At 42.7% G+C, this 144,179-nt stretch overlaps 1 protein-coding gene across 1 annotated transcript; it reads right to left on the bottom strand.

Annotated features, from left to right (window-relative positions):
- Positions 1-67,633: 67,633 nt before the first annotated feature.
- LOC101787107 (liprin-alpha-1-like) lies at positions 67,634-133,810 on the bottom strand. Its single transcript, XM_063230329.1, has 21 exons — positions 126,712-133,810; positions 125,622-125,732; positions 122,593-122,748; positions 120,094-120,163; positions 115,720-115,809; positions 115,491-115,537; positions 114,184-114,352; positions 112,985-113,056; positions 104,317-111,352; positions 89,041-89,142; positions 88,482-88,646; positions 88,002-88,076; positions 87,578-87,679; positions 80,039-80,187; positions 78,827-78,999; positions 78,361-78,436; positions 77,292-77,464; positions 76,841-76,934; positions 75,771-75,943; positions 75,320-75,413; positions 67,634-72,435 (listed from the first exon to the last, which is right to left on the bottom strand). Exons 9-19 carry the CDS (start codon positions 104,560-104,562, stop codon positions 75,847-75,849), a joined length of 1,452 nt encoding a protein of 483 aa, XP_063086399.1. The 5' UTR covers positions 104,563-111,352; positions 112,985-113,056; positions 114,184-114,352; positions 115,491-115,537; positions 115,720-115,809; positions 120,094-120,163; positions 122,593-122,748; positions 125,622-125,732; positions 126,712-133,810; the 3' UTR covers positions 67,634-72,435; positions 75,320-75,413; positions 75,771-75,846.
- Between the last annotated feature and the right edge of the window lie 10,369 nt (positions 133,811-144,179).

Genomic DNA, 144,179 nt, shown 5'->3' with positions numbered 1-144,179 from the left:
CTAACCCTAACCCTTACCCTAACACTAACACTAACTCTAAACTCTAACCTAACCCTAGCCATAATCCTAAACCTAATCATAAGCCTAACCTCTAAACCTTAGCCTAATCTGAACCCAAAAACTAACCATAAACCTAACCCTACTCCTAACCGTAACCCTAACTTCTTACCCGAACTCTAACCCTAACCCTAACAATCTAACCCTATCCCCTAACCCTAACCCCCAATGCCAAACCCTAATCCTAACCCTAACACTAACCCTAAACCTAATCCCAATCCAAATCTTAACCCTAACCCTAACCCTGTCTAACCCAAAATCTAACCCTAAGCCTAACCCTTAAACTAACCTTAACCCTAAGCTTAATCCTAAAACTAAACCTAACCCGAACACAAAACATAACCATAATGCTAACACTAACCCTAAACCTAACCTATCCCTAACCCCTAACCCCAACCCTAATCCTAACCCTAACCTTAACCCTAAACCTAATGCTAAAACTAACCCTAATCCTAAAACTAAGCCTAAACCTAACCCTTACGCTCACCCTAACACTAACCCTAATTGTAATCCGAAACCTAACCCTAACCCTATTCCTAACACCTATCCCCTAACCCTAAGCCTAACCCGAACACTAACCCTAACCATAACACTAATCCTGACCATAACCCAAACCCTAACCCTAACCCTAACCCTAGTCCTACACCCTAACACCAAACCCTAATCCTAAACCTAACCCTAACCCTAACACTAACCCAAACCCTAACCGAAACCCAATCCTAACCCTAACCATACCCTAACCCTAACCCTGTCTAAGCCTAACCCTAACACTAACCCTTAAACTAACCTCTAACCCTAACCTTTAATCCTAAAACTAACCCTAACCCTAACACTAACCATAAACCCCAAACCTAACCCTAAACCTAACCCTAACACTAACCCTACCCCTAAGGCTATCACATACCTCTAAGCCTAACCCTAACCCTAACCCTAACACTAACCCTAACCCATACCTGAACACTAACAACAACACTAAATTCTAACACTAACCATAACCACAACCCTAAACCTAAACATAACCTAAAATCTAACCCTAACTTTAATCCAAAACGAACGCTAACCCTAATCTTAACCCTAACCCTAAACTTAATCTAACCATAACACTAACCCTAACCCTAAACCTAAACCTATAATCTAACCCTAATCCAACCCCTTACCCTAACCCTTACCCTAACCCTAACCCTAACCCTTAACCCTAACCCTAACCCTAAAACTAAACCTAGACCAAACCATAATGCTAACCCTAACTGCAAACCTAAAACCTAACCCTAAAAATATCCCTAACCCTAACACTAACTCTACCCCTAAGCCTAACCCTAACCCTATCCCTAACCCTAACCCTAAAACTAACCCTAACAGTAACCCAAAATCTAATGCTAACCTCTAACCATTATGCTAACCTTAACCCTAACCCTAACGCTAACCCTAAACCTAAACTCGAACAGTAAGCCGAACACTAACTCTAACCCTAACCCTAACCTCTAATCCTAACCCAAACTCTAACCTTAACCCTAACGTCTAACACTAAACCTAACCCTAACCTGACCCTAACCCTAAACCTAACCCTAACACTAAATCTAAACATAAATTCTAACCCTAACCCTAACCCTAACCCTAAAACTAACCCTAACCCTAACCCTAAACACTAACACAAGACTAACTCTAACACTAGGTCTAAACCTAACAATATCACTAAAGATAATCCTAACCCTAACCCTAACCGTAAACCTATGCCTAACCCTAACCCTGTCCCTAACAAATATCCACTAAACCTAACTCTAAACCTAACCCTAACCCTAACACTAACACTAACCCTAACCCTAACCCTAACCCTAACTCTAACCCTAAACCTAATCGTAACCCTAACCCTAACTGCAATCCGAAGCCTAACACCAACTCTATCCCTAACACCTATCCCCTAGCCCTAATCCTAACCCTAACCCTAACCCTAATTCTAAACCTAACCCTAAACTCTAGCCCTAACCCTAACGCTAGCCCTAACCCTAACCTCTAACCCAAACACTAGCCCTAAACCTAATCCTAACCCGAACCCTAACCTGTAGCCCTAACCCTAAACCTAATCCTAATCCTAAACCCTAAAAACAAACCCTAACCCTAACCCTAACCCTAACCCTAACCCTAACCCTAACACTTATCCCCTAACACTAAGCCTAACCCCAACCCTAACCCTAACCGTAACACTGACCCTAACCCTAACCCAAACCCTAACCCTAACCCTAACACTAACCCTAACCATAGTCCTAAACCTTAACACCAACCCTAATCCTAACCCTAACCCTAACCCTAACACGAACCCTAACCCAAACCCAATCCAAACCCTAACCCTACCCTAACCCTAACCCTGTCTAAACCTAACCCTAAAACTAACCCTACCCCTAAAACTAACCTCTAAACCTAACCTTAATCCTAAAACTAACCCTAAACCCAACCCTAACACTAACCCTACCCCTAACCCTAACACATACCTCTAACCCTAACCCTAACACTAAACGTAACCCTATCCCTAATACTAACCCTAACCCTAACACTAACCCTAACCCTAAACCTAACCCTAACCCCAAACCCAATCCTAACATTAAGCATAACTTTAACAGTAACACTAAACCTAACCCCAACCCTAAAACTAACCCTAACCCTAACCCTAACCTTAACCCTAACCATAATTGTAATGTTAAACCTAAGTTTAAGTCTAACCCTAACCCTAACCATAACCATAACCAAAAATCTAACACTAACCTCTAACCCTACCCATAACCCTAACCATAAACCTAACCCTAACGCGAACCCTAACCCTAAACGCGAACCGTAACCCTAACCCTAACTCTAATGCAAACCCTAACCTCTAACCCTAAACCTAAGCCTAACCCTAACCCTAACCCTAAAACTAACTTTTAACCCTAACCCTAAACCTAACCCTAAACCTACACCTAATCCTAAACCTAACCGTAACGCTAACACTATCCCTAAACCCTAAACCTAAAACAAACCCAAAAACTAACTCTAACAGTAACACTAACACTAAACCTAACCATAACACTAACCCTAAGCATTACTTTAATTCTAAACCTAACCCTCTCCATAACACCTAACTCCTAACACTAACCCTAACCCTAACCCTAAAACTAACTTCTAAGCCTAACCCTAACCCTGACCCTAACACTAAATCTAAGTTTTAACCCTGACCCTAAGCCTAACCCTAACCCTAACCTCTAACCCTAAACCTAAACCTAACCCTAACCCTAACACTAATCCTAAACAAAACCCTAATCCTAACCCTAAACCTAAGCTTTAACCCTAACCCTAACACTTACACTAACTTCTAAACCTAACCCTAACCCTATCTCAAATGCTAACCCTAAATCTAACGCTAACCTCTAACCATAACCCTAACCCTAATACTAACCCTAACGCTAAACTTAACACTAATCTCAAACCGTAACTCTAACCCTAACTCTAACCCTAACCCTAACACTAACCTCTAAACCTAAACCTAAAACTAACCCTAACCCTAAACTTAACATCTAACCCTAACCCTAAACCTTACCCTTAAACTAACCCTAACCGAATCACTAACCCTAACCTTAAACCTAACCCTAACCCTAACCCTAACCCTAAACCTAAACCTAAACCTAACCCTAAACCTTACCGTAACCCTAAACCCTAAACTTAAATCTAACATTATCACTAACCCTAACCATAACACTAACCCTAAACCTAACCCGATCCCTGAACCTAACCCTAACTCCTACCCTAAGCCTAACCCTAACCCTAACCCTAACACTAAACTCTAACCCTAAACCTAACCCTAACAATAACCGTAACCCTTACCCTAAACCTTACCCTATAACTACCGTAACCCTAAACGTAAATCTAAACCTAACCCTAACCCTAATCCGAACCCTAAAACTAAGCTTTAACCCTAACCCTAACCCTAACCCTATCCATAGCCCTAACCATAATACTAAACTCTAACCCTAACACTAAACCTACCCTCCAACCCTAATCCAAAACCTAAACCTATCCCTAACCCTAAGGTAAACCGTAAACCTAATCGTAACCTTAAACCTAAATCTAACCCTAACCCTAACAATAACTAAAACCCTAAACCCTAACACTAACCCTAACACTATCACTAACCCTAACCTTAACACTAACCCTAACCCTAACACTAACCCTTAACCCTAACCCTAACAATAAGCCTAACAAAAACCTAACTTCTACTCCTAACCCTAACACTAACTCTAAACCTCAAACTAACCCTAACCCTAAACCTAAATCTAAAATCTCAACCTAAACCTAACAGTAACACTAATGCCAAACCCCAATCCTAAACCTTACCCTAACCCTAACCTAATAGTAACCAAACCACTAACTGTAACCTGAAGGCTAACCCTAAACCTATCCCTAACACCTAACACCTAAACAAAACCCTAACCCTAACCCTAACCCTAACTAAAACCCTAAACCTAACTCTAACCATAAACGTATCCCTAAACCTAACTCTAACAGTAACCCTAACCCTAAACCTAATGCTAAGACTAAACTCTAACCCTAACCCAAACCCTAACAATAACCTAACACTAATGCTCAACCTATCTTCTAACCCTAATCCTAAGCCTTACTCTATCCCTAACCCTAACACTAAACCTAACCTCACCCTAACCCTAAACATAAACATAACCATAACCAAAACCCTAAACCCTAACACTAACCCTAACATGATCGCCAACCCTAACCCTAAAACTAAACCTAAACGTAAACCTAAATCTAACCCTAGCCCTAACCCTAACCCTAAGCCTTACTCTATCCCTAACCCTAAACCTAACCCTAACCCTAACCCTGAACCTAAGCCTTACTCTATCCCTAACCCTAAACCTAACCCTAAACCTAACCCGAACCCGAACCCTAACCCTAACACGAAGCCTAACACAAACCTAACTTCTAACCCTAAACCTAACCCTAACTCAAAACCTCAATGTAACACTAACCCTAACCCTAACACTAACCCTAACCCTAACCCTAACCCCAAACCCAATCCTAACATTAAGCATAACTTTAACAGTAACACTAAACGTAATCCCAACCCTAAAACTAACCCTAACCCTAACCCTAACCTTAACCCTAACCATAATTGTAATGTTAAACCTAAGCTTAAAGTCTAACCCTAACCCTAACCATAACCATAACCAAAAATCTAACACTAACCTCTAACCCTACCCATAACCCTAACCCTAAACCTAACCCTAATGCGAACCCTAACCCTAAATGCGAACCGTAACCCTAACCCTAACTCTAATGCAAACCCTAACCTCTAACCCTAAACCTAAGCCTAACCCTAACCCTAACCCTAAAACTAACTTTTAACCCTAACCCTAAACGTAACCCTAAACCTACACCTAATCCTAAACCTAACCGTAACGCTAACACTATCCCTAAACCCTAAACCTAAAACAAACCCAAAAACAAACTCTAACAGCAACACTAACACTAAACCTAACCGTAACACTAACCCTAAGCATTACTTTAAGGCTAAACCTAACCCTCTCCATAACACCTAACTCCTAACACTAACCCTAACCCTAACCGTAAAACTAACTTCTAAGCCTAACCCTAACCCTGACCCTAACACTAAATCTAAGTTTTAACCCTGACCCTAAGCCTAACCCTAACCCTAACCCCTAACCCTAAACCTAAACCTAACCCTAACCCTAACACTAATCCTAAACAAAACCCTAATCCTAACCCTAAACCTAAGCTTTAACCCTAACCCTAACACTTACACTAACTTCTAAACCTAACCCTAACCCTATCTCAAATGCTAACCCTAAATCTAACGCTAACCTCTAACCATAACCCTAACCCTCATACTAACCCTAACGCTAAACTTAACACTAATCTCAAACCGTAACTCTAACCCTAACTCTAACCCTAACCCTAACACTAACCTCTAAACCTAAACCTAAAACTAACCCTAACCCTAAACTTAACATCTAACCCTAAGCCTAAACCTTACCCTTAAACTAACCCTAACCGAATCACTAACCCTAACCTTAAACCTAACCCTAACCCTAACCCTAACCCTAAACCTAAACCTAACCCTAAACCTTACCGTAACCCTAAACCCTAAACTTAAATCTAACATTATCACTAACCCTAACCGTAACACTAACCCTAAACCTAACCCGATCCCTAAACCGAACCCTAACTCCTACCCTAAGCCTAACCCTTACCCTAACCCTAACACTAAACTCTAACCCTAAACCTAACCCTAACAATAACCGTAACCCTTACCCTAAACGTTACCCTATAACTACCCTAACCCTAAAACTAAACCTAAAACTAAACCCTAATCCTAACCCTAAAACTAAGCTTTAACCCTAACCCTAACACTAACCCTCAACTCTAAGCCTAACCCTAACCCTAACCCTAACCCTAATACTAAACTCTAACCCTAACACTAACCCTTAACCCTAACCCTAACACTAGACCTACCCTCCAACCCTAATCCAAAACCTAAACCTATCCCTAACCCTAAGGTAAACCGTAAACCTAATCGTAACCTTAAACCTAAATCTAACCCTAACCCTAACACTAACTAAAACCCTAAACCCTAACACTAAACCTAACACTATCACTGACCCTAACCTTAACACGAACCCTAACCCTAACACTAACACTTAATCCTAACCCTAACAATAAGCCTAACAAAAACCTAACTTCTACTCCTAACCCTAACACTAACTCTAAACCTCAAACTAACCCTAACCCTAAACCTAAACCTAAAATCTCAACCTAAGCCTTACAGTAACACTAATGCCAAACCCTAATCCTAAACCTTACCCTAACCCTAACCTAATAGTAACCAAAACACTAACCGTAACCTGAAGGCTAACCCTAAACCTATCCCTAACACCTAACACCTAAACAAAAACCTAACCCTAACCCTAACCCTAACTAAAACCCTAAACCTAACTCTAACCATAAACGTATCCCTAAACCTAACTCTAACAGTAACCCTAACCCTAAACCTAATGCTAAGACTAAACTCTAACCCTAACCCAAACCCTAACAATAACCTAACACTAATGCTCAACCTATCTTCTAACCCTAATCCTAAGCCTTACTCTATCCCTAACCCTAACACTAAACCTAACCTCACCCTAACCCTAAACATAAACATAACCCTAACCAAAACCCTAAACCCTAACACTAACCCTAACATGATCGCCAACCCTAACCCTAAAACTAAACCTAAACGTAAACCTAAATCTAACCCTAGCCCTAACCCTAACCCTAAGTCTTACTCTATCCCTAACCCTAAACCTAACCCTAACCCTAACCCTGAACCTAAGCCTTACTCTATCCCTAACCCTAAACCTAACCCTAAACCTAACCCGAACTCGAACCCTAACCCTAACACGAAGCCTAACACAAACCTAATTTCTAACCCTAAACCTAACCCTAACTCAAAACCTCAATGTAACCCTAACCCTAACCCTAACACTAACCCTAACCCTAACCCTAACCCCAAACCCAATCCTAACATTAAGCATAACTTTAACAGTAACACTAAACGTAACCCCAACCCTAAAACTAACCCTAACCCTAACCCTAACCTTAACCCTAACCATAATTGTAATGTTAAACCTAAGCTTAAAGTCTAACCCTAACCCTAACCATAACCATAACCAAAAATCTAACACTAACCTCTAACCCTACCCATAACCCTAACCCTAAACTTAACCCTAATGCGAACCCTAACCCTAAACGTGAACCGTAACCCTAACCCTAACTCTAATGCAAACCCTAACCTCTAACCCTAAACCTAAGCCTAACCCTAACCCTAACCCTAAAACTAACTTTTAACCCTAACCCTAAACGTAACCCTAAACCTACACCTAATCCTAACCCTAACCGTAACGCTAACACTATCCCTAAACCCTAAACCTAAAACAAACCCAAAAACTAACTCTAACAGTAACACTAACACTAAACCTAACCGTAACACTAACCCTAAGCATTACTTTAAGGCTAAACCTAACCCTCTCCATAACACCTAACTCCTAACACTAACCCTAACCCTAACCCTAAAACTAACTTCTAAGCCTAACCCTAACCCTGACCCTAACACTAAATCTAAGTTTTAACCCTGACCCTAAGCCTAACCCTAACCCTAACCTCTAACCATAAACCTAAACCTAACCCTAACCCTAACACTAATCCTAAACAAAACCCTAATCCTAACCCTAAACCTAAGCTTTAACCCTAACCCTAACACTTACACTAACTTCTAAACCTAACCCTAACCCTATCTCAAATGCTAACCCTAAATCCAACGCTAACCTCTAACCATAACCCTAACCCTAATAATAACCCTAACACTAAATTTAACACTAATCTCAAACCGTAACTCTAACCCTAACTCTAACCCTAACCCTAACACTAACCTCTAAACCTAAACCTAAAACTAACCCTAACCCTAAACTTAACATCTAACCCTAACCCTAAACCTTACCCTTAAACTAACCCTAACCGAATCACTAACCCTAACCTTAAACCTAACCCTAACCCTAACCCTAACCCTAAACCTAAACCTAACCCTAAACCTTACCATAACCCTAAACCCTAAACTTAAATCTAACATTATCACTAACCCTAACCGTAACACTAACCCTAAACCTAACCCGATCCCTAAACCTAACCCTAACTCCTACCCTAAGCCTAACCCTAACCCTAACCCTAACACTAAACTCTAACCCTAAACCTAACCCTAACAATAACCGTAACCCTTACCCTAAACCTTACCCTATAACTACCCTAACCCTAAACCTAAACCTAAAACTAACCCTAACCCTAATCCTAACCCTAAAACTAAGCTTTAACCCTAACCCTAACCCTAACCCTAACCATAGCCCTAACCATAATACTAAACTCTAACCCTAACACTAAACCTACCCTCCAACCCTAATCCAAAACCTAAACCTATCCCTAACCCTAAGGTAAACCGTAAACCTAATCGTAACCTTAAACCTAAATCTAACCCTAACCCTAACACTAACTAAAACCCTAAACCCTAACGCTAAACCTAACACTATCACTGACCCTATCCTTAACACTAACCCTAACCCTAACACTAACCCTTAAACCTAACCCTAACAATAAGCCTAACAAAAACCTAACTTCTACTCCTAACCCTAACACTAACTCTAAACCTCAAACTAACCCTAACCCTAAACCTAAACCTAAAATCTCAACCTAAGCCTAACAGTAACACTAATGCCAAACCCCAATCCTAAACCTTACCCTAACCCTAACCTAATAGTAACCAAAATACTAACTGTAACCTGAAGGCTAACCCTAAACCTATCCCTAACACCTAACACCTAAACAAAACCCTAACCCTAACCCTAACCCTAACCCTAACTAAAACCCTAAACCGAACTCTAACCATAAACGTATCCCTAAACCTAACTCTAACAGTAACCCTAACCGTAAACCTAATGCTAAGACTAAACTCTAACCCTAACCCAAACCCTAACAATAACCTAACACTAATGCTCAACCTATCTTCTAACCCTAATCCTAAGCCTTACTCTATCCCTAACCCTAACACTAAACCTAACCTCACCCTAACCCTAAACATAAACATAACCCTAACCAAAACCCTAAACCGTAACACTAACCCTAACATGATCGCCAACCCTAACCCTAAAACTAAACCTAAACGTAACCCTAAATCTAACCCTACCCCTAACCCTAACTCTAAGCCTTACTCTATCCCTAACCCTAAACCTAACCCTAACCCTAACGCTAACCCTAAGCCTTACTCTATCCCTAACGCTAAACCTAACCCTAAACCTAACCCGAACCCGAACCCTAACCCTAACACGAAGCCTAACACAAACCTAACTTCTAAACCTAAACCTAACCCTAACTCAAAACCTCAATGTAACCCTAACCATAACCCTAACACTAACCCTAAATCTTACCCTCACACTAACACTAACTCTAAACTCTAACCTAAATCTAACCATAACCCTAAACCTAACAATAAGCCTAACCTCTAAACCTTAGCCTAATCTGAACCCAAAAACTAACCATAAACCTAACCCTACTCCTAACCGTAACCCTAACTTCTTACCTGAACTCTAACCCTAACCCTAACAATCTAACCCTATCCCCTAACCCTAACCCCCAATGCCAAACCCTAATCCTAACCCTAACACTAACCCTAACCCTAATCCCAATCCAAATCTTAACCCTAACCCTAACCCTGTCTAACCCTAAATCTAACCCTAAGCCTAACCCTTAAACTAACCTTAACCCTAAGCTTAATCCTAAAACTAAACCTAACCCGAACCCAAAACATAACAATAATGCTAACACTAACCCTAAACCTAACCTATCCCTAACCACTAACCCCAACCCTAATCCTAACCCTAACCTTAACCCTAAACCTAATGCTAAAACTAACCCTAATCCTAAAACTAAGCCTAAACCTAACCCTTATGCTGACCCTAACACTAACCCTAATTGTAATCCGAAACCTAACCCTAACCCTATTCCTAACACCTACCCCCTAACCCTAAGCCTAACCCGAACACTAACCCTAACCATAACACTAATCCTGACCGTAACCCAAACCTTAACCCTAACCCTAACCCTAGTCCTAAACCCTAACACCAAACCCTAATCCTAAACCTAACACTAACCCAAACCCTAACCGAAACCCAATCCTAACCCTAACCATACCCTAACCCTAACCCTGTCTAAGCCTAACCCTAACCCTAACCCTAACACTAACCCTAACCCATGCCTGAACACTAACAACAACACTAAATTCTAACACTAACCCTAACCACAACCCTAAGCCTAAACATAACCTAAAATCTAACCCTAACTTTAATCCAAAACGAACACTAACCCTAACCTTAACCCTAACCCTAAACTTAATCTAACCATAACACTAACCCTAACCCTAAACCTAAACCTATCCTCTAACCCTAATCCTACCCCTTACCCTAACCCTAACCCTAACCCTAACCCTAACCCTAACCCTTAACCCTAACCCTAACCCTAAAACTAAACCTAGACCAAACCATAATGCTAGCCCTAACTGCAAACCTAAAACCTAACCCTAAAAATATCCCTAACTCTAACCCTAACACTAAATCTACCCCTAAGCCTAAACCTAACCCTATCCCTAACCCTAACCCTATCCCTAACCCTAAAACTAACCCTAACAGTAACCCAAAATCTAATGCTAACCTCTAACCATAACGCTAACCTTAACCCTAACCCTAACGCTAACCCTAAACCTAAACTCGAACAGTAAGCCGAACACTAACTCTAACCCTAACCCTAACCTCTAATCCTAACCCAAACTCTAACCTTAACCCTAACGTCTAACACTAAACCTAACCCTAACCTGACCCTAACCCTAACACTAAATCTAAACATAAATTCTAACCCTAACCCTAACCCTAAAACTAACCCTAACCCTAACCCTAAACACTAAAACAAAACTAACTCTAACACTAGGTCTAAACCTAACAATATCACTAAAGATAATCCTAAGCCTAACCCTAACCGTAAACCTAAGCCTAACCCTAACCCTGTCCCTAACAAATATCCGCTAAACCTAACTCTAAACCTAACCCTAACCCTAACATTAACCCTAACCCTAACCCGAACACTAACACTAACCCTAACCCTAACCCTAACTCTAACCCTAAACCTAATCGTAACCCTAACCCTAACTGTAATCCGAAGCCTAACACTAACCCTATCCCTAACACCTATCCCCTAGCCCTAATTCTAACCCTAAACCTAACCCTAATTCTAAACTTAACCCTAACCTCTAGCCCTAACACTAACGCTAACCCTAACCCTAACCTCTAACCCTAACCCTAGCCCTAACCCTAACCCTAAGCCTTACTCTATCCCTAACCCTAAACCTAACCCGAAACCTAACCCTAACCCAAACCCTACCCTACCACGAAGCCTAACACAAACCTAACTTCTAACCCTAAACCTAACCCTAACTCAAAACCTCAATGTAACCCTAACCTTAACCCTAACACTAACCCTAAATCTTACCCTAACACTAACACTAACTCTAAACTCTAACCTAAATCTAACCTTAAACCTAAACCTAACAATAAGCCTAACCTCTAAACCTTAGCCTAATCTGAACCCAAACATTAACCATAAACCTAAGCCTACTCCTAACCCTAACCCTAACATTTAACCCGAACCCTAAACCTAACCCTAACAATCTAACCCAAACCCTAACCATAACCATAACCCCCAACACCAAACCCTAATCCTAACCCTAACACTAACCTTAACCCTAAACCCAATCTGAATCCTAACCCTAACCCTAACCCTAATCCTGTCAACCCTAAACCTAACCCTAACCCTAACCCTTAAACTAATCTTAACCCTAAGCTTAATCCTAAAACTAAACCTAAACCGAACCCTAACCCTAACCCTAACCTTAACCCTAACCATAGTTCTAATGTTAAACCTAAGCTTAAAGTCTAACCCTAACCCTAACCATAACCATAAATCTAATGCTAACTTCTAACCCTACACATAACCCTAACCCTAAACTTAACCCTACGAGAACCGTAACCCTAACCCTAACTCTAACGCAAACCCTAACCTCTAACCCTAAACCTAAGCCTAACCCTAACCCTAACCCTAAAACTAACTTTTAACCCTAACCCTAAACCTAACCCTAAACCTACACCTAATCCTAACCCTAACCGTAATGCTAACACTATCCCTAAACCCTAAACCTAAAACAAACCCAAAAACTAACTCTAACAGTAACACTAACAATAAACCTAACCGTAACACTAACCCTAAGCATTACTTTAAGGCTAAAACTAACACTCTCCATAACACCTAACTCCTAACACTAACCCTAACCCTAACCCTAACTCTAAACCTCAATGTAACCCTAACCCTAACACTAACCTCTAACCCTAAACCGAACCCTAACCCTAACACTAACCCTAACCCTTAACCTAATACTAACACTAACTCTAAACTCTAACCTAACCCTAGCCATAATCCTAAACCTAATCATAAGCCTAACCTCTAAACATTAGCCTAATCTGAACCCAAAAACTAACCATAAACCTAACCCTACTCCTAACCGTAACCCTACCTTCTTACCCGAACTCTAACCCTAACCCTAACAGTCTAACCCTATCCCCACCCCTAACCCCCAATGCCAAACCCTAATCCTAACCCTAACACTAACCCTAACCCTAATCCCAATCCAAATCTTAACCCTAACCCTAACCCTGTCTAACCCTAAATCTAACCCTAAGCCTAACCCTTAAACTAACCTTAACCCTAAGCTTAATCCTAAAACTAAACCTAACCCGAACCCAAAACATAACCATAATGCTAACACTAACCCTAAACCTAACCTATCCCTAACCCCTAACCCCAACCCTAATCCTAACCCTAACCTTAACCCTAAACCTAATGCTAAAACTAACCCTAATCCTAAAACTAAGCCTAAACCTAACCCTTACGCTGACCCTAACCTAATCGTAACATTAACCCTAATTGTAATCCGAAACCTAACCCTAACCCTATTCCTAACACCTATCCCCTAACCCTAAGCCTAACCCGAACACTAACGCTAACCCTAACCCTAACCCTTAACCCTAACACTAACCCTAAAACTAAACCTAATCCTAGTCCTAAACCCTAACACCAAACCCTAATCCTAAACCTAACCCTAACCCTAACACTAACCCAAACCCTAACCGAAACCCAATCCTAACCCTAACCATACCCTAACCCTAACCCTGTCTAAGCCTAACCCTAACACTAACCCTTAAACTAACCTCTAACCCTAACCTTTAATCCTAAAACTAACCCTAAGAATAACACTAACTATAAACCCCAAACCTAACCCTAAACCTAACCCTAACACTAACCCTACCCCTAAGGCTATCACATACCTCTAAGCCTAACCCTGACCCTAACCCTAAAACTAACCCTAACCCATACCTGAACACTAACAACAACACTAAATTCTAACACTAACCCTAACCACAACCCTAAGCCTAAACATAAACTAAAATCTAACCCTAACTTTAATCCAAAACGAACACTAACCCTAACCTTAACCCTAACCCTAAACTTAATCTAACCATAACACTAACCCTAACCCTAAACCTAAACCTATAATCTAACCCTAATCCAACCCCTTACCCTAACCCTTACCCTAACCCTAACACTAACCCTTAACCCTAACCCTAACCCTAAAACTAAACCTAGACCGAACCATAATGCTAACGCTAACTGCAAACCTAAAACCTAACCCTAAAAATATCCCTAACCCTAACACTAACTCTACCCCTAAGACTAACCCTAACCCTATCCCTAACCCTAACCCTAAAACTAACCTTAACAGTAACCCAAAATCTAATGCTAACCTCTAACCATTATGCTAACCTTAACCCTAACCCTAACGCTAACCCTAAACCTAAACTCGAACAGTAAGCCGAACACTAACTCTAACCCTAACCCTAACCTCTAATCCTAACCCAAACTCTAACCTTAACCCTAACGTCTAACACTAAACCTAACCCTAACCTGACCCTAACCCTAAACCTAACCCTAACACTAAATCTAAACATAAATTCTAACCCTAACCCTAACCCTAACCCTAACCCTAAAACTAACCCTAACCCTAACCCTAAACACTAGCACAAAACTAACTCTAACACTAGGTCTAAACCTAACAATATCACTAAAGATAATCCTAACCCTAACCCTAACCGTAAACCTAAGCATAACCCTAACCCTGTCCCTAACAAATATCCGCTAAACCTAACTCTAAACCTAACCCTAACCCTAACATTAACCCTAACCCTAACACTAACACTAACCCTAACCCTAACCCTAACTCTAACCCTAAACCTAATCGTAACCCTAACCCTAACTGTAATCCGAAGCCTAACCCTAACCCTATCCCTAACACCTATCCCCTAGCCCTAATCCTAACCCTAACCCTAACCCTAATTCTAAACCTAACCCTAACCTCTAGCCCTAACCCTAACGCTAACCCTAACCCTATCCTCTAACCCTAACACTAGCCCTAAACCTAATCCTAACCCGAACCCTAACCTCTAACCCTAACCCTAAACCTAATCCTAATCCTAAACCCTAAAGACAAACCCTAACCCTAACCCTAACCCTAACACGAACCCTAACCCAAACCCAATCCAAACCCTAACCCTACCCGAACCCTAACCCTGTCTAAACCTAACCCTAAAACTAACCCTACCCCTAAAACTAACCTCTAAACATAACCTTAATCCTAAAACTAACCCTAAACCCAACACTAACACTAACCCTACCCCTAACCCTAACACATACCTCTAACCCTAACCCTAACACTAAACGTAACCCTATCCCTAACACTAACTCTAACCCTAACACTAACCCTAACCCTAACCCTAACCCTAACCCCAAACCCAAGCCTAACATTAAGCATAATTTTAATAGTAACACTAAACCTAACCACAACCCTAAAACTAACCCTAACCCTAACCCTAACCCTAACCTTAACCCTAACCATAATTCTAATGTTAAACCTAAGATTAAAGTCTAACCCTAACCCTAACCATAACCATAACCAAAAATCTAACGCTAACCTCTAACCCTACCCATAACCCTAACCATAAACCTAACCCTAACGTGAACCCTAACTCTAAACGCAAACCGTAACCCTAACCCTAACTCTAATGCAAACCCTAACCTCTAACCCTAAACCTAAGCCTAACCCTAACCCTAACCCTAAAACTAACTTTTAACCCTAACCCTAAACCTAACCCTAAACCTACACCTAATCCTAACCCTAACCGTAACGCTAACACTATCCCTAAACCCTAAACCTAAAACAAACCCAAAAGCTAACTCTAACAGTAACACTAACACTAAACCTAACCGTAACACTAACCCTAAGCATTACTTTAAGGCTAAACCTAACCCTCTCCATAACACCTAACTCCTAACACTAACCCTAACCCTAACCCTAAAACTAACTTCTAAGCCTAACCCTAACCCTGACCCTAACACTAAATCTAAGTTTTAACCCTGACCCTAAGCCTAACCCTAACCTTAACCCCTAACCCTAAACCTAAACCTAACCCTAACCCTAACACTAATCCTAAACAAAACCCTAATCCTAACCCTAAACCTAAGCTTTAACCCTAACCCTAACACTTACACTAACTTCTAAACCTAACCCTAACCCTATCTCAAATGCTAACCCTAAATCTAACGCTAACCTCTAACCATAACCCTAACCCTAATACTAACCCTAACGCTAAACTTAACACTAATCTCAAACCGTAACTCTAACCCTAACACTAACACTGACCTCTAAACCTAAACCTAAAACTAACCCTAACCCTAAACTTAACATCTAACCCTAACCCTAAACCTTACCCATAAACTAACCCTAACCGAATCACTAACCCTAAACTTAAACTTAACTCTAACCCTAACCCTAAACCTAAACCTAACCCTAAACCTTACCGTAACCCTAAACCCTAAACTTAAATTTAACATTATCACTAAGCCTAACCGTAACACTAACCCTAAACCTAACCCGATCCCTAAACCTAACCCTAACTCCTACCCTTAGCCTAACCCTAAATCTAACCCTAACACTAAACTCTAACCCTAAACCTAACCCTAACAACAACCGTAACCCTTACCCTAAACCTTACCCTATAACTACCCTAACCCTAAACCTAAACCTAAACCTAACCCTAACCCTAATCCTAACCCTAAAACTAAGCTTTAACCCTAACCCTAACCCTAACCCTCAACTCTAAGCCTAACCCTAACCCTAACCCTAAACCTAACCCTAACCCTAACCCTAAATCTTACCCTAACACTAACACTAACTCTAAACTCTAACCTAAATCTAACCATAACCCTAAACCTAACAATAAGCCTAACCTCTAAACCTTAGCCTAATCTGAACCCAAACACTAACCATAAACCTAAGCCTACTCCTAAACCTAACCCTAACATTTAACCCGAACCCTAAACCTAACCCTAACAATCTAACCCAAACCCTAACCGTAACCATAACCCCAAACACCAAACCCTAATCCTAACCCTAACACTAACCCTAACCCTAAACCCAATCTGAATCCTAACCCTAACCCTAACCCTAAACCTGTCAACCCTAAACCTAACCCTAACCCTAACCCTTAAACTAACCATAACCCTAAGCTTAATCCTAAAACTAAACCTAATCCGAACCCAAAACATAACCATAACACTAACACTAAACCTAAACCTAACCTATCTCTAACCCCTAACCCGAAACCTAACCCTAACCTTAACCCTAAACCTAATGCTAACACTAACCCTAATCCTAAAACTAAACCTAAACCTAACCCTTACGCTGAACCTAACCTAATCGTAACACTAACCCTAACTGTATTCCGAAGAATAACCCTAACACTATTCCTAACACTTATCCCCTAACCCTAAGCCTAACCCCAACCCTAAACCTAACCGTAACACTGACCCTAACCCTAACCCAAACCCTAACCCTAACCCTAACACTAACCCTAACCATAGTCCTAAACCTTAACACCAACCCTAATCCTAAACCTAACCCTAACCCTAACACTAACCCTAACCGAAATCCAATCCTAACCCTAATCATACCCTAACCCTAACCCTGTCTAAGCCTAACCATAAACCTTGCCCTAACACTAACCCTTAAACTAACCTCTAACCCTAACCTTTAATCCTAAAACTAACCCTAACCTTAACACTAACCATAACCATAACACTAACACTAACCATAAACTCTAAACCTAACCATAAACCTAACCCTAACACTAACCCTAGCCCTAACGCTAACACATACCTCTAAGCCTAACCCTAACCCTAACCCTAGTCCTAAACCTTAACACCAACCCTAATCCTAAACCTAACCCTAACCCTAACACTAACCCTAACCGAAACCCAATCCTAACTCTAACCATACCCTAACCCTAACCCTGTCTAAGCCTAACCATAACCCTAGCACCAACACTAACCCTTAAACTAACCTCTAACCCTAACCTTTAATCCTAAAACTAATCCTAACCTTAACACTAACCATAACCGTAACACTAACACTAACCATAAACCCTAAACCTAACACTAACACTAACACTACCCCTAACGCTAACACATGCCTCTAAGCCTAACCCTAACCCTAACCCTAGTCCCAAACCTTAACACCAAACCCTAATCCTAAACCTAACCCTAACCCTAACACTAACCCTAACCCATACCCGAACACTAACAATAACACTAAATTCTAACACTAATGCTAACCATAAACCTAGGCCTAAACGTAGCCTAAACTCTAACCCTAACCTTAATCCGAACCGAACACTAACCATAACCTTAACCCTATCCCTAAACCTAATCTCGAACCCTAACCAGAAGCCGAACCTTAATCCTAACCCTAACGACAAGTCCTAACCCTAATCCTAACCCTAACCCTAACCTCTAAACCTAACCCAAACCCTAACCCTAACCCTAACCTTAACCCTAACCATAATTCTAATGTTAAACCTAAGCTTAAAGTCTAACCCTAACCCTAACCATAACCATAAATCTAACGCTAAGCTCTCACCCTACCCATAACCCTAACACTAAACTTAACCCTAACGCGAACCGTAACCCTAACCCTAACTCTAAAGCAAACCCTAACCTCTAACCCTAAACCTAAGCCTAAACCTCACCCTAAAGCTAAAACTAACTTTTAAGCCCAACCCTAAACCTAACCCTGAACCTACACCTAATCCTAACCCTAACCGTAATGCTAACACTATCCCTAAACCCTAAACCTAAAACAAACCCAAAAACTAACTCTAACAGTAACACTAACAATAAACCTAACCGTAACACTAACCCTAAGCATTACTTTAAGGCTAAAACTAACACTCTCCATAACACCTAACTCCTAACACTAACCCTAACCCTAACCCTAACTCTAAACCTCAATGTAACCCTAACCCTAACCCTAACCTCTAACCCTAAACCGAACCCTAACCCTAACACTAACCCTAACCCTTACCCTAACACTAACACTAACTCTAAACTCTAACCTAACCCTAGCCATAATCCTAAACCTAATCATAAGCCTAACCTCTAAACCTTAGCCTAATCTGAACCCAAAAACTAACCATAAACCTAACCCTACTCCTAACCGTAACCCTAACTTCTTACCCGAACTCTAACCCTAACCCTAACAATCTAACCCTATCCCCTAACCCTAACCCCCAATGCCAAACCCTAATCCTAACCCTAACACTAACCCTAACCCTAATCCCAATCCAAATCTTAACCCTAACCCTAACCCTGTCTAACCCTAAATCTAACCCTAAGCCTAACCCTTAAACTAACCTTAACCCTAAGCTTAATCCTAAAACTAAACCTAACCCGAACCCAAAACATAACCATAATGCTAACACTAACCCTAAACCTAACCTATCCCTAACCCCTAACCCCAACCCTAATCCTAACCCTAACCTTAACCCTAAACCTAATGCTAAAACTAACCCTAATCCTAAAACTAAGCCTAAACTTAACCCTTATGCTCACCCTAATACTAACCCTAATTGTAATCCGAAACCTAACCCTAACGCTATTCCTAACACCTATCCCCTAACCCTAAGCCTAACCCGAACACTAACCCTAACCCTAACCCTAACCAATAACCCTAACCCTAACCCTAAAACTAAACCTAATCCTAGTCCTAAACGCTAACAGCAAACCCTAATCCTAAACCTAACCCTAACCCTAACACTAACCCAAACCCTAACCGAAACCCAATCCTAACCCTAACCATACCCTAACCCTAACCCTGTCTAAGCCTAACCCTAACACTAACCCTTAAACTAACCTCTAACCCTAACCTTTAATTCTAAAACTAACCCTAAGAATAACACTAACTATAAACCCCAAACCTAACCCTAAACCTAACCCTAACACTAACCCTACCCCTAAGGCTATCACATACCTCTAAGCCTAACCCTAACCCTAACACTAACACTAACCCTAACCCATACCTGAACACTAACAACAACACTAAATTCTAACACTAACCCTAACCACAACCCTAAGCCTAAACATAACCTAAAATCTAACCCTAACTTTAATCCAAAACGAACACTAACCCTAACATTAATCCTAACACTAAACTTAATCTAACAGTAACACTAACCCTAACCCTAAACCTAAACCTATAATCTAACCCTAATCCAACCCCTTACCCTAACCCTTAGCCTAACCCTAACCCTAACCCTTAACCCTAACGCTAACCCTAAAACTAAACCTAGACCAAACCATAATGCTAACCCTAACTGCAAACCTAAAACCTAAGCCTAAAAACATCCCTAACCCTAACACTAACTCTACCCCTAAGCCTAACCCTAACCCTATCCCTAACCCTAACCCTAAAACTAACCCTAACAGTAACCCAAAATCTAATGCTAAACTCTAACCATTATGCTAACATTAACCCTAACCCTAACGCTAACCCTAAACCTAAACTCGAACAGTAAGCCGAACACTAACTCTAACCCTAACCCTAACCTCTAATCCTAACCCAAACTCTAACCTTAACCCTAACGTCTAACACTAAACCTAACCCTAACCTGAACCTAACCCTAAACCTAACCCTAACACTAAATCTAAACATAAATTCTAACCCTAACCCTAACCCTAACCCTAACCCTAAAACTAACCCTAACCCTAACCCTAAACACTAACACAAAACTAACTCTAACACTAGGTCTAAACCTAACAATATCACTAAAGATAATCCTAACCCTAACCCTAACCGTAAACCTAAGCCTAACCCTAACCCTGTCCCTAACAAATATCCACTAAACCTAACTCTAAACCTAACCCTAACCCTAACACTAACACTAACCCTAACCCTAACCCTAACCCTAACTCTAACCCTAAACCTAATCGTAACCCTAACCCTAACTGTAATCCGAAGCCTAACCCTAACCCTATCCCTAACACCTATCCCCTAGCCCTAATCCTAACCCTAACCCTAACCCTAATTCTAAACCTAACCCTAACCTCTAGCCCTAACCCTAACGCTAACCCTAACCCTAACCTCTAACCCTAACACTAGCCCTAAACCTAATCCTAACCCGAACCCTAACCTCTAACCCTAACCCTAAACCTAATCCTAATCCTAAACCCTAAAGAACCCTAACCCAAACCCAATCCAAACCCTAACCCTACCCTAACCCTAACCCTGTCTAAACCTAACCCTAAAACAAACCCTACCCCTAAAACTAAGCTCTAAACCTAACCTTAATCCTAAAACTAACCCTAAACCCAACCCTAACACTAACCCTACCCCTAACCCTAACACATACCTCTAACCCTAACCCTAACACTAAACGTAACCCTATCCCTAACACTAACCCTAACCCTAACACTAACCCTAACCCTAACCCTAACCCTAACCCCAAACCCAATCCTAACATTAAGCATAACTTTAACAGTAACACTAAACCTAACCCCAACCCTAAAACTAACCCTAACCCTAACCCTAACCCTAACCTTAACCCTAACCATAATTCTAATGTTAAACCTAAGCTTAAAGTCTAACCCTAACCCTAACCATAACCATAACCAAAAATCTAACGCTAACCTCTAACCCTACCCATAACCCTAACCCTAAACCTAACCCTAACGTGAACCCTAACCCTAAACGCAAACCGTAACCCTAACCCTAACTCTAATGCAAACCCTAACCTCTAACCCTAAACCTAAGCCTAACCCTAACCCTAACCCTAAAACTAACTTTTAACCCTAACCCTAAACCTAACCCTAAACCTACACCTAATCCTAACCCTAACCGTAACGCTAACACTATCCCTAAACCCTAAACCTAAAACAAACCCAAAAACTAACTCTAACAGTAACACTAACACTAAACCTAACTGTAACACTAACCCTAAGCATTACTTTAAGGCTAAACCTAACCCTCTCCATAACACCTAACTCCTAACACTAACCCTAACCCTAACCCTAAAACTAACTTCTAAGCCTAACCCTAACCCTGACCCTAACACTAAATCTAAGTTTTAACCCTGACCCTAAGCTTAACCCTAACCCTAAGCCCTAACCCTAAACCTAAACCTAACCCTAACCCTAACACTAATCCTAAACAAAACCCTAATCCTAACCCTAAACCTAAGCTTTAACCCTAACCCTAACACTTACACTAACTTCTAAACCTAACCCTAACCCTATCTCAAATGCTAACCCTAAATCTAACGCTAACCTCTAACCATAACCCTAACCCTAATACTAACCCTAACACTAAACTTAACACTAATCTCAAACCGTAACTCTAACCCTAACTCTAACCCTAACAATAACACTAACCTCTAAACCTAAACCTAAAACTAACCCTAACCCTAAACTTAACATCTAACCCTAACCCTAAACCTTACCCTTAAACTAACCCTAACCGAATCACTAACCCTAACCTTAAACCTAACCCTAACCCTAACCCTAACCCTAAACCTAAACCTAACCCTAAACCTTACCGTAACCCTAAACCCTAAACTTAAATCTAACATTATCACTAACCCTAACCGTAACACTAACCCTAAACCTAACCCGATCCCTAAACCTAACCCTAACTCCTACCCTAAGCCTAACCCTAACCCTAACCCTAACACTAAACTCTAACCCTAAACCTAACCCTAACAATAACCGTAACCCTTACCCTAAACCTTACCCTATAACTACCCTAACCCTAAACCTAAACCTAAAACTAACCCTAACCCTAATCCTAACCCTAAAACTAAGCTTTAACCCTAACCCTAACCCTAACCCTAACCATAGCCCTAACCATAATACTAAACTCTAACCCTAACACTAAACCTACCCTCCAACCCTAATCCAAAACCTAAACCTATCCCTAACCCTAAGGTAAACCGTAAACCTAATCGTAACCTTAAACCTAAATCTAACCCTAACCCTAACACTAACTAAAACCCTAAACCCTAACACTAACCCTAACACTATCACTGACCCTAACCTTAACACTAACCCTAACCCTAACACTAACCCTTAACCCTAACCCTAACAATAAGCCTAACAAAAACCTAACTTCTACTCCTAACCCTAACACTAACTCTAAACCTCAAACTAACCCTAACCCTAAACCTAAACCTAAAATCTCAACCTAAGCCTTACAGTAACACTAATGCCAAACCCTAATCCTAAACCTTACCCTAACCCTAACCTAATAGTAACCAAAACACTAACCGTAACTTGAAGGCTAACCCTAAACCTATCCCTAACACCTAACACCTAAACAAAACCCTAAACCTAACCCTAACCCTAACTAAAACCCTAAACCTAACTCTAACCATAAACGTATCCCTAAACCTAACTCTAACAGTAAACCTAACCCTAAACCTAATGCTAAGACTAAACTCTAACCCTAACCCAAACCCTAACAATAACCTAACACTAATGCTAAACCTATCTTCTAACCCTAATCCTAAGCCTTACTCTATCCCTAACCCTAACACTAAACCTAACCTCACCCTAACCCTAAACATAAACATAACCCTAACCAAAACCCTAAACCCTAACACTAACCCTAACATGATCGCCAACCCTAAGCCTAAAACTAAACCTAAACGTAACCCTAAATATAACCCTAGCCCTAACCCTAACCCTAAGCCTTACTCTATCCCTAACCCTAAACCTAACCCCAACCCTAACCCTAAACCTAAGCCTTACTCTATCCCTAACGCTAAACCTAACCCTAAACCAAACCTAACCCAAACCCTACCCTACCACGAAGCCTAACACAAACCTAACTTCTAACCCTAAACCTAACCCTAACTCAAAACCTCAATGTAACCCTAACCATAACCCTAACACTAACCCTAAATCTTACCCTAACACTAACACTAACTCTAAACTCTAACCTAAATCTAACCATAACCCTAAACCTAACAATAAGCCTAACCTCTAAACCTTAGCCTAATCTGAACCCAAACACTAACCATAAACCTAAGCCTACTCCTAACCCTAACCCTAACATTTAACCGGAACCCTAAACCTAACCCTAACAATCTAACCCAAACCCTAACCGTAACCATAACCCCAAACACCAAACCCTAATCCTAACCCTAACACTAAACCTAACCCTAAACCCAATCTGAATCCTAACCCTAACCCTAACCCTAAACCTGTCAACCCTAAACCTAACCCTAACCCTAACCCTTAAACTAACCTTAACCCTAAGCTTAATCCTAAAACTAAACCTAACCCGAACCCAAAACATAACCATAACACTAACACTAAACCTAAACCTAACCTATCTCTAACCCCTAACCCGAAACCTAACCCTAACCTTAAACCTAAACCTAATGCTAACACTAACCCTAATCCTAAAACTAAACCTAAACCTAACCCTTACGCTGAACCTAACCTAATCGTAACACTAACCCTAACTGTAATCCGAAGAATAACCCTAACACTATTCCTAACACTTATCCCCTAACCCTAAGCCTAACCCCAACCCTAACCCTAACCGTAACACTGACCCTAACCCTAACCCAAACCCTAACCCTAACACTAACACTAACCCTAACCATAGTCCTAAACCTTAACACCAACCCTAATCCTAAACCTAACCCTAACCCTAACACTAACCCTAACCGAAACCCAATCCTAACCCTAATCATACCCTAACCCTAACCCTGTCTAAGCCTAACCATAAACCTTGCCCTAACACTAACCCTTAAACTAACCTCTAACCTTAACCTTTAATCCTAAAACTAACCCTAACCTTAACATTAACCATAACCATAACACTAACACTGACCATAAACTCTAAACCTAACCATAAACCTAACCCTAACACTAACCCTAGCCCTAACGCTAACACATACCTCTAAGCCTAACCCTAACCCTAACCCTAGTCCTAAACCTTAACACCAACCCTAATCCTAAACCTAACCCTAACCCTAACACTAACCCTAACCGAAACCCAATCCTAACTCTAACCATACCCTAACCCTAACCCTGTCTAAGCCTAACCATAACCCTAGCCCCAACACTAACACTTAAACTAACCTCTAACCCTAACCTTTAATCCTAAAACTAATCCTAACCTTAACGCTAACCATAACCGTAACACTAACACTACCCCTAACGCTAACACATGCCTCTAAGCCTAACCCTAACCCTAACCCTAGTCCCAAACCTTAACACCAAACCCTAATCCTAAACCTAACCCTAACCCTAACACTAACCCTAACCCATACCCGAACACTAACAATAACACTAAATTCTAACACTAATGCTAACCATAAACCTAGGCCTAAACGTAGCCTAAGCTCTAACCCTAACCTTAATCCGAACCGAACACTAACCATAACCTTAACCCTAACCCTAAACCTAATCTCGAACCCTAACCAGAAGCCGAACCTTAATCCTAACCCTAACGACAAGTCCTAACCCTAATCCTAACCCTAACCCTAACCTCTAAACCTAACCCAAACCCTAACCCTAACCCTAACCTTTACCCTAACCATAATTCTAATGTTAAACCTAAGCTTAAAGTCTAACCCTAACCCTAACCATAACCATAAATCTAACGCTAACCTCTAACCCTACCCATAACCCTAACCCTAAACTTAACCCTAACGCGAACCGTAACCCTAACCGTAACTCTAACGCAAACCCTAACCTCTAACCCTAACCCTAACCCTAACCTTAACCCTAACCATAATTCTAATGTTAAACCTAAGCTTAAAGTCTAACCCTAACCCTAACCATAACCATAAATCTAACGCTAAGCTCTAACCCTACCCATAACCCTAACATTAATCTTAACCCTAACGCGAACCGTAACCCTAACCCTAACTCTAACGCAAACCCTAACCTCTAACCCTAAACCTAAGCCTAAACCTCACCCTAAAGCTAAAACTAACTTTTAAGCCCAACCCTAAACCTAACCCTAATCCTACACCTAATCCTAACCCTAACCGTAATGCTAACACTATCCCTAAACCCTAAACCTAAAACAAACCCAAAAACTAACTCTAACAGTAACACTAACAATAAACCTAACCGTAACACTAACCCTAAGCATTACTTTAAGGCTAAAACTAACACTCTCCATAACACCTAACTCCTAACACTAACCCTAACCCTAACCCTAACTCTAAACCTCAATGTAAACCTAACCCTAACCCTAACCTCTAACCCTAAACCGAACCCTAACCATAACACTAACCCTAACCCTTACCCTAACACTAACACTAACTCTAAACTCTAACCTAACCCTAGCCATAATCCTAAACCTAATCATAAGCCTAACCTCTAAACCTTAGCCTAATCTGAACCCAAAAACTAACCATAAACCTAACCCTACTCCTAACCGTAACCCTAACTTCTTACCCGAACTCTAACCCTAACCCTAACAATCTAACCCTATCCCCTAACCCTAACCCCCAATACCAAACCCTAATCCTAACCCTAACACTAACCCTAACCCTAATCCCAATCCAAATCTTAACCCTAACCCTAACCCTGTCTAACCCTAAATCTAACCCTAAGCCTAACCCTTAAACTAACCTTAACCCTAAGCTTAATCCTAAAACTAAACCTAACCCGAACCCAAAACATAACCATAATGCTAACACTAACCCTAAACCTAACCTATCCCTAACCCCTAACCCCAACCCTAATCCTAACCCTAACCTTAACCCTAAACCTAATGCTAAAACTAACCCTAATCCTAAAACTAAGCCTAAACCTAACCCTTATGCTCACCCTAACACTAACCCTAATTGTAATCCGAAACCTAACCCTAACGCTATTCCTAACACCTATCCCCTAACCCTAAGCCTAACCCGAACACTAACCCTAACCCTAACCCTAACCAATAACCCTAACCTTAACCCTAAAACTAAACCTAATCCTAGTCCTAAACGCTAACACCAAACCCTAATCCTAAAACTAACCCTAACCCTAACACTAACCCAAACCCTAACCGAAACCCAATCCTAACCCTAACCATACCCTAACCCTAACCCTGTCTAAGCCTAACCCTAACACTAACCCTTAAACTAACCTCTAACCCTAACCTTTAATCCTAAAACTAACCCTAAGAATAACACTAACTATAAACCCCAAACCTAACCCTAAACCTAACCCTAACACTAACCCTACCCCTAAGGCTATCACATACCTCTAAGCCTAACCCTAACCCTAACACTAACACTAACCCTAACCCATACCTGAACACTAACAACAACACTAAATTCTAACACTAACCCTAACCACAACCCTAAGCCTAAACATAACCTAAAATCTAACCCTAACTTTAATCCAAAACGAACACTAACCCTAACCTTAACCCTAACACTAAACTTAATCTAACCGTAACACTAACCCTAACCCTAAACCTAAACCTATAATCTAACCCTAATCCAACCCCTAACCCTAACCCTTACCCTAACCCTAACCCTAACCCTTAACCCTAACGCTAACCCTAAAACTAAACCTAGACCAAACCATAATGCTAACCCTAACTGCAAACCTAAAACCTAAGCCTAAAAACATCCCTAACCCTAAAACTAACTCTACCCCTAAGCCTAACCCTAACCCTATCCCTAACCCTAACCCTAAAACTAACCCTAACAGTAACCCAAAATCTAATGCTAAACTCTAACCATTATGCTAACCTTAACCCTAACCCTAACGCTAACCCTAAACCTAAACTCGAACAGTAAGCCGAACACTAACTCTAACCCTAACCCTAACCTCTAATCCTAACCCAAACTCTAACCTTAACCCTAACGTCTAACACTAAACCTAACCCTAACCTGACCCTAACCTAAACCTAACCCTAACACTAAATCTAAACATAAATTCTAACCCTAACCCTAACCCTAACCCTAACCCTAAAACTAACCCTAACCCTAACCCTAAACACTAACACAAAACTAACTCTAACACTAGGTCTAAACCTAACAATATCACTAAAGATAATCCTAACCCTAACCCTAACCGTAAACCTAAGCCTAACCCTAACCCTGTCCCTAACAAATATCCGCTAAACCTAACTCTAAACCTAACCCTAACCCTAACACTAACACTAACCCTAACCCTAACCCTAACCCTAACTCTAACCCTAAACCTAATCGTAACCCTAACCCTAACTGTAATCCGAAGCCTAACCCTAACCCTATCCCTAACACCTATCCCCTAGCCCTAATCCTAACCCTAACCCTAACCCTAATTCTAAACCTAACCCTAACCTCTAGCCCTAACCCTAACGCTAACCCTAACCCTAACCTGTAACACTAACACTAGCCCTAAACCTAATACTAACCCGAACCCTAACCTCTAACCCTAACCCTAAACCTAATCCTAATCCTAAACCCTAAAGACAAACCCTAACCCTAACCCTAACCCTAACACGAACCCTAACCCAAACCCAATCCAAACCCTAACCATACCCTAACCCTAACCCTGTCTAAACCTAACCCTAAAACTAACCCTACCCCTAAAACTAACCTCTAAACCTAACCTTAATCCTAAAACTAACCCTAAAACCAACCCTAACACTAACCCTACCCCTAACCCTAACACATACCTCTAACCCTAACCCTAACACTAAACGTAACCCTATCCCTAACACTAACCCTAACCCTAACACTAACCCTACCCCTAACCCTAACACATACCTCTAACCCTAACCCTAACACTAAACGTAACCCTATCCCTAACACTAACCCTAACCCTAACCCTAACCCTAACCCTAACCTTAACCCTAACCATAATTCTAATGTTAAACCTAAGCTTAAAGTCTAACCCTAACCCTAACCATAACCATAACCAAAAATCTAACGCTAACCTCTAACCCTACCCATAACCCTAACCCTAAACCAAACCCTAACGTGAACCCTAACCCTAAACGCAAACCGTAACCCTAACCCTAACTCTAATGCAAACCCTAACCTCTAACCCTAAACCTAAGCCTAACCCTAACCCTAACCCTAAAACTAACTTTTAACCCTAACCCTAAACCTAACCCTAAACCTACACCTAATCCTAACCCTAACCGTAACGCTAACACTATCCCTAAACCATAAACCTAAAACAAACCCAAAAACTAACTCTAACAGTAACACTAACACTAAACCTAACCGTAACACTAACCCTAAGCATTACTTTAAGGCTAAACCTAACCCTCTCCATAACACCTAACTCCTAACACTAACCCTAACCCTAACCCTAAAACTAACTTCTAAGCCTAACACTAACCCTGACCCTAACACTAAATCTAAGCTTTAACCATGACCCTAAGCCTAACCCTAACCCTAACCTCTAACCCTAAACCTAAACCTAACCCTAACCCTAACACTAATCCTAAACAAAACCCTAATCCTAACCCTAAACCTAAGCTTTAACCCTAACCCTAACACTTACACTAACTTCTAAACCTAACCCTAACCCTATCTCAAATGCTAACCCTAAATCTAACGCTAACCTCTAACCATAACCCTAACCCTAATACTAACCCTAACGCTAAACTTAACACTAATCTCAAACCGTAACTCTAACCCTAACTCTAACCCTAACCCTAACACTAACCTCTAAACCTAAACCTAAAACTAACCCTAACCCTAAAGTTAACATCTAACCCTAACCCTAAACCTTACCCTTAAACTAACCCTAACCGAATCACTAATCCTAACCTTAAACCTAACCCTTACCCTAACCCTAACCCTAAACCTAAACCTAACCCTAAACCTTACCGTAACCCTAAACCCTAAACTTAAATCTAACATTATCACTAACCCTAACCGTAACACTAACCCTAAACCTAACCCGATCCCTAAAGCTAACCCTAACTCCTACCCTAAGCCTAACCCTAACCCTAACCCTAACACTAAACTCTAACCCTAAACCTACCCCTAACAATAACCGTAACCCTTACCCTAAACCTTACCCTATAACTACCCTAACCCTAAACCTAAACCTAAAACTAAACCCTAATCCTAACCCTAAAACTAAGCTTTAACCCTAACCCTAACCCTAACCCTCAACTCTAAGCCTAACCCTAACCCTAACCCTAACCCTAATACTAAACTCTAATCCTAACACTAACCCTTAACCCTAACCCTAACACTAAACCTGCCCTCCAACCCTAATCCAAAACCTAAACCTATCCCTAACCCTAAGGTAAACCGTAAACCTAATCATAACCTTAAACCGAAATCTAACCCTAACCCTAACACTAACTAAAACCCTAAACCCTAACACTAAACCTAACACTATCACTGACCCTAACCTTAACACTAACCCTAACCCTAACACTAACCCTTAACCCTAACCCTAACAATAAGCCTAACAAAAACCTAACTTCTACTCCTAACCCTAGCACTAACTCTAAACCTCAAACTAACCCTAACCCTAAACCTAAACCTAAAATCTCAACCTAAGCCTTACAGTAACACTAATGCCAAACCCTAATCCTAAACCTTACCCTAACCCTAACCTAATAGTAACCAAAACACTAACCGTAACTTGAAGGCTAACCCTAAACCTATCCCTAACACCTAACACCTAAACAAAACCCTAAACCTAACCCTAACCCTAACTAAAACCCTAAACCTAACTCTAACCATAAACGTATCCCTAAACCTAACTCTAACAGTAAACCTAACCCTAAACCTAATGCTAAGACTAAACTCTAACCCTAACCCAAACCCTAACAATAACCTAACACTAATGCTAAACGTATCTTCTAATCCTAATCCTAAGCCTTACTCTATCCCTAACCCTAACACTAAACCTAACCTCAACCTAACCCTAAACATAAACATAACCCTAACCAAAACCCTAAACCCTAACACTAACCCTAACATGATCGCCAACCCTAAGCCTAAAACTAAACCTAAACGTAACCCTAAATCTAACCCTAGCCCTAACCCTAACCCTAAGCCTTACTCTATCCCTAACCCTAAACCTAACCCTAACCCTAAACCTAAGCCTTACTCTATCCCTAACCCTAAACCTAACCCTAAACCAAACCTAACCCAAACCCTACCCTACCACGAAGCCTAACACAAACCTAACTTCTAACCCTAAACCTAACCCTAACTCAAAACCTCAATGTAACCCTAACCATAACCCTAACACTAACACTAACTCTAAACTCTAAGCTAAATCTAACCATAACCCTAAACCTAACAATAAGCCTAACCTCTAAACCTTAGCCTAATCTGAACCCAAACACTAACCATAAACCTAAGCCTACTCCTAAACCTAACCCTAACATTTAACCCGAACCCTAAACCTAACCCTAACAATCTAACCCAAACCCTAACCGTAACCATAACCCCAAACACCAAACCCTAATCCTAACCCTAACACTAACCCTAACCCTAAACCCAATCTGAATCCTAACCCTAACCCTAACCCTAAACCTGTCAACCCTAAACCTAACCCTAACCCTAACCCTTAAACTAACCTTAACCCTAAGCTTAATCCTAAAACTAAACCTAACCCGAACCCAAAACATAACCATAACACTAACACTAAACCTAAACCTAACCTATCTCTAACCCCTAACCCGAAACCTAACCCTAACCTTAACCCTAAACCTAATGCTAACACTAACCCTAATCCTAAAACTAAACCTAAACCTAACCCTTACGCTGAACCTAACCTAATCGTAACACTAACCCTAACTGTAATCCGAAGAATAACCCTAACACTATTCCTAACACTTATCCCCTAACCCTAAGCCTAACCCCAACCCTAAACCTAACCGTAACACTGACCCTAAACCTAACCCAAACCCTAACCCTAACCCTAACACTAACCCTAACCATAGTCCTAAACCTTAACACCAACCCTAATCCTAAACCTAACCCTAACCCTAACACTAACCCTAACCGAAATCCAATCCTAACCCTAATCATACCCTAACCCTAACCCTGTCTAAGCCTAACCAAAAACCTTGCCCTAACACTAACCCTTAAACTAACCTCTAACCCTAACCTTTAATCCTAAAACTAACCCTAACCTTAACACTAACCATAACCATAACACTAACACTAACCATAAACTCTAAACCTAACCATAAACCTAACCCTAACACTAACCCTAGCCCTAACGCTAACACATACCTCTAAGCCTAACCCTAACCCTAACCCTAGTCCTAAACCTTAACACCAACCCTAATCCTAAACCTAACCCTAACCCTAACACTAACCCTAACCGAAACCCAATCCTAACTCTAACCATACCCTAACCCTAACCCTGTCTAAGCCTAACCATAACCCTAGCACCAACACTAACCCTTAAACTAACCTCTAACCCTAACCTTTAATCCTAAAACTAATCCTAACCTTAACACTAACCATAACCGTAACACTAACACTAACCATAAACCCTAAACCTAACACTAACACTAACACTACCCCTAACGCTAACACATGCCTCTAAGCCTAACCCTAACCCTAACCCTAGTCCCAAACCTTAACACCAAACCCTAATCCTAAACCTAACCCTAACCCTAACACTAACCCTAACCCATACCCGAACACTAACAATAACACTAAATTCTAACACTAATGCTAACCATAAACCTAGGCCTAAACGTAGCCTAAACTCTAACCCTAACCTTAATCCGAACCGAACACTAACCATAACCTTAACCCTATCCCTAAACCTAATCTCGAACCCTAACCAGAAGCCGAACCTTAATCCTAACCCTAACGACAAGTCCTAACCCTAATCCTAACCCTAACCCTAACCTCTAAACCTAACCCAAACCCTAACCCTAACCCTAACCTTAACCCTAACCATAATTCTAATGTTAAACCTAAGCTTAAAGTCTAACCCTAACCCTAACCATAACCATAAATCTAACGCTAACCTCTAACCCTACCCATAACCCTAACCCTAAACTTAACCCTAACGCGAACCGTAACCCTAACCGTAACTCTAACGCAAACCCTAACCTCTAACCCTAACCCTAACCCTAACCTTAACCCTAACCATAAATCTAATGTTAAACCTAAGCTTAAAGTCTAACCCTAACCCTAACCATAACCATAAATCTAACGCTAAGCTCTAACCCTACCCATAACCCTAACACTAAACTTAACCCTAACGCGAACCGTAACCCTAACCCTAACTCTAACGCAAACCCTAACCTCTAACCCTAAACCTAAGCCTAAACCTCACCCTAAAGCTAAAACTAACTTTTAAGCCCAACCCTAAACCTAACCCTAAACCTACACCTAATCCTAACCCTAACCGTAATGCTAACACTATCCCTAAACCCTAAACCTAAAACAAACCCAAAAACTAACTCTAACAGTAACACTAACAATAAACCTAACCGTAACACTAACCCTAAGCATTACTTTAAGGCTAAAACTAACACTCTCCATAACACCTAACTCCTAACACTAACCCTAACCCTAACCCTAACTCTAAACCTCAATGTAACCCTAACCCTAACCCTAACCTCTAACCCTAAACCGAACCCTAACCCTTACCCTAACACTAACACTAACTCTAAACTCTAACCTAACCCTAGCCATAATCCTAAACCTAATCATAAGCCTAACTTCTAAACCTTAGCCTAATCTGAACCCAAAAACTAACCATAAACCTAACCCTACTCCTAACCGTAACCCTAACTTCTTACCCGAACTCTAACCATAACCCTAACAATCTAACCCTATCCCCTAACCCTAACCCCCAATACCAAACCCTAATCCTAACCCTAACACTAACCCTAACCCTAATCCCAATCCAAATCTTAACCCTAACCCTAACCCTGTCTAACCCTAAATCTAACCCTAAGCCTAACCCTTAAACTAACCTTAACCCTAAGCTTAATCCTAAAACTAAACCTAACCCGAACCCAAAACATAACCATAATGCTAACACTAACCCTAAACCTAACCTATCCCTAACCCCTAACCCCAACCCTAATCCTAACCCTAACCTTAACCCTAAACCTAATGCTAAAACTAACCCTAATCCTAAAACTAAGCCTAAACCTAACCCTTATGCTCACCCTAACACTAACCCTAATTGTAATCCGAAACCTAACCCTAACGCTATTCCTAACACCTATCCCCTAACCCTAAGCCTAACCCGAACACTAACCCTAACCCTAACCCTAACCAATAACCCTAACCCTAACCCTAAAACTAAACCTAATCCTAGTCCTAAACGCTAACACCAAACCCTAATCCTAAACCTAACCCTAACCCTAACACTAACCCAAACCCTAACCGAAACCCAATCCTAACCCTAACCATACCCTAACCCTAACCCTGTCTAAGCCTAACCCTAACACTAACCCTTAAACTAACCTCTAACCCTAACCTTTAATTCTAAAACTAACCCTAAGAATAACACTAACTATAAACCCCAAACCTAACCCTAAACCTAACCCTAACACTAACCCTACCCCTAAGGCTATCACATACCTCTAAGCCTAACCCTAACCCTAACACTAACACTAACCCTAACCCATACCTGAACACTAACAACAACACTAAATTCTAACACTAACCCTAACCACAACCCTAAGCCTAAACATAACCTAAAATCTAACCCTAACTTTAATCCAAAACGAACACTAACCCTAACCTTAATCCTAACACTAAACTTAATCTAACCGTAACACTAACCCTAACCCTAAACCTAAACCTATAATCTAACCCTAATCCAACCCCTTACCCTAACCCTTAGCCTAACCCTAACCCTAACCCTTAACCCTAACGCTAACCCTAAAACTAAACCTAGACCAAACCATAATGCTAACCCTAACTGCAAACCTAAAACCTAAGCCTAAAAACATCCCTAACCCTAACACTAACTCTACCCCTAAGCCTAACCCTAACCCTATCCCTAACCCTAACCCTAAAACTAACCCTAACAGTAACCCAAAATCTAATGCTAAACTCTAACCATTATGCTAACCTTAACCCTAACCCTAACGCTAACCCTAAACCTAAACTCGAACAGTAAGCCGAACACTAACTCTAACCCTAACCCTAACCTCTAATCCTAACCCAAACTCTAACCTTAACCCTAACGTCTAACACTAAACCTAACCCTAACCTGACCCTAACCCTAAACGTAACCCTAACACTAAATCTAAACATAAATTCTAACCCTAACCCTAACCCTAACCCTAACCCTAAAACTAACCCTAACCCTAACCCTAAACACTAACACAAAACTAACTCTAACACTAGGTCTAAACCTAACAATATCACTAAAGATAATCCTAACCCTAACCCTAACCGTAAACCTAAGCCTAACCCTAACCCTGTCCCTAACAAATATCCGCTAAACCTAACTCTAAACCTAACCCTAACCCTAACACTAACACTAACCCTAACCCTAACCCTAACCCTAACTCTAACCCTAAACCTAATCGTAACCCTAACCCTAACTGTAATCCGAAGCCTAACCCTAACCCTATCCCTAACACCTATCCCCTAGCCCTAATCCTAACCCTAACCCTAACCCTAATTCTAAACCTAACCCTAACCTCTAGCCCTAACCCTAACGCTAACCCTAACCCTAACCTCTAACACTAACACTAGCCCTAACCTAATACTAACCCGAACCCTAACCTCTAACCCTAACCCTAAACCTAATCCTAATCCTAAACCCTAAAGACAAACCCTAACCCTAACCCTAACCCTAACACGAACCCTAACCCAAACCCAATCCAAACCCTAACCCTACCCTAACCCTAACCCTGTCTAAACCTAACCCTAAAGCTAACCCTACCCCTAAAACTAACCTCTAAACCTAACCTTAATCCTAAAACTAACCCTAAACCCAACCCTAACACTAACCCTACCCCTAACCCTAACACATACCTCTAACCCTAACACTAACACTAAACGTAACCCTATCCCTAACACTAACCCTAACCCTAACACTAACCCTAACCCTAACCCTAACCCTAACCCCAAACCCAATCCTAACATTAAGCATAACTTTAACAGTAACACTAAACCTAACCCCAACCCTAAAACTAACCCTAACCCTAACCCTAACCCTAACCTTAACCCTAACCATAATTCTAATGTTAAACCTAAGCTTAAAGTCTAACCCTAACCCTAACCATAACCATAACCAAAAATCTAACGCTAACCTCTAACCCTACCCATAACCCTAACCCTACACCTAACCCTAACGTGAACCCTAACCCTAAACGCAAACCGTAACCCTAACCCTAACTCTAATGCAAACCCTAACCTCTAACCCTAAACCTAAGCCTAACCCTAACCCTAACCCTAAAACTAACTTTTAACCCTAACCCTAAACCTAACCCTAAACCTACACCTAATCCTAACCCTAACCGTAACGCTAACACTATCCCTAAACCCTAAACCTAAAACAAACCCAAAAACTAACTCTAACAGTAACACTAACACTAAACCTAACCGTAACACTAACCCTAAGCATTACTTTAAGGCTAAACCTAACGCTCTCCATAACACCTAACTCCTAACATTAACCCTAACCCTAACCCTAAAACTAACTTCTAAGCCTAACCCTAACCCTGACCCTAACACTAAATCTAAGTTTTAGCCCTGACCCTAAGCCTAACCCTAACCCTAACCTCTAACCCTAAACATAAACCTAACCCTAACCCTAACACTAATCCTAAACAAAACCCTAATCCTAACCCTAAACCTAAGCTTTAACCCTAACCCTAACACTTACACTAACTTCTAAACCTAACCCTAACCCTATCTCAAATGCTAACCCTAAATCTAACGCTAACCTCTAACCATAACCCTAACCCTAATACTAACCCTAACACTAAACTTAACACTAATCTCAAACCGTAACTCTAACCCTAACTCTAACCCTAACCCTAACACTAACCTCTAAACCTAAACCTAAAACTAACCCTAACCCTAAACTTAACATCTAACCCTAACCCTAAACCTTACCCTTAAATTAACCCTAACCGAATCACTAACCCTAACCTTAAACCTAACCCTAACCCTAACCCTAACCCTAAACCTAAACCTAACCCTAAACCTTACCGTAACCCTAAACCCTAAACTTAAATCTAACATTATCACTAACCCTAACCGTAACACTAACCCTAAACCTAACCCGATCCCTAAACCTAACCCTAACTCCTACCCTAAGCCTAACCCTAACCCTAACCCTAACACTAAACTCTAACCCTAAACCTAACCCTAACAATAACCGTAACCCTTACCCTAAACCTTACCCTATAACTACCCTAACCCTAAACCTAAACCTAAAACTAACCCTAACCCTAATCCTAACCCTAAAACTAAGCTTTAACCCTAACCCTAACCCTAACCCTAACCATAGCCCTAACCATAATACTAAACTCTAACCCTAACACTAAACCTACCCTCCAACCCTAATCCAAAACCTAAACCTATCCCTAACCCTAAGGTAAACCGTAAACCTAATCGTAACCTTAAACCTAAATCTAACCCTAACCCTAACACTAACTAAAACCCTAAACCCTAACACTAACCCTAACACTATCACTGACCCTAACCTTAACACTAACCCTAACCCTAACACTAACCCTTAACCCTAACCCTAACAATAAGCCTAACAAAAACCTAACTTCTACTCCTAACCCTAACACTAACTCTAAACCTCAAACTAACCCTAACCCTAAACCTAAACCTAAAATCTCAACCTAAGCCTTACAGTAACACTAATGCCAAACCCTAATCCTAAACCTTACCCTAACCCTAACCTAATAGTAACCAAAACACTAACCGTAACTTGAAGGCTAACCCTAAACCTATCCCTAACACCTAACACCTAAACAAAACCCTAAACCTAACCCTAACCCTAACTAAAACCCTAAACCTAACTCTAACCATAAACGTATCCCTAAACCTAACTCTAACAGTAAACCTAACCCTAAACCTAATGCTAAGACTAAACTCTAACCCTAACCCAAACCCTAACAATAACCTAACACTAATGCTAAACCTATCTTCTAACCCTAATCCTAAGCCTTACTCTATCCCTAACCCTAACACTAAACCTAACCTCACCCTAACCCTAAACATAAACATAACCCTAACCAAAACCCTAAACCCTAACACTAACCCTAACATGATCGCCAACCCTAAGCCTAAAACTAAACCTAAACGTAACCCTAAATATAACCCTAGCCCTAACCCTAACCCTAAGCCTTACTCTATCCCTAACCCTAAACCTAACCCCAACCCTAACCCTAAACCTAAGCCTTACTCTATCCCTAACGCTAAACCTAACCCTAAACCAAACCTAACCCAAACCCTACCCTACCACGAAGCCTAACACAAACCTAACTTCTAACCCTAAACCTAACCCTAACTCAAAACCTCAATGTAACCCTAACCATAACCCTAACACTAACCCTAAATCTTACCCTAACACTAACACTAACTCTAAACTCTAACCTAAATCTAACCATAACCCTAAACCTAACAATAAGCCTAACCTCTAAACCTTAGCCTAATCTGAACCCAAACACTAACCATAAACCTAAGCCTACTCCTAACCCTAACCCTAACATTTAACCGGAACCCTAAACCTAACCCTAACAATCTAACCCAAACCCTAACCGTAACCATAACCCCAAACACCAAACCCTAATCCTAACCCTAACACTAAACCTAACCCTAAACCCAATCTGAATCCTAACCCTAACCCTAACCCTAAACCTGTCAACCCTAAACCTAACCCTAACCCTAACCCTTAAACTAACCTTAACCCTAAGCTTAATCCTAAAACTAAACCTAACCCGAACCCAAAACATAACCATAACACTAACACTAAACCTAAACCTAACCTATCTCTAACCCCTAACCCGAAACCTAACCCTAACCTTAAACCTAAACCTAATGCTAACACTAACCCTAATCCTAAAACTAAACCTAAACCTAACCCTTACGCTGAACCTAACCTAATCGTAACACTAACCCTAACTGTAATCCGAAGAATAACCCTAACACTATTCCTAACACTTATCCCCTAACCCTAAGCCTAACCCCAACCCTAACCCTAACCGTAACACTGACCCTAACCCTAACCCAAACCCTAACCCTAACACTAACACTAACCCTAACCATAGTCCTAAACCTTAACACCAACCCTAATCCTAAACCTAACCCTAACCCTAACACTAACCCTAACCGAAACCCAATCCTAACCCTAATCATACCCTAACCCTAACCCTGTCTAAGCCTAACCATAAACCTTGCCCTAACACTAACCCTTAAACTAACCTCTAACCTTAACCTTTAATCCTAAAACTAACCCTAACCTTAACATTAACCATAACCATAACACTAACACTGACCATAAACTCTAAACCTAACCATAAACCTAACCCTAACACTAACCCTAGCCCTAACGCTAACACATACCTCTAAGCCTAACCCTAACCCTAACCCTAGTCCTAAACCTTAACACCAACCCTAATCCTAAACCTAACCCTAACCCTAACACTAACCCTAACCGAAACCCAATCCTAACTCTAACCATACCCTAACCCTAACCCTGTCTAAGCCTAACCATAACCCTAGCCCCAACACTAACACTTAAACTAACCTCTAACCCTAACCTTTAATCCTAAAACTAATCCTAACCTTAACGCTAACCATAACCGTAACACTAACACTACCCCTAACGCTAACACATGCCTCTAAGCCTAACCCTAACCCTAACCCTAGTCCCAAACCTTAACACCAAACCCTAATCCTAAACCTAACCCTAACCCTAACACTAACCCTAACCCATACCCGAACACTAACAATAACACTAAATTCTAACACTAATGCTAACCATAAACCTAGGCCTAAACGTAGCCTAAGCTCTAACCCTAACCTTAATCCGAACCGAACACTAACCATAACCTTAACCCTAACCCTAAACCTAATCTCGAACCCTAACCAGAAGCCGAACCTTAATCCTAACCCTAACGACAAGTCCTAACCCTAATCCTAACCCTAACCCTAACCTCTAAACCTAACCCAAACCCTAACCCTAACCCTAACCTTTACCCTAACCATAATTCTAATGTTAAACCTAAGCTTAAAGTCTAACCCTAACCCTAACCATAACCATAAATCTAACGCTAACCTCTAACCCTACCCATAACCCTAACCCTAAACTTAACCCTAACGCGAACCGTAACCCTAACCGTAACTCTAACGCAAACCCTAACCTCTAACCCTAACCCTAACCCTAACCTTAACCCTAACCATAATTCTAATGTTAAACCTAAGCTTAAAGTCTAACCCTAACCCTAACCATAACCATAAATCTAACGCTAAGCTCTAACCCTACCCATAACCCTAACATTAATCTTAACCCTAACGCGAACCGTAACCCTAACCCTAACTCTAACGCAAACCCTAACCTCTAACCCTAAACCTAAGCCTAAACCTCACCCTAAAGCTAAAACTAACTTTTAAGCCCAACCCTAAACCTAACCCTAATCCTACACCTAATCCTAACCCTAACCGTAATGCTAACACTATCCCTAAACCCTAAACCTAAAACAAACCCAAAAACTAACTCTAACAGTAACACTAACAATAAACCTAACCGTAACACTAACCCTAAGCATTACTTTAAGGCTAAAACTAACACTCTCCATAACACCTAACTCCTAACACTAACCCTAACCCTAACCCTAACTCTAAACCTCAATGTAAACCTAACCCTAACCCTAACCTCTAACCCTAAACCGAACCCTAACCATAACACTAACCCTAACCCTTACCCTAACACTAACACTAACTCTAAACTCTAACCTAACCCTAGCCATAATCCTAAACCTAATCATAAGCCTAACCTCTAAACCTTAGCCTAATCTGAACCCAAAAACTAACCATAAACCTAACCCTACTCCTAACCGTAACCCTAACTTCTTACCCGAACTCTAACCCTAACCCTAACAATCTAACCCTATCCCCTAACCCTAACCCCCAATACCAAACCCTAATCCTAACCCTAACACTAACCCTAACCCTAATCCCAATCCAAATCTTAACCCTAACCCTAACCCTGTCTAACCCTAAATCTAACCCTAAGCCTAACCCTTAAACTAACCTTAACCCTAAGCTTAATCCTAAAACTAAACCTAACCCGAACCCAAAACATAACCATAATGCTAACACTAACCCTAAACCTAACCTATCCCTAACCCCTAACCCCAACCCTAATCCTAACCCTAACCTTAACCCTAAACCTAATGCTAAAACTAACCCTAATCCTAAAACTAAGCCTAAACCTAACCCTTATGCTCACCCTAACACTAACCCTAATTGTAATCCGAAACCTAACCCTAACGCTATTCCTAACACCTATCCCCTAACCCTAAGCCTAACCCGAACACTAACCCTAACCCTAACCCTAACCAATAACCCTAACCTTAACCCTAAAACTAAACCTAATCCTAGTCCTAAACGCTAACACCAAACCCTAATCCTAAAACTAACCCTAACCCTAACACTAACCCAAACCCTAACCGAAACCCAATCCTAACCCTAACCATACCCTAACCCTAACCCTGTCTAAGCCTAACCCTAACACTAACCCTTAAACTAACCTCTAACCCTAACCTTTAATCCTAAAACTAACCCTAAGAATAACACTAACTATAAACCCCAAACCTAACCCTAAACCTAACCCTAACACTAACCCTACCCCTAAGGCTATCACATACCTCTAAGCCTAACCCTAACCCTAACACTAACACTAACCCTAACCCATACCTGAACACTAACAACAACACTAAATTCTAACACTAACCCTAACCACAACCCTAAGCCTAAACATAACCTAAAATCTAACCCTAACTTTAATCCAAAACGAACACTAACCCTAACCTTAACCCTAACACTAAACTTAATCTAACCGTAACACTAACCCTAACCCTAAACCTAAACCTATAATCTAACCCTAATCCAACCCCTAACCCTAACCCTTACCCTAACCCTAACCCTAACCCTTAACCCTAACGCTAACCCTAAAACTAAACCTAGACCAAACCATAATGCTAACCCTAACTGCAAACCTAAAACCTAAGCCTAAAAACATCCCTAACCCTAAAACTAACTCTACCCCTAAGCCTAACCCTAACCCTATCCCTAACCCTAACCCTAAAACTAACCCTAACAGTAACCCAAAATCTAATGCTAAACTCTAACCATTATGCTAACCTTAACCCTAACCCTAACGCTAACCCTAAACCTAAACTCGAACAGTAAGCCGAACACTAACTCTAACCCTAACCCTAACCTCTAATCCTAACCCAAACTCTAACCTTAACCCTAACGTCTAACACTAAACCTAACCCTAACCTGACCCTAACCTAAACCTAACCCTAACACTAAATCTAAACATAAATTCTAACCCTAACCCTAACCCTAACCCTAACCCTAAAACTAACCCTAACCCTAACCCTAAACACTAACACAAAACTAACTCTAACACTAGGTCTAAACCTAACAATATCACTAAAGATAATCCTAACCCTAACCCTAACCGTAAACCTAAGCCTAACCCTAACCCTGTCCCTAACAAATATCCGCTAAACCTAACTCTAAACCTAACCCTAACCCTAACACTAACACTAACCCTAACCCTAACCCTAACCCTAACTCTAACCCTAAACCTAATCGTAACCCTAACCCTAACTGTAATCCGAAGCCTAACCCTAACCCTATCCCTAACACCTATACCCTAGCCCTAATCCTAACCCTAACCCTAACCCTAATTCTAAACCTAACCCTAACCTCTAGCCCTAACCCTAACGCTAACCCTAACCCTAACCTGTAACACTAACACTAGCCCTAAACCTAATACTAACCCGAACCCTAACCTCTAACCCTAACCCTAAACCTAATCCTAATCCTAAACCCTAAAGACAAACCCTAACCCTAACCCTAACCCTAACACGAACCCTAACCCAAACCCAATCCAAACCCTAACCATACCCTAACCCTAACCCTGTCTAAACCTAACCCTAAAACTAACCCTACCCCTAAAACTAACCTCTAAACCTAACCTTAATCCTAAAACTAACCCTAAAACCAACCCTAACACTAACCCTACCCCTAACCCTAACACATACCTCTAACCCTAACCCTAACACTAAACGTAACCCTATCCCTAACACTAACCCTAACCCTAACACTAACCCTACCCCTAACCCTAACACATACCTCTAACCCTAACCCTAACACTAAACGTAACCCTATCCCTAACACTAACCCTAACCCTAACCCTAACCCTAACCCTAACCTTAACCCTAACCATAATTCTAATGTTAAACCTAAGCTTAAAGTCTAACCCTAACCCTAACCATAACCATAACCAAAAATCTAACGCTAACCTCTAACCCTACCCATAACCCTAACCCTAAACCAAACCCTAACGTGAACCCTAACCCTAAACGCAAACCGTAACCCTAACCCTAACTCTAATGCAAACCCTAACCTCTAACCCTAAACCTAAGCCTAACCCTAACCCTAACCCTAAAACTAACTTTTAACCCTAACCCTAAACCTAACCCTAAACCTACACCTAATCCTAACCCTAACCGTAACGCTAACACTATCCCTAAACCATAAACCTAAAACAAACCCAAAAACTAACTCTAACAGTAACACTAACACTAAACCTAACCGTAACACTAACCCTAAGCATTACTTTAAGGCTAAACCTAACCCTCTCCATAACACCTAACTCCTAACACTAACCCTAACCCTAACCCTAAAACTAACTTCTAAGCCTAACACTAACCCTGACCCTAACACTAAATCTAAGCTTTAACCATGACCCTAAGCCTAACCCTAACCCTAACCTCTAACCCTAAACCTAAACCTAACCCTAACCCTAACACTAATCCTAAACAAAACCCTAATCCTAACCCTAAACCTAAGCTTTAACCCTAACCCTAACACTTACACTAACTTCTAAACCTAACCCTAACCCTATCTCAAATGCTAACCCTAAATCTAACGCTAACCTCTAACCATAACCCTAACCCTAATACTAACCCTAACGCTAAACTTAACACTAATCTCAAACCGTAACTCTAACCCTAACTCTAACCCTAACCCTAACACTAACCTCTAAACCTAAACCTAAAACTAACCCTAACCCTAAAGTTAACATCTAACCCTAACCCTAAACCTTACCCTTAAACTAACCCTAACCGAATCACTAATCCTAACCTTAAACCTAACCCTTACCCTAACCCTAACCCTAAACCTAAACCTAACCCTAAACCTTACCGTAACCCTAAACCCTAAACTTAAATCTAACATTATCACTAACCCTAACCGTAACACTAACCCTAAACCTAACCCGATCCCTAAAGCTAACCCTAACTCCTACCCTAAGCCTAACCCTAACCCTAACCCTAACACTAAACTCTAACCCTAAACCTACCCCTAACAATAACCGTAACCCTTACCCTAAACCTTACCCTATAACTACCCTAACCCTAAACCTAAACCTAAAACTAAACCCTAATCCTAACCCTAAAACTAAGCTTTAACCCTAACCCTAACCCTAACCCTCAACTCTAAGCCTAACCCTAACCCTAACCCTAACCCTAATACTAAACTCTAATCCTAACACTAACCCTTAACCCTAACCCTAACACTAAACCTGCCCTCCAACCCTAATCCAAAACCTAAACCTATCCCTAACCCTAAGGTAAACCGTAAACCTAATCATAACCTTAAACCGAAATCTAACCCTAACCCTAACACTAACTAAAACCCTAAACCCTAACACTAAACCTAACACTATCACTGACCCTAACCTTAACACTAACCCTAACCCTAACACTAACCCTTAACCCTAACCCTAACAATAAGCCTAACAAAAACCTAACTTCTACTCCTAACCCTAGCACTAACTCTAAACCTCAAACTAACCCTAACCCTAAACCTAAACCTAAAATCTCAACCTAAGCCTTACAGTAACACTAATGCCAAACCCTAATCCTAAACCTTACCCTAACCCTAACCTAATAGTAACCAAAACACTAACCGTAACTTGAAGGCTAACCCTAAACCTATCCCTAACACCTAACACCTAAACAAAACCCTAAACCTAACCCTAACCCTAACTAAAACCCTAAACCTAACTCTAACCATAAACGTATCCCTAAACCTAACTCTAACAGTAAACCTAACCCTAAACCTAATGCTAAGACTAAACTCTAACCCTAACCCAAACCCTAACAATAACCTAACACTAATGCTAAACGTATCTTCTAATCCTAATCCTAAGCCTTACTCTATCCCTAACCCTAACACTAAACCTAACCTCAACCTAACCCTAAACATAAACATAACCCTAACCAAAACCCTAAACCCTAACACTAACCCTAACATGATCACCAACCCTAAGCCTAAAACTAAACCTAAACGTAACCCTAAATCTAACCCTAGCCCTAACCCTAACCCTAAGCCTTACTCTATCCCTAACCCTAAACCTAACCCTAACCCTAAACCTAAGCCTTACTCTATCCCTAACCCTAAACCTAACCCTAAACCAAACCTAACCCAAACCCTACCCTACCACGAAGCCTAACACAAACCTAACTTCTAACCCTAAACCTAACCCTAACTCAAAACCTCAATGTAACCCTAACCATAACCCTAACACTAACACTAACTCTAAACTCTAAGCTAAATCTAACCATAACCCTAAACCTAACAATAAGCCTAACCTCTAAACCTTAGCCTAATCTGAACCCAAACACTAACCATAAACCTAAGCCTACTCCTAAACCTAACCCTAACATTTAACCCGAACCCTAAACCTAACCCTAACAATCTAACCCAAACCCTAACCGTAACCATAACCCCAAACACCAAACCCTAATCCTAACCCTAACACTAACCCTAACCCTAAACCCAATCTGAATCCTAACCCTAACCCTAACCCTAAACCTGTCAACCCTAAACCTAACCCTAACCCTAACCCTTAAACTAACCTTAACCCTAAGCTTAATCCTAAAACTAAACCTAACCCGAACCCAAAACATAACCATAACACTAACACTAAACCTAAACCTAACCTATCTCTAACCCCTAACCCGAAACCTAACCCTAACCTTAACCCTAAACCTAATGCTAACACTAACCCTAATCCTAAAACTAAACCTAAACCTAACCCTTACGCTGAACCTAACCTAATCGTAACACTAACCCTAACTGTAATCCGAAGAATAACCCTAACACTATTCCTAACACTTATCCCCTAACCCTAAGCCTAACCCCAACCCTAAACCTAACCGTAACACTGACCCTAAACCTAACCCAAACCCTAACCCTAACCCTAACACTAACCCTAACCATAGTCCTAAACCTTAACACCAACCCTAATCCTAAACCTAACCCTAACCCTAACACTAACCCTAACCGAAATCCAATCCTAACCCTAATCATACCCTAACCCTAACCCTGTCTAAGCCTAACCAAAAACCTTGCCCTAACACTAACCCTTAAACTAACCTCTAACCCTAACCTTTAATCCTAAAACTAACCCTAACCTTAACACTAACCATAACCATAACACTAACACTAACCATAAACTCTAAACCTAACCATAAACCTAACCCTAACACTAACCCTAGCCCTAACGCTAACACATACCTCTAAGCCTAACCCTAACCCTAACCCTAGTCCTAAACCTTAACACCAACCCTAATCCTAAACCTAACCCTAACCCTAACACTAACCCTAACCGAAACCCAATCCTAACTCTAACCATACCCTAACCCTAACCCTGTCTAAGCCTAACCATAACCCTAGCACCAACACTAACCCTTAAACTAACCTCTAACCCTAACCTTTAATCCTAAAACTAATCCTAACCTTAACACTAACCATAACCGTAACACTAACACTAACCATAAACCCTAAACCTAACACTAACACTAACACTACCCCTAACGCTAACACATGCCTCTAAGCCTAACCCTAACCCTAACCCTAGTCCCAAACCTTAACACCAAACCCTAATCCTAAACCTAACCCTAACCCTAACACTAACCCTAACCCATACCCGAACACTAACAATAACACTAAATTCTAACACTAATGCTAACCATAAACCTAGGCCTAAACGTAGCCTAAACTCTAACCCTAACCTTAATCCGAACCGAACACTAACCATAACCTTAACCCTATCCCTAAACCTAATCTCGAACCCTAACCAGAAGCCGAACCTTAATCCTAACCCTAACGACAAGTCCTAACCCTAATCCTAACCCTAACCCTAACCTCTAAACCTAACCCAAACCCTAACCCTAACCCTAACCTTAACCCTAACCATAATTCTAATGTTAAACCTAAGCTTAAAGTCTAACCCTAACCCTAACCATAACCATAAATCTAACGCTAACCTCTAACCCTACCCATAACCCTAACCCTAAACTTAACCCTAACGCGAACCGTAACCCTAACCGTAACTCTAACGCAAACCCTAACCTCTAACCCTAACCCTAACCCTAACCTTAACCCTAACCATAAATCTAATGTTAAACCTAAGCTTAAAGTCTAACCCTAACCCTAACCATAACCATAAATCTAACGCTAAGCTCTAACCCTACCCATAACCCTAACACTAAACTTAACCCTAACGCGAACCGTAACCCTAACCCTAACTCTAACGCAAACCCTAACCTCTAACCCTAAACCTAAGCCTAAACCTCACCCTAAAGCTAAAACTAACTTTTAAGCCCAACCCTAAACCTAACCCTAAACCTACACCTAATCCTAACCCTAACCGTAATGCTAACACTATCCCTAAACCCTAAACCTAAAACAAACCCAAAAACTAACTCTAACAGTAACACTAACAATAAACCTAACCGTAACACTAACCCTAAGCATTACTTTAAGGCTAAAACTAACACTCTCCATAACACCTAACTCCTAACACTAACCCTAACCCTAACCCTAACTCTAAACCTCAATGTAACCCTAACCCTAACCCTAACCTCTAACCCTAAACCGAACCCTAACCCTTACCCTAACACTAACACTAACTCTAAACTCTAACCTAACCCTAGCCATAATCCTAAACCTAATCATAAGCCTAACTTCTAAACCTTAGCCTAATCTGAACCCAAAAACTAACCATAAACCTAACCCTACTCCTAACCGTAACCCTAACTTCTTACCCGAACTCTAACCATAACCCTAACAATCTAACCCTATCCCCTAACCCTAACCCCCAATACCAAACCCTAATCCTAACCCTAACACTAACCCTAACCCTAATCCCAATCCAAATCTTAACCCTAACCCTAACCCTGTCTAACCCTAAATCTAACCCTAAGCCTAACCCTTAAACTAACCTTAACCCTAAGCTTAATCCTAAAACTAAACCTAACCCGAACCCAAAACATAACCATAATGCTAACACTAACCCTAAACCTAACCTATCCCTAACCCCTAACCCCAACCCTAATCCTAACCCTAACCTTAACCCTAAACCTAATGCTAAAACTAACCCTAATCCTAAAACTAAGCCTAAACCTAACCCTTATGCTCACCCTAACACTAACCCTAATTGTAATCCGAAACCTAACCCTAACGCTATTCCTAACACCTATCCCCTAACCCTAAGCCTAACCCGAACACTAACCCTAACCCTAACCCTAACCAATAACCCTAACCCTAACCCTAAAACTAAACCTAATCCTAGTCCTAAACGCTAACACCAAACCCTAATCCTAAACCTAACCCTAACCCTAACACTAACCCAAACCCTAACCGAAACCCAATCCTAACCCTAACCATACCCTAACCCTAACCCTGTCTAAGCCTAACCCTAACACTAACCCTTAAACTAACCTCTAACCCTAACCTTTAATTCTAAAACTAACCCTAAGAATAACACTAACTATAAACCCCAAACCTAACCCTAAACCTAACCCTAACACTAACCCTACCCCTAAGGCTATCACATACCTCTAAGCCTAACCCTAACCCTAACACTAACACTAACCCTAACCCATACCTGAACACTAACAACAACACTAAATTCTAACACTAACCCTAACCACAACCCTAAGCCTAAACATAACCTAAAATCTAACCCTAACTTTAATCCAAAACGAACACTAACCCTAACCTTAATCCTAACACTAAACTTAATCTAACCGTAACACTAACCCTAACCCTAAACCTAAACCTATAATCTAACCCTAATCCAACCCCTTACCCTAACCCTTAGCCTAACCCTAACCCTAACCCTTAACCCTAACGCTAACCCTAAAACTAAACCTAGACCAAACCATAATGCTAACCCTAACTGCAAACCTAAAACCTAAGCCTAAAAACATCCCTAACCCTAACACTAACTCTACCCCTAAGCCTAACCCTAACCCTATCCCTAACCCTAACCCTAAAACTAACCCTAACAGTAACCCAAAATCTAATGCTAAACTCTAACCATTATGCTAACCTTAACCCTAACCCTAACGCTAACCCTAAACCTAAACTCGAACAGTAAGCCGAACACTAACTCTAACCCTAACCCTAACCTCTAATCCTAACCCAAACTCTAACCTTAACCCTAACGTCTAACACTAAACCTAACCCTAACCTGACCCTAACCCTAAACCTAACCCTAACACTAAATCTAAACATAAATTCTAACCCTAACCCTAACCCTAACCCTAACCCTAAAACTAACCCTAACCCTAACCCTAAACACTAACACAAAACTAACTCTAACACTAGGTCTAAACCTAACAATATCACTAAAGATAATCCTAACCCTAACCCTAACCGTAAACCTAAGCCTAACCCTAACCCTGTCCCTAACAAATATCCGCTAAACCTAACTCTAAACCTAACCCTAACCCTAACACTAACACTAACCCTAACCCTAACCCTAACCCTAACTCTAACCCTAAACCTAATCGTAACCCTAACCCTAACTGTAATCCGAAGCCTAACCCTAACCCTATCCCTAACACCTATCCCCTAGCCCTAATCCTAACCCTAACCCTAACCCTAATTCTAAACCTAACCCTAACCTCTAGCCCTAACCCTAACGCTAACCCTAACCCTAACCTCTAACACTAACACTAGCCCTAACCTAATACTAACCCGAACCCTAACCTCTAACCCTAACCCTAAACCTAATCCTAATCCTAAACCCTAAAGACAAACCCTAACCCTAACCCTAACCCTAACACGAACCCTAACCCAAACCCAATCCAAACCCTAACCCTACCCTAACCCTAACCCTGTCTAAACCTAACCCTAAAGCTAACCCTACCCCTAAAACTAACCTCTAAACCTAACCTTAATCCTAAAACTAACCCTAAACCCAACCCTAACACTAACCCTACCCCTAACCCTAACACATACCTCTAACCCTAACACTAACACTAAACGTAACCCTATCCCTAACACTAACCCTAACCCTAACACTAACCCTAACCCTAACCCTAACCCTAACCCCAAACCCAATCCTAACATTAAGCATAACTTTAACAGTAACACTAAACCTAACCCCAACCCTAAAACTAACCCTAACCCTAACCCTAACCCTAACCTTAACCCTAACCATAATTCTAATGTTAAACCTAAGCTTAAAGTCTAACCCTAACCCTAACCATAACCATAACCAAAAATCTAACGCTAACCTCTAACCCTACCCATAACCCTAACCCTACACCTAACCCTAACGTGAACCCTAACCCTAAACGCAAACCGTAACCCTAACCCTAACTCTAATGCAAACCCTAACCTCTAACCCTAAACCTAAGCCTAACCCTAACCCTAACCCTAAAACTAACTTTTAACCCTAACCCTAAACCTAACCCTAAACCTACACCTAATCCTAACCCTAACCGTAACGCTAACACTATCCCTAAACCCTAAACCTAAAACAAACCCAAAAACTAACTCTAACAGTAACACTAACACTAAACCTAACCGTAACACTAACCCTAAGCATTACTTTAAGGCTAAACCTAACGCTCTCCATAACACCTAACTCCTAACATTAACCCTAACCCTAACCCTAAAACTAACTTCTAAGCCTAACCCTAACCCTGACCCTAACACTAAATCTAAGTTTTAGCCCTGACCCTAAGCCTAACCCTAACCCTAACCTCTAACCCTAAACATAAACCTAACCCTAACCCTAACACTAATCCTAAACAAAACCCTAATCCTAACCCTAAACCTAAGCTTTAACCCTAACCCTAACACTTACACTAACTTCTAAACCTAACCCTAACCCTATCTCAAATGCTAACCCTAAATCTAACGCTAACCTCTAACCATAACCCTAACCCTAATACTAACCCTAACACTAAACTTAACACTAATCTCAAACCGTAACTCTAACCCTAACTCTAACCCTAACCCTAACACTAACCTCTAAACCTAAACCTAAAACTAACCCTAACCCTAAACTTAACATCTAACCCTAACCCTAAACCTTACCCTTAAATTAACCCTAACCGAATCACTAACCCTAACCTTAAACCTAACCCTAACCCTAACCCTAACCCTAAACCTAAACCTAACCCTAAACCTTACCGTAACCCTAAACCCTAAACTTAAATCTAACATTATCACTAACCCTAACCGTAACACTAACCCTAAACCTAACCCGATCCCTAAACCTAACCCTAACTCCTACCCTAAGCCTAACCCTAACCCTAACCCTAACACTAAACTCTAACCCTAAACCTAACCCTAACAATAACCGTAACCCTTACCCTAAACCTTACCCTATAACTACCCTAACCCTAAACCTAAACCTAAAACTAACCCTAACCCTAATCCTAACCCTAAAACTAAGCTTTAACCCTAACCCTAACCCTAACCCTAACCATAGCCCTAACCATAATACTAAACTCTAACCCTAACACTAAACCTACCCTCCAACCCTAATCCAAAACCTAAACCTATCCCTAACCCTAAGGTAAACCGTAAACCTAATCGTAACCTTAAACCTAAATCTAACCCTAACCCTAACACTAACTAAAACCCTAAACCCTAACACTAACCCTAACACTATCACTGACCCTAACCTTAACACTAACCCTAACCCTAACACTAACCCTTAACCCTAACCCTAACAATAAGCCTAACAAAAACCTAACTTATACTCCTAACCCTAACACTAACTCTAAACCTCAAACTAACCCTAACCCTAAACCTAAACCTAAAATCTCAACCTAAGCCTTACAGTAACACTAATGCCAAACCCTAATCCTAAACCTTACCCTAACCCTAACCTAATAGTAACCAAAACACTAACCGTAACTTGAAGGCTAACCCTAAACCTATCCCTAACACCTAACACCTAAACAAAACCCTAAACCTAACCCTAACCCTAACTAAAACCCTAAACCTAACTCTAACCATAAACGTATCCCTAAACCTAACTCTAACAGTAAACCTAACCCTAAACCTAATGCTAAGACTAAACTCTAACCCTAACCCAAACCCTAACAATAACCTAACACTAATGCTAAACCTATCTTCTAACCCTAAACCTAAGCCTTACTCTATCCCTAACCCTAACACTAAACCTAACCTCAACCTAACCCTAAACATAAACATAACCCTAACCAAAACCCTAAACCCTAACACTAACCCTAACATGATCGCCAACCCTAAGCCTAAAACTAAACCTAAACGTAACCCTAAATATAACCCTAGCCCTAACCCTAACCCTAAGCCTTACTCTATCCCTAACCCTAAACCTAACCCCAACCCTAACCCTAAACCTAAGCCTTACTCTATCCCTAACGCTAAACCTAACCCTAAACCAAACCTAACCCAAACCCTACCCTACCACGAAGCCTAACACAAACCTAACTTCTAACCCTAAACCTAACCCTAACTCAAAACCTCAATGTAACCCTAACCATAACCCTAACACTAACCCTAAATCTTACCCTAACACTAACACTAACTCTAAACTCTAACCTAAATCTAACCATAACCCTAAACCTAACAATAAGCCTAACCTCTAAACCTTAGCCTAATCTGAACCCAAACACTAACCATAAACCTAAGCCTACTCCTAACCCTAACCCTAACATTTAACCGGAACCCTAAACCTAACCCTAACAATCTAACCCAAACCCTAACCGTAACCATAACCCCAAACACCAAACCCTAATCCTAACCCTAACACTAACCCTAACCCTAAACCCAATCTGAATCCTAACCCTAACCCTAACCCTAATCCTGTCAACCCTAAACCTAACCCTAACCCTAACCCTTAAACTAACCTTAACCCTAAGCTTAATCCTAAAACTAAACCTAACCCGAACCCAAAACATAACCATAACACTAACACTAAACCTAAACCTAACCTATCTCTAACCCCTAACCCGAAACCTAACCCTAACCTTAAACCTAAACCTAATGCTAACACTAACCCTAATCCTAAAACTAAACCTAAACCTAACCCTTACGCTGAACCTAACCTAATCGTAACACTAACCCTAACTATAATCCGAAGAATAACCCTAACACTATTCCTAACACTTATACCCTAACCCTAAGCCTAACCCCAACCCTAACCCTAACCGTAACACTGACCCTAACCCTAACCCAAACCCTAACCCTAACCCTAACACTAACCCTAACCATAGTCCTAAACCTTAACACCAACCCTAATCCTAAACCTAACCCTAACCCTAACACTAACCCTAACCGAAACCCAATCCTAACCCTAATCATACCCTAACCCTAACCCTGTCTAAGCCTAACCATAAACCTTGCCCTAACACTAACCCTTAAACTAACCTCTAACCTTAACCTTTACTCCTAAAACTAACCCTAACCTTAACATTAACCATAACCATAACACTAACACTGACCATAAACTCTAAACCTAACCATAAACCTAACCCTAACACTAACCCTAGCCCTAACGCTAACACATACCTCTAAGCCTAACCCTAACCCTAACCCTAGTCCTAAACCTTAACATCAACCCTAATCCTAAACCTAACCCTAACCCTAACACTAACCCTAACCGAAACCCAATCCTAACTCTAACCATACCCTAACCCTAACCCTGTCTAAGCCTAACCATAACCCTAGCCCCAACACTAACCCTTAAACTAACCTCTAACCCTAACCTTTAATCCTAAAACTAATCCTAACCTTAACACTAACCATAACCGTAACACTAACACTACCCCTAACGCTAACACATGCCTCTAAGCCTAACCCTAACCCTAACCCTAGTCCCAAACCTTAACACCAAACCCTAATCCTAAACCTAACCCTAACCCTAACACTAACCCTAACCCATACCCGAACACTAACAATAACACTAAATTCTAACACTAATGCTAACCATAAACCTAGGCCTAAACGTAGCCTAAACTCTAACCCTAACCTTAATCCGAACCGAACACTAACCATAACCTTAACCCTAACCCTAAACCTAATCTCGAACCCTAACCAGAAGCCGAACCTTAATCCTAACCCTAACGACAAGTCCTAACCCTAATCCTAACCCTAACCCTAACCTCTAAACCTAACCCAAACCCTAACCCTAACCCTAACCTTAACCTTAACCATAATTCTAATGTTAAACCTAAGCTTAAAGTCTAACCCTAACCCTAACCATAACCATAAATCTAACGCTAACCTCTAACCCTACCCATAACCCTAACCCTAAACTTAACCCTAATGCGAACCGTAACCCTAACCGTAACTCTAACGCAAACCCTAACCTCTAACCCTAACCCTAACCCTAACCTTAACCCTAACCATAATTCTAATGTTAAACCTAAGCTTAAAGTCTAACCCTAACCCTAACCATAACCATAAATCTAACGCTAAGCTCTAACCCTACCCATAACCCTAACACTAATCTTAACCCTAACGCGAACCGTAACCCTAACCCTAACTCTAACGCAAACCCTAACCTCTAACCCTAAACCTAAGCCTAAACCTCACCCTAAAGCTAAAACTAACTTTTAAGCCCAACCCTAAACCTAACCCTAATCCTACACCTAATCCTAACCCTAACCGTAATGCTAACACTATCCCTAAACCCTAAACCTAAAACAAACCCAAAAACTAACTCTAACAGTAACACTAACAATAAACCTAACCGTAACACTAACCCTAAGCATTACTTTAAGGCTAAAACTAACACTCTCCATAACACCTAACTCCTAACACTAACCCTAACCCTAACCCTAACTCTAAACCTCAATGTAACCCTAACCCTAACCCTAACCTCTAACCCTAAACCGAACCCTAACCCTAACACTAACCCTAACCCTTACCCTAACACTAACACTAACTCTAAACTCTAACCTAACCCTAGCCATAATCCTAAACCTAATCATAAGCCTAACCTCTAAACCTTAGCCTAATCTGAACCCAAAAACTAACCATAAACCTAACCCTACTCCTAACCGTAACCCTAACTTCTTACCCGAACTCTAACCATAACCCTAACAATCTAACCCTATCCCCTAACCCTAACCCCCAATACCAAACCCTAATCCTAACCCTAACACTAACCCTAACCCTAATCCCAATCCAAATCTTAACCCTAACCCTAACCCTGTCTAACCCTAAATCTAACCCTAAGCCTAACCCTTAAACTAACCTTAACCCTAAGCTTAATCCTAAAACTAAACCTAACCCGAACCCAAAACATAACCATAATGCTAACACTAACCCTAAACCTAACCTATCCCTAACCCCTAACCCCAACCCTAATCCGAACCCTAACCTTAACCCTAAACCTAATGCTAAAACTAACCCTAATCCTAAAACTAAGCCTAAACCTAACCCTTATGCTCACCCAAACACTAACCCTAATTGTAATCCGAAACCTAACCCTAACGCTATTCCTAACACCTATCCCCTAACCCTAAGCCTAACCCGAACACTAACCCTAACCCTAACCCTAACCAATAACCCTAACCCTAACCCTAAAACTAAAACTAATCCTAGTCCTAAACGCTAACACCAAATCCTAATCCTAAACCTAACCCTAACCCTAACACTAACCCAAACCCTAACCGAAACCCAATCCTAACCCTAACCATACCCTAACCCTAACCCTGTCTAAGCCTAACCCTAACACTAACCCTTAAACTAACCTCTAACCCTAACCTTTAATCCTAAAACTAACCCTAAGAATAACACTAACTATAAACCCCAAACCTAACCCTAAACCTAACCCTAACACTAACCCTACCCCTAAGGCTATCACATACCTCTAAGCCTAACCCTAACCCTAACCCTAACACTAACCCTAACCCATACCTGAACACTAACAACAACACTAAATTCTAACACTAACCCTAACCACAACCCTAAGCCTAAACATAACCTAAAATCTAACCCTAACTTTAATCCAAAACGAACACTAACCCTAACCTTAACCCTAACACTAAACTTAATCTAACCATAACACTAACCCTAACCCTAAACCTAAACCTATAATCTAACCCTAATCCAACCCCTAACCCTAACCCTTACCCTAACCCTAACCCTAACCCTTAACCCTAACGCTAACCCTAAAACTAAACCTAGACCAAACCATAATGCTAACCCTAACTGCAAACCTAAAACCTAAACCTAAAAACATCCCTAACCCTAACACTAACTCTACCCCTAAGCCTAACCCTAACACTATCCCTAACCCTAACCCTAAAACTAACCCTAACAGTAACCCAAAATCTAATGGTAAACTCTAACCATTATGCTAACCTTAACCCTAACCCTAACGCTAACCCTAAACCTAAACTCGAACAGTAAGCCGAACACTAACTCTAACCCTAACCCTAACCTCTAATCCTAACCCAAACTCTAACCTTAACCCTAACGTCTAACACTAAACCTAACCCTAACCTGACCCTAACCTAAACCTAACCCTAACACTAAATCTAAACATAAATTCTAACCCTAACCCTAGCCCTAACCCTAACCCTAAAACTAACCCTAACCCTAACCCTAAACACTAACACAAAACTAACTCTAACACTAGGTCTAAACCTAACAATATCACTAAAGATAATCCTAACCCTAACCCTAACCGTAAACCTAAGCCTAACCCTAACCCTGTCCCTAACAAATATCCGCTAAACCTAACTCTAAACCTAACCCTAACCCTAACACTAACACTAACCCTAACCCTAACCCTAACCCTAACTCTAACCCTAAACCTAATCGTAACCCTAACCCTAACTGTAATCCGAAGCCTAACCCTAACCCTATCCCTAACACCTATCCCCTAGCCCTAATCCTAACCCTAACCCTAACCCTAATTCTAAACCTAACCCTAACCTCTAGCCCTAACCCTAACGCTAACCCTAACCCTAACCTCTAACCCTAACACTAGCCCTAAACCTAATCCTAACCCGAACCCTAACCTCTAACCCTAACCCTAAACCTAATCCTAATCCTAAACCCTAAAGACAAACCCTAACCCTAACCCTAACCCTAACACGAACCCTAACCCAAACCCAATCCAAACCCTAACCCTACCCTAACCCTAACCCTGTCTAAACCTAACCCTAAAACTAACCCTACCCCTAAAACTAACCTCTAAACCTAACCTTAATCCTAAAACTAACCCTAAACCCAACCCTAACACTAACCCTACCCCTAACCCTAACACATACCTTTAACCCTAACCCTAACACTAAACGTAACCCTATCCCTAACACTAACACTAACCCTAACACTAACCCTAACCCTAACCCTAACCCTAACCCCAAACCCAATCCTAACATTAAGCATAACTTTAACAGTAACACTAAACCTAACCCCAACCCTAAAACTAACCCTAACCCTAACCCTAACCCTAACCTTAACCCTAACCATAATTCTAATGTTAAACCTAAGCTTAAAGTCTAACCCTAACCCTAACCATAACCATAACCAAAAATCTAACGCTAACCTCTAACCCTACCCATAACCCTAACCCTAAACCTAACCCTAACGTGAACCCTAACCCTAAACGCAAACCATAACCCTAACCCTAACTCTAATGCAAACCCTAACCTCTAACCCTAAACCTAAGCCTAACCCTAACCCTAACCCTAAAACTAACTTTGAACCCTAACCCTAAACCTAACCCTAAACCTACACCTAATCCTAACCCTAACCGTAACGCTAACACTATCCCTAAACCCTAAACCTAAAACAAACCCAAAAACTAACTCTAACAGTAACACTAACACTAAACCTAACCGTAACACTAGCCCTAAGCATTACTTTAAGGCTAAACCTAACCCTCTCCATAATACCTAACTCCTAACATTAACCCTAACCCTAACCCTAAAACTAACTTCTAAGCCTAACCCTAACCCTGACCCTAACACTAAATCTAAGTTTTAGCCCTGACCCTAAGCCTAACCCTAACCCTAACCTCTAACCCTAAACATAAACCTAACCCTAACCCTAACACTAATCCTAAACAAAACCCTAATCCTAACCCTAAACCTAAGCTTTAACCCTAACCCTAACACTTACACTAACTTCTAAACCTAACCCTAACCCTATCTCAAATGCTAACCCTAAATCTAACGCTAACCTCTAACCATAACCCTAACCCTAATACTAACCCTAACACTAAACTTAACACTAATCTCAAACCGTAACTCTAACCCTAACTCTAACCCTAACCCTAACACTAACCTCTAAACCTAAACCTAAAACTAACCCTAACCCTAAACTTAACATCTAACCCTAACCTTAAACCTAACCCTAACCCTAACCCTAACCCTAAACCTAAACCTAACCCTAAACCTTAACGTAACCCTAAACCCTAAACTTAAATCTAACATTATCACTAACCCTAACCGTAACACTAACCCTAAACCTAACCCGATCCCTAAACCTAACCCTAACTCCTACCCTAAGCCTAACCCTAACCCTAACCCTAACACTAAACTCTAACCCTAAACCTAACCCTAACAATAACCGTAACCCTTACCCTAAACCTTACCCTATAACTACCCTAACCCTAAACCTAAACCTAAAACTAACCCTAACCCTAATCCTAACCCTAAAACTAAGCTTTAACCCTAACCCTAACCCTAACCCTAACCATAGCCCTAACCATAATACTAAACTCTAACCCTAACACTAAACCTACCCTCCAACCCTAATCCAAAACCTAAACCTATCCCTAACCCTAAGGTAAACCGTAAACCTAATCGTAACCTTAAACCGATATCTAACCCTAACCCTAACACTAACTAAAACCCTAAACCCTAACACTAACCCTAACACTATCACTAACCCTAACCTTAACACTAACCCTAACACTAACACTAACCCTTAACCCTAACCCTAACAATAAGCCTAACAAAAACCTAACTTCTACTCCTAACCCTAACACTAACTCTAAACCTCAAACTAACCCTAACCCTAAACCTAAACCTAAAATCTCAACCTAAGCCTAACAGTAACACTAATGCCAAACCCCAATCCTAAACCTTACCCTAACCCTAACCTAATAGTAACCAAAACACTAACTGTAACCTGAAGGCTAACCCTAAACCTAGCCCTAACACCTAACACCTAAACAAAACCCTAACCCTAACCCTAACCCTAACTAAAACCCTAAACCTAACTCTAACCATAAACGTATCCCTAAACCTAACTCTAACAGTAACCCTAACCGTAAACCTAATGCTAAGACTAAACTCTAACCCTAACCCAAACCCTAACAATAACCTAACACTAATGCTCAACCTATCTTCTAACCCTAATCCTAAGCCTTACTCTATCCCTAACCCTAACACTAAACCTAACCTCACCCTAACCCTAAACATAAACATAACCCTAACCAAAACCCTAAACCCTAACACTAAGCCTAACATGATCGCCAACCCTAACCCTAAAACTAAACCTAAACGTAACCCTAAATCTAACCCTAGCCCTAACCTAAGCCTAACCCTAACCTGAACCCTACCCTAACACGAAGCCTAACACAAACCTAACTTCTAACCCTAAACCTAACCCTAACTCAAAACCTCAATGTAACCCTAACCATAACCCTAACACTAACCCTAAATCTTACCCTAACACTAACACTAACTCTAAACTCTAACCTAAATCTAACCATAACCCTAAACCTAACAATAAGCCTAACCTCTAAACCTTAGCCTAATCTGAACCCAAACACTAACCATAAACCTAAGCCTACTCCTAACCCTAACCCTAACTTTTAACCCGAACCCTAAACCTAACCCTAACAATCTAACCCAAACCCTAACCCTAACCATAACCCCCAACACCAAACCCTAATCCTAACCCTAACACTAACCCTAACCCTAAACCCAATCTGAATCCTAACCATAACCCTAACCCTAATCCTGTCTAACCCTAAACCTAACCCTAACCCTAACCCTTAAACTAACCTTAACCCTAAGCTTAATCCTAAACTAAACCTAACCCGAACCCAAAACATAACCATAACACTAACACTAAACCTAAACCTAACCTATCTCTAATCCCTAACCCCTAACCCGAAACCTAACCCTAACCTTAACCCTAAACCTAATGCTAACACTAACCCTAATCCTAAAACTAAACCTAAACCTAACCCTTACGCTGAACCTAACCTAATCGTAACACTAACCCTAACTGTAATCCGAAGAATAACCCTAACACTATTCCTAACACTTATCCCCTAACCCTAAGCCTAACCCCAACCCTAACCCTAACCGTAACACTGACCCTAACCCTAACCCAAACCCAAACCCTAACCCTAACCCTAACACTAACCCTAACCATAGTCCTAAACCTTAACACCAACCCTAATCCTAAACCTAACCCTAACCCTAACACTAACCCTAACCGAAACCCAATCCTAACCCTAATCATACCCTAACCCTAACCCTGTCTAAGCCTAACCATAAACCTTGCCCTAACACTAACCCTTAAACTAACCTCTAACCCTAACCTTTAATCCTAAAACTAACCCTAACCTTAACACTAACCATAACCATAACACTAACACTAACCATAAACTCTAAACCTAACCATAAACCTAACCCTAACACTAACCCTACCCCTAACGCTAACACATACCTCTAAGCCTAACCCTAACCCTAACCCTAGTCCTAAACCTTAACACCAACCCTAATCCTAAACCTAACCCTAACCCTAACACTAACCCTAACCGAAACCCAATCCTAACTCTAACCATACCCTAACCCTTACCCTGTCTAAACCTAACCATAACCCTAGCCCCTACACTAACCCTTAAACTAACCTCTAACCCTAACCTTTAATCCTAACTAATCCTAACCTTAACACTAACCATAACCGTAACACTAACACTAACCATAAACCCTAAACCTAACCCTAACGCTAACACATGCCTCTAAGCCTAACCCTAACCCTAACCCTAGTAACAAACCTTAACACCAAACCCTAATCCTAAACCTAACCCTAACCCTAACACTAACCCTAACCCATACCCGAACACTAACAATAACACTAAATTCTAACACTAATGCTAACCATAAACCTAAGCCTAAACCTAGCCTAAACTCTAACCATAACCTTAATCCGAACCGAACACTAACCATAACCTTAACCCTAACCCTAAACCTAATCTCGAACCCTAACCAGAAGCCGAACCTTAATCCTAACCCTAACGACAAATCCTAACCTTAATCCTAACCCTAACCCTAACCTATAAACCTAACCCAAACCCTAACCCTAACCCTAACCTTAACCCTAACCATAATTCTAATGTTAAACCTAAGCTTAAAGTCTAACCCTAACCCTAACCATAACCATAAATCTAACGCTAACCTCTAACCCTACCCATAACCCTAACCCTAAACTTAACCCTAACGCGAACCGTAACCCTAACCCTAACTCTAACGCAAACCCTAACCTCTAACCCTAAACCTAAGCCTAACCCTAACCCTAAAGCTAAAACTAACTTTTAAACCTAACCCTAAACCTAACCCTAAACCTACACCTAATCCTAACCCTAACCATAATGCTAACCCTATCCCTAAACCCTAAACCTAAAACAAACCCAAAAACTAACTCTAACAGTAACACTAACAATAAACCTAACCGTAACACTAACCCTAAGCATTACTTTAAGTCTAAAACTAACACTCTCCATAACACCTAACTCCTAACACTAACCCGAACCCTAACCCTAACTCTAAACCTCAATGTAACCCTAACCCTAACCCTAACCTCTAACCCTAAACCGAACCCTAACCCTAAAACTAACCCTAACCCTTACCCTAACACTAACACTAACTCTAAACTCTAACCTAACCCTAGCCATAATCCTAAACCTAATCATAAGCCTAACCTCTAAACCTTAGCCTAATCTGAACCCAAAAACTAACCATAAACCTAACCCTACTCCTAACCGTAACCCTAACTTCTTACCCGAACTCTAACCCTAACCCTAACAATCTAACCCTATCCCCTAACCCTAACCCCCAATGCCAAACCCTAATCCTAACCCTAACACTAACCCTAACCCTAATCCCAATCCAAATCTTAACCCTAACCCTAACCCTGTCTAACCCTAAATCTAACCCTAAGCCTAACCCTTAAACTAACCTTAACCCTAAGCTTAATCCTAAAACTAAACCTAACCCGAACCCAAAACATAACCATAATGCTAACACTAACCCTAAACCTAACCTATCCCTAACCCCTAACCCCAACCCTAATCCTAACCCTAACCTTAACCCTAAACCTAATGCTAAAACTAACCCTAATCCTAAAACTAAGCCTAAACCTAACCCTTACGCTCACCCTAACCTAATCGTAACACTAACCCTAATTGTAATCGGAAACCTAACCCTAACCCTATTCCTAACACCTATCCCCTAACCCTAAGCCTAACCCGAACACTAACCCTAACCATAACACTAATCCTGACCGTAACCCAAACCCTAACCCTAACCCTAACCCTAGTCCTAAACCCTAACACCAAACCCTAATCCTAAACCTAACCCTAACCCTAACACTAACCCAAACCCTAACCGAAACCCAATCCTAACCCTAACCATACACTAACCCTAACCCTGTCTAAACCTAACCCTAACACTAACCCTTAAACTAACCTCTAACCCTAACCTTTAATCCTAAAACTAACCCTAACCCTAACACTAACCATAAACCCCACACCTAACCCTAAACCTAACCCTAACACTAACCCTACCCCTAAGGCTATCACATACCTCTAAGCCTAACCCTAACCCTAACCCTAACCCTAACACTAACCCTAACCCATACCTGAACACTAACAACAACACTAAATTCTAACATTAACCCTAACCACAACCCTAAGCCTAAACATAACCTAAAATCTAACCCTAACTTTAATCCAAAACGAACACTAACCCTAACCTTAACCCTAACCTTAATCTAACCATAACACTAACCCTAACCCTAAACCTAAACCTATCCTCTAACCCTAATCCTACCCCTTACCCTAACCCTAACCCTAACCCTAACCCTTAACCCTAACCCTAACCCTAAAACTAAACCTAGACCAAACCATAATGCTAGCCCTAACTGCAAACCTAAAACCTAACCCTAAAAATATCCCTAACTCTAACCCTAACACTAACTCTACCACTAAGCCTAACCCTAACCCTATCCCTAACCCTAACCCTATCCTAACCCTAAAACTAACCCTAACAGTAACCCAAAATCTAATGCTAACCTCTAACCATAACGCGAACCTTAACCCTAACCCTAACGCTAACCCTAAACCTAAACTCGAACAGTAAGCTGAACACTAACTCTAACCCTAACCCTAAACTCTAATCCTAACCCAAACTCTAACCTTAACCCTAACGTCTAACACTAAACCTAACCCTAACCTGACCCTAACCCTAAACCTAACCCTAACACTAAATCTAAACATAAATTCTAACCCTAACCCTAACCCTAAAACTAACCCTAACCCTAACCCTAAACACTAACACAAAACTACCTCTAACACTAGCTCTAAACCTAACACTATCACTAAAGATAATCCTAACCCTAACCCTAACCGTAAACCTAAGCCTAACCCTAACCCTGTCCCTAACAATTATCCGCTAAACCTAACTCTAAACCTAACCCTAACCCCAACCGTAACATTAACCCTAACCCTAACACTAACACTAACCCTAACCCTAACCCTAACTCTAACCCTAAACCTAATCGTAACCCTAACCCTAACTGTAATCCGAAGCCTAACCCTAACCCTATCCCTAACACCTATCCCATAGCCCTAATCCTAACCCTAACCCTAACCCTAATTCTAAACCTAACCCTAACCTCTAGCCCTAACCCTAACGCTAACCCTAACCCTAACCTCTAACCCTAACACTAGCCCTAAACCTAATCCTAACCCGAACCCTAACCTCTAACCCTAACCCTAAACCTAATCCTAATCCTAAACCCTAAAGACAAACCCTAACCCTAACCCTAACCCTAACACGAACCCTAACCCAAACCCAATCCAAACCCTAACCCTACCCTAACCCTAACCCTGTCTAAACCTAACCCTAAAACTAACCCTACCCCTAAAACTAACCTCTAAACCTAACCTTAATCCTAAAACTAACCCTAAACCCAACCCTTACACTAACCCTACCCCTAACCCTAACACATACCTCTGACCCTAACCCTAACACTAAACGTAACCCTATCCCTAACACTAAACCTAACCCTAACACTAACCCTAACCCTAACCCTAACCCCAAACCCAATCCTAACATTAAGCATAACTTTAACAGTAACACTAAACCTAACCCCAACCCTAAAACTAACCCTAACCCTAACCCTAACCTTAACCCTAACCATAATTCTAATGTTAAACCTAAGCTTAAAGTCTAACCCTAACCCTAACCATAACCATAACCAAAAATCTAATGCTAACCTCTAACCCTACCCATAACCCTAACCCTAAACCTAACCCTAACGCGAACCCTAACCTTAAACGCGAACCGTAACCCTAACCCTAACTCTAATGCAAACCCTAACCTCTAACCCTAAACCTAAGCCTAACCCTAACCCTAACCCTAAAACTAACTTTTAACCCTAACCCTAAACCTAACCCTAAACCTACACCTAATCCTAACCCTAACCGTAACGCTAACACTATCCCTAAACCCTAAACCTAAAACAAACCCAAAAACTAACTCTAACAGTAACACTAACACTAAACCTAACCGTAACACTAACCCTAAGCATTACTTTAAGGCTAAACCTAACCCTCTCCATAACACCTAACTCCTAACACTAACCCTAACCCTAACCCTAAAACTAACTTCTAAGCCTAACCCTAACCCTGACCCTAACACTAAATCTAAGTTTTAACCCTGACCCTAAGCCTAACCCTAACCCTAACCCCTAACCCTAAACCTAAACCTAACCCTAACCCTAACACTAATCCTAAACAAAACCCTAATCCTAACCCTAAACCTAAGCTTTAACCCTAACCCTAACACTTACACTAACTTCTAAACCTAACCCTAACCCTATCTCAAATGCTAACCCTAAATCTAACGCTAACCTCTAACCATAACCCTAACCCTAATACTAACCCTAACGCTAAACTTAACACTAATCTCAAACCGTAACTCTAACCCTAACTCTAACCCTAACACTAACACTAACCTCTAAACCTAAACCTAAAACTAACCCTAACCCTAAACTTAACATCTAACCCGAACCCTAAATCTTACCCTTAAACTAACCCTAACCGAATCACTAACCCTGACCTTAAACCTAACCCTAACCCTAACTCTAACCCTAACCCTAAACCTAAACCTAACCCTAAACCTTACCGTAACCCTAAACCCTAAACTTAAATCTAACATTATCACTAACCCTAACCGTAACACTAACCCTAAACCTAACCCGATCCCTAAACCTAACCCTAACTCCTACCCTAAGCCTAACCCTAACCCTAACCCTAACACTAAACTCTAACCCTAAACCTAACCCTAACAATAACCGTAACCCTTACCCTAAACCTTACCCTATAACTACCCTAACCCTAAACCTAAACCTAAACCTAACCCTAACCCTAATCCTAACCCTAAAACTAAGCTTTAACCCTAACCCTAACCCTAACCCTAACCATAGCCCTAACCATAATACTAAACTCTAACCCTAACACTAAACCTACCCTCCAACCCTAATCCAAAACCTAAACCTATCCCTAACCCTAAGGTAAACCGTAAACCTAATCGTAACCTTAAACCTAAATCTAACCCTAACCCTAACACTAACTAAAACCCTAAACCCTAACACTAACCCTAACACTATCACTAACCCTAACCTTAACACTAACCCTAACCCTAACACTAACCCTTAACCCTAACCCTAACAATAAGCCTAACAAAAACCTAACTTCTACTCCTAACCCTAACACTAACTCTAAACCTCAAACTAACCCTAACCCTAAACCTAAACCTAAAATCTCAACCTAAGCCTAACAGTAACACTAATGCCAAACCCTAATCCTAAACCTTACCCTAACCCTAACCTAATAGTAACCAAAACACTAACCGTAACCTGAAGGCTAACCCTAAACCTATCCCTAACACCTAACACCTAAACAAAACCCTAACCCTAACCCTAACCCTAACTAAAACCCTAAACCTAACTCTAACCATAAACGTATCCCTAAACCTAACTCTAACAGTAACCCTAACCCTAAACCTAATGCTAAGACTAAACTCTAACCCTAACCCAAACCCTAACAATAACCTAACACTAATGCTCAACCTATCTTCTAACCCTAATCCTAAGCCTTACTCTATCCCTAACCCTAACACTAAACCTAACCTCACCCTAACCCTAAACAAAAACATAACCCTAACCAAAACCCTAACCCTAACACTAACCCTAACACGATCGCCAACCCTAACCCTAAAACTAAACCTAAAGGTAACCCTAAATCTAACCCTAACCCTAACCCTAACATCAAACCAAGAAAGAGCAGGGCTGATTTTTAGCTGATGTAGCGATACTTTTTCTTTCTTTCTTTTTTCTTATTTTAAACGGATCCCTTGCCTGGTTCCTCATTTTGTGTGTGCAGGCATGCTTGTGGCATTTGGTACCCCCGACTGGTTCCCTGGAGATGAGCCCTGCGCACTCCCCCATGCCCCCTCTGTCCCCCAGCGTGCCCTGCCCCCACCCCAGCACAGGAAGAGCAGAGAGAGGCCCAGACTGTGGCTTGGGGTTATTTACAGGGGCCGGTGGGGGAGGGCGGGAAACTGCCTTGTTTATCTTCTGGGTTTTGAAACTCCACCAAACTCATCCGTTTCCAAGGAAGCCTCCATTGGTAGGTTTCCAAAAATAAAAAAAGTAAAAGGAGTTTGACTTCAAAAGAAACTAGAGGAAAAAATGGTTTTGTTTGTTGGCCAACTAATTTATTATTGTTGTTGTTTTATAACATTAGGTTTGTTGAAGGTAGGCAAAGTGGTCCTCTTTTTCATATATTTTTGCTTTCTTCCTCTTTTGCCTTATCATTTAAGAGGGAAAACAATATTTTCAGAGACTGATAGGATATGTTCCTGGCTCCATTCATGTCACGTCTGTCTGGGGAATTGGGGTTTTGTGTAAACTTTTATAATCACACTTTCTGCTGAGGTTATAGATGACAGAAAGTCTCCTATTCATATTGTAAACTAAAGACACAACATAGTACTTCCACTTTTACCCCCAAAATTAAGATTAAAATTAAAAATTAACTATGCTTTAATACCAGTTTTAAAATAATTATTAAACAGATAAAGCATTTTAATACACTAGTTGTCTGTACAGAATATATTTAGTTCTTTAATAAATCCAGGGTGGAACAACTCCCATATCAAACACAGTATGTTAATTTATTAGCTTTTTTATAACCCTGCACTCTAACAATAAACTTTTCATGTGGAGCCAGAAAATGGTATATGCTTTTAAATTTTAAAAAGTTTTTTTTTAAATGATATAATTAATGGAGGTAAAGGGAGTTGAGGAAGGGAAAAAAAACCATAAAATATACCTGAAAACGTGCTACTTCGTATTTGAACATTCAATCATCTTAAGGATGTAACTATTCAGTTTTAAAGGTTTCTGTTACTTACTTACCAGGTTCTATGAATCACTGTATATACTGATATAAGCCAAAAATCAAGTGAACTCATAGTTTTTGTTATACTTCTTAGTATTTATAGGTTCATTTTATGAAAGTGTTTAAAATCAAGGGAGAAAATCACATTAAGTTCCCGTTTACTCTTTCCTAAGCATTATCTTTAAGGTAAAGATATTCTTCCTTTTTGATTCCATAATCAATAAACTATTGAAGAGCTTGAAATAAGAACATTATGTGTATTTTACCTGGCTGCAGCCTTGCTTCATGTGATTTAAAAGTTTTGACCATAGTTTTCCCTGTTCCTGGAGAATGTGCACCAGCATCTCCTGTGGAAGCTGGGGCTCCTTATGTCTTACACACACCTCACATTTCCTTCTAAGGTTCATTTCTCTGAGCAGACTCTTAGACTGAATGTTGTTTCTCAGTAGTTTTAATCTTTTGTTTCTTCTCTTTCTTTCTCCCTGCCTGTTGGGAGCCGCGGCCAAGCCCGGTCGCCTTACTTGGCGGACGTGAGGCCTGTAGGAAAGAGCAAAGCCTGAGCTAGATTACCCCTCCCATCGAGTGTGCTAAGATGGCGCTTATCTCCTGCTTCCTGCTTGGTAAACAACCCGCCCTGTAAGATAGTCTGCCTAGCAACAACTGATGTTAGCCAATCAGCCCGCATCGCGCGCTTTGAACTGATTGGCCACTGTAACCCTATAAAAGTGAGTGCCTCTCCCGCCACGAGAGAAGAAGCACGGAAGGAGCCGCGGAGAGCGGACCGGTAGAGGCTTCGGGACAGACTGTAGAGAAGAAGCACGGAAGGAGCCGCGGAGAGCGGACCGGTAGAGGCTTCGGGACAGACTGTAGAGAAGAAGCACGGAAGGAGCCGCGGAGAGCGGACCGGTAGAGGCTTCGGGACAGACTGTAGAGAAGAAGCACGAAAGGAGCCGCGGGGAGCGGACCGGTAGAGGCTTTGGCCGGGAAGAATCCCGGGGCAGACTGTGCAGAGAAGGAAAATAAAGAAAGACTTAGCCACTGCCAGACCTTGTCGTGTGTCTTTCCTGCCGGCCGGGAGCGACACCGACACCTGCCCTTCCCTCCCCACCACTTTCTCCCTCAGTGCTTCTTTCACATGTGCTCTCCCCGCCCATTCTACCCTCATGTGTCTTTGTTTCTCTGTGTTTATCCCTTTCTAGTGTGTGCTGTTACTGCACAGGGTTAGACGGGCTGCTCTTCACAGTGAAGGTGCCAGTCTCATGTGAATAAAATCTTCCATGTTTTTGGATCCCCTGTTATGTGGGTCAGACCAGTGTGGAGTCACTGAGGCATTTGGCTTTCATGAGGGAATTTACCCCAAGGATCCCAAGAGCCATGGCTGCTCGGGCCCTGGTAGAAAATACATCATATTTGTAGAACCTGCATGTGTCCCTGCATAGATGCTTTGCATCCTCTCTGGATAACTTACACTTAATACAGTGGCAATGCTATGGGAATAGTAGTTTGCTCTTTAGGAGATACAAGAAAAAACATCTGCATGTATTCAGTACAGATACAACGTCCCTCACCAAAGTGCTGGAGGTGGAATCTCTTTTGCTTGCTACTGCACATACTTAGTACAGACACCCATTTGTCCAAATCTGTGACCTCCAAGAACTAAACGGCTTCACAGTGTTTACTCACCTACCTGACTATCCACTTAGGTAAGGTTATCAGTCTACCCATATGATTAGTTTGGAATAGGAGAACCACCTATTTCCTTCCCCTCTACTAAAGCTGCAAACATTTAAGCTTTAGCAACATTCATTCTTTTCTTGCTCAACTTCCCAAATAATAACTCTTCCAGCTCTGAGCCCCAAAGCTTCAAGCAAGGTAATCAAGCTGGGTATGGTGGCATCATCTATAATCCAGCATGTGGGAGATGAAGGCAAGAGGATTACCATGAGTTCAAGGCTAGTCTGGACTACATAAGGAGCCACTCCCAGGGGGAAAAAAAGGAAAAATTTAAAAAGTGCAAATAAAAACATAGTAACCAGTGGGGGGGGGCATACTCTGCAGAATGTCCATCATCTGTCCACACTGAATAGCCACCAAGGGCATCTGAATAATATGTCAGTAATCCTAGATGTTGATGTGTCATATCCATCAACTCCAGAAGAAAACCCCTTTGGTTTCTTCTGATATTTGCTTGCTCCCTGGGCTGTGAGATATCGTATCCCAATTGATGTGAGAGGCAGGCCAAGCTGGGGCCCTTTGCAGAAGGTGGCTGGGCACTAGATTGTTCTGTTCCTGACATTGTCAGAGCTTCTTTGCTTCAGCTTATAGTTTCTCCCATAGAACCAAACACTAGACACCAGGGTTGATTTTTATAATATCTGCTCTAATGCCAGGATGATGGTACATACCTGTAATCCCAACACTTTGGAAGCTGAGGCAGGAGAATTGCTATGAGCTGAAAGTCAGCCTGGGTTACACAGTGATTTCAAGGCCAACCTGAACAACACAGTGAGACCCTTTTTTAAAAAAAGAAAAGGAGGCCAGGAATTTAGCTCAGCAGCATAGCACCTGCCTGGCAAGTGCAAGGGCATGAGTTTGATCCCCAGTACCAAAAAAGGAAAAGAAAGGAAAAGAAACCAACACACACACACACACACACACACACACACACACACACACACACACAGAATATCTGCTCTAATGCAAACTGATATGGGAACATTCCTGCCTTTAAATTAGAGACTGGGGGCTGAGTGTAGCTCATTAGTAAAGCACTTGCCCAGCACTCACAAGGTGCTATGTTTGATCTGCAGCACCAACATGTATATACATGCATACATACATACATACATACATATTGTTGGAGGAGGCAGCTATTTTAGATTCCGTCATACTAATGATGGAGCTCAGGGCTTTAGCATACTAGGAAAGTGTTCTACAGCTAAGCCGTAGTCTCTCAGACCAAAATACACTAAATTCTCTGGGGAACAAATGCGTAAAATAAAAGTTACGTGAAGGCCAGGGATTTAGCTCAGCAGCTTAAGGGCCTGCCTGGCAAGTGTGAGGTTGTGAGTTTGATCCCTGGCACAAAAAAAGTCATGTAATCTATGAATTATGATATATTTTATAATGTAGGCAAAAGCACAATGGTAAAGCTGCCCTTCATTTCAAGAAGCTTGTGCGAGTTTCTGCAGAATAAACATTATCTAAGTGACATATAGCAAGAACTTTAACTCTCCATAGTAAATACATGACTGTATTCCCAAGAGATGGGACACTTTTCAACTTCAGGGGTCTTGTACAAGGGCTAAGGAGACCCTTTCTCATGGCTGCAGCTCAGGCTCACATTTCACATGCTAGTCACACTGTGAGGAAGAATACTGGGGACCAGTGTGTTGTTTTGACAAGTGAGGAATGGAAGCAACTTTTCTCACCAAACAGAAATATACTCTTGGGAAGTTTAGCAGAGAACCCAAAGCTGGTAACACCAGCACTCTACACTATATGATTCAGAGTACCACTGAGTATGACTCCATGTGTAACCAACTTCCCAGAGCAAATGCACCACAATGCCACGCAACCGGAAGGAGAGCACTACAAAGACAAAGGTGAGTTGGAGATCCATGTTTTGAAACTTCACACAGCATTCTATGAGCTGATGAACGGACTCCAGTTTGAGTCATGCTGATAGTTGCATTGACTACTGAGCACCTCAAGTGTCAGCAGAGCATCAAATTCTTCCAGTAATTCTCAGAGAGCATGAGTTCAGCTGGTCAACATGTGCACTGAGTCCTGGGAACCCTCCTTCAGTCAATGTGATAGGCTAGTGGTTCAGCGGCAAGGAGCATGGCCTACAGCCAAGTTAGGGCTCATCACAAGAAGTACTGTATTTCTGAGAAAGGACCAAAGTGTTGAACTGTACTCTGTATTCACAGAACAGTTTTTTATTACATCAAGAATGCTCAAAGTAGCTGGATGTGGTTGTGCATGCCTGTAATTCCAGCACTTGAGAGGCTGAGGCAGGAGGATCATTGTGAGTTTGAGATCAGCCTGAGCTACAAAGTGAGCTCAAAGCCAGCCTGAACTGCATAGTGAGACCTGTCTCAGAAAAACAAAAACAAAAACAAACAAACAAACAAAAAAACAAGAATGCTCAAAGTATTAAACTGTACCTTGTATTCACAGAATACTTTTTTTCTTCAAATCAATTACATTCAGGTTATCTGACAGATATCACAAAACTGCCCACCATAGTCAGATGACTCCTTTAGAATTTTCCCTATGAACTTTCTACTATGGTTGAGAAATCACATATGCATCCCACATAGAACTATAAAGTACAGAGCAAAGACCCATTCTTAGACACCTTGCAACAGCCACAACAGATGTTTGGAGTAAGCAGCATAAACTTGAATCTCCTTGCTACCAAGAAATCTCCCTCCCTACCACACACACACACACACACACACACACACACACACACACACACACACGTGCGCACACACACAAACCTGTAAACATGCATGCCTGGTGTGCAATTTAATCATGTGTTTGGGCAAATAATTCAAAGCCTGTCCTGAGGGTGCACACACACTTCTTGAGAGTTAGAAAGTCAATTTTTACAACAGGGAAACATTTTGGTTTTCTGTTTTTTGCTTTTATTGTGGTACTGGGGATTGAACCTAAGGCCTTAATGCGTGCTAAGCGAGCACTACACTACCGAGCCACATCCCCAGCAAAATAGCCAAACATATTAGGAAAATTATTTCTTCTCTTACATGAAACATAAACTTCAGAAGGCAATGGGGTGAATGATCAAGCTGTGCTGCTGTTGTTTTTATTACATTAAAATGAGCACGTGAAATAAAAGACACTGGCAAAATCTAGGCAACACTATTTCTTTAGCATGGTTTCGAGAAGGAAAATGACTAGCTTTAATATTAAGCTCCACAAAGCCAACTGCTCATTGCTTAAATTATTATAAAAGACTTTTACACAGTTCAGATTTTGTGGTTAAATGGTAACTGTAAAATTCTATTTACAGAGCACCAAAGATTGAGTATTTGTATAGAATGTTTCCATAACAGAATTTCACCTGCAATGGCATGTCATCACTGTTGAGCTGCTTAAAACAGTTACTATGGTCAAGTGCAGTGGCACATGCCTGTAATCCCACCACTTGGGCAGCTAAATCAGGAGGACTGCTGTGAGTTCAGTCCATCCTGAATTACAAAGTGTGACTCTTGTCTCAAAAAATAAATGAATAAAATAAAAAACAAAAGACTCATTATAATATGAAAAACTTCATATATAAGTTAGCTATGAAATAAAAGACAGACAATAGAAGAAAAAAGTTATTGTAACTCAGCATGGAAAATATATCTAAAGGAATACTTCGACTTAGTACAATTGTGTTCCATCTTTTATATGTGTTTTGGCGTATAGTCTGGTATGTTTGATATATATATATATATAGATATAGATATAGATATAGATATTTTATATATATATATATATTTCTTTTTAATAGTCTTATTTTTAATCTGTATACATGACAAGGGTTTATAAGAGAAATGCATGAATGGGATTCTGGCAAAATACAAGGATGGTGGAAAATAAAGAATAGAAAAGTGTCACAGACATGTATCAACTCCCAAGAACCAACATGATTATTATGTACTGCAAACACATACCAATAGAAGTTTTAAAAAAAAAGGCAGTCATGAATTCAGAAAAGACAACTAAAATGAGTGAGATTTCATAACTTTCCAGCAGAAAGGGTTCCTAGGGATTCGAGTGCAACGCTAGTGTCAGGGCCTTTGCACTCTGAGTTCCACACAGTGCTGGCTCCACTGAGAAGTGGACACCTGATGTTTCCCATAGACAAATTTATCCAAGAACCCACCAACTTTCACCTTTTCTCAAGACCAGTGTGCCCATCTTACCTTAGGCTTTCAAACTTTCCCTACTGTCAAGTTCAAATTGTACCTCTTAGACATTACATACTGTCTGATTTTGTTGCAGAAAGCTTTTTTATTGATATTTTATTAATCATCTCACTAGGAAAATGTCTCAACCTATCTAGTTCACTTATAACTCTAGTTTTGGGTGTGGTCAGCTTACACAACCAATCCTACATCAGAGAAGTGTACATTCTTCCCTGATATGTTGGTGCCTGTGCTCCCCTATGCAAAATCATTCGGAACAGTAATTATTATTTTCACAATCTATCTTTATGTGGGCCTAGGGATGGTATATTAAGCCAGTACGCTCTCACTTATACTCCACTCCTCAGCCCCTTAAGATTTAGTAGAGGATTAAAGTTCAATAATACACTGTAAAGTAGAGATCCAATCTCAGAAAAAATGTAAAATTATATCACGGTAAATGCTTCTGGAGGACCACTTGTGTAAACAATAGAAGACACCACAGTGACCTTAATTATAGCTTATTTAGGACTTGTGCCCATGTTTTAAAATGTATACATGCACATATATAATTCTATCGAACTGAGAAAAAGCCACACGATGCATGAACAACTGTAACAGTCATTTGACAGTGAGCAAACTGAAGCATAAGCTAAATAACTTGGTCAGAGACACACAGCTAACTAGAGAATTAACCAGGATTCAGTGGCCAGAGCTCAAATGGCCAAGCCTAACTATTACCCATTCTATCATCTAGGGAGACAACTCTGCAAAGGAAGACTGAGAATACACATGTGAGTTCAGTCAAAGTTTCCAAATGTCCTCTGTTCTCCAGACATGATGGCTTAAAACAGGTTTTCGGTCAATGGAGGCAAACCTATGGCGTGCATGCTGCAGCAAGCTCTTTGTAACACTGAAAGCTCTATCACTGCTTTAGGTTCATCTTTCAAAAGACAATGTATTTACATAGCTAGAAATTACACTTAACTTCAGCTAAGAATGACTGTTAACTCAGAAAACTGTTTCATGAGATGGAGAAATAACAAAAAGCTTACTGTTTTTGAAGTTGATGATTTTTTTCATCCTTTCCTCCCAATTTGCTAAGTTGGAAGGCATCCTGAGATGAATTTTCCGTTTCAGAAACAACAGCTACAAAAAAGAAGAAGATTCCCCAAATTTAGAGTAAATTAACATGGCAAAGTTATATGTTTCACAAATAGGAAGAAGATTCTGCAGGTAGAGAGCTGAATAATTTCTGAAGGGTAAGCTTCCGAGCAAACACATATAAATGTTCAAGCGTATAAATTAGCATATAAGAGGGTTATTCATTCACGCCAAATGAATGTCCACTGCTCTGCTCTGGTTCACATGTGGGCAGACTGGGCTGTCTGGAGAATGCTCAGCCATGATTCCTTGTGGGCACTGGACACCTGTGGCAGGTACATAGGAAAAAGCTCATGCTCTCCCAATCCCAGCAGTTAGGACAGCTGCCTAAAACCGGCCCACCTTGTCTTGGTGATTCTTTGCCAGTTTGTCCAGGCGGACCCTTTTCCTTTTTGCCAAACAAACGACCAGTGGAGGACTAGATCCTCTTCTTCTTTGGGGCTTTGTGGAGCGCGTCCTGCCTGCTGTCACTGCTACTGGGATTGTTCACAGGAACTTCCTGGGAGCCTGTTGAGCTTCAAAGAAATAAAATGGATTTTTTCCACCCTCTTCCCAGCTCCACAGTCCATTCACACGTACAAGAACAGTCTGACTTTTTAATATTCCTACCTTCAACTTCCTAAAAAATGTTTCGAGTCTCTTACACACAGTACAATATGCATTGCGATGCAGGGTCCCAGTAATGCTTCCACAGACCTGTGTCTGGAAAGCCAAGATTCTGATGTGCTCCCTGCTCAGAGCAGGCCTGTACTCTAGCCTGCCTTGTTTGGACACATAAGGGAACACCCTCTGCAGGGGCCTTGCTCAGGCACTGAGGGATGCACTCAGTCAACAGGAAAGAAAACAAGGTCTCAGAAGCCTGACTGTAATTGTAACTTATTTAGGAATTGTGTCCATGTTATAAAACATATACATGCACATATATAATTCTATTGAACTGAAAAACAGCCACATGATGTATGAACAACTGTAACTGCCATTTGACAGTTGAGAAAACTGAAGCACAGGATAAGTAACTTTTGTCAGAGACACACAGCTAACTAGAGAATTAACCAGGATTCAGCGGCCAGAGCTCAAATGGCCAAGCCTAACTATTACCCATTCTATCATCTAGGGAGACAACTCTGAAAAGGTAGACTGAGAATACATGTGTGAGTTCAGTCAAAATTTCCAAATGTCCTCTGTTCACCAGACATGATGGCTTAAAACAGGCTTTAGGTCAATGGAGGCAAACCTATGGCGTGCATGCTGCAGCAAGCTCTTTGTATCACTGAAAGCTCTATCACTGCTTTAGGTTCATCTTTCAAAAGACAATGTATTTACATAGCTAGAAATTACACTTAAAATCAGCTAAGAATGACTGTTAACTCAGAAAACTGTTTCATGAGATGGAGAAATAACAAAAAGCTTACTGTTTTTGAAGTTGACGATTTTTTTCATCCTTTCCTCCCAATTTGCTAGGTTGGAAGGCATCCTGAGATGAGTTTTTGGCTTCAGAAACAACAGCTACAAAAAAGAAGAAAATTCCCCAAATTTAGAGTAAATTAACATGGCAAAGTTATATGTTTCACAAATAGGAAGAAGATTCTGCAGGTAGAGAGCTGAATAATTTCTGAAGGGTAAGCTTCCGAGCAAACACATATAAATGTTCAAGCGTATAAATTAGCATATAAGAGGGTTATTCATTCACGCCAAATGAATGTCCACTGCTCTGCTCTGGTTCACATGTGGGCAGACTGGGCTGTCTGGAGAATGCTCAGCCATGATTCCTTGTGGGCACTGGACACCTGTGGCAGGTACATAGGAAAAAGCACATGCTCTCCCAATCCCAGCAGTTAGGACAGCTGCCTAAAACCGGCCCACCTTGTCTTGGTGATTCTTTGCCAGTTTGTCCAGGCCGACCCTTTTCCTTTTTGCCAAACAAACGACCAGTGGAGGACTTGATGCTCTTCTTCTTTAGAGCTTTGTGGAGTGGGTCCTCCCTGCTGTCACTGCTGCTGGGAATGCTCACAGGACCATCCTGGGAGCCTGTTGAGCTTGAAGGAAAGAAAATGGACTTTTACCACCCTCTTCACAGCTCCACAGTCCATTCACACATACAAGAACAGTTTGCATTTTTAATATTCCTACCTTCAACTTCCTAAAGAATTTTTCAACTCTCTTACACACAATACAATATTCATTGTGATGCAGGGTCCCAGTAATGCTTCCCCAGACCAGTGTCTGGAAAGCCAAGATTCTGATGTGCTCCCTGCTCAGAGCAGGCCTGTACTCTAGCCTGCTTGGTTTGGACACATAAGGGAACACCCTCTGCAGGGGCCTTGCTCAGACACTGAGGGATGCACTCAGTCAACAGGAAAGAGAACAAGGTCTCAGAAGCCTGACTATAATTGTAACATATTTAGGACCTGTGTCCATGTTTTAAAACATATACATGCACATATATAATTCTATTGAACTGAAAAAAAACCACATGATGTATGAACAACTGTAACAGTCATTTGACAGTTGAGAAAACTGAAGCACAAGCTAAGTAACTTTGTCAGATACACACAGCTAACTAGAGAATTAACCAGGATTCAGCGGCCAGAGCTCAAATGGCCAAGCCTAACTATTACCCATTCTATCATCCTGGGAGACAACTCTGAAAAGGTAGACTGAGAATACATGTGTGAGTTCAGTCAAAATTTCCAAATGTACTCTGTTCTCCAGACATGATGGCTTAAAACAGGCTTTAGGTCAATGGAGGCAAACCTATGGCGTGCATGCTGCAGCAAGCTCTTTGTATCACTGAAAGCTCTATCACTGCTTTAGGTTCATCTTTCAAAAGACAATGTATTTACATAGCTAGAAATTACACTTAAAATCAGCTAAGAATGACTGTTAACTCAGAAACCTGTTTCATGAGATGGAGAAATAACAAAAAGCTTACTTTTTTTGAAATTTTCGATTTTTTTCAGCCTTTCCTCCCAATTTGCTAAGTCGGAACGCATCCTGAGATGAGGTTTCTGTTTCAGAAAGAACAGCTATTAAAAAATCAGAAAAGCCCCCAAATTTACAGTAAATTAACATGGCAAAGTTATATGTTTCACAAATAGGTTGAAGGTTCTGCAGGTAGAGAGCTAAATAATTTCTGAAAGGTAAGCTTCCAAGCAAACACATACAAATGTTCAAGAGTGTAAAGTAGCACTTATGAGGGTTATTCATTCAAGCCAAATGAATGTCCACTGCTCTCCTTTGGTTCACACATGGGCAGACTGAGAAAGCAGACTGGGCTTTTCTGGAGAACGCTCAGCCATGACTCCTCGTGGGTACTGCGCACCTGCGGCAGGCACACAGGACAAAGTTCGCGTTCTCCCATTCCCAGCAGTTAGGACAGCTGCCGAAAACCCACCCACCTTGTCCTGGTGATTCTTTGCCAGTTTGTCCAGGCCGACCCTTTTCCTGTTTGCCAAACAAACGACCAATGGAGGACTTGATGTCCTTCTTCTTTGGGGCTTTGTGGGGCGAGTCCTGCCTGCTGTCACTGCTACTGGGATTGCTCACAGGACCATCCTGGGCACTTTTTGATCTTGAAGGAAAGAAAATGGACTTTTACCACATGCCCTCTTTAGAACTCCACAGTCCACTCACATGTACCAAAACAGTCTGCATTTTTAATATTCCTACTTCAACTCCCTGAAGATCCTTTCCAGTCTCTTACCCACAGCACACTATGCATAGCAATGCAGGGTCCCAGTAATGCTTCCACAGACCTATATGTCTGGAAAGCCAAGATTCTGATGTTGCTCCCTGCTCAGAGGAGGCCTGTACTCTAGCCTGCCTGGTTTGGACATCTAAGGGAACACCCTCTGCAGGGGCCTTGCTCAGCCAGTGAGGTTTACACTCAGCCCTCAGGAAAGAGAACAAGGTCTCAGAAGCCAGAAGAACTGGAATTCCACCTTCCCTCTCAGCAGCTCCTGCAGGCTGGTTCCTTGGATCCTGCTCTCCTGCAAAGTGAGAGCTGTACTATCTCTCAGGACACTGTGGAGACCAATGTGCCTGCTTGATCATACTGCCTGGTATGGAACAAAAGCTTCTAAGAGGAAGTGTGAAAAACAACAGTCTATAAGTAACCAAGCCTTCATGGCCTCCTGATGGAACATGCTTCCTAAAGGGATAGGGACAATGTGGGACTCTCAAGAGCTTAGAAGACCCAGAGTGTGGGAGGGTACCTGAGAGGCACCGATTGTCCACAGAATAGCACGATCCAGAACCTGCCACATCCATGTGGCAAATTCTTCACCAGGAATAGAAAGAAAGTTCTTAAAAGAAGTGAGTGTGTGGGATCTGAAGAAATGGAGCTTTTCTCTCAAGTGCTAATTTCAAATAATTCCTATTCTTTCTAAACTTTGCCCAAACAGATGGCCTTTTCCACTGGATGTCACTACAGCCGCAGAACAGGAGAACACATTCTAGGTCTAACGTCTAAATAATCACAACCAAATGAGCTTGCTGAGAATTCTTTAAAAACTTGGTTTTTCTCACAGGACAAGATTAATAGATGTTCTTAAAAACTAAGACAAGCAGGTTTCTCAGGGGTCTGGTGGCCTACGAGAACTGCTCCTTACTTTTGCACGTCCCTGATGTCCTCGTGGCTGACTATTTGCAACGCCCCTGTGTGCAGCCTGTCTAGCCGAAGGGACTTCGGAGAGGAGAGAGGGGAAGTTTCACATTTTATCGTTGTCTTGTCATCTCGTTCTTCTCTGCAAGCTAGCAACTGAGGAGTGAAAAAACAACATCAGCTAACAGTACATTATAAGAAAACACATCACATAGGCTTTAAATAACATAAACTGACTCAAAACCTATTAGCTAAACTTTCTACCTGTCCTGAGAAGTCTCATTTTAATTGAATGCCAACCTGAAGGCCTGTTTGTCTGGGGGAAATGGACCACATAGCAGAGAGAGAGCAGGGCAGGTTGACCTATAGCCTTCCTTCATGGAAGCCCCGGGAAGCCCAGGGACAGCATCACCCCCCCCCTTCAAGATTCTGTTCTCCGTACAACCTCAGGTACCTCTGAGGATAGTTACTGAGGGACAGTGAAGTCCTAAATGAAGCCTGTTCACTGCACTTTATTACTTCAGGTTAACAAAGTTACTCTCATTACTGAAGAGCCTGTGACACATATCTTCAGTTACTGATGTCACTCAAAGGAACACTAGTGGGGGCCGAAGCCTCAGGGAAACTGTCAATACTTTTACCTCTAGCAAGAAACAAGACAAGGACAGCACGAGCGAAGACCCAAATATGCATGTGTGTGGCTTCTGTTTCTCACTGTGTGGACCAAATGTTATGAGCAGAAGCATTTGCATGCAGCCTAAAACCCTACTTCCATGTGGCTTCATAAAATAATCCTGGGTTTTAGGTTTGCATATTATCTTTTTTTTGAAGTCCTGCAATGTCTCCAATGTTTTGCTTTTATTGGTTTTGTTCTTTAATGTTTTCAGTTTTATTATAACTGATGATATAGGCAATTCTTTTTAAGATAGCAAGAGGCATTATGGTAACCAATGATCATCACTTTGTCTTCCGTTTTTATATTATGTACTATATCCATTCTTTTGATTTGACTGACTCTGTTTTGTTATGTCACATTGGATTTTATTCTCTTCAAATAGAAAGTAATAAGAACTGTGGGAGTAATAAAACCCAAAATGTATAATTGTCATAGTAAAAAAGAGAGGAAAAGAAAGTGCTCTAAAGGATATAATTGCATGTATATTTAAGTGTATAAGATAGATAACCATATTGCTAAGTTTTTGTGGGATCATTGAACAGAATTGTTTGTAGTCTCACAGTTTGAATGTCTACTTTATATGCTTTAATTTTGTAATCTGAACAACCATTTCTAAGATGACAGTATGTAATCTATTAACTAGTGACTTCCTACTGTTTATTTTTTTTTTGAAATTCTGTATCACTTGTATCCTTTTTCTGTTTTTTTTTTCTTTTTCTCCTTAAATAAAAAAATAATAATAATCCTGGGTATATTATTAAAAGAGGGTCACGCAGACCCTGGGATTTCTTTTAGGGGATGGCCCATGAGTATGCCTATGTGTTGAGGAAGGCAGGACTGTGGAAATAGTGCATATGTGAACTCTTTCAGGGTCTGGTTAGGCCCTGTTTAGAAGGTTGTTATTTTCGGGTTTTGAAGCAGGACTAGATTTCATGAAACATTCATGGTGAACAACAAGTGGTGAATAGTTAATTTATTTATCTGTACAATGGTATAAAGGATACAGATTCCATTATAGTCCTGTAGCAGCTCACTGAAGACCACCTAGACTAGTGTGAGCTGAGAGCATTTAGGATATAATTTTTTTTTGTCTTTTTCCTTTTTATTGGTGCTGGGGATCGAACTCACGACTGCCTGCTTACAAGGCAGGCGTTTATGCTGCTGAGCTAAACTTCCAGCCCGCTAGGATATAATCTTAACAGATAAACAGATAAATTCTGTATCTTTCTCTCTTTTTTTTGAGATAAGGTTTCATTATACAGTTCTGGCTGGCCATGAACTCACATGATAGCCCAGGCTGGCTTCAAACTCCAGCAGTCCTCCCTTATCAGCCTCCTGAGTGCTGGGATTACAGGCATATATCACCTTGTCTGGCTCTCATTTCTAATTGTAGTAACAAAACAAAAGACTGTCGGGGGCTGGGGTAACCAGAGCTCACTTACTTAGCTTGTTTGAGGCCCTGTGTTTAACCGCCAGCAATCTCATCTCTAAAAAAGTCCATCAAGCTTGAAATCAACAACATGAATCATAAAAGTTCAAAAAAACTTTTTGAGAGGGAAAAAGAAATCAAACTTAGGACATTGTTTGCCAGGCATCATTTAAATTTCACGTTAAAATAATCATTTGTTAAAATAGAAAAGAAAAAAGAAGAGGTAAGGCACTATACGTATGCTCCACCCACAAAAAGAGATTCTTGCACCAAGACTCCCCTACACTAGCCCCTGCTCTGCCCAGAGCCTTCCAGGCTCACTGAACCAGGTCTTCATTCTGCCTCTGTTCTCTTGTGGGAGGAAAGCACAAGGCTAGGGCCCACTGCCTTGTCTCAGACATGTCTACAAGTGCCAAGAAGTCACCTTAGTCTGCCCAGTAAAACTGAAATGAAGAAGTAACCATCCCATATCGCTCTTTGTCTGGCCCATGTTTGCTGTCCTTAGACTCACCGCTAGGCTAATCTTCACAGCCAGCCCAGAGCAAGTCTTCTCAAAGTCACCAGGCTGCATGCTGAGGAGAGATGACTAGTGAACAAGAGGAGGCCACAGTGTCTGAGTCTAAGTCAACAGACTGCTTCCTTTGCTGAGAAATTCTTACTGCCAAAACCAAAATATCCAAACCACACTGAAGTCCACTGAACAGAGGTAAGCTCTGAGGCCGGCTGCTGGTGAAAGCGTGGCATCTCACTTTGGGCAGGCACAGATCAGGGCCATTCCAAGCAGCACTACTGTGTGGATCACTACCTCACTTACAAGAGAGCAAGCCATGGTTCCTCTGGGCCAAGGAACAGCTCCCAGGCCAGGAACTAATCAGCAACAGAGTGAGGATCTGTACCCGTGTCCTTAGTAAATTTCCCTTCTGCTCAGCCACATAGAGAAGCTCACACACAGCTGCTGAGGACAATCACTACTTGGCACCTGCGGCAGCACTGCCCCACAAGTGTACCACCAGGAAGGCAGGAAGCATGAAGCGGGCATGGCACAGGGCCAGAGGCAGCAGGCATTAGGGGGAGCTTCTAGATGGACAGAAAGAAAACCCCACAATCCCCACTGCTCCCAGGGTACTGCTTTTACTTTCAAGTTTTACTCTGAGAGGGAGACTCCCAGCAGATCAGAGCATCTTGACAAATCTAGGCCCAAGGGAGAAATGGTCCTGGTTTTGAAATCAAAACACACTTAACTCCTACCTGCTCTGCACATCATGTGATCTAAATTTCAGTTTCCACATCTGTAATTGGGGGCAAGCACAGCAACTGGTTTCTCACAGGGATGTGTTTGTGGACTAAATATAGCAAAAAAATGCCCAAGCACTGAGTTTGGCACCTGGCAGAGAGCAGTGCTTACTAAGTTCTAGCCTTCCATATCAGAAAAAACTAGTTTTCCTCAATCTAAAGCCTATGGCTCTGCTTCAATCATTCCGTCCTTTCAAATCCTAAATTCTATGTCTATTATACACATGCATGCAATGGTTAGAGGCAAAAGCACTGAGTGAAGCAAACACTGACATCTGTCCCCATGTTCCATGGATGGCTGATTGCCAAGAGAACAGTAACTTGTGATGTGGCAGGTCAGTTTAAACATTTCCAATGAAAAGTCAGTTATTCATTGCAATATATTGACAACATTACACTTATGTGTGACATCCTATACTCTTCCATGCATTAGGGAGATACAAAGCTATGCTCACTTACTGGAAAATTTACCTTTCTATGATGTTTCCTTAAGTTGCTAGGCTGACAAGACGCATGCAAAGAAATAGACACCAGATTTATGACATGATTTAAAGCTAAAAATTCAAGGATCTACTCAGGCAAATATATTACAATATGAAGGACAAGACAGAAATAAGAGAGACAGGATTTAGAGAAAATATAACTGGAAATCAAATAATCTTTTATCACAAATTTAAATCTAAGTTATCCAAGATTTATTAGAAAACACTATAAATTACTACTCAAATTACTGCACATTCTATTTGAACACATGCGATTTAAAGCAAGACACTGTATAGAACAAAGGGCCCTGATAACCACCTACTCTCTAATATTCCCATGATGACAAGGATGTTACAGCAACATCTATTATAAAACTGAAGAGCCAGGCATGGTGGTGCAGACTTGTAATCCCCTCATTTGTGAAGCTAAGCCTGGAGAACTGCCAACCTGCACTACATGAGTTCAAAGCCAGCCTGAACTGCATGGTGTCATCCTGTCTCAGAAAAACACAAAAAACTGAACAAACTTATTTTTAGTTAATCATTTTTTGTGCAATGCAGTAAAATCTTCACCTAGAATATGATTTACAACTTCCTAAAATATATCATTTATCCCTCGTGCAGTGGCATACACATGAAATCACAGCACTCTGGTAGGCTGAGGCAGGAAGGCTGCCAATTTTGAGCTCATCTTGGTGATTTAGCACGATCCTGTCTCACAATAAAAAATAATACTGAAAAAAAAAAGGGTCATGTGTGTATCTCAGTGCACAGGCCTAGATTCCATCCGAGATACTGTGGAATACAAAGGAGTGGAATGGAATGGAAAAAAAAGAAAGAAAGAAAGCTAGGCATCCTAAAATACGTAACAATAAAAGCTAGCACAGTACTAGATAGGAGGCATTTTAATTAAAAAGTAGTCCATTAAAGACTATAGCATATGCCCTATAAGTTGATGAGATTTAGAATTCTGATTATAATCAATAAAATCTGATTCGTATTGTCTGTATAAAGTTCCCATAAATTTTACACTCAGCAGTGGCCCCTCCCCTTGCTCCTGCAGTATGCAGGGTTGAATCCAGCTGGGCCACTCAACAAACTACACTGCCAGCCACGTTTATATTTTTATTTTGACATAGCACATTGCTAAACTTCTCATGCTGGCCTCAGACTTAAAATCCTCCTTCTTAGCTTCCCCAGTAGCTGGCATTACAGGCATGTGCCACTGCAGTGAGCCCAGATTATTTTTTAACCTAGGAAATACTTCACTCATGAATCATGCAGATCCTGTACAATCTAAGGAAAAACATTCAACCAATTATATCTTGCTTGTAACCACATTGACAAATTATATATTAAATATAATTGATCACTACTGAGCAAAATACATTTTTAATGACAAAAACACCAAACCCCACTAATTAGTCATAATCCAGCTCAGACTCACCCGAGCTTGCCTGGTTAGCTGTGCAGAGCCATCACAGAATGGGGAGGGGCTGAGAGGGGAGCTTCATGGACAAACTACAAATTGATAGGGACCTGAGGCCTGGATTAGAATTGAATCTGGAGATGGTGAAAATAAAACAAACACAAGGGTGGCATAAGAAATCAAAACCAACAATGGAAGCACACAGACCGTCAGCCAGCATGCTGAATTAGAGAACCAGGAAGAAAGAGTTTTCCTCCGTGGTTGTGTGTGGTACTGGGAATAGAAGGCAGGGGTACTCTAACACTGAGCTATGGTCCCATATTTTTTTCCTTTTAATTTCAAAACAAGGTCTTGCTAAATTGGGCAGCCTACCCTTGAACTTATGATTGTCTGCCTCAGTCTCCTGGGTAGCTAGAAAGATAGGGTTCACCCACTATGCTTGGGATACTCAGCTCTTTTTGAGTCAGTGTCTTCCTAAATTTCCCAGGCTGACCTTAAACTGGCAAACCTCCCACTTCAGTCCACAAGTAGCTGGGATTACAGATGTGTTGCTGCACTTCTTTTACAAATACTGGAAAGAAGGACACAACTGATAAATGAGATTGTCAAAAAGATGAAAATACAATGCCAGGCTTGGTGCCACATGTCTGTAATCCCAGCATGTGAGAGGCTGAGGCAGGAGAACTGCCATGAGTTCAAGGCCAGCTTGAATTACACCACAAGATCCTTTCTTCAAAAAACCAAACACTAATAAATAAAATAAAAGTTTGAAAAGAAGAAAAAGGGTCAGGGATATAGCTCCATGGCATAGCACTTGCCTGTCAAGCAGAACATCATGAGTTCAATTCATAGTACCAAAAGAAAAGAAAAAAGAAAAGAAAATGGTTTGGTGAGTGGTTTGGTGCTTGCCTAGTATGTGGGAAACCCTAGGTTCAAACCCAATATGTCCACAAAAAAACAGGAAAAGAAAAGAAAAATATTGCTCAGTTAGTTAACAGTATAAATTATAAATACATCCAAATGTCACAAAACAGACTGCTGACACTGAACATTCCACTAAAATGACTTGCTTAATTTGATTATATTCTGGCTAAGAATACCACTAAAAAGTAAAATGTATAGCAAGAGAAATAAAACCAAAGATACAAGTACAGGTGCAAAGCAGAATGTTGTAAATACAATTTCACATGAAATGAGATCTCATAGGCAAGATAAGCACAAAGCCTAAACTACCCAAAAACTATTCACACATTAGAGCTGATGTAACATCCAAAATTCAATACCATACCTCTGTGCCTGAGGAAAAATATGAAAAAATTAGAAGACACCTGATAATGCTCCCTTTGCCACAGTCCCAGAGAATACTCACATCTCTTTAGCGAACTCAAAGCACAACTAGTACTGAAAATCCTTGTTTAAGGAGTGCATGTACTTGAGAAGCTGAACATAAAGAAGAACACATGATGACAGCCAAGAAGCTGCAAAGATGAAGAATCCACATGAGGGCGGAGGACAAACTCCCATAAACTAAGTGGGAAAAGCTGGGCAAGTTCTCCTCTACCTTTTTAAAAGACCACAGAAAAGGAGAAATTTCTCAACCAGGGGGAGGCGGTATGTCACGATCTGACAGCAATACTGTGTTGTATTATTCATATTTATACTCATTCAACAGTACAAATGCTGAAAATAACCGACCAAGGAAAGGACAAAAAAAAAAGGAATCATTATCCTTAACACTCCAAGCACTCAACATTATGACAACCCTGTAATTTTTATCACTTATTTCACGAACATCTCGTTCCAATTTCTTGTTCATCTCTTCAGACTTGATGAGATCCTTTCTTGCTGTGTCAAGATTTTCTTGCAGCTCTGACACATGGCTGGAAAGTGCAGCCAGGCGCTCCTTCATCTGACTCTGCTCTTTTGAATGTTTGTGTATGACTTCTTGGAGCACAATTAATTTGGCAAGGTCTTCCTCATGGCTTAAGGAGCCAGCAGAAGATCTCTGATGGGTAAAATGGACACTCTTAAATAACCTTAGTGTACTACCAAATAAAATACTTTTGAACATAGGGACTATCAAAATGGATTTATGCCATCTGTTGGATGATAGGACTCTCAACAATCACTTTAGCTGGATGCAGGCCATTCCAGCAACAGCATCCAAACAGCATCACACAGGAACCACGAAATATAAGAAATCAGCAACAGAACAAAGAGAGAGCTCAAGGACTTACCTTTCCATTAGTGCTTGGTGTTTCTTCTTGTTCGTGGTTTATGTCAAGCACTCCATCTCTTGGTGATTTTTTCTGATTATTCTGTTTTTTAAGAGTCATTAGCTACAATCGAAAACGGAGTATGAGACTACAATAATTTATGGAAGAGTAATGAGTAAAGACAGCAAAATTCCATTTGGAAAAACATAATTCTACAGTGCTGAACATAGTATAAAAAAGACAGTACATGCCAAAGCTGACCATCCATAGCAGAACCAGATTACTAGAAACAGAATGTACTGACTGCTTGACAACAAATTTAGAGATTCTTGCAATCTGAAATAAAAATCTAATCCCAAAGTATTACAGGCTTCACACTGTTTTTTAAGAGATTAAAATAAAATAATTTCCCCTTTTCAGGGCTACGATGATGCCCCACAATTACCTCCTTGTGTGTGGCGCCCAGTTCCTCTTCTAACAAGCTGCACCTTTCCAGTGCTACACGTAATTGGTCTCGCACCTGAAGAGAGTTGAGTTTTTATATGCATACGCACACTTTCCATATAGTTATCCTAATATTGATGAAATGCATAAAATAAAGTACTTTCAATGTCTTTCATTGCTAGTATTGTCAAGAAAATGTCCTTGTTAATGGCTTTAAATATTAAGGCTGGGAAACTCTTGTTCCTAAATAAATGAACACTATCCAGTTCTTAATGGGTAGTCAATATTCAGAAGTAATCAATTGAAGACTCACATTCCAGTTAGTGTTTGTTGATTATGCAGAACATTGCCTTTTAATACAGAAAGTCTGTTTATAAGAACTCAAAAACTTAACAAACCTTAAAGGTAAACAAACACACGCAAAGCCTGCCATGAACCCAGCAAGTGTAAGAACCCAGAACCACTAGCGTAGCTTATGTACCTTTTCGTCCAGGGTCTTGTGGTGCTCAAATAAGGATGTCAGTGCTTTTAGCACTTCCATCTCAGTGGACACACCTGCAGGACACCGCGCCTGCCGCTTCATCACAGTCGTCTCAAGAGAGCGTTCATGCCTGGAGACAAGGAACTCCAGATGTTCCAGGAGCAGCTGAAACCAGGCCAAAGGGGGCGTGTAAAGAGCACCTTCAATTTCACATTCAAATCCTTTACAATCTCATGGTCAAACAAGTTCAAATTCCTACAGTTCAGTAGAGTTAGGTAAGTTTCCCTCAATTGTATTCGAATGTCATGAATTTCCATCACTAATTTCTTTTATTAACAAGAAGGTCTCATTTTGTAGTCTAGGCTGGCTTGAGGACTTACTAGCTAGCCCAGGCTGACCTCTAACTCAAGACATTCCTGGCTCAGCTTCCGGAATGTTGGGATTGAAGGCATATGACACCATCCCTTGCCTCCTATCACAAATTTTAAGCAACATTTAATACTGAACACACTCTACAGAAGGAAAAAGCACAAAACATTTAAACCAGAGCTCCACTGACCCTCGTGTTGTTCCTTTCTGCTTTCAGTTCGGCAATTTCTTTTTCCCTCTCAAGCAGCTGTTCCCTGCAAATGTTGAGCTCTTTTGCAAGCGTTGAAAACTCCTGCAAAGCAGCAAAGTAAAGGAATAAATCAACAGATACATGAATAAATTTTTAAAAAAAACCTCTTAAGCAAGACTTCCATTGGCCTCATAGTCCACACACACAGGCAACCCAATCTCAAGATACATGGCAAAGGATTCCCATTCTCCTCCAGAGAAATGGAGATCAACCATTTGCTGTAAGGTGACATAGGTATTCCCAATGGAATGAGAGTCTAACCCAGGCCATCTGACTTCCCTCCACCCTGGCACTGCTGAAAGCACAGCAGGGGATAATGTGTCCAGGTCCACCTCTTTAGACTTCAGGAAATAAAAGCATTTTCCTCAATTGGCATCCCAAAATGAAGCATCTGAAGACATTTGTAAGTCATTCACAGATCTGAGACCTAGAGCCCTTAGAGAGATCAAGGAAAAAAGGCCTAGAAGGTCACTATCCAATTCTAGTCCCCTCTCTATTCTGATTTTCCCTTAGTCCCTATAGTCTCCCTGAATCATTGGAGCAAAGTCAACTATGAAGAATGGGCTTACTGCTAGGACTAGGAAGTCTTTTGTATTCTCTGTAAAGGCATTCTCAAAACACTATGCATGCAGCAGTGTAGGAGATCTTCCAAAAGGCAGAGAGAAGCTGAAGGAGTCCTGCAGCACTGTTCTGTGCTAAACCTTGTGTTATGACACCAGTTCACAGACACCACAAATGAACTGAATTGAGCGATGTGAATTTGGAGCAAAGCAACTCTGAAATAAGTAAAATCATCTGCCAGTGTTTCTGGCTTCAGGTGCTTTTCCTTTAAAAGACAAGAATAAAGATCTACCCGATAAATAATCAGTCCTTCAAAAGAACATGTGCTTGAGCTAGATAATTCTAGAAAGCTGGTTTAAAACAGGTGATGCTCTTACAGGGCACTGGTAGCAATTGTTTGCAGCTCACAGTCAATCTCATCACAGAAAGCACAGGCCCATGAAGTCTGCTTTAACCAGACCACGACTCACGTGCCTATGTGAGCCACAGTGAGATTGGGCAAGTAAAGTGAGAGAGAAATAGAGATGAAACTGCCACAGAAAGCACTGGAAAAGAGCAAAATGTCTTTTAAACTAGTCTTTCTTCTCCAAAAATCATGACTGTGGGTGAGCCAAACTTAGCCTGGCAGGAGCTTTGCAGCCTACTCTCCAGGAAGACCTGAAATGATGAAAACCACTCTTCAAAGCTCCTGGAAATGGCTCAAAGGATAAAAGCAAATGAGGAAATTATCTATTCAAGAAATATCAGGAATAAGGCCAGGAGTCCACGGTATTTGAATTAGGACTTCTATTTGCCTCCCCCACCCAGCTCAGCACAGCGGACTGCTCCAGCCAAAAACACAGGGCCCTTCACCATGCCAAAACCATGGTGGCTCCCTGGATAATGACATAGAAATTCTTCTCCCCAGGCCAGTAGAGTCTTCTTTTTCCCAAATAGCAACACATGGTTCTCATATCCAGACCAACTGAAGGCCCCTTCCTCCCCCAGGCCAGCAAGGTAAGGTCCTTTCCCCAGGCCAACAACACAGGCTCTGCTCCCTGGACCTGCCATGCAGGATTGTCTCCTCACTCTCAAATGCCCCCTCACCAAGGCCACTAACGTAGGGTCTGCTTGCTCCTCCCTGCCAACCAGGTAAAAATCATCCAAATGTGTCTTAAAACCTGATAGAGGTCCAGCCAGTGTTGAGACATCTTCATAGGCCCAAAGCCAACCTTCAGGAATGGGACTTGTGGATGCGAAGCAGTGGGGGAAAGGGTATTGGCCAGCTGGCCATCTAGACTTCTGTCATGTTCTTTACTAAGTGTGAGCTCTTCCCTGTGGTACAGATTTCTCCTGTAGATGCCAACACGGCCCTGATCGAGGTACTAACTGGCATCGGCCATGGTGATAAGCAAGAGCTGACTGTCAGGTCACCTAATAAGTACCATTCCTGACAGAGTGTGCCATCTCTCTAATGGAATCTTTTATCAGAAAGATTCTGGGGCAGGTAGAAGAAAACTAGACTCTAATTACTCTAAGTCAAAAATTAATCAATTCTATTCATACACGTCAATAGGCGGACCTGGCTCTAGGCCTGCCTGAATTGAGGGCCTTGAATTTTTCTCATTTTGTCTCTCTTGCTGCAATCTGGCTCACCTTTGGTGACTTACTGCCAATGCTCCATCTTTGACCATGTCCACAACAGAGTCTATCATTCTAGCTAAGGTCTGTTTCATTTACTAGATTCCAAGTTGTTTTTTTTGTCATACCTGCTTGGTCTTACCGCCAGTCCCTGTTATTATGGATGTTAATCTGTCTCTAAGTATCATGCTCACTTATTTTGGCACTTTTGGCAGAGTCTCCACCCATTTGTGATTGAGGGAAATAGGCACCTGTCCGTGAGTAGTCATCTCTGTAAGCGTGTCTTAGTATTATCTATTTTTAAGCACTGTGGAATCTAGTTTCATGCTCATCTAGATGAGGAGGCATTATGTGGTTAGCACTTTCCCTCTTGTAGTCACTTCCAGGTACTATAAAAAAACTACCATAGTCATAGGCTGGGTGATTAATAAACAATAGATAATTATTTCTGATACATCTAGAGGCTGCAAGTCTAAAATCATATAGGATACAATCTTAACTTAGGATATATCACATGGGATATAATCTTAACAGATAAACAGATAAATTCTGTATCTTTCTCTCTCTTTTTTGAGATAAGGTTTCATTATACAGTTCTGGCTGGCCATGAACTCACACTGTAGCCCAGGCTGGCTTCAAACTCCAGCAGTCCTCCTGTATCAGCCTCCTGAGTGCTGGGATAACAGGCATATACCACCTTGTCTGGCTCTCATTTCTAATTGTAGTAACAAAACAAGACTGCCGTGGGCTGGGGTAATCAGAGCATGCTTACTTAGTATGTTCAAGGCCCCGTGTTTAACCTCCAGCAATCTCATCTCTAAAGAAGGCCATCATGTTTGACATTACCAACAAGAATCATAAAAGTTCAAAAATCTTTTTGGGAGGGCCCCCAAAATCAAACTTAAGACCATGTTGTTTGCCAGGCATCATTTAAAATTTCAGGTTAAAACAATCATTTGTTAAAATATAAAAGAAAAAGGAAGAGGTAAGGCACTATACGTATGCTCCACCCACAAAAAGAGATTCTTGCACCAAGACTCCCCTACACTAGCCCCTGCTCTGCCCAGAGCCTTCCAGGCTCACTGAACCAGGTCTTCATTCTGCCTCTGTTCTCTTGTGGGAGGAAAGCACAAGGCTAGGGGCCACTGCCTTGTCTCAGACATGTCTACAAGTGCCAAGAAGTCACCTTAGTCTGCCCAGTAAAACTGAAATGAAGAAGTAACCATCCCATACCAGTCTTTGTCTGGCCCATGTTTGCTGTTCTTAGACTCACTGCTAGAATAATTTTCATGGCCAGCCCAGGACAAGTCTCCTGTATGTCACCAGGCTGCATGCTGAGGAGAGATGACTAGTGAACAAGAGGAGGCCACAGTGTCTGAGTCTAAGTCAACAGACTGCTTCCTTTGCTGAGAAATTCTTACTGCCAAAACCAAAATATCCAAACCACACTGAAGTCCATTGAACAGAGGTAAGTTCTGTGGCCGGCTGCTGGTGAAAGCGTGGCATCTCACTTTGGGCAGGCACAGATCAGGGCCATTCCAAACAGCACTACTGTGTGGATCACTACCTCACTTACAAGAGAGCAAGCCATGGTTCCATTGGGCCAAGGAACAGCTCCCAGGCCAGGAACTAATCAGCAACAGAGTGAGGATCTGTACCCGTGTCCTTAGTAATTTTCCCTTCTGCTCAGCCCCATAGAGAAGCTCACACACAGCTGCTGAGGACAATCACCACTTGGCACCTGTGGCAGCACTGCCCCACAAGTGTACCACCAGGAAGGCAGGAAGCATGAAGCAGGCATGGCAGAACCAGAGGCAGCAGGCATTAGGGGGAGATTCTAGATGGACAGAAAGAAAGCCCTGCACTCTCCACTGCTCCCAGGGCACCGCTTTTACTTCCAAGGTTTCCTCTGAGAGGGAGACTGTCAGCAGATCAGAGCATCTGGAGAAATCCAGGCCCAAGGGAGAAATGGTCCTGGTTTTGGAATCAAAACAGACTTAACTTATACCTGCTCTGCACATCATGTGATCTAAATTTCAGTTTCCACATCTGTAATTGGGGGCAAGCACAGCAACTGGTTTCTCACAGGGATGTGCTTGTGGACTAAATATAGCAAAAAAAAAAAAATGGCCAAGCACTGAGTTTGGCACCTGGCAGAGAGCAGTGCTTACTAAGTTCTAGCCTTCCATATCAGAGAAAACTGTTTTTCCTCAATCTAAAGCCTATGGCTCTGCTTCAATCATTCCCTCCTTTCAAATCCTAAATTCTATGTCTATTATACACATGCATGCAATGGTTAGAGGCAAAAGCTCTGAGCATAGCAAGCACCGACATCTGTCCCCATGTTCCATGGATGGCTGATTGCCAAGAGAACAGTAACTTGTGATGTGGCAGGTCAGTTTAAACATTTCCAATGAAAAGTCAGTTATTCATTGCAATATATTGACAACATTACACTTATGTGTGACATACTATACTCTTCCATGCATTAGGGAGATACAAAGCTATGCTCACTTACTGGAAAATTTACCTTTCTATGATGTTTCCTTAAGTTGCTAGGCTGACAAGACGCATGCAAAGAAACAGACACCAGATTTATGACATGATTTAAAGCTAAAAATTCAAGGATCTACTGAGGCAAATATATTACAATACGAAGGACAAGACAGAAATAAGGGAGACAGGATTTAGAGGAAATATAACTGGAAATCAAATAATCTTTTATCACAAATTTAAATCTAAGTTATCCAAGATTTACTAGAAAACACTATAAATTACTACTCAAAGAGCACATTCTGTTTGAACACATGTGATTTAAAGCATGGCACTATAGAACAAAGGGTCCTGATAACCACCTACTCTCTAATATTCCCCTGATGACAAGGATGTTACAGCAATATCTATTATAAAACTGAACAGCCAGGCATGGTGGTGCAGACTGGTAATCCCAGAATTTGGGAAGCTGAGCCTGGAGAACTGCCAACATGTACTACATGAGTTCAAAGCCAGCCTGAACTGGATGGCGAGATCCTCTAATAAGCAGATGAACAAAGCTCTATAAAAATAAAAACAGAAATAATTTCTTGGATAACTACAGAGATGATGAGTGACTTTAGAACAGATATGGATAAAAAGATAAATAGAAGAGCTTAGGGAAATAATGGAAACCATGAATGCCCAGCACAGGAAAGAAATATTGTGCTCTGAGTGAATGATTTGGGGATGGCAATGCACAATGTATGTGCCACTGTTGCCCTGATTGCTGTTTTTGAAATTTTTGTTTTAGTTTTTCTTCTCAAAATAAAATGGGTTTGGGGGAGAGGAACAAAGAAGAAATACATTCAAACAGATATCCAGGAGATTATAGAAGATGAATTACAGGTAGCAATCATGGAAAGAAAGATTTGTTAAAAGAAGCAAAGGACCAAAAAAAAAAGTCAATCCAGTGGCCACTAAATGATGCAAAGAGGAATAATGTAAGATTGACTGGAGTCAATGAAAAAGCAGGAGATACCACAAACTGCTTAAACTTGTTCACAGAAGTAATGGGAGAAAAATTCCCAAGCAGGGTAAAAAATTCAACACAGAGATAAGTGAAGAAATTAGCCATTATAAAAACTCCAATTCACCACTACAAATACAATCTATACCAAGGCATATAATACTCAAAATTCCACAAATTCACCACAAGAACAGATTATTAAAAGTTGTTAGAGAAAAGAAACAAATCACTTATAAAGACAAGCCCACCAGAATCAGCAGACTTCTCAACATAAATGCTCAAGTTAAGGAGAGCTTGGAGTGAAGCATTTCAAGCCCTAGAAAACAACCTCCAAACTAGATTGATGTACACTGAAAAACTAGCTTTCCAAATTAATGCATAAAAATTTCCATGATAAAGAACACCTGAGGAAACCCACGAACACCAAACCAGCACACCAAAATGTTCTGATGGACATTCCTGAAAGAGATATCAAGGACTACAACTCCATGAAGTTCACAGAATCAATCAATCAGGCAAGGCAAGCAATTCACAGAGGAGGGAAAAAGAGAACCAATGATAAGAGAAAACCATGAAAAGATAAGTCAATACATATCAGTTATAATCAATGTTAATGGCCTCAGTTCCCCAACAAAAGAAACAGACTGGCAGAATGGATCAAAAAGCAGGATCAAACAATATGCTGCATACAAGAAACACATTTTATTCAAAAAGAAATTCACAGACTGAAAGGTCAAAGGATAGAAAACAATACTCATGCAACAGGAACCTGGAAAAAAGCAGGGGTAGTTATTCTATTTGCAGACAAAGGGATTTCAAGCCAAGACTGATTAAGAGACAAAGGTCACTGTATCCTTGTAAAGGGAACAATCCAAGAGGAAGTGATAATAGTCATAAATATATATGCACCAAATGCCAACCATGGAAAACCCAACTATACAAAACAAATATTAATAGACATAATAAGCAAAATAAGCACTAATACAATTATAACAGGGAACTCACTATCCCACTGTCACAAATGGGTGGATCAACTAAACAAAAAAATCAACAATGTAATGTCAGAACTGAATCAAATTGTTGAACAAATGGACTTAGCAGATTTCTACAGTGTATTCCACACCAGAACATCAGAGGACACATTCTTTTTGCTGCATATGCAACCTTCTCCACAATAGGACACATTGTAGCTCACAGAACATGCTTAAGGAAATGGAAAGAAGTTGAAATTATTCCAGGCATATTATCAGCCCATAGTGCAGTGAAACTGGAAATCAATGGCCAACTACAAGATTCATAAACACATAGATATTCAATAATACCTTCCTGGATAACCAATCGGTTATAGATGAAATTAAATAGTATCTATAATTAAATGATAATGCAAATACATTGTAACAGAATATAAGGAATACAATGAAAGCAGTCCTAGGAGGGAAATTTACAGCACTGAATACCCATAGCTGAAAAACAGAGCAAGCTCAAATAACCTACTGTTGAACCTCAAGCTTTTAGATCAAGGACAGGTCAAGCCTAAAGCTTGTAGAAAGGAGGATGTTATAAAGATCAGAGCAGAAGTTAAAGCAATGGAGACTAACAAAAGAATACAAAGAATCAATGAAACAAAGAGTTCTGTGATACAATAAAAGCACTTGACAAACTCTCAGCCAACCTTATTAAAAACAAAAAAGACCCAAACACATGCAATTGGGAATCAAAAGGTGGAAATCACAACAAACCCTACAGATATTCAGAAGATCATCAAAACCAAACCTACTTTGAGAATGTGTATTCTAAGATAGAAAACAAAGAAGAAATAGACAGATTCCCAGTTACATATGAATTACCACAGCTGAATCGAGAAGGTATAAAAATTCTAAACAAATCAGTACCTGTCAGTGAAAGTGAAGATGTAATTAAAAAACTATCAATAAAGAAAACCCTAGGCCCTGAACAGATTCACTGCTGAACACAAGAAATTTAGAGAAAACCTAATACTACTACTTCAGTCTCTTTTAAGAAATTGAAAGGGAAGCCATACTCCCAAATTCATTCCTGGAAGCATGTATTATCCTGATACCAAAACCAGAAAGGAATCCAATCAATCCCTGACTGCAAATTATACTAAAAAGTTATTGTGATAAAAACTGGCAAAACAAAACAAAACAAACAAACCCAACCAGACTCAAGGATCAATGGAACAGATTTTTAGATGCAGAAACAACTCCATCATACTCAATCATCTTATCTTTGACAAAGGAGCCAAACATCCTCACTGGAAGAAAGATAGCTTCTTTAAGAAATGGTGCTGGAAAAAACTGGCTTTCCACATGCCAAAGATTACAACTAGACCTATATCCCTTACCAGGCATTAAGCTAAAATCAAAATGGCTCAAAGACTTCAATATGAAAATAGAAACAACTCCAATCTGCTGGAAGATAGGTAGAACTGAAGACTTTGGTGTAGGCAAAGACCTCATGGAAAAAAAACCCCAATTGCCAAGTTTCTATCAGAAATAATCAACAACTTGGACTGCATCTTATTCAAAATCTTTTGAAAAGCAAGAGAAACTACCAAGAGAGTGAAGAGACAACCCACGCGATGGTAAAACATTTTTGCCAGCTGTTCCTCAGACAAAGGATTAATGCTTAGAATATATAAAATACAGAACCACCCCCAAATTCAAAAATGGGCATCAAAAATGAACAGACCCTTCTCAGATGAAGAAGTAGAAATGCTAAAGAGATACACGAAATACATGATAAGGGGCTGGGCATTTAGCTCAGTGGCAAAAGCACCTGCCTTGCAAGCAGGTAATCGTGAGTTCTATCCCTGGCACCTCTCTCACTAAGGCACCTCTCTCACTAAGTCACCTCTCCCATTAAATAGGCACCAGAAAAGCTAACATAAAAGAATAAACAGTGGGGGCTGGGGATTTAGCTCAGCAGCATAAGTGCCTGCCTTGAAGCAGATGGTAGTGAGTTCGAGCCCTGGTACCAATTTAAAAAAAAAGGAATGAATAGTGTCAGGGGTAAAGATGATATGCACACTGACTTCTCACATGCTGTGGTTGTCAGCAGAATGCCACTTTTAGCAGTATCTCTTAAGGCTGAACAAATGCATGGGGTATCTATCACTCCACAGTTCTCTGCTTTTTTTATTATTTTTTTTTAAAACAGGATCCGAGGGCCAGGGATATAGCTTAGTGGCACAATTCCTGTTTGGCAAGCACAACGTCCTGAGTTCAAGTCCCATTGCCCCCTTCCCCCCCCCCAAAAAAAAGACAGGGTCTCAGTATAAAGCCCAAGAGGGGCGCAAACTCGCAGTCTTCTTGCCTCAACATTCTGCCCTGCTGAGTTTACAGGCATATGCCACCATGCTCAGCCATAGCTTCACTCTCATACAAAAGAAATAATACACAAGAATACTCAGGATAGAATTGATAAAAGCTGGAATCAACCTGAATGTTCATGAAAGAAAAGAACAAATTTTGATATATCTGTATGCTGGATTACCAGACAACAGATGAGAATAGGCAAAAAACGTACGACACAGGTAAATCTCATGAACAATGAAACAACCAAGAAACACAATATAGGTACTATTTTACTTCATTTAGTCAAGAAGAAGCAAAAATAATCAATGGTGAGAGATCAAGACCATTGTTAGAATTGGAGGAAAGGTACAAGGATTCCTCATTTAACCACCAAGTCCTATTCCTGTCAGTAGAGCATTAAAAGAATTAGTTGCTAAATGAGGAGCTGTATATAGTACATACATTACAACACTCAGCACAAAGAAATGGTCAAAGGAAACTCCAACTTGATGACTTTGCCTTTATTTGCACAACTTCTATGCAGTATATAATGTATAACAGAACATGAAACTACAGTACCATAGAGTACCATCAGAAAAAGTATAGTACTGTATAAACATTACAAACTAAAAACAAACAAACAAACAAAAAAACAAAAAAACATTGAGAGTCTATGAACCAGATGTGCAGAACTTTACAAAAAAAAAAAAAAAGAGGAAGCATAAGTCTGAGCAGCAGAGAAATCCAAACAGTTGTTAAGCAGGTAATTAAATGAGAAACACCTGTACTGGAAACTAGGCAGGGGCTTCCAGTGTTTCATTTTGATGTAGGAACTGTTTCTCAAGTGTGTTGGCTCTATGGAAAATTCGCTGAGAAGATTTCTGATATTTGCTATAGTTGGGGGCCTTCATTCTGAGGAGCATTCTCTGGTCTCTTTTTATTTTTTACTTAAGACAACTGCTAAGTTTCTCAGGCTGGGCTCAAATTTCTGATCCTCCTGCCTTGGCCTCCCTAAGGGTTGAAGATTCCAGGAATGCACTACCATGCCCAGCCTTTACTTCAATTTTTAAAAGTAGGGCACATTCTGACCTGCCTACCTAATGTGCCAAAAGTACACCGGGCACTTACTTAACGGGCCTCTCCAGTCACACAACTACCAAAGATGAGCTTGATTCCAGGAAAGGAAAAGGACCAAAACAAGTTTGTTTCATGGTTTCTGTGTTTCTGAAATGCTGCATCAGGTGCTCAGACAGTGACAGGACCTGGTGGCATCATCACATTATGCACTCAACCAAGCATTTCCAGGCTGCTACACTGAGCAGCAGCCAGAAACAAATCACCAGGCAACCACCTCATCAGCAGGTGTGACAACACCCACTGCCTGAAACCAACTCTACAAAACTCTTGTCACTACCATCCCAGGTCCTGCCTGCCTGTTTTTTCCAAAAACTGAATAGATTAACTATGTATTAGATAAACTATAGATATATCTCAAATTATAGTCAATATATTACAAAAACAAAACTAAACCATGAAAAATTTACAAACGTGTATATACAATAAAATCCTTCACATAAACTGCTTCCCATTACCTCCCTACACAAATACAAGTTGGCCAGTCATTATAATCTTCTATAGTAAAATCTGACCCAAATAAGCTCTGTCATTTATAAGATCCCAATGAGGAATCTTAACATGGGCAAAGAGGGATGGAGCTCAGTGACAGAGCACTTAGCCAAGCACAAATGAAGCCCTCCTTCAACCCTACGCTCCACAAAAGCAAACAATTTACTGATTCTCTAACCAACAAAAGAAACATATAGCACTAACATCAAATTATTGTTTCTAAAAAGGAAATTCAAATGCTTGGCTTATTAATCTTTCAGGAGAATTGACTATAGCCAACAAATACATGAGGGCTAGTGTTCATTTGCCGATTTATCACTGCAGACTCATCATGACAGCATAGATGTATGCTTATTCAGATCTACCTAAATGGACCAGAAAGGCAACTATTATGAACAAGTAAAATGGTACTTGCTGGCTTATAAACACCTAAATAATAAGCTACTTATCTCCCACTATGCTGTGTACCATTTACCTTACATTTTTCTAGTTTTACTATGTTCTCCCTTTGCATGCCATTCAGTCTCCATTTAATTCCACAAGAGGCAGTTTTGAGATACTGGGCTGAATGTAATATAATTAAAGAAAAAACTACAGTTGTTTCCAACTTTGAGGTGGTTTTTATTTTTATATATTTGTTTTTGGTACTGGGGATCGAACTCATGACTTTATGCTTGCCAGGCAAGAGCTTATGCTGCTGAACTAAATCCCTAGCCCAGTTGTTTTAAACTTTAAAAGTCTAATCTAAAAAGAGAAAGTTCCTAAAGAATCAATTTCCAGTTTTCTATCCCTTATTATAAATGTGATTTACAATCACCGGTATTCTGGGTATTCTGACAAAGATAGTCTGCAAAAATCTTTCTCTGTGAAATCAATCCTTGTCTACCAAATTTCAAGGGCTACAGATAATAGCTCAGCAGCAACAAGCATCTGCTTGGCAAGAGCAAGGTCCTCAGTTCGATTCCTGATACAAAAAAAAAATCATTATCTACTAAATTTCATTAGAAAACTGGAAATCCTTGAGATACAATCCTAAACACACATACAATTCCTGAGATACAAGCCATGGGAAGCCTACATTAAGCAAGAGATCTCACAAAACAGAATCAAAGAAACCAAGGACCATGTCGCTTGGTTGTTGTTTCAAGTCTTTTTAAAAAACCTTCAAAGAGAGGACGGCTGGAGAACATGGCGGACAGACAACAGCAACTACTGAACGCTCTCTAAAGGCTCAGCTCAGAGGCCAGGAATGATGCGGACTAAGGAGATACGAACCAGTAGAGATATGCTCTGCTGACTCAGGAACAAACTGGGCTGAGAGAATCCAACTTGGAATACAGTCCTGGCGCTAAAATAGGAACAGAAAAATCTCGGTGTGGAGGCTCGACTCCGCGCCATTGGAAACCGCGGTTTGGATTTCCCGCCACGCGGCGGCCGGCTACCTCCACAGCGGCTCAGCAAGGAGAGACGCGACCGCCGAGCTCGGGAATGGAGTCGGAAATGCGACGGACAGGAAGGAAGGCTGACTGGAGGCGAGGTGAGTGAGGAACTGACTCCCTACCGCAGTCTGACTCCAGCGGAGGATTTTCTGGGCGCGGGCAGTCCTGTAAGAGCAGGGCGCGGTGGCAACTGCAGCCGCGCATTTCCCTCTCGGACGGGATTGGTGAAAGGTGCCTGGCTGGAGGGACGCTGCTCGCGGACCCCCTAGGCTGGCCTAGCCCAGATCCCAGAGCCTGACGGTGGCCCGGAGGAGCGACCGACTTCTGCGTAGGCTGCCTCCTCCGCAACTCCCTGGGGCGCAGCAGTGAGCTGGAACAACTAGCCAGCGCAATTCGATCAAGCTGTAGCTGACAGGCAGGGAAGCCGGGCCTCCTGTGTAAGATTACATTTCATAAGGAACAGAAAATATGGGGAAGGGAAGCAACAAAAAAGGCTCCTCGACCCCCAATCCTGAGAATCAGGCAATAGTGGACACTGTACCAATATACATTAAGCGCCATTTAGAGAGCCTCATAGACCAATTCAGGAATGAAGTTATCAATGACCTGAAGCTAGAATATGCAGAATAGTTAGAGAAATGCTAAGCACCACCCAGGAAAAAGCAGATGGTGGAGTGGAAGAACAGAAAAAGAGGGGAGAATTGCTTGATGGAGAAAACAGAGAAAGCATTGAGTATGTGAAGCAGGTGCAAAGGGACTATCAAGAAATCAAGAAGTCTACCCAAGACTGGCATAACAGCTTGAAAGAAACTAAGGACAGACTATCTGAATTGGAGGGCAGACTTGAAACATGGGAGAATGAAATGAAAAACTTCTTAAAAATAACAAAGAAACACACAGCAATAATACAAAGACAAGAAGATGATAAGAGGAGCCATAACTTAAGGATTAAGAACATAAAAGAAGAAGTAGGAACACAAACAAGTGAACTACAAAAGCTACTCACAGAAATAATCCAGGAGAATTTTCCTAATTTAGCAAAAGGTAAAGATACTCAAATGTATGAGGCATACAGGACCCCAGCTACCTACAACCCTAACAGAGAAACACCCAGACATATAATAATAAAAATTCCAGAAATTCAATACAAGAACAGAATATTAAAAGCTGTAAGAGACAAGAAACAGATCACTTACAAGGGAAGACCCATCAAAATTACAGCAGATTTCTCTTCACAAACCATCAAATCACGAAGAGCATGGGGAGAAATAATTCAAGCTTTGAAAGATAATAATCTACAGCCAAGATTGAGATATCCTGCACAACTGTCCCTGGAAATTGATGGAAAAACGAGGTGCTTCCAAGATAAAGAGGAACTGGGGGAATTTGCAACCACCAATTCAACCCTACAGAAAGTATTGCAGGATATTCTAAAAAAAGAAAAATACAAAGAACCCAGAAATAGGGGCGGGGAGGCCACAACGAATAGAGCAGAGAACAAAACGAAGAAGACAAACTGACAGCTACTGACAGAAAAAGAGCTCAACAGAAATGAGACAGAGAAGATTGGATGATAGGAACAGCTTTTTTTGGAGAAAATGACATCTTAATAGGTAATGCTGATTTAGTACCATCTTGTTTTGAAGTCTCATCTAGCTTTTGTTCTTCTGTCTCCAATGGTCTAAACAGGTTGTAGCTTATTGGATTTTGTTATGTACGATAGTATAAGAAAAAACCTTTTAAAGACAAGGAGATTATACAGAGACCATTGTTCATTTTCTGTTAGTCGATTCTAAATACTCTATAATGCTGTCATTCTCTTAAATGGATTTACATTGTTTTGATATACTTAATGCTACAGTATATGAAGTTGTACTCAAGGACTTCAGGGAGGGAGTCAATATGGTAACCATTTTTGGGTCAGGATTAGCTGGTGGTGAAACACTATTCTGCTTAAATGGTTATGTTTTGATCTGCCCTGTTTCGCTGTTATGCCCTCTTTTTTTTCTCAATCTCCACTCCATTATTTACTTTTTTATTTTTATCCATTTAATTACAGGGAAAAATATAGCAGGATATAATATAGTAACCCACTTTGACTTTCTATTATCTCGATTTGAAGCCCTGTATTACTCTCACCATCTTGTTTTTGACTGAGGTTCCTATATTCTGTTTTGCTGGATAGTATCAGGTTCGAAAGTTTAGGCATCAGCTGAGAAGATAATGAGATTCATTATAACGCCCATTCTCGTTGACTTTTATCTACTTTTGAAGACCTACAATATCTCCAATGTTTTGGTTTTGTCGGTTTTATTCTTTATGGTTTTGTTCAATTGTATTACAACTAATGATATAGGCAATTCTATTAGAAATAGCGGGAGGCATTATGGTAACCATTGTTGATCACCTTGTATTATGTTTTTTTATATTATCTATTATGTCCACCCTTTTGACTTGACCGATTCTGTTCTGTTATGTCACATTTGGTTTTACTCTCTTCCAAAAAAGCAACAAGAACTGTGGGAGCAATGAAACCCAAAATGTGTAATAGTCACTGTACAAAAGAGAGGAAAAGAAAGTGCTCTAAACTATATAACTGCATGTATATTTAAAAGTATAAGATAGAAAATGATATCACAGAGTTTTATTAGATCATTGAACAGAACTGTTTGCAGTATCATTGTTGGAATGTCCACTCTACAAGCTTTAATTTTGTGACTTGAACAATTATTTCTAAGATGGCAATATGTAATCCATTAACTAGTGATTTCCTACTGTGCATTTTTTTATTCTGTAAACCTGTATAACTTGTACCCCTTCACTGTTTTTTTTTTCTTTCTTTTCTTTTCTCCTTAAATAAAAATTTAAAAAAAAAAAAAAAAAACCTTCAAAGTGCATTCCCAAATCTTTAGCAGTTCCTCAGGGAAGAGTGAAAGTAGTAAAATATTTTCACATGACTTTACAATACACTAGTTTGTTTGCCCTAAGTAGCTGAATCCCCAGGAACTCTGCATGTGCTTACAAACACCAGGAACTATCATTTCACAAGTGGTTCGTTACACAAAATATACAGGTACAGAAACAAAAGACGGTACCATAGAAAGATGCTTAACAGAAAAAACCTGTAGTTTCAGGTGAAAACCACACATACCTGTGGAAGCGCAGTATTGAGTTGTCTCTGCAATGAATCTCTCTCATGACCAACCTCGAGTAATTTCCCCTGGGTCAACGCCAATGTTTCTTGAGTCTCTATCAATGTGCTCTGAGCAAGGTGTGTTTCTTCTAGCATGGACTGATGGGAATCTGCATCTGGTTGTGAAGGGCAGCCAGATCCATGGCTTTCACTTCCTCCTGAAGGGCCTTCTTCACTGATGGTGGGCATCACCTCACACATCATTTTGGAACAAAAACACAGGACTAGTCATTATACGGAAAATACAGGTTCCCACAAATCTACAACTTTATGAGTATCTGTAGCTAATAAAGGAAAGCTGACAATCTCTTTATTCACAGATCTGTTATTCTTTGGATGCAAATACTCTGTGAAGATACACCCAGGCACCCATTAAATGCAGAAAGCCACCACATGAAGACACTAAAGAAGACAACAACGCTGGGAAGATGTAAGGCCCAAAGAGAGCTACTTATTTCTCCTATAAAGAATAGAGCAAACCATGTGAGGTTTTGTTTGCAAAAGCAAACTTTTTAGTTTTGAAAACAAGTGCGCTTCTGTTACCTAGTTTTTTCTATTTCCTGGTAGGGGCCCATTCCACTTAATCCTTTTTCAGGAAAAGCACAGAAGCAGTATACAGCCAGGAAAACTGACAAGTACAAAATCCAACAGGCATCTTACATCTTACATCTTATTGACTGTGTGCAGTCAGCTCCTGGGAAGGCCTGCCTGAATTCTTGGGCTGAATTTAGTGAACACAGAAAGGAATTGGATTCGCTATGGCTCAAGAGAGATGTTTTTCAAGGACTGCAGTGGCTGTTCAGTCAACGTAACTTAAGTTTACAGCTAAAAAAAAAAAAGAAGGCTTCACAATGGAAATACAGCAGGTCAGTACAGTGGAGAACGGTTAGGAAGGAAAGGTGAGAGGTACGATTATGAGAGGCTATTAAGTGTGTCACATAGACAGACGGGCCTAATGAGGGCGACAGGGATCGCTGAAGACTTCCAGGTAGTACCCCAGGCAGGTGCGACCCTCCAGCAAGAGATCCCCGCGACCGCACACCTGACCACGATGATTTCTAGCACCTCACCGGGTGCTGTACAAGTTCTGGCCCCACTTACCCTAGAGCTTTCCAGGATGCGGCCATACAGGCGAGTCCACAGTGCCATCACTGGGGTCTCCTGGGCAATGTACAGTGGTTTAGAATCCGTCCCTCGAGACCTAGGGGGTCCTGCTAGCCGCGAGCAGGACCAACCGCCAGCGCAGGACCAACCGCCAGCCAAGCGCTGAAGCTTTGACCCCGCCCACGCCCACCCCCAGGTGACATTTGGCGGGTGGCCCCTGGCCAGCTCCAACCGTCCTGCCTCAGTCTCCCGCTCCTTATCTTGCTCGCAGTCTTTTTAAACATTGCAATATAAAACAAAAACCATTCTTGAAAAGCAAAAAGGGTTCAGTTGACTTAAGAGTTGTCATCACGAAGAAAAAATAACCCCAAGCGATAACACACGTGAATTAGCTCAGTTTAGCTGTTCTGCAGTGTGTACACATATCAAAATATGTGACAGACTGGGCGACGTGGCACACACCACTGTTCCCAGCTCGTGGGAGGCTGAAGCAAGAATGCTGTGGGTTCAAGGACAGCCTGAACTACAGAGCAAAAGTGTCTCAAAAATCCAAGGAACAAAAACAAGTAGCATGTTACCAATCATAAATATAGACAAATTTTGATCCTGCCAATTAAAACTTGAGGAGAGGAGTCTGGGAGTGTGTCTCAGTGTCAGGGTGCCTGACTAGAGCGTGTGTGAGGGTCCTGGTTCTGTATCCTGCACCACAGAAAAGTGGGAGGAAACATCACATGGAGAAATCACCAAACGTGGGTCCCTTGATTCTTCATGCCATCAGGTTTGCATCATTTATCAAGCAAAGCACCTTCTGGGCACCCAGCAGTCACCTAGTGGAGAAAGGGACTCTGTGGTCAGACACAGACCATGCCAACCACCAAGTAATGAAGACTGGATGGTCTGTGGAGACTCTGGTGACACCACAAGCTTGATAACCTAAAGAAACAGTGTCCCTTCAGTTTTGTAGGTCTGGATCTGGCAAGGGTCTTCCTGAGCTAAAGACACGGTATGGCCAGGCTGCCTTCCTTTCTGCAGGTCCAGTGGAAAATCCACTTCCTCCTGCCTCCAGTTTCTGGAGGGACTTGTGGATTCTGTCCACTTTCCTCAACTTCAGAGCTGGCAGTAACAGTCAAGGTCCTCTCCCACCCCACCACGGTGACTCTGAGCTCTTAGCCTCCCTTTGCTTCTTTTTCATTTTTATCGGTACTGGGGATCGAACTCATGACTGCCTGCTTGCAAGGCAGGTGCTTATGCCACTGAGCTAAATCCCCAGGCCCCTCCCTTTGCCTCTTGAAGACCCCTTTGGATTATGCTGGGTCGACTCAGAAATTTCTAATCTCTGTTGGACAAGTTTGTTTTGAGCAGGGTGTGGCAGCATACATCTATAATTCTAGCTGAGGCAGGAGGATTGCTGCAAGGTGAAGGTCAGCCTGGGATAGCTACATAGAAGTTCAAGGCCAGCCTGAGCTATGAAAAAGACCCTGTCTCAAAAAGCAAACAGACAACAAGATATATTTTCGTTATGGTAAAACACACACAAAACTTCCCATCTGAACCATGTTCAGGTGCACAGGTCGGGGGCATTAGGTATGCTCACACTACTGACCAGCTGTCCCCACGTCCACCTCCAGAATGTCCTCATCTTCCCACACTGAAGCTCTGCCCCCTTAACCACTGATTCCTCCGCGCCCTCTTCCTGCTTCCATCTGCAACCGAATTCTCCCGTGCCAGACAGGACATTCTCACAAATCCCGGGGATGACAAGGTGGGCTTCTGTGGGAAGTCACTGTTCTGCCTGGAAAAGCACCCTGGGCCTACTGAGTCTCACAGTGCACCTGAGAGGTGGGATTTCCTTATTTACTAGGAGGAAGTTTCATTAACAGAGAAATTAACCACATTAAATCTAGATGGCTTGTTTATGGGAAATCTTACAGAGCAGAAATGACAACTGAGCTATCTGGCTCATGGAATTTTTAAATGTTCATTGAATAAGCACTATTGTAACAATGATAATGTTGGGGGAAAAACAACCTCACCACGCAGCCTGTGTTTACTGTACTTGAATGACTATATTCCTTACATGGCATCACCTTCACAATCATAATCAAAAGCAAGGGGTCTGTTTCCGTGGCAGAAAATGTCAGAAGAAAGAAGAAAAAACAGAATTCACAACACCGGATGGAAGCAAGGACCTGAAGGCATCTTGGTGTCTCCAGAAAAGCCAGTTACTCAATGTATCACTGTATCACATTGCAATACATGCTCAAATCATTCCATGCAGTTGTTGCTTTGAGCTGGGTCTTGTTATGTTGCCTAGACTGGCCTGGATTGTCTGGGCTCAGGCAAGCCTCAAAGTGCTGAGACCAAAGGCATGTGACACTGTGCCTGGCCCATCCAGCTGGGAAGGTGTGTCCTGGCACTTGAGCATGTGAAATGCTTCTAGCAAGCACCTGACTAGAGAGAGAGAGCTGTCTTGTCTTTTGGTTTTTGGAAGACGAGGACTCATTATCTAGTTCAGGCTGGCCTCAAACTTTCAGCAATTCTCCTGTCTCAGCTTCAAGAGTGTGCCACTTCAGCTAGTTGAGGTGGCTGTTTTTAATCCTCCTCAGATAAAGAAGCTGAATATCTGCAAGCCAGTGTAGGAGGCAAAGCACCTGCCCACTCTACCAGCGTCTGCAGGGTGCAAGAGCACAGGGCACAGCTCTGGGGCACCTGTGTTCTCTTCTTGGTTACACAATCTGTAGCTGGAGGTAATAATGAAGGTGGAACCAGCTGTTCCCCACCAGAGCCCTCCCTCACCAGTCATTCCACATGCAGGGACAGCACCCGGGACATGCTCCGTTAACTTCCCATACAGTCCCTTTCTGGACATCTTTGGTTGAACAAGGACCAGCAAAAGTATCTTCCACACACAAGACAAGAAGTTTCACCTGCTCTCAGTTTTCCTTCTCTGTGTGCACTTCAGAGCTGCCCAAAGTGGCCATCAGAAACTGCAGTGCTTCCCAGAGACCCTTGCTGCCTCCATACCATGAAATCACTCCTCATGGCTGGGCCTCAACAGAGAAAAGCCTGCTAACCTCTGACCTCCAGCTTCCAGTGGCTGAGAGCACAAAGGGGCCCAGAAACCCAGTCCCGAGTTGTTCCTCAGACTAAAGGGGTCCTTGAGATCAAACTTAAGAATTACAGATGTATGACTCAGCAAAATGGAAAGGGACCTGTCCACTTTGTGTCCGGGGTCTGCAAGGCCCCTGCCACATCTATGGTCACAGAGCAAATGGGTAAACAGTGGGCAATGGAAACACTGTTACCATATATCCCCTATCATGTCACACCCGAGTTCAAGATCTGCCCACCCTCTCCAACAGGTAGCAGCAGCTTCACTGGTAGACAGTTCCCTTCTCCCACCCCCAAACTATAGTCATACATGAGAATCTCCACACTGGGGACCCCTTGATGCACCAAATTTTTTGTGGGAGGAGAGATGGACTCTCAGGATTGTATCACACAAGCAACACTGACAAAGTTCTGCTATCAAGGTGGAGGCAAGGCAGGGCACTGGGGATGCTGCTGCCAGCTCAGAGGCTGGAGGGGCTTTTCAGCTGGGCTTCCACAGGAGGGCCCAGCAGGCAGGGTATGAGTGGAACCAGGTTTTCAAGCCCTGCTCCTGGCTCCTGCTGGCAGGAAGAGTCAAGGGACCTCACCAGACAGCAAGGACAGTGCCCAAAGCTCAGGGTTCTGGGCCTGTCCCTACACCAGGACTATGGCTGCAGTAAGCTACTCTCAGCTCCTGCAAACAACACGAACATAAAAGCGTTGCACAGCTATGATTTGCATTGTGCTTCCCTTGCTTCCAGGTATAACAGAGTGCCTTTTCCCAAAGGTTCAAAGCCCTCTTGTGCTGGCACTGGGTCTGGGAGCTGCCCAGGAAGGAAGGTCTGCCTGTCCACCTTGGAGGGAGCACCAGCTCCCTTGCCACTGCCCTGGGGGTTTCCAAAGAGGTGGCTAGTCCCTCATCCATGATTGTTCCTTTTAAAGCAGACTGGCCAGAGCCCAGGGCAGGTCCAGGAGCCAGGCCCTTGCTGCAGACACCAGCTCCTCTGCCCAGGCTCAGCACTTCCTTCAGGCCCTGAGGTGTGTGAGCTGAAGGAAACTAATGCCTCTGACTACACGGCAACCACTGAAGGATTCATTTTGAGAGCTGCAGCTCAGAAGTGATTGTTAAATATGGCATTTTCTGTTCTGATTGGAGACTTCCTTCAAATAAAGATTTGAGGATGCATTTCAGGTGATAAAACGTGCCCTTGAGAAGGGGACTTTGCTTCACCTGAGAAGCAGCAGGATGGCACATTGGCTGGAGGGTGGTCCAGGCCAGGTCTCTCACGGAATGCAGGACACTGACACCCACAAAGGCACTTTCAACTGCAGAACAAAGTGACCAAGTATCAAAGCAAATCACACAGCAAATCAGTTAAAAAAAAGAAAAAAAAAGGTTTATTCGGAATATTTGATTTTTAAAAAATCATACGTATGAGGTATACTACAGAAATCCAGATACAGTTAAGTTGTATGTAAAACCCAACCTAATAGTGGGAAAAGCAAGACTGCAGAAATCACTTCCAGAGAGAAAACATGCACATCAGAACCGCCAAGTGTCCCCAACAGTCATAACATTTCCGTGGATCTGTCCCCCAATCATGTGCACCAACAAGACTGGCCCTGGTGTCTCAGGAAGGACAGGTATTCCCCCTGCAAGTAGCAGGCAGTATGGACAGAGTGGCTTAAAGAGACCACCGTGGCACAACGGGAAGGAACACTTGCTTGTTCCCAGTCGTATTTTAGCCAACTCAATCACATTTTAATAACTAAACACGAGATTTTGGCAAAATGCACAACCCCCTGATGAGGGCGTCCTTCTGGCAGTCCACAGCAAGGTACCTGTCTCCCCCAACTGGGGGCCATCCAGCCACACATGTCACCCCCCCTGCATGAGCAGACAGCCATGGGAGCAGCCCTGGGTGGCACCCAGGCCCAACACTAGCTTTAAGCTCACCTCTAAGCCCAGGGCCCTTCACTGTGGGCCAGTGTGTAAGACAAGCAGTGAGGGAACAGTGGAAGGACGTGGTGACACCTAGCAGGGCAGGAGTCAGGGGTCAGGAGAGCCATGGAGATAGGGATAAGACAGGGGCACAGGAGAAAGCCTCGCACAACCTTGGGTCACATGGGATGAGATGTGGGGGTGTCCCACCTGACAGGGGAGCCAGCACCCCTCCAGGGGTTCCCACCAGTCTTACTCTTGACCCGGGTCTTCCCTCCACTTCCAAACACTGCTGCCCCACAGAGCTTATGTAGTCAGCCACTCCCAGAGCTGCAGACATGGACATCAGTCCTGGGAGACCCAACAGTCATGACAAACATACAGACAACATGCACTGCTGACCTCAGGAGAGCCACAGGTACCTGAAGTGGCTACACATGACAAGGCAATTTGGCAAAAAAAAAAAAAAAAAAAAAAAAAAAAGTTCAAAAACAATCACCAAAGTCCTCCTAGGGAACATGATTACAATTTATTAGCACATTCTGTGGCATCAACATTTTCAAAAGCATCAGTAGAAGTATTAAATATAAAATCAATATGTATATTTCCCTCCTCACCCTCAGAAAACAGAACAAAAAATACAAACCCAAAACCCCAAACCAGCAAAGGCATGATCTGAAGTGTGATTCTGTACAGGCCCGCAGGGCAGGCGGGCCGCCTACTGCCACATCTCCACATAGTTGGCCGGGAAGAGCCCGTACAGGCGCTTGCACACGCTGTGCTGCCAGCCTTCCTCATGCATCATTTCTATGTTGCTGATGATGTCATCAGGGTCAAAGGAGATTTCGTCACCACGCGCTGGGAAAAAAGCAAAGAGAGAGACACAAATGGAAAACATTTCCAGGGGGGCTGGGAGGAGCATGCAGCAAGAAGAAGGAGGCAGCCACAGCCCGTGTAAGGCTGGGATGCACAAATGTGAGCGGCGTCTTCCAAAAACATCCACCCTGGCCAGACACTGTTTTTGAGAAATGGCCAGGATGGGTGGGAACTCGCCTTCCTTCCCACCTTCACTGGGGGAGTGAGGAAAGGGTGCCACCACTGACAGGGCACAGGGGGACGAGGACATGTAGGAGGGGTGGTCAGGGTGGGTGGTTCTGAACACAGGAAGGGGTCTAGAAAGAAGCCCAGGTGACGGGCTGGAACACAGGTCACGGGATGAACTCAAACATATGTACAGATGCCAAAATATCAGAGAACCCATTGAAGAATAAATAAAAACATGTGTGCTGCTGGGCATGGTGGTGCACATCTGTAATCCTAGCAGTCGGGAGGCTTACACAGGAGGATCACATGGCACAAGTTCAAGGGCTACATAGTGAGTTTAAAGCCAGCATCAACTCTATTTCAGGTGATAAAAAGGTTTTATCACTTGAATAGAGACCCTGCCTCAAAAGAAAAAAAAGCAAGAGAAATGTATAGATAGGGGAATAAATAATAGCAGGTGCAGAAAGGCCACGCTCTGCCTCTTACCGCCCCCACTCAGCGGGGAGGAGGAACTGGGAAGCTACTGTCAGGGAAGGCCAAGTGAGGCTGAGAGAAGACAGGACCTGGGGGGCTCACCATAGCGCCTCGCAGTCATCAACTGCTACTGGAGTGGTGTGGATTGGCAGGTGATAGTGACCAATGCCACAGAAATAACATACAGGGTAGGGCAGGGATTTATCTCAGTGGTGTAAGCACCTGCTTGGCAAGTACAAGGTCAGGAGTTCGATCCTGGGTACCACAAAAAAGACAACTCAGCACAGGGAGGCACCGAATTGTATCTGTGGCCTTCCTACCATGCGAGCACCAACTCTGCTGGGCCCTGGCCAACTGTGGAAGGACACGGCCCAGGAACAGGGCCAAACAGGACCAACGCCGAGGGGTGTGTCATGTGCACAAGTGACCTCCCAGAGGGTGGAGAGTGCTGGAAGTACTCATATGAGACCCTGGATGTCCTAGACATGCACAGTGCAGTTTTCGAGTTTTGTTTTCTGTATTTTTGTAATACTAGGGAGGGAATGGGGGCCACCTGCAGGCGTTTCACAGAGCTACATCCCCAACACATCTATTTCTTTTGAGACAGGGTTTTGCTAATTCACCCAGACGGGGTTCAAATTTGCATTCCCCTGTTTTGGTCTCCCAAATAGCCAGGATTGCAGGTACGTGCCATCACATCAAATGGGGTTTTTAGGGGCAATGGGGACCTTGCAGGTCCCCGATGGATCTGAGAATAAATGTAATTGAAGTGGTTAAGTGCATGAGTTTGTACATGCACACATGCAGAAAATTAGGACCTGGTTGAGACATGAGAGTCCTTGTCACTGTACTGGGAGTTTTTCTGTAACTGAAACTATTTCAAAATAGAAACTGCAGCATCACTGGAAAAGTCAGATTCTTAGGGGCTGAGTTGGCAGGAACAAAGGGCAGGAAGTTGCTCAGGCACCTCACCAGCCTGGTAGTCCTAAAGTGCGATGGCTGTGATGCCCAGGTCGTTCTCATACTCGTCATAGGTGTTCTCTTCTGAAAGGAAATGGGGACAGTTGAGCAGCAGCTGGTACCCACCTGTACCTCCCCACTGTAACTGCTTTTCACACAATGATTCCCAAGATTTGGGGCAGGAGCACTTGCTAGGAAAAAATCTCAGTGAGTGAGCTCCACTCTGAGGGCAGCAGGAGAGAGGAAAGGAGGCACCTCCTGGAAACTCAAGAGAAGACTCCAGCTTTCAAGACCAAGTCCATGGACTCCCAGCTCTGCCATCACCCAGGGAACATGGCTCTCATGACCATTTTGAGAGTATAACTTTTAAAATGCAAAATATCTAGCATCATCAGGGAAGTGAATAAGAGAAGGGACAGGGCAATCAATGCCTGTGACGCTGTCAAGGTAAGAGGCCTCCCCCCCGTCACGTGTGTTCTCAGCCCAAGTGGCTCCTGCCCTCCATACTGACCACATTACCACATTGCTCCATGTGGGATAAGGGGTCTGTGCTGGACCTGGCGTACTACAGGAAACCTCAGTATTAAAGGACAATAAGCAAAACTGCAGTGCTCGCCTAGATCAGGGGCAGAAAACCTTTTGGAGACCAACTAACTACTCAAACTGTAACACAAAACCCACTTATGTATCACAAAGTGATAATGCTGTAATTAAACCTGAATACCGAGGTTTTAGTTTACAAAAATAACCTAATTCAATGCTGGGTTTCTGGCGGGACTTGGATTGTGAGCCAACAGAGAGGGCTTTGCGCATACCCACTGCAGCAGGCATGCTATAGGTTCACCACACTGACCTAAGTGAAACACCTGCACCATCTTCAAGCCGCAGAAAGTGTCACCTTTAAGGTTGTCCTGCAGCAGACAGGTGCTTGATGTCCAGAGGAAATGCCACAGTAACAGAAGCCAGTTTCCTGACTCCAGACCTATCCCCAGGTTCCCTGTATCCCAGAATACCAGGGACCTTCCCAGGACCACTGCTGCCACTGGAGACCACTGTGCCTAGGGCCATTCTAACAGGGAAACAAAGAGTTCGGGGGTGGGGGGTGTGAGCAGACAGGAACCCTGAACACATTCTTCATGGGGAATAATGCTGGGTGGGATCTCTCAGAGAGCCCCATTCCCAGGAAGGGCATGGGAGCGTGGGCACAGTACCTGCTTGATAGTGGCCAGAGGGTTTGGTGGTGTCCTAGATGGCTTCCAGATCATAGCCCAGGCTCTGCTAACTGCTGGCCTGTGGGAAGGTAGTTTGTGGCCTCTGCACTGTACACATGCTAGGGCTCACTTTCACTTGCAGGATCTCTGCGTTCAAGGAGGCTGCATCCTGAAAAGGAACAAATGGACATATCCTGTGGCCTGGCTGGCACCTACAAAGTTTACAGCTACACTGTCAATGCCACCTAAGACATGGGGACTTATTTCCTAGCTTCGGCTGGGACTGAGGAAAAGGACACTAGTCAGGAAGGCATCAGTTCAAAGTCCTGACTGACCTCTCATCCAGGGAGCCCCAGTCCTTATTACCCCCAACACTCCCAAATCCTGAAGGGACTGAAGTCCACTCTCCTCACCAGGAACCATACACTCCCCAAACTGCATCCCCAGGGCTCGCGTCATTCCATCCTGAGTTCAAATTAGCCTGTTTGTATTTTAGGTCTCAGGTTTCTGTCCTGTCCAGTGCTGCCTATCAGCACCAGCCAGCAGCTTCTTGTCTTCTAACCAAATCCTCCGCACAGAGTGAGGCAAGGGAACCACCAAAAGAACCATGTTCAAAGACAAAGGTACTCAGAGAAAATGCACATCTTATAATTTAAAACTGCGTGACTAAAAAATTTTTTAAATTAAAAAAAACCATATGACTTCTGAGTTCTAACAGGCATCCTGAAGCACACATTAACATTGGCTCCAATGTTTCTGACCAGGTGCCCTCTGTGGGTCACAAAAAACAAGGCAAGTGGTCAGGAATGGCACTTGCAGGATGCTGCTGGGAGGCCTGGCTTTCTCTGGATTTGGGAGTAAGACCAGGAATACCCAGGCCCGGCCCTGTGCATCTCCATAGCTTTCACGGGTCTGTAACCTCCCTGTGTCTTGAGTCCTCAGCAGTTGCAATTCACTGACACAAAGTGCTATTTAGATAAAAGAGTAAATGTGCAGCCCAGAGTGGCTATGGGGGAAACAGGAAACAGGACAAGGGCCACAGTGGAGGGGGAGCCAGGAGCTGTCAGACAGGTTAGCATCTGAGGGACAAAGCAAGATCGCAGGTCTGTGAGAGGCACCAATGTGGCACAGAAGGGAGGTGTCTGGGAACACACCATCAGAGCCACAGGAGTGACACTGGTGGTGGCACCTCAGTGCCAAAGGAGGTTGGTTCCCATAAAGAAGTGCAGCCAGCTCAACACACACAGGCTTGTGAAAGAAGACCAACAAAACCAATGTGACTGAGCATTTGGCATCCAGCGACTTACCCAGGGCTGTAGGGAGACAGTGACCCACTCCTCAGCTGGCAGTCTGACTGCAAGGAGGTGCAGAAAGGTAATGAAGGGCAGCGGGGAGGATGCCTCACTCCAAGGATGCCATCCCTGAACCCTGCCACACCACAAGCCCAGTGTGGGCACAGAGCACAGCACGTCAAACATCCACACGGGCACTGCAAAAGGTTCAAGACTCCTTCACGAACCAAACAAAAACACCCACCTCATAGATGGGGCTGGAAGGCTGCCTCTCCTCAGCTGAATGAGGAGTGGGGGACTCAAGGGGTGTTTCCTTTTTGGCTCTGGCTTGCTCCTGCAATAGAAAAATAGCAACCAGAAGGTCATGACCGTCTCGATGACACCAGCAACTCAGAAAAGGAAGGTACCTTAGCCTGAAGAATGGGCCTGATGCAACAGCAGACAGTGTCACACATCCTAGAGAAGGAGCTGCTGCAGCAAAGGAAAGTCATGCAGTCAGCAGACCACCTTGAGAGGAAAGACCTCGGCGGCCTGCAGCACTTCGCGGTGCCATGCCTAGAAGATGCACTTCACCGGGCACTAGGCACAATTGCAGTGCTGGCGATGGCCTATAGTTCGCTGTGGAGTCCTCACTCACTGAGGGGATATAGATGATGAGTTGATGCTGTAGTGGACTAAGGTTCTCAGGGACCATGACGTGAGGGGACTATATTATGAGTGGGAGGAAAGTGTGACTCTTTGGCCGTCATGGATACAATGCAGTAGACAAATAATGCCCCCTGCTCTGATTCCATGGTCGGCCCAATGTCATCACGAGGTCCTCATAAGACAAGGAGGAGTGTGACAGGCAGTCAAGACATGTGAGGATGGAAGCAGAGTCTGGAGTCACACGAGCCAAGAAACGCAAGGGCCTCTAAAAGCTAGAAAAAGGACAGACACACAGAGCCTGCAAAGGAATGCAGCCCCTCTGACACCTCTGGGGATTCCTGAGTGCCACAAGTGAAGAATGTGTTGTTTCAAGCTCAGTGAGGGTGACCTGAAATGGCAGCCACAGGAAACACACTGATGGCCTGCATGCTCCAGGGAGGACTGTGGAGGACACACAGCCAGGGAACTGTAGAGGCATAATCTGAACCCCAGGTGCCCATGGCACACCTCCCCCATGGGACAACGAAACACTGTCTCATTTTGTTGGAAAGCAAAGCAGGCCTGGTCCTTGACAGGTCTCTGCATCGCTGTGGACTAGCCTGACCTGCAAGCATTTGTCACCTGGAATCCTACACAGGTTCAAAACCCAAGGCCTGAGTACCGGGCAGCCGTGAAGGGCAGGACTGGGCCCACCAGCCTCAGCACCCAGGCCCCTGGCTGCAGGGTAACTGGATCACTTCACAAACACAGCTGCAGGCCGAAGGGCCTACCTCCAGCCCTTCCCAAACCCAGCTGGGTGAGAAGCCTCCTCAACAGCAGCCACCAGACAGTGTGGATTGACACATAGGCTTCTCCTGCCAGGACGCACTGTGCCAACCTGTCTGGGGTGCTCCTAAGTAACAGAGGGGGTCCACCTGAGACTCAGCACACTCCTGGGGAGGAGGGGGGCCTGTAAACAGAAAAGGACTCAGCAAGCAACCTGCAAAGAAAGGGGCTAAACAATAACTACCCTACTCGAATCTCTCCTCTCAAGCAAGCAGGTCAAACTGTTGTGTCCCAGATGACAGAGATTAAGGAAGGCCCCAATTACGTGAAAAAAACATGAGACAGCAAGTAAAGAATGCCTGTGTGTATTCGGGTGTTCTGTGACAAAGAACAACAAACAAAGACCTTACTTTATAGAAACTATGAAGGAGAGGTCACTAGGTGTTTCTAGTCACTAAGAACAGGAAAACAGTGTTGCCACAAACCTCTGCTTCCCATGATGTGCCTGCCTGTACTAAGGCAAATCGGGGCTTGTTCATTAATGCCTCCACTCCCAGCACCCCTGCCTCTGCACACCGATCTCCTCCTGCTGGGGATTCTTGGAACCCAAGAAGTGCTGTAAGGAGAAAACATCCAGAACCTCACGTGGCCCAGCAGCTTCGAGTACATTATTTTAGCCTCAACTGCTCAACTACCCAAGAGAAGCAGCCAGGCTGTCAGCCGTGGGTCCTGATGAGCAGGTGGCAGAGCAGAGCCAAAGCCCGCCAAAAAATCCTGGAAAGAGAGTCCTTGCACTCTGTCCAACCTCCACGGCCTCTGTAACCTCTTCTTCTAGTCAAAGTGTGCAGACCACAGGGAAAAGTGGCAGACCAGCCCCAGAGGTCAGGGCAGGCCACCTTGGCAGATGGGTTTGGCCGACCCCTGCCAGCCTGTGTGGCTGACTCTTTGAGTGGAAAACACTTTCTACTGAGAACTTCTGGGAATGCAGAGCAAAGTGGCAGCCACCGCAAGCACGAGCACCCCCTTGGCCACGCATGCTCACGCGCTGGGCCAGCTTCTCTGTCTTCACCTCCAGCTTCCTTCGAGCCTCCTCCTGCTCCTGCCTTTCCTTGGCCATCCACTGTGCTCTCTCCGCTTCCACCTGTCCTCCTGCCTTCTCTCTTTAGTGAGATTTTCAAACTTTGCCCTCATGTTGCTGGCTTTGCTGGCCTGCTGTAGAGGAAGGAATGAGGGAGTCTGCCTCACAGCACCTCAGAACACTTCCCTGGGCTGAAAGCCCAAGCAGGGTGACCTTCTGCAGCAACAGTTGGCCCCACCAAGAGCTCACACTTCTCCCACCCCACTGTGCTCAGCCTGCCAACTGGGCCAGCTCTCTACACTGTATGTAGCAGCACTTGTGTCTGAACCTTGGCTTCCCACGTATTCTTTTCTGAGATGATGGGAAGTGAACTCCAGAGCTCTGAGCTACATCCTCAGTCATTTTTATTTGCTTTGTTGAGACGGTCTCATTAAGTAGCCTAAACTGGCCTCAAACTTTTGATCCTCCTGCTTCAGGCTTCCCGGTAGCTAGGACTACTGGTGTGAACCAGCACAGCCCTGCTGGAATACTTTTACATAACCCATCATCACATTACTTGCCACCACATGCTGAAAAAACAAAGAAGCAGGCATCCTTAAGAAAAGATGCAAGTCTATTGTTGTTAAAGAAGTTTAAAAAAAAGATACTGATTTTCAGCAGATTTTGACCTTTACATATGCATTTTGGGTGTTTCGTGTGGCAGAAATGGGATAGTCATAAAGCACTCCTGTGCATCTCAGAGAACAGCCTCTCTGCACTAGCTAAACGGTTTTCTTATGGAACATGATTTTCCCTAAGATAACAAGTGGCAGACAAACTCTGGTTATGCAGATTTGGGGATCTGGCAGACACTTCCTCCAAAGTAAATGAATCAAATCATTCTGTCAAATGTCAAAACTTATAGCAGTATTTGTTACCCACAGGAAAATTAATGCTTTCAAGCAGAATTAAAGAGTTCTAGAAAATTAGTAGGTGCCAGAGTGAGCATTGTCACTTAAAGACTGCACCAAGGAGATGGAGAACAAATGTGATTTTCTTCAATAGTATAATGAAAGGGATCAATCGCAGGACAACAAGGATAATCTGTAGGTCTACTGTTTTCCTAATGGCTGAAGCATGATGTTGTCACTCTGGGGAAGCTTCCCAGGATGCAGAACTAGCCTTTAAGGAAAGATGGCCCACACGCACCAGGCAAAATACAGAACACCATAGTGACCCCAAGTCACCAAGGGCCCTCCCTTCCCACCTGCTGGTCCACCTGTGTCCAGTTTGCCTTAACTGTAGAAGCAATCTGGCCACTGCCACAGACAAAATGTGGGAGCAGATATGAGACCCCAATCCACCATCCTCTAGTAATGGGATTTAGAAAAACATAAAATGATGTGATTCCCCTAAATTTTCTTATTCTGGAACTCACAGTAGTTTTTTTAAAAGCAAACTTAATAAGCAGACTTACCATAGTTTTATTTTTACATGAATTGAAAACTTTCCTCCATTTTAATTTAGAATACACACATATAAACACATCCAGCGCTGTGGAGGCTCTCTGTGGTCCTCAATGACTTTCAAAGTGCCAAGGTGGTCTGGGACCACAGAATCGGGAAGTGATCCAAGGCACCTGCAGCGGAGCTACAGTAACTCTGAGCTCCACTCCCCTCCTTCTTCTCCTCTCCCCGCCCCCTCACCCCACTGAGACTTGAGCCCAGGGCTCTTTCATTGTGTAATGTTTCTTGTGACAGTTCTCACTGAGTTGCCAAGACAGCACTTGAACTTGCAATTCTCCTGCCTCAGGCTCTCAGAGTGCTGGGGTTCTGGGCACATGCCACCTACTGGCAGGTATTTCCTCTGAAGTGAGCAAAAGTGGGCCTCTGCTTCCCAATTTTAAGTGGACCCCCATTCACAGGGACTTTGGTGTAGGCTCTGTTGTGAGAGTTACTTTCCGAAGCAAAGAGGGGTTAACTGTGTCTCCAGGGTCCCTGCAATGTAGGGGGCAGGGTTATGGGGGCAGTCACACATGTCCCTCTGCTCCTGGCTGTTTCTCCAACCTTGCTTTTCCTCCTGGGATTTTCCCTAGACTTTCCTCCAGAGAAGACCAAATAGCGCTTTGGCTGTGTGGGTGACACTCACCAGCTTGAACAGGGACAGTCCTCTGGTAGGCAGACGATACCTGTGCCACACCTTCAAAGGTCGACGCACTCTGCAGAGAAGGAAAAAGAAATCAGAAGTGTGCTCCTCTGCCCCTCCCTACCTGCGGAAATGCTACAGCCTCCCCAGATCCCTCAACAGACCAGGCAGCCTAAGTTCTGCCCCTGTGTTCTGCAGATTCGCGGAGGTACAGCCACACACACTGCTGACCATTAGTCAGTGTCACAGCCATCTGCTCAGGGACAAGCCACCTCTGTGCTGCTCAAGCCTGATCAAGCCTGCCCCCGCCCTGCCTACAAGCCTCTGCTGTGTGGGGACAGGTCCTCAGGACACACAGGCCTGCCTGGCCAGATGTTCCACGTGGCTCTGTAATTGGGATGCCACCACTTTATTTCAACTGGGCTCTCAGCTACACCCCAGGGAAACCGCTGTGACATCAGGCCCTAAACCGCAGGACCTAGCACAGGCTGATGGGGTTCTTAGAAACTAATGACCTTCCCCAGTTCCTTTGAGAGCTGCACCACTGCTCCAGCTCAGGATGCTCACTGCTTCCCCACATGGCACACTAGAGTGCAGCCCAAAGAGGCAGCCCCTCGAGGTAGCAAAACCACACTTCCCTGCGGCACAGGCACAGATGGCTCCAGCTGCCCAAAGGAGACCAGAAAGGAATCTGGCTCACATCCATCCTCCCCTGTGCCTATCCTTTCACAGGGGAGCCAAAAAGCCCACCCCAAAGGACTCCCACCTTGGCCAGAGCAGTCACCTGTCCTCCTAGCCGCCATGCCCAACAGATCTAGCTGTATAGCTCTTAAGGGCCTTTGGCCTAGACTTATCTCTGCTGAGTCTAAGCTTTGGCTACTCAGCTTTCCTGACTAAACCTTTCCCTCTTCCCAAACCTACTGACCTTGGACGGTCTACCACCTTTTCTAGAACAATCCCTGCCCAGCTGTCCAGGTGACTCCTCCCTGCCCTGTAGCCTCAGGGTGGCAGTGAGATCACTGCCCTGGTTCCTGCCCTCTGCTTTGGGAGGGTGGCTCCAGTCCTCTCATCCCAGTTCCTGCAGTGGAGGCCTCTGGCTTGCTGCTCAGGCAGGGGCATCTCTCTGTCCACATCCATTCCCCATCCATATCACCTCCCACACCATCCCTGTGCTCAGCCTTCCTCACAGTGACTCCGTCACCAAGACCCACCTCTGCTCTGCATGCTGGAAAGGGAAGCCAGTCTATACGTGGGATGCAGGCATCCTCCCACTGAGCTACACTCCAGCCTGTGACTGCCTACAGACCACAGCCTCTCGCACTTGACACCTTCCTACCCATATAAACCTTGCTCAATCCTCCTTGTCCTGTCTGGCCTGGCTCCAAGATTCACAAGAGCAACTACTCTTGCCCTTGATCCCCTCATGCCTATTACAGCCAACCTTGTCCAAGACAGGACAGGCTGGGCATTTCCAAAACAGAAGGTCACTGGCCTCACGTTGATCTCCATCACCACAAAGACAACTGCAGACTCGAGTCCTCAGCGACCCATCATGTTTTGAGGATGGCCTCATAGCAAAGCCTGGCCCCTGGCCAGTGGCCTCACTTAGAAAGCACCAGGCTCCATGACAGCACAACAGTTCCAAGGGGGAATCATGATGCCTCACGCATAGGGTTACAAGAGGCAATGCCAGCCTCGCATGCTTACTTCCACGGCGTTTGCCAGCCCAGCAGTCACTGGTTACCACTGGCATCAACCACAGACAAGAGATGGAAACTTCCTCAACTCCCAACCGCAAAGCCACAACTTCTGACTCCCTCACTCATTAGCTCCTTCCGTCCTCCTAACCCAGGGGCCCCAGCCACCAGATACTTCCTGGAGTTCCTTGCTACCACCTCGAGGAGCCTCCTTGCCCAGCATCCTCTGACCTGACACTGCCATCAGACAGGCGCAGCCCTAAACTGGAGGAACTTCAGGCATCACAAGCACTTACCACACATGCTCATCCAAATTCTCCAGCTCCACAGTCACCCCACTGGCTGTGCCCTCTGCTCTGCACTCTCTTAGCCCTGACTTTCCTAACAAACTCTTCCCAGCTCTTCAGAACTGGGCTATGACTAGTCCTTTCCCGAGACCCCTCGGCCTGTGCGGTGTGCCACAGGGTTCTCCCATGGACCCTGGTGACATGGGGAAGTGCCCGAGGAGAGGCTGTGAGGTCAGCCACGAGCTGTATAGGAACAGAGCTCTAAGGCTCCACCATGCCACCCACCACTACAGCCAAGGGAAGGATGACCCTACAAATGGTCTCACATTAACTCAATTCCCAGTCTGATTTACCATTCATAATCAAAGTTCAAACAGCAGTATGATCCAGTGACAGCTCCCTCACTGCCATGCTATGGCCAAGCACTCAAGACTGGCTAGTTCAGACCTCGACTGCTGCCGTAGTGACATATGCCAGCTGAGTGGGTGGGTGGCCAGAACCACGAGCACAGTGCCTACCTGATGGTAGCTACAAACAGCAACTGACACAGAGTGGGGGCTGCAGGAATCCCTGGGCCTGCAGGCAGAAAGTTCCACACCTGGAGCTGGACAGCCTTACTTTATCCATCCGATCTTTCTGCATCCTGTACTTGCCGCTGAATCCTTTGGAATAGTCTGGAGGTGACAAAACACAAGATTTACTCTGAGGCAGAGGACAGGCCCGGTCCCAGATGATCGCAGGTGCATGCAGATAGGGCTCAAACAGCCCAAGAAAATGCACCCTGGCAGAAAGAACCAAGAACCGCCACAACACAGGCTTTCCGAGCCAGGCAAGTTGCGTCTGACCACAATGTCCAGTGCACAGGCAGGGAGCAGGATAGGCGTGGGCATGCTTCTGGCATTCTCCTGGGGAAAGGGCAGAGACGGGCAGCAGGCTGGCAAGAAATAAGCCAAGAAGGGGGCACTGGACAGGCCTTTGCGATGGGCCACTTCACTAGCACAGTCTTCCACACCAGCCACGGGGCTTATGCTCATCTGTTTCCTATGCAACCGTTCTACCCAGCACTAAATAGAGGCTCAGTCGCAGTTTGTTTTCTTGCTTTTTAAAAGAAAGAAAATACTCCATGTGGACATTCTACCAGCCAAATATGTCTGCTGCAGCAACACACACCCACATGAAAGTCACACTGTCATGCAGTCTCAATGCCGCTGAGACTCGACGGCTCTCTCCATGCAGTCTGCAGGGTCAGGCCCAGTGCGTTCACCACCCTACACCCGAGCACTGCGCAGGTCCTATTACTGCGCTCAAAGCCCGCACTCTGCCCTTCACTGCTGGATATCATCGTTCAGCCGGTGATGGGTCCAGGTTCTCGTAACCAAGGCTTCTGTTGGAGAACTTTGATGGGAAGTGTGACTGCTATAAGGAATATGCGTCAACTATCTGGAATTCCAGTGTGTGGCCACAGAAAGGTTACTTTCCAGCTGTGTGTACACACTGTGTGGCTACATGTGAAGATCCTACACATGGGTGGTGTCACAAACAAAAAAATCAGAACAAACAAAACTACCCACCCCTGTCTGAAAAGCACCACTGCCACAACGAAACACAGAAATCACACAGAACACGCATTTCTCAGCCCTCACTGCTATGAACCCTCTGATGGAAGGGTCAGAGGTGCTGCAACTAAAACCTCTCTTTCCTAACCTCAGAGGCAACAAGGCCTGGCACGATGACCCAAGAAGTCATAGTCAAAAGCAAGCAAACATGCAGAAGGCTGTTAGAAGACCACCCCAGAAACCAGATAAAGGAGTTAGAGTTCATAACCTGTGAACTATAATTTCTACCCCAACTTTCCTCTGAAAGGTCAAAAGGGGGAAGAAAGAGAATGGGATAAAAGGGAACTTAGTTTCAATGGGTTGAGGATGCCCAATGGTCTGACAGCTGGTGAGCAGGAGAGCCTGCTAGAGCACCGAGGTGAACTCTGAAGCCTGTGCTGGAAGTGGCTGTACCGCAAGGGAGTGTGGGAAGAGGCAGGAAGTGGGGACTGTGCCTTGGTGGGATTCGTGCTTGGCTAGTCTTTCCTTATAATCAGAAGTCCCACAGTGGAGGAGTCCTGCCACTCGCACTGAACACCAAATTTGCCTCCGAAACCAGTCTGATAATCTGGAAATCCACATGTGATAAAGAGGGTTGCCTTTACCTATGCTCACCCAGTAAAGGACCACTCCTCTTGTGCCCAGAGTATTTCTATATTATGATAAACAATTCCTTTGTATCTGGTCCAGGCTAGCCTACCTGTCACAATACAACTCAGGGCATGTAGCCAAGTATGTAACATTTTGTTACTTGCTTTGTATTGCCCACTTTTAAATTGTATACTATGCTCTCTGTAAACTCAGGAGTGTTGCTTTTGTGGAATTATCCTGCACCAGTCCCCTGGTATCAAGATCCAACAGTCTGCCAGCACAAAGATGAAATGCTGCCTTCTTAAAGAATCAATGAATGAATGCATGAATAAATGGGAAGGGAGTAAAGCTCTGTAGTAGAGTGCTTGCCTAGAGTGTGCAAGGCTGTGGGTTCCATCTGGAGTACTGCTGGTAAAAACACACACACACACACACACACACACACACACACAAATACTTTCACAGTCTGGCAGGCACCACAGTCAAGCACATCCAGGGCAATGTGGCTTCCTTCCCAGAAGGCTGCTGCACATCAGGCTCAGCTAATGTAGTGTAGCCACATACTCCCCATCTCAAACAATTCTCTATGCCACACAGGAACGCATTCTTCAAATAAGCTATCCTAAGAACAAAATGAATACTAATAACAACAGCAGCAGCAGGAGCCAGGCACCATGGTGGGCATATGGGCACACTATCTGCTCTGCTTCCCACCCAGCCCCATGAGTGAGGGATTACCATGACTCCCATTTCACTTGGAATAGAAATTCCAAGACAGCTAGGATCTCAAAAAGTCAGAACACAGACTGAGGCCTGTCCAAATCCAGGCCTCTGCCTGCCATGAAACAAAATGAAGGAAGGGGCTAATGGCCCTGATCCAAAGGGAATCAGAACAGGCTCAAGCCTGAGCCTGCCAGAACATCTGGACCCAGCCTGCAGCCCTGAAAACGAGGGCTCCACAGGAAGAACTCTGAGCAGCACTTGCCACAGTGATATATAGGAAGGGAAATGGGTGGGAGTGGTCCCCATTGGCACATTTTTAGGCAATAAATCTAAGGGTGTCCTATGCCCAGGGCACTTAAAGAAGGATCCCAGTCCATCTGGTAAATAGACAGTAACACAGGGATCTCTAAGCCCATGTGAGAAAGGCCTTTCTTTACATGCTACTACCCCCCTTCCTCACCCAGCTGGCTCAGCCTCTAGGAGCACCCCAGGGGAAGAGGCCTCGGCTCTTCTCTAGACATCCCTCCCAGCACACTGCTACGAGTGACTCAAAGGTAACACATAGCACCAGCACAATCTGGGGTGGAAGACACTGTGCTCAGCAGAACTCGGGGTCACTTCTTGTGCCCATCACTCACCTGGTCAACTCTATCCATCTGGACACCAAACTTGCCTCCAAAACCCCGGACCGAGTCGACTTGAGAGCAGTGCTTAGCAAGTTTCAACTGATATTCATGGCCAACAGCTGACTAGAAGAGAGTCCAAAAATAAAATATCACAGACTCACGCCTAGCACAACATTAACAACCCAGGTGCAGGCATTTCCTCCATGCACCCATGGCCAGAATCCCGGGACAAACTGCAGCCTGAGCCATTGAGTCTCTGGTGCAGGGTTCCTCCAATGCAGCTGCAGGGCTCTCACACCACAACGCCTGACCTAGAGTGGAGCTTTAGATGCAACAGGGCATGGAAAAAAGAGATAATGGCAGCTGACCACACAATTCCTAAGAGCCGTTTACATGGACATTGCTGGCAATACATTTACTCTCTTGAAAAAAGGCTTTTTCATACTGTAAGAACTACAAATCAGGACAAAAAATATTTATTTTGTCAATACACTAAAGCATAGAAAGGTCTATTTTAGTAATAACACAGACTCAGAATCAACACCGATGTATGCATACAGTGTAGACAGGGTACCAGCTGCTGTCACCCAAACTGGCTCATTCCAGAGTCGCAATCACCAACACTGTCAGCCCCCATCATACAGGGAGCACAGGTTCAGGAATCTTCTGTATGTTACATGTCTACCAGGTAGTAAAGTAAGGAAGCAGAGTCTGGGGTTTTGGCATGCTCCACCTTGAGGTCTGCAAACCCCAGCCTCAAGAGCAGCCCTCTCCAGCAATGACATTCTTCGGAACCCAGCTGTGTCTCTTCACCAGCACAGTGTCTCTGGTTGTGTCTATGATTCTTCTACCCAGTGCAGCCACCTTGATAGATCGTGTGACCACAATGCTGCCTTGGGCCCAACGGTTCCCGATGTTGAGCACAGTTAAGACCCAGGCTTCCAGAGCTAATCCCACAGTACATAATCCCCCAGGACCCCTCCATGGGTTCTAAGGACAGGCAACACAGTGACAGGTGTGGGAAGGACACACACACATCCAAACACATATGCCCACGCCCCATTGGTACACATCCTGACCTTAACCACCTATGCCAGTTTACCTGGTAGATGCTGGGTCTGGCCACTTGGGCAGTGTTCAGCACATCAGTGAGGCTCGGCAGGTGGCCAATCTTGTTATTTTTCTTGTTGCTGAGATAAAATACCTGACACCCAAAGTTAAAGGAAGAAAGCTCACACATTGTAGAGGTTTCAGTCCATAGCTGGTTCCGAGACAGGGTTGTACATGGCACAGGGGCAAAAGTTCAGAGCAGCAGAAGATAGCAAAAGCAAGCAAGCAGCCTTAATAGCATCTTTCTGACCATTTTACACTCTAGGCTGCTAGGATTAGGGTGCTGTCAAACCAACCAGTATCACACAGCCTTAAACCCAGCATCACCCACTCTAGATACAGTCACTTCCAAAACAAACCCTGTGATTGCATGAGGCTCTGGGTTACCACGATGCCAGCGCAACACATGGCAGGAGCCACATGACCAAATGCCCTTCCATCATCACTAAACCTAAATGACAGCTGTAGGGACAAAAACAACTGAGAATTAAGAGCTCAGCTTGTTGTAAATCTTTTAAAAACATCACCCTTTGATTTCAAGTACTTTAATGATTTAATAAATGTTTCAAATCATTTAGTAGAGGGCTGCCTTGTCATGTTTTGGGGCAAATGCACAGCATAGAAGATGCAACTCCTCCTATGTTAGGAGGCTTAGAAAGCAGTCACCTTTATCCATAGCACTTTAAGTTGGTTCTGTAAGGTTTGTTGTTATAGAGAACAATGACACATCTGCAGATACCAGTAAGATGCTGTTTGTAACTTCAAACCTTCAAGGGCTTTTAAACAATTATTAAGAATGGATGCATTTTCCAGAGAGAATGAAAATAATCATAAAATTTCATTGAGGTTACAAAGTAACTGAGAGATGTACCAATTAAAATAATTTTTAATTAGACTAACAAAAGCTGTGCTCCAGTCTGAACTAAGAATTCCAACCCTCCCTCCTCCAGCACTACAACAGCTCTTGCAGCTTGTGTTTCTTGGACAAAAGGCCTTCCCAGCCTGAGAACCTCCTTCCAAGCTTCCATTCTAGGTCTCCTAGGCCTAACGGCCACATCCCGGATGGCAGTGAGAAGGATGATGGTGCACTGCTCTCAAGCTCTACATGGAACTCCTGCCTCCTCCTCTAGGTGAAGACCCATCTGCCACCAGGTGGGCAGGACCTATACAATGCCCCTCAAAGGAGACCACCTTGAACCTCCTCTAGATGCCCAAGCATGACAAGAACTTCCCAGATGTTAAAATCAAAATGGATCAAAGACCTCAATATTAAAACAGAAACACTAAATCTGCTGGAAGAAAGAACAGGTAGAACTATTGAAGACACAAGGGTAGGAAAAGACTCTATCAACAAAACCTATTACTCTGCGTGGAGGCACATGCCTGTAATCCTAGCACTGGGGAGGCTGAGGAAGGAGGATCACCACGAGTTAGGGGCCCACCTGGTCTACATAATAAGTTTAAGGCCAGTGTGAACTACACAGTAAGGCCCTAAATCAAAGAAAATAAATAAATAAATAAAACAAAACAAACAAAAAAACGTAATCACATGGAAAATATTATAAAGATTCAACAACTGGGATCTCATCTTACTAAAAAGCTTTTGCACACCAAAAGAAATGATCAACAGAATAAAGAGACAACTCACAGAGTGAGGAAAAAAATAGCCAATTGTTTCTTATCAAAGGACTAATAGCTAAGGAGGGGTATAGGGGCTGAAGGGAAGCAAGGGGAATGTGGAAAAAAATGAATCAAGGTACGCTATGTTCATGTACAAAGTCCCTATGATGAATGTGATCATCATGTGTATCTAAACTATACCAATAAACTTAATAAAAATAAATAAACATACATGAAGCCACTGTATTGAGCCCCACCAGCCCCCTAAAAAGAATTTCCCGGCTGTGATTTGCCTTTGGCAGATTTTAAAGAGCAGATAAACAAGCCTTAGCACTGAGAGGCATGACCAGACAGTCTGATCCCAATCATCCATTCACAGATGAAAAATTACACTGTGTGCATGGCCGCTTCCTGCCCTGAGCAACACACTGTCCTCCACAGGGCAGCTGCCTAGAGGCAGAAATCCAGGAACCACAGGTTTAGTCACTGGAAAGGACAAGAGCCACTGTGGGGCCAGCAAAACTTCCATTCACCCCAAGTCGAAGATGAAATAGTCAGCTGCCTGCCTCTTTCAGTTTCATCAGGGAAAAGAGTTACGCCTATCAGATCATCTTTCTGCAGACCAGCATCACAAGCTGGGAGGGGAGACCTTCCACCTGGCTTTATACCATCAGGCCTAGTGGTTCCTGCCACATGCAGAACACAAGGGAAAGAGGTGAAGGACTCCCCTGAGAAAGGCCTCCTACCCCTAGTTTCCGAGCTTTCTGCAATTTCCTTTTCTAAGACAGATGCAACACTAAAACTTTGACTTCAGTTTGTTTGTTTGTTTGGTTGGTTTTTTTGAGACAGGGTCTTGCTATGTAGTCCAGGCTGGCCTTGAACTCACAGTGACCCCCAGCCTCTGTAATGCTGGGATTACAGACATGTACCACCACAACCAGCTTGGCTTCGGTTTTTAATTGAACTTTTTTTAGTGCTCAGCCTAAAACCCAGGGCCTTGTACTTGCTAAGAAAACACTCGACCACTGAGTTACATTCCTAGCCCCTGACTTTTGTTTTTCAACAATGAAAATTTTTTCAGAAAACTGTTGGTGCTTCTCCCTCCAACTTCCCACTCCTTTTCAGTAAAGTGGTTTTACCCTTAGGACCCCGGGGAAAGAACATTAAAAAGTTCACAATACACAACACTTTCTTCCCAAGTGATGAATCGCTGCTTGCAAAACTCTACTTAAAACACAATAAGCCAACACCGAGTGTCCAGACATTTGGAATGCTTCTGTCTATAAAAAGATTAAGGGTGAAAACAGACATCTGCTGCCAGGCCCTCTGGGAAAATCTATCTTTCCAGAGCTTTGTAGAGTACCTCAGGAATCCTCCCCAGCATAAAAAGGTTTTAGGAAGATCTTCATCTTACTAATTAAAAAGCTCAACATAGGAACTTAATAAAGATTGGGGGGGCGCATAAAAAGAATTTAGATGTTACCCACATGCACCAACTGCCCATGAAGAATGTCATCACTGTGTATTGCAAATGTATACTAATAAAAATTTAAAAAAAATTAAAAGTGACATGTTTCAAAAGACAACTACACAGCATTACTTAATGGAAACAGAAATGACTGCCTTAGTTGCATTTCCTGTCTGCTATAATCCTGGTACCTTTCCATTCTTTATTCTAATTCACAATGCTGCTAAGAACAATACAGTTCTATTATTGTTAGTTTTTATAAGTGATTTAAGGGAAACATTCTCTGAAGGGATCCGTGATGAGCCTGGGAGGAAAGGCCAGTGTTATAGGTACTGTCTGTCACATGAGCCACATGAGAGACGTGTGCAGAGATGGAGCCCACAGGAAGCAGACTGCACTCCCAGTGACCACACAGTTCCTGAACAGGGAACAGGAATTCAGCTCCCATGCTGGCCAGTCCACCAACACACAACCTAGTCCCCAAGAGCACACATCAGCCTCAATGGGCACCACACTGCTCCATGGAACACACTGTGGGGAAAATGAAACGTCCTAGCAGAGTAACCTGAACCAGCGCTTAGATCTCCACCCAGGAAAGAGAGTGTGGTCCTGACTGGCCTTCACTTTCCTACCTAGGTCCTGACCCAGCTATTGCTCTTTCTCTTTCTGCAGTCCCTGTGGATTGCTTAGTACATTCTGGCTACTACATTGTAAGTATAGTCATGGTGCATCTTCAAAAATCTACCCAAAGAGCAAGTTAAAAAAAGAATTAAGATATGTTATGCACACGTACTAAATCCCTGTGTTGAATGTCATCACTGCAAATGTGTACTAACAAAAAGAATCTCCCCAAGGGCAGCCAGTGATGGGCTGAAACCTACACTCATTTATTATCCTATCAGCATGTTAAGTTTCAAAGCTCAAAAAAACAACTGACTGGAAAATGAACTTCTAATCCAAAGTGAAAGACTCTGGACCCCCACCTCATACCATGCACAAAAGTTAATTTAGGCCTGGGGATGTAGTTCAGTGGTGCAGCCTTTACCCAGCATGTGCAAAGCGCTGGGTACAATCCCCAGCACAAATAAATAAGTAAGTAAATAAATGCATGTCTTAAATCGGTTTAATTTTTTGAGACCATAAATTTGACAACAGTTTCTTAGAAGTAACACCAAAATTATATAGAAAAACAAAACAGACTGGACAAAAGTTAAAACTCTGCTTAAGACATAAGTGAAAAGATGACTGACTCACTGAGAGAAATCTATTTTCAAACTATATATCTAGAATATATAAAGAATTCTTTTAATTCCATAATAAGAAAAGATACACACCCCCATTTAATAACAGATAAAGGAGCTGGGCACAGTAGCCCACTAGGTCCAGCATTCCAAATGCTCAGGCAGGAGGCTCATGTGAGTTTGGAGTTCAATACTGGCCTGGACAAGACAAAGAGATTCCTATCTTATTAAAAAAAAAAAAAAAGTGGGGCAGGGCCCCAGGGGGAGGTTGGGGATGTAGTTCAGCGGTACAGAAGACGCTTAGCTATGTGAGGCCCTCATGGGATGGGTTTAATCCCCAACATTGCATCAAAAAAAAATAGTAATAAGAGAATTAGAAACCCTCCTTCAGTCCTGGTGGAAATGGAAAACAGGCAGTTCTTGGAAAGGTTAAACAGCTACCATATGACATAGAGATTCTTCTTCTAAGTATACACTCAAAAGAAATCAATGCACAAGTTCATATAAAGACTTGTACATGAATATTCACAACATCATTATTCATAATAGCCAAGAAGTGGAAACAATCCAAAATCCATCAACAGACAAACAGATGTATAAAATGTGATATAGTTACCAAGTGGAATAGCATTCCTCCACAAAAAGGAATGAAGTTATAATACATGCTACAATGTGAATGAAGCCAGACACAAAAGACCACATACAGTAATATGATTCCATTTATATGAAACATCTAGAGTTGGCAAACCTACAGAGACAAAAAGTACAATAATGGTTGCCCCAGGCTAGAGGAAGGGGAGACTGGGAAACATGGCTGGGGTACAGGGTTTCTTTTGAAAAACATAAAGAACGGCTCTGGCTATGTTGCACAGGTTGGCCTCCAACTGCTGGGCTCAAGCAATCCTGCATCCTCCTGAGTAGCTGGGACAACAGGAGCAGCCAGTCTAGGATTGCTGAATTAATGACACAGTTCCAAAGTGCATAGCGATGAGGGCCACACAACTCTCAGAATAGAATGAAAACCACTGACTTATACACTCTGAATGGGTGAGGGTATGGCATGCAAATTATATTTCATTAAAACTGTTACAAAAAATTACTGCTCAAAGATAAGACTGTCACCAAACACCATTAATACAAACTTCTCTTGCAAAAAAAAAAAAAAAAGCCCCCCCCACACACAGAGTGTAGAGAGACAAAATAATCCTGCCTTGAATAAACAGGGTGAAAAACTCTGCTAGGAAAGAATGCTGTAAGAGATGGGGTAAAAGCATCCATTCAGAATCGGCTTTCCCTGAACTTCACTGCAGACAGCTCAGAAAAAAGCCAAAAAGGAGCAAAAAAGCATCTGTTGAAGCCACAGTAGATGTCACAAGGCCCACTCTTACTCAGAGGAAGCCTCTTATAACAGAGCACATACTTTTGGGTTCATGCCTAAGCAGAGAGCAGTGGCTTTGCTTGGCACAGACACCAGTGAAACACAAGCTGATGGGCATTCAGTCTGCTGCTATCAGTTGCCCAGGTCAAGGAACAGTGCGACTCAGGGCACTAAAGGCACTAGTAAAGAAGCACACATTCAACCACATGCCAGAGCACCTACTGCATGGGGTAGGTCAAATGTCTGAATCACAAAGTCTGCTTACTCTAAATGTAAAATGCTTTAAAAACAGGTCCCATAAAAAGTCAGCTTTCAACAGTCACAGTGGCACATGCCTGTAGTCCTGCTACTCAGGGGGGAGGCTGAAGCAGAATTTCAAATTCAAGGCCAGCCTGCACAACTTAGCAAGACCCTGTCTCAAAAAAATGTTTTTAAGGCTGGGGAGGTAGTAGAGCACTTGCCTAGCATGCTCAAGGCCCCAGGTTAAAAAACTCCAGCACTAAAGGAAAAAAAAAGGATGTCATCATTAGACAGGATAAACTTACAATTACTGGAGACCTGATATGAGCAACAGCTCTGTATCCCCCAGCTCTTTACTCCTGCATACCTCAAAGTCCCTAAAACCTAAGGCTGCTTCCTTGTTTCTTCAATTTCTTCTGACATACATTCCCTACTCAGAGAGAGAAGGAGCACTGACTCAAGGCCCTGGAGTGGGTGACTCACTGTAGTTCAGAAATGGACTAGTCAGCCCTCCCTCTCCACAGCCTAGCCTAGCCTGGCAAGGCCAGCTGGACAGAACTGCTATCTGCATCAGCTGTTAGGGTCTCCTGGGTCACACTCCTGACAGAACGCCCAGCCAAGTCAAAACTGAGCATATCCTGCAGGCACCTCAGGTGCATGGCCAAAAACAGAAATTCCGCCTCCAGTGGCCCCAACAGGGCCCCTCCCACCCAAACCCTCCAGCTGGGCGGCTAAGGTCGCTCTGGTGCCAGACCTATCCCATCCACCGAAACACTGAAGCGAAACACACCCAAGCACCTTTCTGGTGCCTTGGCACACACCCAGGAGGGAGGGCCTGTTCGAGATTCCCAGCTCCCCTGCGCTGCAGCATTTCAACTGACCCCATTTACAAACTTCTCTCAGGCGCGCATGGCCGATCCCGAACTCCCGCGCAAGGCCCGACAGCCACACACAGCGCCCTCCGACCTTCACCCCTTCTCAGGCCCCCACCTCTTCCCCAGCACTTCTGATCCCCGCCTCTCCACTCGGACCCCATCCACCTACGCCACCCTCTGGGATCCTGAACACCTCCGGTGCAGGTTCTCTCTCCGGGGTTCTGGACCCCCTGACCCGCGAGCCCCTCCCCCTCAGACCTACACCTCCCTAGTTCCCCGGGGCCCCAGCACCTCTGTCTCCAGGCCCCTCCGCCCCAGAGTCCTGACCCACTCCCCGCGAGCTCCTCCTCCGCCCAGGTGCCCATTCCAGACCCGCTCCACCAGTGCCTGGGATCCCGACCACCTCACTTCCTGGCCCCCTACCGAGAACCCTGAGCCCCTCCTACCCGCTGCACGCCTCGGATGCTGATGCATGACAGGATAGCCTCGCCTGCTCTGCCCCGACCAGCTCAAAACGGCAAGCGGAAGCGCGGTGAGACCGCCGCTTCCTTCCTGTTCCGGGCGCTGCTTCCACCGCCCGCTGGGGCTGCCCGTCCCAGCCGCAAGAGCCTCGCCCGCTCAACGCCACGGGATCCCCGCAGGGCCGCCACAGTCCCGACTCACCCGCAGCTCTCAAAGAGCCCGCTCACTTCCGGTTCGCCGGGGGCGGGGCCGCATCCGGGTCTGCGCGAGGTCCCGCCCTGGCCCCGCCCCCTGTCCGCACCAGGGCTGGGGCGGTTGGGAAGCCACAGGCGCGGGCCAGCCTGTGGAGGCTGGAGGAAGTTCTTATGTAGAACGGGTATGTTAAGAGAGCTGCAAAGTAGACAATCACGCCTGGGGTTTCTGAACTCGCAGTCCCGCCCTGGCGAGAAGTAAAAAATGAGCCACACAAGGGGGAGGTAGTGCCGGTCCCTCAAGCACTGAGGACTCGCACGCAGTGACTGTGACCATTCTGCAGGAGGGAACATGCCTCTACACCCTCCAGCCCTCATTCATCCCTCCACTCATTCTTCCAGCCATCACCCACACACCCGTCACTCATTCACTCACTCGTCCATTGTCCAACCACACCCATTTCTCCATTCTTTAGCCATCTCTGCACACACTCATCTGTGAGTTATTCCTGTATCTACCCAGGGAAGGCAGATGTGTGTCAGGGACAGTAAGATCAACAAGCCACGCGGGACTGGCCCCCAGGAGCCTTCCAAAGGAGGAGGAGGGTCCGACACATTAATGTACATATATATATGGAAATGAGACGAATGTTATAAAGAAATTAATAAGAGTTCTACTGGTGAGCAGATAGGACCTGAATATATCTAGGTAGTCAGGTATTCAGATATGTCGGAGAAATTCACATATGAGGCAAAATCTGCAGTTCTGGAGTGAACAAGATGAGAAGGGAAGAGTTTTCCAGGCAGAGGAAACAGCATGTCCAAAGGTCCTGAGACACAAAAGGTCTTGCCAGGGAAGAAGTCAAAGAAGCTGGGCATGACCAGGATGCAGGGATGCACCAGGTCAATGACAGAGATGGAACAAGGTCATCAAGGAGCTGACGTGGGACAGCAAGGACTTTGGTGTGTATTGTCAAAGAAATAGGAACTTCTTTGGAGAAAGTCAAGCAGAGGAGAGACTTCATAGAGCTTGCACTGTACCAAGATCCCTGTGGCTGTTGTGCATGGAATGTATGACAAGAACATCAGCCAGGGAGGAGCCTAATCAGCCAGTTTCGGCAAACACTGTGGACAGGTGAGACGAGTGAGGCTCTCTTGTGACACAGGATGGTTTTCACTGGGGTCCTTGAGGCGTGAGAACAGTTCACATGTGGATTCCTAGAGGACGATAGGATGCCTGAATTGAACAAACTCCCAAACAAGGGTGAGCAGATTTCAGACCCTCCATCTGGGAGCAGCCCAGGTAGGGCTGAGTGGAGGTGACCCAAGGCACCCCTGAGAGCTACCCCTGCAAGCTGTAGAGGTGAGGACTCTCCAGGACTTCCCAGAGGAACTGCTTGCTTCCTTCTGCTACCTCCGCCCACTGTGTGTTCCTGCTCTGTCAGGTGTCACGGGTCTGAAAAACTGTCCTCAAGTAGCACCACAGGTCCTTTGTACTCATGGGTTCTACATCCAAGGAGTGAACCAACTGCAGACTGAGAATATTTCTTTAAAAATCTGCATCTGAATTGGTTTGGTGATGTGTGCTTATACTTCCAACACTGTGAGGCTGAGGTTTAAGTCCAGCCTAAGCAATTTAGCAACTTACTGAGACAGCCTCAAAATACAAAGGGCCGGGGACAGAGCTTAGTGTGAAGGCCTTGGGCTCCACCTCCAGCACCGGGGTGAGGGGAGTCCTGTCTGTACTGGATACATGCAAATGTTTTTTCGTGTATCTCCTAAAGAGCAAACTACTATTCCCATAGCATTGCCACTGTATTAAGTGTAAGTTATCCAGAGAGGACTCAAAGCATCTATGCAGGAACACATGCAGGTTCTACAAATATGATGTGTTTTCTACAAGGGCCCGAGCAGCCATGGCTCTTGGGTCCTTGGGGTAAATATCCCACATGCATTTATGTCTCCTCCTTTCCTCGCCAAAATTCTGTGGTGAGAATGATTAGTCAGTGATTTTGCCTTCCAGTCATCTATCAGTCTCCATGGGGGAATTTACCATGTGAAACTTGAAACCCATGCTAAACTTGAAAACAGAAGGGTAACACTGTGTGAACAAAGGCCTGACACAGCAGGCAAAGCTGAGCTTGTCAGTGTCCCACCCCCAGCTGGGCTGGGAGCCCCTCCCTACCCTGGTCTAACCAGGCCCAATCTCCAGCAGGACCCAGTCTTGTCTTGCCTCCTGCCCCACTACACAGCCCCTTGAGCAGAAGGAAGAAACTAAAGGTTTTATCTACCGAAGTGTGCATGTGCTGCCTTCTGTTGGTCAGCTTCATGCACTGCAAGTGCCCAGCAACTTGGTTCAGCCTCTTTCAAACTATTTATTGCAATATTTTCCTTACAACAATGTGACCGTTTTCAACACCAGCAGAACTGTTACAGATATCTCCAGGCATTTAATGTGTCCATTATTTTTATTTTATAATGAAAATGGGCTCATATAGAACATTCCTGAAACATCATTTCCATCATCCTCCTAAGGAGATCTACTTCACTTGCAGTCATTAGAATTAACCCTCGCACACAGCCCTGCCCCAGCCACAGCATGCACAGCCCCTGCAAGCACAGCACACAAGCCATTCTCCATGCTACAGAAATAAAGTGTCCTGGGCTCTAATGATCTTGCAATACACACTTGTAATGCTGCTATGAACCCAGCTACTGATCGCAACTGGTGGCAGAAACACAACCAAAATCACCAAGCAAATAGCCTTAGGAAAGCATGTTGCCACAATTGTTATTGACATTTATATGTTCACAAGGAAGATCTTGTTTTCACATATAATTCTGGTTTTTTCCTATGAGGTGGCCTTTGTACAACTTTGGATACTTTAAAGTTTATCATAAAAATGATAGAGATGTGGGGACTTTCTAACACAGGCAGCATTGAGGTTCTGCATGGACTCTATAAACCAAACAGAGTCTCCGTAAAACCCGAGCATCAGCCCACCTATGCCCCACTGTCTTCTCTACAGCATCCTCTTCTGTAAACATTTCCCACCTGGAGACTGGACCTCTGAGCTCCCGTTCTCTGATCTCCTAAGGTTTCTCTGTGGAGACTGGACCTGGCCTTCACTGTGCTAACCATGACCTGGTTCAGGCCTTGGACACTGTCCGTTCTCTGGTCTCCTAAGGTTTCTCTGTTAGCCCTGTGACTTTGTGTTCCTGGTCTCCTTAATCATTACATCTTCAGGTTCATTGTCCCTTCTTGTCCTGCTGGTTACCTAACCCTAACCATATGCCTTACCCTAACCTTAACCTAATCGTACCCTAAAACTAACTGTAACCCTAACCCTAACCCTAAACCAAACCCTAACACTAACACTAACTCTAACCCTAACCCTAACCATAACACTAACCCTAAAACTATCCCTAACACCTAACCCCTAAATATAACCCTATCCCTAACCCTAAACCAAAACCTAAACCCAACTCTAACCCTAACAAATAATCCTAACACTAAACTCTAACCCTAACACTAAGCCTAACAATAACCCTAACCCTAAGACTAAACCTATCCTCTAACCCTAATCCTAACACTTGCCCTATCCCTAACCCTAAACATAACCCCAACCCTAAACCTAAACCTAAACTGAACCCTAACCCTAACATTAACAGAAACCATAAACCCTAACTCTAACCCTAAAACTATACCTAACCCTCATCCTAAACCTAACCCTATCCCTAACACTAACACTAACCTCTTACCCTAACCCTAAACCTAATGCTAACCCTAAATTAATATCTAACTCTAACCCTAAACCTAACCCTTAAACTAACCCTAACTCTAACCATAACCATAACCATAACCATAACCGTAACACTAACCCTAACCCTAAACCTAACCCGAACCCTTTTTCTAGCCCTAACCCTAACTGCAACACTAATCTTAACACCAACCATAACTCTAACACTAAAATCTAACCCTAACATTAACCATAGCAATAAGGCTAACCCTAACACTAAACCTACCTTCTAACCCTAATCCTAACTCTTATCCTATCACTAACCCTAACCCTAAAACTAAACCTAACACTAAACATAAAACTAACCCTAACCCTAATCCTTACCATAACCCTAAACCCTAACCTAACACTATCCCTAACCCAAATGGTAACACTAACCCTAAACCTAACCCTAACCCTAACCCTAATGCTCACACTAACACTAAACTCTAATACTAACACTAACACTAACCCTTACCGTAACACTAAACCCTAACCCAAACCTTAACACTAAAACTAACCGTAACCGTGACACTAAGCCTAAACCTAAAACTAACACTAACCCTACTGTAACCCTAAAACTAACCCTCACCCTAACCCTTACAGTAACCCTAACACTAACGCTAATGCCAAATCCTAATCCTAATGCTAACCCTAAATCTAACAATAACCCTAAACCTCACCCTAACCCTAACCATATCCCTAACACCTAACACCTAACACTAACCGTAACCCTAACCCTAACCCTAAACTTAACGCTAACAGTAACCCTTATCCTAAAACTAACCCTAACCCTAACCCTTATGGTAACCCTAACCTAATCGTAACCCTAACACTAACCATAACCCGAAGCCTAACCCTAACTCTATCCCTAACAACCCCTAAACCTAAACTTAACCATAACCATAACCCTACCCCTAACCCTACTCCTAACATTAAACATAACACTAACCCTAACCCTAACCCAAAGCATAACTCTAACCCTAACACTAACCCTAACTCTAACCCTAACACTAAACTCTAACCCTTACCCTAACCCTAACAATAACCATAACACTAACCCTAAACCTATCCTCTAACCCAAAGCCTAAACCTTACCCTATCCCTAACCCTAACCCTAAACCTAAACCTAAAATTAAACCTAGGCCTAACCCTAACCCTAACCCTATCCCTAATCCTAACCCTAACACTAAACTCTAACCCTAATCCTAACTATAACCTTAATCCTAACACTAAACCTACGCTCTAACCCTAATCCTAAACCTTACTCTATACCTAACCCTAAGCCAAACCCTAAACCTAAACATAACCCTAACACTAATGCTAACCGTAACCCTAAACCCTAACCCTAAACCTAACACTATCACTAACCCTTACTGTAACACAAACGCTAAACCTAACCCTAACCCTAACACTAACCCGAACCCTAACACTAAACCTAAGTGCTAACCCTAACCATAACACTAACACTAACACTAACCTCTAACTAACTAACCTTACCTCTAACCCTAAACCTAAAGATAATCATATAATCCTAAGCCTAACCCTAACCCTAACACTAACAATAAACTCTAACCCTAACCCAAAACCTAAAAATAACCCTAAACCTATCCCTAACTTAACATCTAACCCTAGCCATAAACCTAAACCTTAATCTAAACCTAACCCTAACCCTAACCCTAAATATAAACCTAATCCTAACCATAACCCTAATTCTAACCATAACCCTAAACCCTAACACTAACCCTAACACTTTCATCAACCCTAACCCTAACCCTAACCCTAACCTCTAACCCAAACCCTACCCCTAACCCTAACCCTAACACAAATCTAACTTCTAACTGTAAGTCTAACCCTAACCCTAAACCTCAACCTAACCTAACCCTAAAACTAACCCTAAACCTCAACCTAATCCTAACTCAAACCAAAACGCCAAACCCTAATCATGATCCAAACCCTAACCCTAGCCCTGACCTAACCCTAACCCTAACCATAACCCTATCCCTAACACCTAACCACTAACCCTAACCCTAACCCTAACCCTTAACCTAATGCTAACCCTAATCCTAAATCTAACCCTAACCATATCCCTTACCCTAACCCTAACCTAATAGTAACCCTAAACCTAACTCTAAACCTACCCTAACCCTAAACCAAACCCTAACACTAACTCTAACCCTAAACCTAACGCTAACACTAACCCTAAACCTAACACTAACCCTAACACTAAACTCTAAACCTAACACTAACCCTAACACTAAACTCTAAACCTAACCCTAAGCCAAACAATAACCCTACCCCTAAGACTAAACCTATCCTCTAATCCAAATCCTAACACTTAACCTATCCCTAACCCTAAACCTAACCCGAACCCTATACCTAAAGCTAAACCGAACCCTAGCCCTAACATTAACAGAAACCATAAACCCTAACACTAACCCTAAAACTATCCCTAACCCTTATCCTAACCCTAACCCTAATTTTAACACTAACCTCTTACCCTAACCCTAAACCTAATGCTAATGCTAAATTAATATCTAACTCTAACCCTAAACCTAACCCTTAACCTAACCCTAACCCTAACCCTATCCGTAACACTAACCCTAACCCTAAACCTAACCCTAACCCTTTTTCTAACCCTAACCCTAACACCACCACTAATCTTAACACTAACCCTAACCCTAACACTAAAGTCTAACCCTAACACTAACCATAACAATAACCCTAACCCTAACACTAAACCTACCCTCTAACCCTAATCCTAACCCTAACCCTATTCCTAACCCTAACCCTAAACCTAAACCTAACACTAAACCTAAACTAACCCTAACCCTAACCCTTACCATAACTCTAAACCCTAACCCTAACACTAACACTATCACTAACCCAAACCGTAACACTAACCCTAAACCTAACCCTAACCCTAACACTAAACTTTAATACTAACCCTAACCCTAACCCTTACCGTAACCCTAAACCCTAAACCCTAACCCAAACCCTAACACTATCACTAACCGTAACTGTAACACTAACCCTAACCCTAAAACTAACCCTAACCCTTACCGTAACCCTAACTCTAACACTCACCCTAACCCTTACCCTAAAACTAACCCTAACCCTAATGCTAACGCCAAAGTCTAATTCTAAACCTAACCCTAAATATAACAATAACCCTAAAGCTCACCCTAACCCTAACCATATCCCTAACACCTAACCCCTAATCCTAACCCTAACCCTAACCCTAACCCTAACCCTAAACTTAATGCTAACAGTAACCCTTATCCTAAAACTAACCCTAACGCTAACCCTTATGGTAACGCTAATCGTAACCCTAACACTAACCATAACCCGAAGCCGAACCCTAACTCTATCCCTAACACTTAACCCCTAAACCTACACTTAACCCTTTTTCTAACCCTAACCCTAACCCCAAAACTAATCTTAACACTAACCCTAACACTAACACTAAACTCTAACCCTAACCCTAACCCTAACAATAACCGTAACACTAACCCTAAACCTATCCTCTAACCCGAAGCCTAAACCTCACCCTATCCCTAACCCTAACACTAACCCTAAACCTAAAAATAACCCTAACCCTAACAATAACCCTAGCCCTAACACTAAACCTACCCTCTAACCCTAATCCTAACCCTTAACCTATCCCTAAACCTAACAGTAACCCTAACCCTAACCTAACCCTAAACAACATCTAACCCTCACCCTAAACCTAACCCTTAACATAACCTTAAACCTAACCCTAAACCAAATCTTACACTTTCCCTAAACCTAACTATAACCCTAACCCGAGCCCTAACTTTTAACCTAAAACGAACCCTAACCATAACCCTAAACACTATTCCTAACCCTCATCGTAACCCCAACCCTAAACTTAACCCTAACCCTAACCATAACCATAACCATAACGCTAAAGCAAAATTCAAATCCTAAACCAAAGCCTAAACCTAAGCTTCAACCATAACCCTAACCCTAAGCCTAACTTTAACCCTAACCCAAATGCTAACACTAAATCCAAAGCTAACATCTAACCACAACCCTAAACCTAAACCTACCTCTAACCCTAATGCTAACCCTAACCCTAAACTTGAACCATAACCCTAACCCTAACACGAACCCTAAAACAAACCTCTAACCCTAACCCTAAACCTAACCCTAACCCTAAACTTAACATCTAACCCTAGCCCTAAACCTAACCCTTAACCTAACCGTAACACTAACCGTAACCCTAAACCTAACCCTAACACTAACTCTAACCCTAACCCTAAGCCTAACACAACACTAACCTTAACACTAACTATAACCCTAACACTAAATCCTAATCCTAACCCTAACAATAACCCTTAACCTAACACTAAACCTGCCCTCTAAGTTAATCATACCCCTCACCCTATCCCTAATCCTAACACTAAACCTAACCTTAAACCTAAACCTAACCCTAACACTAACCTTTACCGTAACCCTAAACCCTAACCATAACACTATCACTAATCCTAACCATAACACTATCCCTAAACTTAACCCTAACCCTAACACTTACCGAAACACTAACAGTAACCTTCACCCTAACCCTAACTGTAACCCTAACCCTAACAACAAGTGCCAAACCCTAATCCTAACCCTAACCCTAACACTAACCCTAACCTTAACCTAACCTTAACCCTACCCCTAACCATAACCATAACCCTAACCCTAACACTAACACTAACCGTAACAATAACCCTAGCCCTAACCCTAAATCTAACCCTAACCCTAACACTAACACTAACCCTAACCCTAACACTAAACTCTAACCCTAACCCTAACCCTAACAATAACAGTAACCTTAACCATAACTATAACCCTAATCCTAACCTTAAACCTAAGCTTTAACTTTAAACTTAACCCTAACCCTAACCTCTAAGCATAACACTAACCCTAAACGAATCATAAACCTAACCCTAACCCTAATGCTACACCCTAAACCAAACCCTAATCCTAAACCTAAGCCTAAGCCCTAACCCTAACCATAACACTAACCCTAACATTCATCTCTAACCCTAACATTAACGCTAACCCTAACCCTCAAACTAACAGTATAACCCTAAGCCTAACCAAGCCCTAACCCAAACACTAACCCTAACACTAACCCTAAACCTATCCCTAACACCTAACCCCTAACCCTAACCCTAACCCTAACACTAAACCAAATCCTAACCCCAACTCTAACCCTAACACTAACCCTAAACCTAACACAAACCCTAACACTATACTTTAACCCTAACCCTAAGCCAAACATGAACCCTAACCCTAAGACTAAACCTATCCTCTAACCCTAAACCTAAAACTTACCCTATCCCTAACCCTAAACCTAACCCTAACCTAAACCTAAACCTAAACTGAACTGTAACCCTAACATTAACAGAAACCGTAAACCCTAACCCTAACCCTAAAACTATCCCTAACTCTCATCCTAACCCTAACCCTATCCCTAACCCTAACACTAAACTCTTACCCTAACCCTAAACCTAACGCTAACCCTAAATTAATATCTAACTCTAACCCTAAACCTAACCCTTAACCTAACTCTAACCCTAACCCTAACCCTAACCGTAACTGTAACACTAACCCTAACCCTAAACCTAACCCTAACCCTTTTTCTAACCCTAACACTAACCCCAAAACTAATCTTAACACTAAAACTAGCCCTAACACAAAATCTAACCCTAACCATAACCATAACAGTAACCCTAACCCTAACACTAAACCTACACTCTAACCCTAATCCTAACCCTTACCCTATTCCTAACCCTAACCCTAAACCTAAACCTAACACTAAACCTAAACTAACCCTAACCCTAACCCTTACCATAACCCTAAACCCTAAACCTAACACTAACACTATCACTAACTCAAACTGTAACACTAACCTTAAACCTAACCCTAACCCTAATCCTAACACTAAACTCTAATACTAACCCTAACCCTAACCCCAACCGTCACCCTAAACCCTAACCCAAACCTTAACACTATCAAAACCGTAACTGTAACACTAACCCTAAACCTAAAACTAACCCTAACCCTTACTGTAACCCTAAATCTAACCTTCACCCTAGCACTTGCAGTAACCCTAACTCTAATGCTAATGCCAAACCCAAATCCTAACCCTAACCCTAAATCTAACAATAACCCTAAACCGCACCCTAACC

This window comes from Cavia porcellus, unplaced genomic scaffold (assembly GCF_034190915.1).
Source record: "Cavia porcellus strain 051 isolate PalLab524CR breed Dunkin Hartley unplaced genomic scaffold, mCavPor4.1 scaffold_18, whole genome shotgun sequence".
NCBI classification, from domain to species: domain Eukaryota; kingdom Metazoa; phylum Chordata; class Mammalia; order Rodentia; family Caviidae; genus Cavia; species Cavia porcellus.
Note: the sequence above shows the minus strand (reverse complement) of the source record. Positions and strands in the feature narration are given on the sequence as shown.

Coding starts and splice junctions, on each gene's coding strand:
- LOC101787107 (XM_063230329.1), bottom strand. CDS start 104,562: ATGATGTGTGAGGTGATGCCCACCATCAGTGAAGAAGGCCCTTCAGGA. Junction 89,143..104,316: donor TCAATACTGCGCTTCCACAG/GTATGTGTGGTT, acceptor GCTGCTTTGCAG/GAGTTTTCAACGCTTGCAAA. Junction 80,188..87,577: donor CACCAAGCACTAATGGAAAG/GTAAGTCCTTGA, acceptor TTCACTCCTCAG/TTGCTAGCTTGCAGAGAAGA.